The sequence below is a fragment of the Amphibalanus amphitrite genome, unplaced genomic scaffold (genome assembly GCF_019059575.1).
Source record: "Amphibalanus amphitrite isolate SeventyFive unplaced genomic scaffold, NRLGWU_Aamphi_draft 000084F_arrow, whole genome shotgun sequence".
Taxonomy (NCBI): domain Eukaryota; kingdom Metazoa; phylum Arthropoda; class Thecostraca; order Balanomorpha; family Balanidae; genus Amphibalanus; species Amphibalanus amphitrite.
This window is the reverse complement of record NW_024881580.1, coordinates 639,151-780,213: the sequence shown is the minus strand read 5'-3', so window position 1 is coordinate 780,213 and position 141,063 is coordinate 639,151. Positions and strand designations below refer to the sequence as shown.

Here is a 141,063-nt window from a genome sequence, read left to right as displayed (position 1 = left end):
CTTCATATATTGCGTGTTGGATGTCCATTCATGCTCTGTTGGCCATTGCGTTGGCTGATATCTCTATCTTCATTTAAAGGAACGTTAGGCTTGTTAGGCTGTCATTCTGCGCGTCTAACATCAAAGGTAATGTTTTCCCTGATGTGCCTTTTAATCATGTCGCTTTTTTGTCGATCTTTTTAATGTTAAGTCGTCAGAAACATTTTATATTTTACAATAACTCCATTTCCTATTGTAGATAAATTAAGTAGGGATTATCTTTTGCCATGAAACTTTGTTGTCCGTGTGCGAAATGTCAAATGATAGAAGTTGGTAAAATCTGAATGGGACCAACCATCGATGTCATTCCCGTGAGCTGTTTATTGCTGCTTTTTCGAATATGCCAGTTTAGCGTTACGGCACATTATAAATACTTCGATTTAAAACCATCAACCATGTGCATGACCGTTAGTTCGTTCAGGATCAGCTCTTTTGTGCTATCGTGTGCTCTCGTTCCATATTTTGCGAATATGAAAGTGCCTTTTTCAGACAGTGCTGACGCTTAGTAATGCGAGGTGCCAGTTTGGTCCGAATGTGTCGTGCCTATTGGCGATCAGTGTTGTGAGGTCGTCCAGTCGGGTCGCTCTCTGCCGACGGGACCCACCTGGCTTATCGAAGTTCATTGACTGACCGTTAAGGCTGACAAAACTCTGTGCTGTGAGTGCGAAACCAGTGTGCCAATCATCCCCGCAGCGGGCCATCCATGCATGCCCATGTCGCGTCGACGAGGATGTAGTTACTTCACATATCGGGGCAAGCTCACTCATAATCGATGGCTGTTTCATGTGATGGGTGCCAATACTTACCAGTGTTTTACTCAATATGTATTCGAAATATGCTGCAGATGCCGGCAACTCAAATATATATCTTTGTATAATCATCACTTTGATTTGCTGGAACGTCTTTGGGTAGAAGATTTACGTAGGTATATATTGTGAAAATGCGCAGCACAGCCTAATTTAAACTGTGAGAGGCATGTAATCAATGATCAACTAGCAATCATTATCTGTTGCAATGCAAGTCATGCTGCCCCTTCCATCCCTTCATCGCATGACCAGGTTACGTTGACGATATTGCTTTGGCCTTTTCTTTAGGGTAACTAGAAAGGCATCAGCTTGCTAAACCCTGTAACAACCGCTCACTTGACACACGTCCGGTTGGTTTCAATGCACCTAAAAATTGTAAAATCACAGCCCTTTCTCTGTCAGAACCAGCGCCTCTCGACTGATCCTACGGCTTCCCACATGGCTGAACTTTAGAACTTTGTGCACGATGCCTGTGATGAAGTACGTAGAACTTGTGATATTATTAATCGAATATGGGCTCTTCTGAAAGAATGTGCAGTACAGAATATGGATGTTAGTTAGGACAGCTGTGTACAGCTGTCCTGACTCACATCCATATAGATCTTCATTCTGCGGGATTTTTGCACTTCTTTGTCACCACGTCCTGTTGAATGCTAACGAGAGGTCATACAATCTCAATATTCATATATTAAGCACAATTGACACTATCAGAATGGTTACACTCGCACGCACAATGGATGACGTGAACAAATGTAGGTGGCCAGTTTAGCGGTTTTCCGATCAAACACCAAAGTGAGCTCTTTGTAATCTGCCAGCCATTCCACTCTCTGTATCGGCCACGATTGGTTACCGCATTTACTTCGCAAATGACCAGCCTTTACTCAACCCGCAAAACATTTCGAACGTAGGCATACAACACAACAAGTTATTCATCACACAAGGTTTGAAGCATAAGCATGCGTAAAGAATGGCTGAACAAAGAATAAACCCTGAACAGACAAATATGCACCCTGCCCTAAGAACAGTAGCAGAAGCGCCACGCCAACGCACAACTGTTGGGATCAAATTCCGTGAGCAGAAACAAGACTAACGGAAAGTCGCTTAACGCCAAAACAAAGTCGTTTTGATGCACTGTCCGACAGCCTGAGGCATCACCTTGACAAACGGTATGTCTGTGTTCATTCATGCGCCCATCAAGCGATTTAGCTCTCCCATTTTTTGAACTCCATGCCATCGGGTGATTTTACCTCGGTTTTCTTCTTGCCGATGTCGTTCCAGTTGGTGCTGAGCACGGTGCCGCCCGACTCGGTGAAGCTCTTGGCCATCGCCTTTTTCACGTCGTCCGAGCCGTCAGCGTAGATCTTCTGGAAGAGACTGTTGAGCGCCTCCTCTCCCTCTGGCTTCTCCTGCTCCTCCTGGCGGCGCAGCTCGGCCGCGATGGCGTCCCAGTCGCGGGCGGCCGCCGCTGGCGGGCGGGCGTACGGGGAGGGCAGGCCGCCGCCGCCAGCCGCCGCTGCGCCGGCGCCGACCGTCCGCAGCGACGGAGGCTCGCCGCTGCCCTCCAGTGCTGCCCACCGGTACGCCTCAGCTTTGCGGAGCTTGATCTCCAGTTTACTGGGCAAGACACGCCATGAGCTGGAGTCTGGCACCACAGGATGCAAAAGGTGCAACTGCAGGCTGTATGGGCTGCCTGTAGGCAGAGTTGCATTGACCTCCACTGCTGAACACTCAATCTTGACAGAAGCAGCCTCAGATGAAAGTGACTTTGCAAGTATGTTGATGACAACATCCTGGTCTGTTTGGTACCAGTCATACTTGATACGTGACACCCCTTCACCAGACATTCTCAGCTGATGTTTTGGTCACTGCAGCCAAGATACAGTCAGCATTTACAAGAACTTTCAGTGCAGCAGAAAATCAGTGAAAGGACTATGCCTATGCATTGGAACTTGGGTAAACAATTTATGATGCTTTCTTATAAGCCAAGAGCAGTGAAGAAACCATCAAATGCATGCAACAGTCCTATCTTGAATCTACAAACACAATCAAGCACTTAACACAATATAACAAACTTTTGGTAAAAAATAAACAAACACGTAAATGATGTCGCAGAGGTAAATCAAACCAATAAGAAAATTTGACAGCCGAACAGCAACCAGGTCTAACTCAAGAACCTTCAAGGTATGCACAGCCAAACTTTTTATATTCAGATGCCTTGGAATTCCAACTAAGCCAAATATTGACCTTCATAACTCATAAGCGAAATTGAATTGATTCCCCTCAAGCGGTGGCTAATTCAAACATGAAGTTATAAGGAAATGTTTGCATCTGAATGCACAATTTTCAGGTATTTGTTGTAGAAATTTCATAAAAGGTCTATTCAACTCTGTAAACCGACTCGTAAGGAAAAAAGTCAATACTCACCCTCCAGATTCTAGCTCCGAAGCTCAAGCTCCTCCTCCCACAGTCATAACAAAATGGAAGTCTGTTCAGCATTTCGCTATTGTCCTGCTGAGATAATCAACTAGAAAAATCGTTCGCGATTATTGACGTCACAGCCTACTGTTCTCTTTCTCTTCTTGGTCAGCTGAACATAATCTGACGTCATTGGATCTGATTCAGCTTCCGGCAACGCAGGCAGCGAGAAAAACTGAACAGTTTTCTGCTTTGCGCCGTCCAAGGCTACTCAATAAAGTTATGGAATGGTAGGAATGACGTCACCAGTGCCACAAAATACATTGAATGCATGTCAATAATATCAAATTTCTCCCCAACCGACCAACGACCGTAGTCTTACTTTGGTCTAACCCCTGGGTCTAACTCAAACTCACAGGCATCCTTATCTGGTGAAAAAGATAAAGAGGCTTACCTTTTCTCTTTTGTCTCTTACCGGTGCTCCGCGACTTCCGCGCTGGGCCGTGGGGGGGGGGGGTCTGAACACCCCGCCCCCCCCGCCAGTCTAGCTCGGTTCCTGGGCCACGTAGCGACACGCGGCAAGCGGCATTCGAAAGAGCGTCAAAAGATATGACGGAAACACTTAGGTCATTTTTTGGTCAGGTCAAAGGTCAGGTCGCCAGAGGTCAGCAAAGGTCAAATGAACTGCAACCAAGATACAGTCAATGTATCTGCCGAGTGCCGACCTCAGCACTTGCCTGGCCGCGCCCCTGCCGCACCCAGCTACCGAGGTCATCCGTGCAGCATTCGTATGCCCCTCTATCTCGCTTGACTGCCCTCTGCCCTGTGTCTGACGACCCGTTCTCCCGTGGACGGCCCTCCGCCGACCCTGACGCTCACCTGGCCGCGCCCCTGTCGAGTTTTTTTTTCGCCGGGGCTGCCAGCGTCTTGTTAATGTGTCCCTCTATCTCGTTTGTCTGCCCCTCTGCCTAGTGTCCGACCACACGTTCTGCCGTGGCCCCGTCTGGCGGGTGCGCCCGGGGCTGTGTGAGTGCACCAGCACTTGACCCCGCTCTCGGACACTCGCACCGCTGGCGATCCCAGGTGGCCTGGGGCGCTGTCTGACGGCCGTGTCTGCGGTGGCGCGTCTCCCTGTTGGTGGCTTTGACGGCCGGTCGTGCCTCGGACGCGTGGGCCCTCTTGGGACTCGGCAGCGGCCAACTATATTGGGGAGAGCCTGGGAGTGACCTGCCCCTGCCGAGTGTGGACGGGGCCAGTGGTCCGGACCGGTCGGCTCGCTGACATCTGTCAGGGTGCGCAGGTCCGCAGGTCCGGTCCGCCTCACGGGGCGGACCCCGATCGACGGTGGACTTATGTTGGACGGCTGCTGCGGGATGCGGCCGGTTCGACTGACTTGTGTTCTTGTTTTTGATTTGGTACTTGTACTGTGTCCGGGGATTGTCTGTGGGTGGGATCGGGTGTGGACGGGGCTGGAGGGGTGGGTGACACTGGAGAGGGAAGGGAGCCTCTATACCAGTGTTGTGTTCAGGTGCTGTGATTGTGTGTGCGGGGGGGGGTGAGTGAGGGGAGGGAGGGGAGAGTCATCGGTTTGGTAACGTGTTTTGTACTTGTTTGTTTTATTATTCCGTTCTTCAATATGGAAACTGAATGCCACCCAAGCCCAGATTTGAATGTCAACTGTGCGCTAATTTATCTGGTCTTGCGTTTACACTCGTATTATTTTTAGTTAATTTTGTTTCGTTGATGTGTGTATGCGCTTATCTCTTCTGTTCATTTATTACTTGTTTGCGTGTCGTCCGCCGTCGCCGCTTGATAGTTTACCGACTTGTTTTGTGTTGCAGTGGCCGCCGGCTCACGGGAGAGCATCTCTTTCACTTTTCATCTCTCAGTATCGTCCGATCCCGGCAAAATCGAGCGACTGCCCCCGCCACTACGGACGACAGCAACTGAACTACCCCTCGGCTTCAACCCGGCATCCCTGGTCGCTGGTAAACGTACACTCATCCTCAACATCCTAATCCCCGTACAAAATTGTAAATCAACCTGCAAACCACTGAAAACACATCATCCTCATTCAAGTTCGTACCTTGTCATCAGCATTTCACACAAGCAATGGTCACGTCTAAACGCAAAGCAAAACATAAAAACTTTGTTGCTTATCGGTGGCATAGAACCAAATCCTGGTCCTCTTAAAGAAAAACAAGTAAATATATCCCACATCAACATAAATAGTATAACCGCCGCAGGTAGAAAGGATGAGTTGTCCCAGTTTCTTAGCTTAACCCTATTCCTGGCGGGGGGGGCCTCAGGAGCCCCCCCCTGAGGTTTTTTGGTTATATCTCCCAAACGCGTTGAGCTAGGAAGCTCAAATTTTCTGACTTTTCCTAAAAGGCTTCTACGCAACATGTCTGAAAATTTTGAGTTGATCTGACCTCAGGTCAGGTCACCAGAGGCGGTTTGGTGACGCTACCTCAGAAAAGTTTGCAATCACGCCAGAGCTAGAGTTTTTGACCGATCAATTTCTTCTCTTCAGGGTTTAGTTAGGGTACCAGTATGTGCAATTTGTATATCTCGGAATTTTGATATCGGTGACCTAAGGTCAGGTCAATTTCGCGACCTCCCCATTATAAGTCAATGGGGGAAAAATCAACTCCCTGTTTTTACCACTAAAACGGGTCGGAATGGCCCCATATACCATACATGACTTCATATACGATCAACCTTCACTACCTTGAGGTCTGTTTTGCTGTTGGGCAGCTGTGAGGTCATGTGACGTCATCAAAGGTCACCAAAGGTTTTTGGCCAATAACTCCGTACAGGAACAAGATACAGACGCGTGGATGGTCTCATTGTGTTCAGCTCGTCAAGACGCATCGAATGATATACATGATGACCTCGAGGTCACGTGACCTGAGGTCAACCTTTGACCTTGACCTTTCGAGGTCAACATATATATCATTCGATGCGGATTGACGAGAGGATCACGATGATGCCCTTAGTTTGTTCCTATCTTGACTAATTCGAAAGTTATTCGAGAAAAACTATCTCCATATCTAGTGCCGCCATTTTGACTTTTTCGACCCCTGTGACGTCATCTTTGACCTGACCTGAAAATGACCTTTGTAAAAATTGTAGATCTTGGCCGTGCGTATCCGATGCCGTTTACCGCTTGTCGCTATCTTGCTTCGTTCTCGAGATCTCAGGGGGGGCCGAATCGGCCCCCCCCGCCAGTTTCTTGTCCCGGCGGAGCCCGCCAGGAATAGGGTTAAATGACATAACCGTTTGCGCTTTAACAGAGACCAAACTTGACGATAACATTCCTAGTTCTATGTACAACTTAAATGGATATCACTCTCCCTTCACACGACACAGGACTAGGAAGGGTGGAGGAGTCGCTCTGTACTGCCATGCTTCCTTGCCAATTAAGCGATTAAACGAGCTCGAACTTGGAGAAGAGGAGTGGATATGGGCAAAAGTAAAAATATCTAATATGACACTGGTAATTTGCTGCCTTTACTTACCCCCAAATCAAACAACGGACAGACTAAATAGCTTTCTAGATCACTTGACGGAGAGTGTTTGTCTCGCACAGTGTTACTCACCGACAGCTATTTTAATTTTAGGTGACTTCAATGCAGGGAACATTTACCTAAACCGAGACAGACAGTACAAGCATAGCGGTTTATCTCCTTTTGACCATCAACTTTACCGTACTGCCGAAACTCTTGACCTCGAACAGATCATCCACCAACCTACCAGAATCACCGAAAACACACAGAATATTCGAGATTTGATTTTTACTAGTAACTCACAAATAATAGCTAGTAGTGGAACCATGTCACCATTTTCAAACCTCGACCATTTCCCCGTAATCGCATCCATCAAAATATCGTGCCCATCAAACACAAGCAATGACACACGCAGGCAAATATGGGACTATTCGAACCTCGACTCAGAACTTTTAACACGATTATTGCTTGACGTTGATTGGGAAGACATTTTAGATCACGACGTAAATGAGGCGACTGAAAGATTCATTAATGTTTTACTAGATGCTGGTGAGAAAGCTATTCCTCGAAAGACCATTTACATCAAACCATGTAAAAAACCTTGGCTGTCAACTGAACTTAAAGGTATTATCAGGGTTTTTTCCGAAATTTCGGAGTTACTCAGTGAAACGTGTAGAAGAAGGTGGCTGAGGCCCCAATCCGAAGTCATCATCATTCGTCTCAAAATTGCCTAATTTCCAAATGGTGGGCCTCCAAAGTTGATCCGTCTGCCAGCCAGTACCTGGAGGAGGCAGTACCAAGTACTCGGATACATTTCCCTATAAGTCCATAGGCTTAACACTAGCTAGAGACTTCTAGAGATATTTTTTATGCCAGATAAGGCCGTCGCATACCAGATAAGGCCGCAACGGCCGTTCAACATTACGTGGGGAAATGGGAGAAATCTAAAGACTTTTTTTCTCTGACGTCTCCACTCCAATATCTCTAGCGCAACTGGCAAGCGTTGTTAGATTGGCTCGTGTCGTCGTAAATAAGATTTGTTTGACGGATATTCCGTAAGTTGAGTGTGTTGTTGTAATTTCTGAGGCTGTATGAGTTGGACGGAATGGCGCCATCCCGCCATGTGCGAAATCTGTGCGAAACAAAGCTGTTCCTATTCATATTTGAATGTTCAAGACTTGTGGGCTTTGTAGCCAGTGCGTGTAGCTTCTAGATATCCTGTGGGTTATCAAAATAATTAAAAATTATGTTGTGTGCTTTCAAACTAAGCTCATCCCGAGTGTAATTCAAGAATGTCTTAGTTCAAGCAATTAAACTTGAAAGTGATATAGCTCCAGCAATGAAGAAGCTTTGATGGAGCGTTGAACCAAAGTTACCTATCATTTGTAATGTTAATGCTAAGTGCTGAACGTTACCAATAATTCAAGACATCCGTTGTAAGATGTATGACGCAGATCAACTTTGACCAAGTGAAGAAAATAGATTTCAGATCAAATAATGTCAATGTTCAAGGCTGAGCGACTGGCAGATTTCGGAGTGAGCACGAGTGGCCTTGAGACATTCTGTTTCTGTAGGTACTCAAAATAAATAAATTATCATGTTGTGTGCTTTGAGGTTAAGTGTTATCGGTGGTGCTTCATGGTTGTGCTTTGCTGTTGGTGTATAGGCATATTTTGAGCACATTGCAGCATGATATTGGTGGTGTGTAAAGCAACTGATCTCCGCAGACTTTGCACTTACTTGCAAAGCCTGCGGACTGACTTTGCAGACTGGCTGACAATGAGCAATGCATTGCTGACTGATATCATTTATTCTGTGTTTGTAGCACAAAGTACAGAAGTGGCACATACATTGTTACTTTGAAAACCTGATGTGAATTTGATGTAGAAAATTGGTGGCTGACGTTGAGTCCTTACGTATTGTGAGTAGTGTACAGCTGGTGCATTGAGCACAGACTTGAGACCAGTGACGTTTGTATCAGTAGACTGTGTTTGAGTCTACTACCCTTATATGGCCTTGGTTTGAGTGTGGTGACCGAGTAAGCTGGTGTGTATAGCCATGCAATAAGTGTTTTGAAATATATTTTTGGGACAGTATTGAAATGGTGTTTTGGCCATCTGGCATGGATGATGGAAAGCCACTAACTCAACTTCAGGAACGCTTCTTCATTATGCTCATCTAAGGCACAATCATCTATTTTCTCTTCGCAAGGATTGATTACTAATTCACTGTCAATTATAACCTGGTCCAGAAGGTTTCGCTGGGCCAAACGGTTCATACAGATTCATCCACAGTGCTCAGCAGTGCATGTTTTCAGATTTCAACAGGCTAATTGTTTCTGTAGGTATGTACATATGCATCATGCAAGGGTACAACAGATGCGGTATTTGGTAAGCAGTTGGCAGCAAGGTGGTGTTTGTACTTATTGGCAGAACCAGTTGAGCAGGACTAAAACTATCCTAGTTTCTCTCCAATTTACTCAGATCCGTCTCAACACATTGAACATATTGAAAGCGTCCATCCATGAAGATGTCTGCATGTATACTCATTTCCGAGAAGGCACGCTCGTCGCTCATCCATTGCCGAGCAGGCACGTGCGTGCCCATCGCCGGCGCGCATTAGCGCGCGTCCATGGCTGGGGCGCACGCGCGCGGCCATGGCCGGCATGCACGCGCGCGCGCCCATCGTCGGCACGCAAGCGCGCGCGCGTCTATAGCCGGCGCGCGCGCCGCGTCCTTACCCGGCGAGAACGCCGCGTCCGTACCCGGCGCGCACCCGCGCGCGTCCACAGCCGGCACTGACAGACCCTGACCGACGGGCGTGCTGCCGTCGGCGGTCCTGACAGATGGGCGGCGGGCCCGGCTCCCGCAGCTCCGGCAGCGGGCGGCAGCCATGGTCGGCATACACGCGCGCGCGCCCATCGTCGGTACGCAAGCGCGCGCGCGCCCATCGTCGGTACGCAAGCGCGCGCGCGTCCATAGCCGGCGCGCACCCACGCGCGTCCATAGCCGGCGCGCACCCGTACCTGGCGCGCACCCGCGCGCGTCCGTACCCGGCCCGCACCCGCGCGCGTCCACCTCCGGCACTGACAGACCCTGACAGACGGACGTGCTGCCGTCGGCGGTCCAGACAGATGGGCGGCGGGCCCGGCTCCCGCAGCTCCGGCAGCGGGCGGCAGCTCCGGTGACTGTTCCGGCAGCTCCGGCAGCGAGGCGTCTCCGGCAGCGCTCAGCAGCGGCGCCAAGCAGCAGCAGCGGCTGAGCCAACAGGCGGCCGCGGAGGCACGCCCCCCCGGCCCCCCTTTGCACATTGTTCGTCCATGGAGATGTCTGCAAGCACGACCATTGTTGAGAAGGCACGTGCATCCATGGCTGAGCACTGAGCAGGCACGTGCGACCCCTTTGCACATTGTTCATCCATACATATCAATATAATTTACCTTATTGATTAGTGTGAGTCTTGCAAAATCTTAAACTCAGAAATACCACAAGGCAGGCTGCCTGGGTGAGTTGCTAATATGAACATAATGAACATTATACATTAGTGCAGTACCTGTAAGTATCCATGCTGTGTGAAGGACTTGGCCCTCGCGTTCATTCGTTTGGTGATTGCACATGGTGGCATGTGTACCAATTGTTCTCCCTAACCCTTCTTACAACTTTGACTAGCAAGTAGAAGCTGGCAAAATGCAAGGAGCTTACAAAGCATGCTTACATGTAGATAACTGAGGATGATTCTCTCAATTGAAGCATGATCCACACTCAGCAGCTTCTTCTGTTCTGTTCCACAAACCAAAACTGAAATGACACAATTTTGCTCAAAATATATTCATTTATCACTCATAAACAACAAAAATATACATTAAGTAGGTACCAGGGCAATAAAAAACATACAAGTTACATATTTTTTTCATGTACAGTCCTTTCACAGCAACAATATGTAGAAACGCACCAAGACGTTCACGGAGAGCCCACCCATAACAAACTATAGTTGAAGCCGGGGCTCTGCTGCAGCAGCAGGGGTGACGTACAGGGCACAGAGGTCATGTCACATCATGTTGTACAACCTGTTGTTCGAAAAAACAGATCAACATTGATTTTGAAAAACTGTAGCACTTTCTTCAGTCACTTAGGTAAGCTTTCTCGCAAAACATTACATTAGATTCACCACTCTTGACAAAATAATCAGATTGAAACTTAGCTCTTGTGCCTGATGCACTTACATTTCAATTTATTGAAATAAAACACTCAAATTTACCCTTGAAAATTGTTGACATTTAAATGATATTAACATCAAGATTTTGATGATCAGCAAACAAGTTATTCAAATCACACCCATATAATAACTTTGGCAATGTTGATAACTCTTGCTGTCTTATTGAAAAGCAAATCTTCAATTTGTTCATATCCAAATCCAATGCCAAGCACTGAAATCTTGTTGCAAGGCCCTAAAAACAACAGACAAAAACAAAACAGTCTTGTGGAAATCGCCAGTGCGGTGCGGCGGCCTTGGCGAAATTTCCCAAGGCTGCTCTTTGTTTACATTTTAGCGATGGGCCAACTTGGCCGCCCAAGTACTTGTTTTGCGTGAGTAAGTACAATTTTGTCAATTTTGAAACGGCTATATCTCGCAAATTTTGGTACCGATTTACTTTTTATGCATATCTTTAGAATCGGCAGAGTCTGGGGAGTTCATTGATTGGAAATTTATGCCGATTCCTTTCAATTTTTAAACCCTGATAATCCCTTTAACAAAAGCATAAGAAAACGCGACAGACTTTTCAAACTAGCAAAACGATCAAACACTAATTACGACTGGAATCGCTGGAAATACCAAAGGAACGTAGTGACGTCATTAAATAGGGAATTAAAGAGACAACATATAGAGAAACAGGTCCGTAAGCTTTTAACTCATAGACGAGACCCTTACAAATATCACCAGACGTTACGCGAAATAACAGGACGCAAAAAGACTGATACCATCCCACCATTTGAAGGAAAAGACGGAGAAATACTTACTGACAATTACACAAAGGCTACCCTCCTAAACGAATTTTTCGCCGGACAAACCAAAACTGACAAAAGTGGGACACTCTTACAGACAGCTATTCGAAGAACACACACTTCGCCGGTACCCACTCTGGACAAAATTACCACATCTGAAAGAGAAGTTCTTCAAATTCTAAATTCCCTAGACGCCAACAAATCTACCGGCCCAGACAACATCCCTGTGAAACTTTTAAAATTAACTGCCATCTTAATTGCATCCCCTTTGTCGAAACTATTCAACAAATCACTAGCGCTAGGCATTTACCCTTCCAAATTCAAAGAGGCCAACATCAAACCAATATTTAAAAACAAAGGCTCCCCATCTGCATAGGTGGGCACCGTTCCCCAAAATTGTAACTTCGTTACTCGTTCCTCCGTTCCCTCAAAACGTGACTTCCGTTACTCGTTCCTCCGTTCCTCTGTATATAATGTAACGGAAGTTCTTTTAGTCCGTTACTCCGTTACAGCAAAATAAAAACGTTAAAATGTTGGGTATTTCAAACATTTTTGAGACCATTCTGACACAAACTAAACCTACCGAGAAAGCGGAATGCCCACCAAATCTACCAAGACAGTGGGCACTGATTGGACACTAAACCTTGGAACGTCTGGTGGTACTGATGCGCATCACTTGTCCCCGGCCAGATGCCGGTTGCACTTCACGAACACTAGACGTTCCAGGTTGGCATCTGAGAGCATAGGCGGCGGAACGGGGGGGGGGGCACCGGCGCACCGTGCCCCCTTTGATTTTGGCATTTTAACATTAGCCCTATGTGCGTTGCATGGAAAGAATGGGACAAAAAGTCGGCAGTGCTTCCCCCCCCTCCCTTAATTGAAGATGTTCCGCTGCCACTTTCTGAGAGGGTAGCCCTTTTTGCACGTAGCACATCTTTTCCCATTGAGAAGATGCGCTCTACTGAGGCGCTTGAAGGGACGCCCGTGTTGAACTTTGCGAACACATACTGCAACGCCGGCTCATTGCGGAAGGCCAGTACACTGTACACTGAGGCCATCTTCCGTCTTCAAGTCAGGGCTGCTCAATAATCCACTATTCCGCTGCTGCATTAATGTCTGTGGGTTAGCTGAAAGATCAACCCGCTCGGACAACGAAAAGTAACGGAGGAACGAAGGAACGGACTAAACTGTGAACTTGTAACGGAGGAACGAACAACCAATGTAACGGAAGTTACTTGGTCCGTTACCCTTTTTAAAATGTAACGAGTCCGTTCCTCCGTTCCTAAAAATTGTAACGGCGTTCCGGAACGGAGGAACGGAGGAACGGATCGTGCCCACCTATGCCCATCTGAGCCCACAAACTACCGCCCCATAAGTCTTCTTTCTTCGTTGTCCAAAGTTTTTGAAAAAATAGTCCACAAACACATATATGCACATCTTTCCCACCATAACCTCTTGACAGATAAACAGAGTGGGTATCGGCGAGGCCATAGCGCAGAACAACAACTATTATACTTGACACATAATTTATACAAAGCATTGGACTCAGAAAGCGATTTTACTGCTATTTACCTGGACATTTCAAAATACTTTGACAAAATTTGGCACGAGGGACTTTTGTACAAATGTAGACATGAATTTGGCATCACTGACTCACTTTACGACTGGCTAAAATCTTACTTGTCTGATAGACGACAGAGAGTTCAGATCGGCGATACCTTTTCAAAAACAGAAATTATCAACGCCGGATGCCCACAGGGTTCGGTTTTGGGTCCTCTTTTAGCCCTCATTTACCTCGATAACCTCTCTACTAGAACACAAAACGACATTTTATTTTTCGCAGACGACGTATCGCTATATGCATCCCATACAAAACAAAATTTGAACACAACACAGACGTCATTACAAAATGATCTCAATGAAATACAAAAATACGGTAAAGAATGGGCGATTACTTTTAACGTAAGCAAAACAATACAACAGACATTTTCACGCAGCCCACAAAACACACCACCTGCTCTTACATTTGGGGACGACATAATACCCATTCACGAAAACCACGCTCATCTGGGAATGACATTTTCAAAGGACTTGCGGTTTCATCAGCACATTAACGAAATTTGCAAAAAGGTAAACAGAACCATGAGCCCATTGTACTCCATTGCTCCATACATCCCCCGAGAAATTTTAGATCAAATTTACAAAACATACACGAGACCACATTTTGACTTTTACGACACAGTTTATGACGGACATATTACGCTCCAGGACACACAGAGACTTGAAGTTTTACAAAACAGAGCGGCTCGGCTTGTGACTGGCACTTTATTTAGAACACCAACTGACAAATTGTTAAAAGACCTAGGATGGAACAAGTTAAAAACAAGAAGAGAGATGCACAAAATAACACTATATCATACACTCAATAGCCACATGCAAAAAACTCCCAACTACATCAAATCAATCATACCGGACACCCGCTCACAAAGAACAGGAAGGACCCTGCGAAATCACAGGAACCATACACTCCAACCACATCGCACCACATCCATCAGTCATCGTTTTTCCTTTCAACTGCCAAACTATGGAACCACCTCCCAGAATCATTAAGATCCTTGCCACATACATCCTTCAAAAAAGAAATTAACCAGCGACTAGGGATGCCCAAACCCCCAGACTATAGATGTCCTTGGCTCAAAAACTGGAAATATTTTGCATACCCGACTAAGAACTGAAATGTCTTGTCTAAATACTCATCGTTTTCAAATCAACAAAGCAGATTCGCCTGAATGTTCTTGCGGCCACTTCAAGGAAGATGTCCGCCACTACGTAATATTCTGTCGAAATTATGATGCCCAAAGGAAAACACTATTTGATAACGCTTCTCGTATACTGGGAGAAAATTTTGCAAATTACTCACCCGACCAAAAATTGAACATTCTTATCCACGGAGATCGCTTGAGAGGCGAGGGCAGTCGAGAAATGGCTTACGCCTTTCAAAAGTTTTTGACAAAAACAAATAGATTTTCGTAGTAACAAATAAATTCATTCAAAGTTTTCAAAATTTGCAATCCCGAGGGCTGAGCGGCTGATGGAACACCAAAATTTACCGCTCATGAGCGACTGGTCAGCGGCGGCGGCGGTTGTTTCACATGTTTTATTTTTGTTTCAGAGTGGTGCCTCGAGTTAAGCGATTGCGCTTTTGCACCACTCTGCTATCACTTTTATGTTGCTACATTGTGCCATATGTTTCATTGATCATGCTTTATTTCTCGTGTATCTTTTGTTCCTTAATAAACGTTTTGTGTGTGTGTGTGTGTGAAGTCCATTTCAACAACTTTGGAAACTGCCAACGGCTAACTCACGAACCAATAGAGCTACAGCGCCGCGGAAAAGCGCATTTGATGGCCCTTTTACAGACCTTTCTGAATATTGTACTCGATTTGACCTCAGGTCAACGGTTTAGCCTCCCGAGGGCAAAAACTGTAAAAATAGCAGTTTTCACGAAAATTTTCTTTCGTCAATAACTTTTGACTCAAGAGAGCCACGAAATTACTTTTGGCAGCATCGTGTTTCTCTCGTCGAGACGCGTCGAATGAACTATTTGTATTTGTTGAACTTGAAAGGTCATTTTGAAAATTTGACCACAGGTCAAGCTCATGACCTGACCGGAGAGGGTCATATTGCTATCAGTCGATCCGTATCATTGAGCTGAATACATCTGACATATTTTTATTTCTAGCACGTCTTTATCAAAAGTTATAGCAAAAAAACTGCTGGTGGCCATTCATGACCTGAGATGACCTCAGGGGCATACAAAGGGTCACAGCCTGTCCCGTAGCTCAGTTGGTAGAGCATTGGACTCCCGGTAGTGAGAGCCCGGGTTCGAGACGCCCCGGCGCTCGATATTTGAGACTCATGACGGGGATGGTCTGCGGTTGGTGGGAGCAGCCGCAGCCAGTTGAAGTCAGTTGAGTGGGGCAGGCCGTGTCCGGCTTTGAAGGGCACGTTAAACTTTGGCATCTAAATTCTCCCGGTACCCGGAATTGCGCGATCGGACGGTAGGGGTCGGGGTCTACGCAACAAGCTCTGCTTAGCGTGGGCTCCGGCTCTGTCAATCCGTCCATTCAAACATTCGAGCTAAATTTATAAAAAAAAAAATTAAAAAAGGGTGCATTTTTTTCCGATTCAGTGTGTCATGTTTACCTATGAACCGATGTTTGAGAGGGTTTTTAAATGCTCTGTAGTGTGAAAGAGACTCAATCTGCTTAGTCTCTGAGACTGATGGTTTATTTGTCCCTGGCAACCTTTGCTGTGGCTGGAACAAGGCCATATATTCAGCTGGAATATAACAATAAACAAAAGCTGGGATGAACATTGTTACATGTATTGACACAAGGTGAAATGGTACACTCAGTGTGCTTCCAATACTTCTCAGGAAGCACAACAAACTCAACTAGCATGAGATACAGGAGAGCATCCCAAAGAATTTGTTGAATTTCAAATGATGAATAATGATGGACACTTCTGGATGAATCTTTTCCTCTGTTTCAACTGAACCCTGATGCCTTTCAGCATCTTCAGATGTCAGTGGGCTCAATGCCAGTCTTCTGCTGAATGATTTTTCCATATCCACCCCGCCCCACATCGTAATCAGCACGGTATTCATCACGGACCTGTCCACCAGACTTTCCTCTGCCATACTGTCTTCCTTCCACAAATCCAGCATCCAGGTCTGTTCGAATGACACGATCATCGAGCCTCGTGCCATTGATAAATCTCATGGCGTTGTCAAGATCTTGGCGTCTGTAGTATTCAACGAAGCAAAATCCGCAGGGTGTCTTCTTGAATTTGTCAAGGCCCATAATGATTTTCTTTACATCTCCACACATGGAGAAAAGCTCATGGATCTGTTCTTCTGTAGTGTAGAAGGACATATTTCCAATGTACAGAGTAGTAGAGATCCTCAGCATACGTTCTTGCTCAGCCCTCGACCCCTTGAAGTGCTGATCTCGATAAGCACTGAGTTCGACGGACATCTTTTACCGATTAAAAGTCAACTTTTGTCACTTCAGTCCTGATGTTTTCAAAAGTGTTTTCCAGCCATTCACGAGCTATCCGTAAAAATATTATAAAAAAAACGGCACAGCGACCCCGCAACGGCACCGCGACGCTTCGCCAGTTGACAAGCCTTTCGACAATGCTGGCGCAGTTGATACAAGAACTTGCCTTTGTCGGAGGTAGAGACCACTAAAACAAATATTGCTTTTATAAGGTAGCTTTTGGGTAGCTCTAAGTGCGCTTTGTACCAGTCACAGGACAATCTTTAACAATCTTTTGGACGTCACATATCAATCGTCAATTCCATGTGCAAGTCTCGTTCTGATACGCTTTTACTTTACAGTTACCCTGGATGGAGGGCTATGGTTCTCACCCCCGGGCCGCGGCCGCATGGTCTACGAACTAATTTGAGCTCAATGAGCGTCCTACAGCCTACAGACCGCTTCCTGCGTCCGAAAATTGATTGCAGACTGTTTTGATTCATTCGGTAAAGAATGGAATACATTGTTGATAGTTCAGTCGGCCACTCAGTTCAGCGAACACGGGTCGCCCAAGAGACTGAAAGGACCGCGGCACATTCCGTCTCTCTTCGGCTCGATGGCTGCTGTGCAAGGCCCTATATACCTGCTGTGGCACTCTCTACGAGACATCCTCTACAGAGTACTCAACCATCGCAGTGTGACCCATTCAGCGGATCCACCTGCTCGTGCTCGCCGCTAAACAAGACACGTCGTCAGTCCCGGTGTATCAAACTGTAACTGTTGTCAGCTAACATTTCGGCTGATACCTGGCGGCGAGGCTTGGCCATACTACATCCTCAGATGAATTGCACGGATTGCGCAGTTTTGCATTATCGTACATTTCTCACAGAGCATTTCGAGCTAGTGAAAAATGCTTCAACTTTGGATGGCAAATAAAAGCCTCATTATGAGCTGTTCTTGCCCACTCCTCCAATATTATCGATTAGATTTTCAACTTCCGGACAGTGCTTGATAGCCAGGCCTTTTCCAATACATAAATGTGTCAAGATTTGACAAGTTTTAGTTCACACTTTTTCGTCCCGAAGCAGTACATTTCAAGAAGCTGTTAAGAAGGCATCTATGTCATCAGTTCATTAGTAGTAATACAACATAGATCTCTTAGATCTCATAGGACATAGATCTCTTATACAGCTGAACTAGTGGAAACCGCAACTAACTGCATGATTAAATGACAACAGAAGGCAAAATTTCATTTATATAGAAACACCCATCGATAACAATTTAAGCAGACAATCGAATCCACCCTATACCAATCCTTAGGAATATATCATTGTTCTTAGAATGAATCGATGATCATATCATTAAACAGCTCGATAGCTTCAGCTATCTACAAGGTGTAAGCACATATTCAAAAGGGTTTTGCCAAAGTCACGCATCGCAGGGCGGTTCAAACGCAAGCCGTGCTGTTGGCTAACCAAGCGGCAGCTGGGTGTCGTGTTTATCATTCTCATCGGCGGCGTAACTACCGCATGACACGCGCTCCGGCGGCGGCCGACCGGCCGCGAGCTGGGCATCGCTGGCACGCCGGCCGCTCCGTTCCGGCAGGCGGCGGCGCCGCGACCACAAAAGCTTTGGTTACACATTGTCAGCGGTGAGAGAGCGGCCGGCGGCGGCGGCGGCGGCGGCGGCACCGCGCCGCCGTATCACAGGTGGGCCGCGCGCACAGCTCACTGCTGCTTGAGCTCGCGGCCGATGCCGTACTGGATTATCTTGCCCCAGTCGATCTTGCAGCGCGTCACCGGCAGCTGGCGTCTCAGTGCCTGGCGGCGGAGGCGGCGTCATCAGACAGGTCGCCAATGGTGCACGTTACACCACTCACGTACCGGTATAGGATCACAGCTATAGGATCACAGCAGAATATGCAAAGACAAAAGCAGCAACGAAGTATGGGCAAGAACAACATAAGGTAGGTAGTAACGATATAACATCGGGCAGGCCATCCTGAATCTGATCCCATTTTCAACAGCAAAGGCCAGAATAAGAAACACTTTAAAATCAATCATATGATGAGTGTACAATAAAATAGATAATTGGCTATACTGACACGCGGAATAAAAAATGCAAGAAAGACTAAATATAAAACCAGTTGGCAGTTTGATACAACTCTATAGCAGGCCCATGTCACTCCACTTTTGATGACATCATAAGGGGGCCTCAGGACAATAATGGCGCGGTGCGCCACAATCGCTTCAAAGCTACTTGCCAATAGTTGCCATTTTTGAAAATATTATTTTGAAATAAAGCTACAAGTAATAAAAATATTTTAATAAAGTTATTGATTAAATCGATACCATATCTAAAAACTTACTGAAAAATGATTCATTCATAGTAAAAATATAAGCTCGATGTGTTTTTACGTTGCTTTCCTGCAACTGCAGAGGATTTTTAAATCGTCTATATCTTCAAAACCGGCCATTTCTTAGCATATTGCTGCTCTTTTTTATCGCTAGAAAATTAGTTGGACTTTGCAATGACATCAACGGTTGAGCAATATGTGTAGAGTGTCACCAACAATCTTCAGATGAATTTAGTCAATTTTACGTTGTTAAGGAATGGACTTACGAGCATCAGGGGTGACGTCACTCAGGATCTGTCTCTGATTGGTTGGCGGGAGAGTGACTGTACCTTCTATAGATGGCCTTGGATACAACGCTCGCCACTCAGGAAGCGGGAGGATTCCTGCGTTCACCGCATGGGCAAAAGTCCGTAAGGTTTATATGTGTTTACACATGCGATAGCCACAGCTGCGAGGGCCAGGCATGACTGGAAGTGGACCTACCTTGAATGTGGTCTCTGACATGGTCTGGTAGTTTTCACAGATAGCAGTCTGGTAGTCGTTCTCAGAGGTTTCGATCAGGCGTACCACCTCTTTGGCCGTCTGCGACTCCGACTGGGGATACAGGAGACAGCAGATGAGCGCTGATCAGAGTTAACGTGAAACGAAGGGCCGAACTTCTTATTCATAACAATCTTGGAGAAGAAAAGCGAAAGAAAGTTTCGGTGTTCTTCGTGCTCATCAAATGCTCTCAAATACAGGGTGTCTCAAAAGTTCGTTCACACATTTCCCATGCCAATAAAGCATATAAGAACCGGCCAAAAGTATAAGGTTTTGGTGTCTGTGTGTACACTAGACAAATATGCATGCTTTGACAACTGATTAAGAAGGTTGGAAACCAACCCCTTTGCTGTATCTCCAAAAATATTTGCCCATACCGATTTTTGTTGCTCCGTCAGCTGCCGGAGGCTGATAAAAGGTTACCAGCTTTCAAGCTCTTGCAGGGGAATCCCCTGCAGTTTCTGCGTCGGATTTAGTTTTGACTAGCTCCCCGGCAACATCTGATTTTCCCTGAAAGCCGACAGCTTGCATCGACACCATTCTTGAGTATTTTGTAGGCATTCTCTGGCGCTAACTCCTTCATGAATGACTGGCGCCGACATCCCAAGCGCCATTTTCCTTTTCAAAACGACCCCAGTCCTGAACAAACGGGAAGTACCAGGAGTAAATTTTTCGCATCATATGGTAGCAGAATGTGTCGGACGTCTGTTTCTCAGACACATTGTGCAAATTTTGCAAATTCCAAGCGCTCGTCATTCCCCATGCCAAGACCTTCGCTCGGTTGCGGAGTGTTTTCCTCGGGAGATGTTCTGCTTTGTAAACGGCCCAAACCTGTCCATCGTGTGGTTTTATCGGGATTTTGTGTTTAAAAGAAAATTATTCGCTGCAGATCTGCCTCTTGAAACTTCGTGACATAAAATTTTACAATAACTGACACTTTTGGAGGGTCAGGTGTCCTTGGTATTGACGATTTTTGTGTTATTGTCCCCAAAAATTAGCGTTATAGATATTATAAACAATTTTAAATTATAGTTTGTCTTTATTTTACGATGACCTGCACTTTTTGAAAATAGGTAACCTCTGTCTGTGACCTTCTTGCCAGTTTTCAATACTTATGACCGCATTTTCAGCTGCTTTCCGGAACACGAGTCTGCTGTCGTGCGAGGGTCGTTCAAAACGCCGTTAGTCTCGCATGGTTTCGTCCTTCAAAAATTTTAGCCACCGTTTTTATGAGATGATCATCATGTTGCACTCATCCTCGCCGACACTTAGCCATGTGTCATTTCCGACTTAACGATTCCCATTACTTCTGAAACAGAGAGTTTCACAACATACCCGACTTTGCAACCTACATTTTCGTGCCTGACCCATGGTCAGAGGTGAACCCTTTTTGTGAGCTCATGAAGGGTCGAATGCACTTGAAAACAATGAGACTGCTTGAGGAAGGTTGTCACCAATGCCCATGCAAAATTTCGACTGTTAATTTCTTGTTGATTCAGAATTATTGACAAAAAAGCATGGCTGGTACCTGTGAACGAACTTTTGAGACACCCTGTAAAGTAAAAATATGTATGCTCTATAGGTACCTAATTGTGCTTGAAACGATTTCAAAAGTACAAAACCGTTTCGCAAATTAAGAAGTGGGATATAGCAAATACGATCAATGAAGATCATTTTCCCTTGTGATCCAGGCTGGCAAAAGAGAAAAAAACGTATAATTTAATAAAAAAAAACTTGCACATAAACTTACGATGCCTCAGCTCCACTTGCTGATTCACTAGGATCAGCTAACCGATAAGTGATAACTACCCCACAAACACAATATCCCCGTGTAACTGACCGCGACGACGGCGCCGTCGGCGGCGTCCTTGGAGGAGACCAGCTGCACGTTGCCGTCCTCGTAGTAGTGCACCTGGACCTTGAGCACGCCCTTGAGCTGGGCCGTGCCGCTCGACGGTATCGTCACCGTCCACTGCGACCGCCAGCGGCCGTTCCTGCACGGTGCCGGACACGGCGTCGCGTCAACACTTCAGCATCGGAGCATGGCGTCTACAGACGACCCCGTAACCTAAACCGTGGCGTAATGCACCATACAGGCGACACTTCAACAGCGAGGCATAACATCAGCATACGACGGCAAGACCGTGAAGCAGCCACTTCAGCTGCATCAGGAGATCGGGTCGAAACAGTGCTAACGACACTCCGTGCTTACAGGAACCATCCCACCTTATCACTGGCAAGGACCATAATGTCAGACACTATATTCGGAAAACAATCAGAGTTGAGTAAGTTTGAGTTAAACATTACTTGGTGTTAATACAGGCGCAGGTATCGCTTCATATGACAAAATAATTCGTGGAAATACACACCTAAGTTCGTCGTTACCCGATAAAATACAGAAGGAAAGAAGTACGACCCTCGGCGAGCGAACTGACCAGAAGTTCTTGGGCTGGAACTGGTGGTCCTCGATGCAGGCGACCAGGGTGACGTCTCCGTCATTCGAGTGTCCGAACACGGCGCACGCGCCGTTCTTGTAGTGGTCGGCCGTGTAGGCGGTCATCTCGGCCTCGAGGGCGCGTCGCCACGGTTCGGCCGTGCTGTCACCCTCGTGCGGCTGCCAGAGGAGGACGACACGTCACAAAGACCGACCACGATGTGAAGACAGTTGGTAAACAAGGGTATGACGACTTGAGTCAGTTTATCATTGATTTGAGGCTTAAGGGCGCTTTAACCCTATTCCTGGCGGGGGGGGGGGCCTCAGGAGCCCCCCCCCCTGAGGTTTTTTGGTTATTTCTCCCAAACGCGTTGAGCTAGGAAGCTCAAATTTTCTGACTTTTCCTAAAAGGCTTCTACGCAACATGTCTGAAAATTTTGAGTTGATCTGACCTCAGGTCAGGTCACCAGAGGCGGTTTGGTGACCCTACCTCAGAAAAGTTTGCAATCACGCCAGAGCTAGAGTTTTTGACCGATCAACTTCTTCTCTTCAGGCTTTAGTTAGGGTACCAGTATGTGCAATTTGTATATCTCGGAATTTTGATATCGGTGACCTAAGGTCAGGTCAGTTTCGCGACCTCCCCATTATAAGTCAATGGGGGAAAAATCAACTCCCTGTTTTTACCACTAAAACGGGTCGGAATGGCCCCATATACCATACATGACTTCATATACGATCAACCTTCACTACCTTGAGGTCTGTTTTGCTGTTGGGCAGCTGTGAGGTCATGTGACGTCATCAAAGGTCACCAAAGGTTTTTGGCCAATAACTCCGTACAGGAACAAGATACAGACGCGTGGATGGTCTCATTGTGTTCAGCTCGTCAAGACGCATCGAATGATATACATGATGACCTCGAGGTCACGTGACCTGAGGTCAACCTTTGACCTTGACCTTTCGAGGTCAACATATATATCATTCGATGCGGATTGACGAGAGGATCACGATGATGCCCTTAGTTTGTTCCTATCTTGACTAATTCGAAAGTTATTCGAGAAAAACTCTCTCCATATCTAGCGCCGCCATTTTGGCTTTTTCGACCCCTGTGACGTCATCTTTGACCTGACCTGAAAATGACCTTTGTAAAAATTGTAGATCTTAGCCGTGCGTATCCGATGCCGTTTGCCGCTTGTCGCTATCTTGCTTCGTTCTCGAGATCTCAGGGGGGGGCCGAATCGGCCCCCCCCGCCAGTTTCTTGTCCCGGCGGAGCCCGCCAGGAATAGGGTTAACGCGGGGGCCATTTGCGCCAATAGCTCGGGATGACAGCTGGTAATACAGATACAGTGGAGGTCGGACAACGAAATAGTGGTGCCCGAATATATTGTTCTTATCCTGCTTATAATGCAGTAAAAGGCTTCAGGAGCCTTACCTTGAGGTCGGACGCCTCCTTCTTGAGGTGGTCGAAGCGGAAACTCTGTTTGGTGCGCGGGTCGAAGAAGCGGGACCCGCCCAGATCGTTGAAGTCGGTGATGAAGGCGGGGTAGTCGGATCCCGGCAGACGCACTGGCGTCAGCTGATCCTTGTTGTACTGAACGAATGCCCTGTGGGACGCAAATAACAAAATTATCATCGGACACGAATCACAAGGCCAAGGGCCAAAGAAGAAAACCCATGAGCATTATTATTTGCAACAACAAAGTACGATGCAAAGCCGACGGGCTGTGGCATAAAAAGTAGGATATGCATTACTCACCCTGAAGCTCCCTCCTTCAGTAAGTTGTCATTGTTGATCAGGTGCCTCACATCTGAAACGCACCAAGTCAACATTAGAATTGGAAAGAAGCACTAGCATCTATTAGGTACCAACATTTTCGGTCGTCGGCCAGGTCCAGGTCAGGAGTAGTAAAGTAATCTTGGGCCAGGTCACAGACTGATGCGCGGCTGATAATCTCGGTTTCGTATCTCGGCCTCACACTATCTCGGTCTGGTAAATAAGACAAACTCTTAATTTTGTCTTGAGGCAGGCAAACTCCGGCCAGCCACCGTCTTTTTCTTATTATGGTTTTCATTCCAACCGATCAGCTCAACAGCAGCTCAGCGATGACAATACTATGCCACGGTGGCCGTAAACTGAGGAACGAATGATGAATCGTTTGGATGTATGAGCATATTCACACAAGCACATGAGCCATCCCAAAAAGCCGACATCCCTACCGAAGCCCGATGTCACACCGAAACTAGCTTCTGAGTCTGCCACAGCCATGCCCAGTGTTCATGGCTTCTGATGAAAGGGACAACCCTAGGAACACTAGAAGTGCAGAAAAAAGGTGCCAGAGCAGCTGCTGCTGTCATGCAATGGAAAGAACATCTCCAACACAGACTGCATGGAAAAGAACACATTTACAGTGGATGGCAGTGTAACTGTGGAATGATTATGAGCAAAGCAATGAATAAACTAAGGAAGACCCAGAGTCAGACTGCTGGCACATTAGTGTGGCAGCACAGTGAACAGATACACAAATTAACACTTCTGCAACCACCACAGTTGGACAGGCCCCACCAACTCAAAACCTGCAGCCTCAAAATTGGCTATGACTGCAGCAGCTCAAGCTCTGCAGCATCCCTCTGACACTCAAAGCCCTGTTGGAGCACCCTAGTTACCCTTGGGGGGGGGGGGGGGAGGCATACAAGCCATCAGTGTTAAAGGGACAGTATCATCGAAAAAAAAATCCATGTATGGAGCTGATTTTTTTTTTTACTAGCATTTCTTATTTTTCTGAATCAGGAAAACATAGTTTGAGGACCGAACTCGGTGAAAAATATTGCAACCACATTTCATTTTCATGATTCATTTTCATGAGCGAACCACCACTATACAAGCATGGCCGCCAGTTTGGAAGCATGCAAAATTACTACAGAACTGGCGCAGATAATACATTATTGACGCTACGCTTACGCGGTCGTTCTTCTGATTGAGTTGTCCTTAGGGAGAGGTAGCCTTAGGTATTGCCTATAAAAATATAACGTGACAATTGGAGAGAGTGACAATTGGACGTGACAATTGACAATGGGAGAAAATATCACGTGACAATCACGTGATAAACGTCATACATTGGAGGGAGATTGTGATTCAAGCTGGAGGAATTCCTTTGTTGAGCCGCTAGAATTCGAAGGAAACAGCGGAAATTGCCTACGACTATTTAATGAATTTAACGGTGATGAATAAGTGCGAAAAAACGTTTTGGCTTTATAAAATTTGATGAAATGACCAGGGTAAAAGTTTTATTACTGGCGGTCAATTCAAAACGGCGCAAACATTTAAACAGTGAAGATAGTGAAGCACGATTCAAAGTGTGGTACACCTTTCGTACTTTGAGCGGCGATAGCGGGATAACGGTGCGGAGCTTCGAGGATCGGTCTTCAGTTCCCGGACCAGAAAGGTGGGGCCTATGCAATGTCAAATTTCATCAAAATGGTGATACTGTCCCTTTAAGGGTGTGACCACAATTCTTCAGAATCACACCCAATCACACACATCTACCTAAACACACACTTGCACCCAGTAACTGCCATCTTTGCCAAGTAGCAGCCTCTCACCACCAACCTCCTCCAGCTGTATTCAGGGTCAAGGTCATTGACTCGTATCTTGGAGATCCACAATATGCAAATTTGATGCACCAGACAGCATCCTAAACTTTTGGTACTTAAAACTCACCATTGAAAACTTCATTGAACTCCCCAGGCGGTGAGTGAAGAATGAAGTCGGAAACAATCCGCACCTGCAAGGAATAAATTCATTTTGATTCGAGCTGAACCACAAAAAATTAATGGCACAGACACTAACATAGTCACAAACAGACTTATATGAATCATTTATTTGTGAGCATGACCAATTTAGTTTGAGTTTAAGGTCTTATGGCATTCAAAATGTAGCTCTTTAACATCAATGTCCTAAGTTCTGGGGGTTCCAGATATTAGATACATGACACACACAAGATCCTATCAACATCCACAGTTCATGTTTAAATTAATCAAAACAACATGTTGAATACATTGGAAACCCCTGCTTAAACTCTGGGTATTTTGATTTAAAATCATACCTTTTCCTGGTCTGATATTGGCTCATCATAGTCGGTCATTTTAACACCACTTTTCAGACACAAAACTGGAATTCAGTGTCCCGAACCAGCAATGAACCGAGCCGTGATTCAACGGAGAAATGCTTGACAGCCCAGAACTTGAAGTTGGTCAAGTTCAAAACCTTAAAAAATATAAATAATATTGTGTGATTGTGCCGGCGGCACTCCTTGCTCTCACTCTGAAGTTCACGATAAATGCCATTGACCTCTATAGTAACCTAGACGGCCCACTGCCGCGCCGCGGCCGGCGCGGAATCGTTCCCGCATGGGGGCGCAGTGGCGCCACCTGCAAGTGGTCAGAAGTTCCCGGCCCCTGTAGACGGTCTATGTTAAGTGGGTAACTTTTGAAGCTGATTTTTAAGAAAGATACAGCCTGCGGATAGCTGAAAAGGATTGCTATGTAACTGAACATGCTTTCTTAAGGTGTGATGTACTCGATTGCGAAGAGGATGGCTCGAGCCGTGCAATAAAGTGTATTGTTTCAAATGACCCGGACGCTGGCGGTACAAAGCATACCGAAACGTGGAGAGCCTGCCTGCCGTAGGTAAGGCCATGCATGACCAGGAACGTACCCGCTTCCTACTCAGGTGGCAAAAGATGATAAATTAGCAAACGAAGGGGGAGGGGTCCGTTCGACCCCCGCCCTATTCGGGCGAGGGTTAACCCTCGCCCGCATAGGTGGGGTCAAACGGACCCCACCTCAGTGTTCGCGAATAACTCTCGTAAAAAGCGGCCGATCGCGACGAAACTTTCAGTACCCTCGCGATAATCAATTATACACCTACCCTGAAAGTTTCATGACCCTGACCCAAATGACTTTTGACCTGTGACCTACTTTCAAGACTATTACCCCAGCAAACATGCCCACATGGTTCCCATATGGGACCCACATGGGCCCCCCACCTCTTCCATATGGGTCCCACATGGGAATGGCAGTGGGTGACACGTGGGACCCATATGGGCCAGCCCACGTAGGCCCCAAATGGAACCCACGCGGCGCCCACATGGGACCCATATGGGTAGCCCATCTGTAGCCCATGTCCCACGTGGGCCCATCTGGCCCATGTTCACCCCATATGGGACCCACATGGGATGCCCATCTCCAGCCCACATGCGTTTGGCCCATCTGGCCCATTTTTATCCCATATGGGGCCCATATGGGTAGCCCATCTGTAGCCCATGTCCCACGTGGGCCCATCTGGCCCATGTTCACCCCATATGGGACCCATGTGGGCATGTTTGCTGGGACCGGGGTTACATGAGCAAGTAAATGCGTATCAGGAATGGATTTTCCTATTCGCTCACCATTGTAGTCCGTTTGTAATGCGTATTAACTCTGCTCATGTAACCCCGAGCCATGTTTGGCCGCGGAATCGCAATTCGGCACATGGCTGGCATTAACCGCGTGTTAGCAGTCTTTTCGTGATTTCAAGCGTTCAAACATGTGATATGATGTTGCTCCCGTGCATTAGGGTGGGTGTCAAGGTCACTTAAAGGTAAGGTCATGTCAGGTCATCGTCCTTTGATGACCTTGGTTCACTTTTTCAAGTTTTGCATGTTTTTAGGCTTGTTTTTGGAGCTAACTTCGAATTTAACAACCATCTGAACATTAACGAAAAAGTTTTGGTGCCTTAGTAACATGTGACGAAGCTGTTAGAGGTGGTTGACACCTACTACCTACCCGGCAGGACCCCTACTGGTTGACCTGACCTGACCTGACCCAACCTGGCCTTATAAATGCATCAAGACATCATCTGTATTCAAAACTAACATGATTTTCGTGATCAGCCCCCCCGATAAACCTCATATAATGGGGTTTATCGGGTCAAACGGACCCCACCTCAGTGTTCGCGAATAACTCTCGTAAAAAGCGGCCGATCGCGACGAAACTTTCAGTACCCTCGCGATAATCTGATTCAGTACCCTGAGTAGGAAGTGGGTACGTTCCTGGTCATGCATGGCCTTACCTACGGCAGGTAGGCTCTCCACGTTTCGGTATGCTTTGTACCGCCAGCGTCCGGGTCATTTTAAACAATGCACTTTATTGCACGGCTCGAGCCATCCTGTTAGCAATCGAGCACATCACACCTTAAGAAAGCATGTTCAATTACATAGCAATCCTTTTCAGCCATCCGCAGGCTGTATCTTTCATAAAAATCCGCTTCAAAAGTAACCCACTTAACATAGACCGTCTACAGGGGCCGGGAACTTCTGACCACTTGCAGGTGGCGCCACTGCGCCCCCATGCGGGAACGATTGCGGCGCGGGAGTTGGCCGTCTGATAGGTCAATGATAGTCAATGATAAATGCTTTGAGTCATTTGCAGCGCGCTGCGCATTGTTAGGTGACAATAAAAATAGCACGCTGCCGGTAAATTAAAAGCAGCGTTCGCAATGCATTAGAAAGGCATATAAATAGTGTTCAAAATAATATTTTTTGTTAAATAGAGTCGTCTGCTACCTCTCAGACATTTTTCTTAATACCAATTAAGCAAGTAGGAACAATTTCTCTCGGGCACTGGCTATATCGCACCCGACGGACATACCCGTCTTACATCAACCTGCCAGGGCTCTGGGGCCCCCGCCCCCCTCGGTAGCGAACGAAGCGTGTCGCGCACTGAAATGATCTCGTAAGGTTTACAGTGTCAATTATCACTTTCATAGCATCTGTACTCAGCTGCAGCACCTGTACAGCACAGCACTCAGCTGCTGTAATACCCCGAGCCCCGATGTCGCGAGAGGGGGTTGTTAGATTCATGCCCACGGCAGCAGTTGTCTCCTACGTTGTTTCGAGTGTTTCGACCGTAAATTATTATTGAAATCATTTAGCGTTTCGTACTTCGCAAACCGATGTGTGAATCATAAATCAGGTATGACAGCGACAATCCACGCTGAAGTGGAGTATTTATATATACATAACCGATCTAACGCGTACGAATCATCGAACGAGTGAAGCATGGCCAGGACTGAGATTGCAAAGACCTTGTGAGTCGCGAAGAAACTCCCATAACTTAACTGTTCCATACACAGCGTAACCGCTGGAGGCGTAGTATAACCATATCTGTACACTTGGTACAGAAGATGATTGCTAAACAAAAACAAGTCGAGCATTTATAAACACAGGAAAATAGGCGAAATTACTAACGTCATGCGAGACAAAATCGCAACCAACACTGCTGCTCGCGTAGGGAGAGTACATGACCATCATCACCATAAATAGATAATGCACGAAACAAAATTTATTCATTTCAATCACAGCAATGGCGGATGCCGCGGCGAATCTCACGGCGCGGCGGCGGTCCTGGCGGCAGGGCCGGTCGGGCGGTCCGACCACTCCCCTCAGTGTCACTTGACCGGCTTCATGTTCCAGAGGCCGTCTATAAGGTAATGGCAGTTCTCCACGCCGATACCTTTGTTGATCCTCGAGCTGAAACAAACATCCGGAGAACATATGTGAAGCGCCACCAAGAAGAACTCGATCAATGAACATCGTTCAGGCATGCCTAAAAGGTCGATCGTCAGATCGATAGCACCATTTGCATAAGTGGCCCACCTGGTGAGCGATAATATGTGCAGCCCCCTGGCGCATTGAAAGCAGGGATCTCTTGCCACACATAACTAGTTTTAAATTTTGATAGTTTTTTATGGGAATGCATGCATTTCATCCGTGTAGATGTACATACTCGTAGGTCGCATCATCGCATGATACACGAGCAATGTAAAAAGAATTCATGTGAATATATCTGATAATGAAGGCGAAGCATATTATTAGTCATTCAAAATAGCATAGTACTTACATGTCGTCGGTGGACATTTTTGTGAGTCCGACGGCGAGCGCGTGCTGCTTGCCCTCTGCCATGATGGCCACGGGCGTCTTCTCGGGGACGGTCGTCATCCTGGCGCCGGGAGACGTCAGTCCGGGGCACATGATGTTGGCGCCCGACAGGACGAAGCGGATGGCGCCCTTGTCCACCTGCAGCATCGGCAGCAGGAACGGGTCTGCGGCGGGCGGGAAGGCGTCAGAAATCTACCCGGTGGACCTCAGACACACGGCACAGAAACAGTCGTCAGCGGTCAGACTCGTCTTAATCACCATAGATAGAATCAGAGCTAACATTCAACACATTCAATTACAGTATAGCATGAAGAAGGACTGGTAGCTATGCTCTTACAATGACACACAGACTGGAACGACTGGTGGCTCATGGTCAGGGTGCCGTCGTCGTTAATTAACCCTCGCCCATGTAGGGGGGGGGGGTTGGTGCAACCCCCCCCCTGAGGTTTTTCGGAAATAGTGCAAAAACGGCGGCGCGCAGCGCCGCCAAATTTTGGGTACCTTATGGGGCAAACCTTGCGCAACTTTTGATAAAAAAAAATTTGACCGGGTCATGTCAGGTCACGGAGTTATGACGTCACAAAGGGAACAGCCTCCGGCCGGATTTTCACAAACTGAGTGCCAACGCCCGAGGTTTCCTGCCGGTGGTACGGACATCGGTTGATGGATCGTGATGAAACTTCCCATGCATGTTGGGGCAAGTATTGGCTATTATATGGTATAAGAAACCTGACCGGGTCAGGTCAGGTCACGGAGCTATGACGTCACAAGTGGAACAGCGTCCGGTACTATTTTTGAAAAGCGCCCGAACCACTATTTTGCTAATTCTTGTCACCTCAATGGGAATATGCAGCAATATTAGCTTCTATAGGGAGCAAATGGACCTCCCAAATCCAAAAATACAATCAGATTTCAAAAATTTAAATTTTGATTTTTCGAATTTCTGCCGCCGACTGTGACCTTGCCGACTTCCGGCGCTCCCAACCCGCCATTTTTAGAGCTAGGGAAACGAAATACATACCAAACGATAGAGAATTGATCAAGGAACACGATAGTGAAGGTTTCAAGTCGATATCTCCGACCATTTTGCCGCAACCGCCGCGGAAAGTTGAAAAAGTCTATTTTTCCGAAAATTTGACCTTTGACCGGTCAAAAGTAGGTCAAATGTTGACCTAGGACCAAAAAATATACCACCAATCGCGAGATCTCGGCGAGAGGAATCCGTTGGTCTTTTCCGCTAAGCTCTACGACGCTCCGTTTTCAAACGCCAAGGGGGGGGGGGGTCGCACCAACCCCCCCCCCCCCCTGCATGGGCGAAGGTGGCAGATCGCCGTTTACGGGCGAGGGTTAAGTTGTACTGCGGAAAGTCCGGTTCTTACACTGGTGGAGGAGGCGGAGTGTCGGCATCCAGGGACCGTCCCGCTGCCGGAAGAAGAGCAGCTCTCCACCGCTATTGATCAGGATCTCGATATGATCGTGGCTAGAAAATACGAGAAGGTCGTCAGAAGTTTTGCTAGAGGTTTGTGATATCTATTCAAATATTGGATCTTTCCTTGATGCCGTGTACAAATACAATGCTGCTCAGTGCTCAGTCACCAAATGATGAAAGCCACACAAAAACAACTTTTCTTAATAGGTTTAATTATTACAGCTGATATAGCTATGCTGCAACAATATCATATCAAAGGTGCGAGCGAAAAAAGGACTTCAAATAAATTAAAAATGATCTGAATTGTTTGTATTGTTTACCATTTTAAAATTCTTAGGGGTTCTTTCTTTGGCAGGATTCCATCAATATAATTCTCAATATGTGGGTGCAGCTCAACTATCTTGTTTCGTATTCCCTTTTGCACGGACGACTTCAGCTGCTGCACATTGGACACACTCTCCTTTTCATCAAACCTGAAAAAATAAATGAACATAAATCTACCATCTCCTGATCTCTACTTCACATCAAGGAGCAAACCAATACATAAACCTCAAAGGCATCACAATCTAGCATTACTATGACAAGAAAGAATGTCAACTATGACTAGATCTAGGCAAAATCTGTATATAAAAAAATCATTTAATGTGGAGCTGGTGCATCAATAGTATATAAATGCAGGAAAAGTTATTGATGCAGTTCAACATGCAAACTTATAATTGAATAGGTAGCATAGAGATAAACCACCCTGGTTGTGGCTTATCTGCACAGCTTAAAGCATCGCTATGAGAACAAGGCTGTCAAGGTCTTAGCATACTTACTTTTTAAACATGTTGGACCCTTATAGTAAACCTGAAATGAATTACATGTAAAGTTATTGACTTAGTGATATCATGTTCTCATTTTCACATCAAGACATCATATAAGATGGCAAAAAGGTAAATGGTCAGGCAGGTTCAAGGTTACTTAGCTCAAAGTGGGCCGTACTATTTTCTGGATTATTTGCCAGCTGGCGCCATATGGTGGCGCTAGCAGAGCTGATTATATATATCAATGCTAGATATAAACTCACCTGTTCAACTCACCTGTTTGGGGTTCCCTTGGTCTGAGAGTAGCCAAAATGAATGCAGGGATGGGGAGAAGGGAAGGAACCCGCATAGAAAGAGCTCGCCCGATGGATGAGAACACATCCAAACGGGAAAGTGAGCCCACAAGTGCCAAATGAATGAGTTTACAAGAGTGACAAGATACAAACAGCAAAATTATAATCGGAACACAGTTAACGGTCATGGGACACAAATCATTTAGATATGCACTAGAGACTAGTATACAAACAGGGTATCACCCAGTGTCGCAGATAACATGGATTTGAACCTGGTTAAATCTGGTTCAGACACTACTTCGTCCGGTAGAGAGTTCCATGGAGTGATACAGCGGACACTAAATGATCTGGCACGTAAATCTGTTTGGGGACGGACGTGTGGCAACTTAAAGCGGTGGCCTCGGGTTCCAGAGGATGGCGAGAGCACGAATATATCCGATGGTTTGATTGAGCATTTATCATGGAAGAGTTTCCAGCATTGTATCATGTCAGCTCGGAGGAGCCTGCCCTTGGCCGAAAATTGGTTCAGGGCCTTAAGTCGAGAGTAGTAGTATAGGTTGCCGAGACCATGGACGCGCTTCGTCCAACGCCGCTGGACTGACTCGAGGAGCCTTAAGTCACCCACGTAACCGGTGTGCCACACGCAAGAACAGTACTCGATCAAAGGCCTTACGTGCGTGCTGAAGAGTGTCATCATAAAGTCCGGGGACCTGCAAACAGTAGATTTAAGCAGGTTCTGAGTTAGACCCGCGGCTTTTGAGACCGTTGCTGTAATATGATTGTGAAACTTCAAGTCTGAATCAACTACAACGCCAAGGTCGGTGTGGGAGTGGACAACCTGGATTGGGGCATTGGAGATGCGATAACATGGAGGGGGGAGAGCGTGGAATTTCCTGTGAAAACGAAGGACAACACACTTTTTAACATTCAGAGAAAGGCACCAAGACTCAGCAGTGCTCTGCAGCATATCAATGTCACGCTGGCACATCTGTGAATCGAGGTCATAGCTGGCATGCGGGATATGACGAATTTTCATGTACATCTTCAGGTCATCTGCGAAAACCTTGTAACGGCATGACAGGTTGCTAGCAACGTGGTTTACAAATATCAGAAATAGGATGGGTCCCAGAACAGAGCCCTGGGGGACACCACTGGTGACACGGTGAGGGCTGCTCAGCTTTGTCTTCACCTGTACGGCCATTTGTCGGTCAACTAGGAAGTCCTCGATCCATCGGACCAGGCTGTCCTGGATACCAAGGAGACGAAGTTTTGTTAGGAGGATTTGGTGAGAAACGACATCAAACGCTTTGGCGAAGTCGAACATCACGACATCAACGACACTTCCACTGTCTACATGCAGAGACACCTCATTGTACACCAGGAGCAGTTGATCCATGGTAGACCTGCCTGCTCGAAATCCGAACTGGTGGTCAGTCAGGATGCCGTTGTCTTCCAGGTAAGCTGAGAGATGACGAACAATGATTCTCTCTAAGCATTTACACGTCACAGAAGTGAGGCTGATCGGTCTGTAGTTGAGTGCGTCGTACCTTGAACCTTTCTTATAAATCGGGACAACTCTCGATGACTTCCACAGAGTTGGGAGTTTGCCTTCTCCGAGGGACCTTTGGAATAGCAGGTAGAGTGGGTAGGCAAGCCCAGTGGCACAGTTCCTGAGAAGCATGGGGTGAAGATCGTCTGAGCCTGCTGCTGAGTTGATGTCCAAGGCCTGTAGCACAGATAGCACATCCTGTGGGTAGATGTCCATGGTTGCCATTTGGCTCGACGCTGTCTGGTGAGCTGTTGGAGGGTTAGAGTGATAGATTACTTGGTTAGTAGAGAAAACACTGGCAAATGCAGTGGCGAATACTTCTGCCAATACACCAGGATCGTCTGAAAGACTGCCATCGTCAAGGCGGAGGGGTCCAACACTAGGACAACCAACTTTTTTACGCCTCAGGTAAGCATGAAACCGTTTAGGGGCTGTTTTGAGGTCGTTGATTAGGTCCTGCTCGTACCTGGATTGAGAATCAATGGCGAATGATTTGAGAGCACTGTTAATTGTAAAGAAGTCTCTCAAGGCTAGCTTTGCTGCCGGACTATTCCTACCAGATGAGTAACGAGTGGATAATACCTTATCCCAAGCTTCCCTCCTTCGGTTCCTCAAGCTACGGGGAGGGTTGGTTTTCCAGGGTAGCTTTAACGAGGATCGGGAGGGGGGAGCAAGAGGCACATGGTCATCGATTAACAGCTTCAGTATATAAACAAAGTGATTGTAGGCACTGTCTAGATCCCGGTATCCAAGTTCATGGTCCCAGTCTATGCCATTGAGGGCATGTAAGATCTGAGCATACTTGCCTCTACCTATGCCACAAGCGACACTGGCTTGTCTCAGACTGGGGGAAGTCAGTGCTGAAATCAAACACATAGTTACACAGAACGGGGCAGTGATCACACCCAGGGAGCGGGGGACAGACCCGTATGGCTCCAACTCTGTCGTCATCTGTGGAGAGGACAAGGTCAAGTATGTTGCCTGAACGCGGGAACGTAGGCTCAAGTACCCACTGGGTCAGGCCTAGGGACACAAAGACTTCATATCCGAGCCTGTCCGGCACAGAAGCATGCAGGGTTGGGTCCGGGTTACTCCATAGAAGTGAGGGCATGTTAAAGTCCCCCAGAAGCAGAACCTCCTTGTCCTCGCAGAATGTAATAAGAAAGTCTAATAAGAGTTGAGTATCTTGTAGTGACGATGATGGAGGACGGTAGACAACAGCAACATGGATACCAAGCTGGGGAAGACGCAGAGTCAGCACGTTTGGATATTGTTTGGAGACATCATCAAATTTCACACTGTTATGTATGTACATGCACACACCATGCTTTGAGAATGAGCCTCGGGTGTCATTTCGGACTACACTATAGCTAGGGATGTCAATAAACGAGTCGTTCATTGAGCTTAGGAGATGGGATTCAGTGACAGCGAAAATATGCAGCTTATGTTGAGACACAAACTCGCTCACAACTGGAAGCTTTCTGACAAGAGAGTTCACATTTGACTGGCCAACATTCATAAGAAAAGAGGTCGAGTTGGTACCTGGACAGGTAGCCAAACGACCGAATGTCTATCCATTAACTTCTCTGTCATTTTCTGAGTGCCATTTTACGTGTTCATGTCCATCTACATACTACTGTGTTTATATTAACCCTCGCACTATAGGGGGGAGGGGGTCGAACGGACCCCCCCCCCCTCGGTTTTTCGCGAAAAAGTCGCGTAAGAAGCGGCCAATCGCGACGAAACTCTCAGTACCCTCGAGTTGATCATTTTTCCACCTAACCTGAAAATTTCATGACCCTGACCGAAATGACCTTTGACCTACTTTTCGAGACCATGTTTGGCCGGAATCGCGATTCGGCGTATGTCGGCTCGCATTAGCCGCGCGTTTGCGGTCTTTTCGTAGCTTCAAGCGTTCAAACATGTGAAACGATGTTGGTCCCATGCATTGGGGTGGGTGTAAAGGTCACCTGAAGGTCAGGTCAGGTCATTGACCTTTGATGAGCTCGGTTCACTTTTTCGAGTTTTACATGTTTTTAGGCCAGTTTTTGGAGCTTAATTCGAATTTAGCAACCATATGAACACTTACGAAGTAGTTTCGGTGCCATCGTAACATGTTACGAAGCTGTCAGAGGCGGTTGCCACGTACTACGAGTACCCAGCAAGACCCCTACCGGTTGACCTGACCTGACCCGACCTGGCCTAAATGCATGAAGAAATCAGCTGTGATCAAAACTGACATGATATTCGTGATCAGCACCCCGAAAAACTCCATAGCAGCCACACTTTACGACGTTCTAACAGGTCCCGATTTTCCCGACTTTTGGGTCATTGACCTGACCTGGAAGGTTAACCAATGACCTAGGACCCTAAAATTGGGTATCATCGGCTTCCTCTCGTCATGCGCAGCACGCTCGTTTTTTTTCTGTGAAGCTCTAGCTCAATCAGGGGCGAAACGGCAAGGGGGGTCTAACGGACCCGCCCCCCCCTATACGTTCGCGGCTGGAAAAACACCAATACGGGCGGGAATTAATAAACCGGCCGGCCAGCTGATTTTATCCAGTTGTTAGTAAGGCCCCTAAAAGTTACTACCATAAGCTGTAGGCAATTCTGAATGGCATTGTTTTTTTTTAAATACTCATTACCTTGTCATAATTAAATACCTCATTATATTTTCTTTTTCACTTCAACAGTGTTGTAACCATACACAAACTTGGAATAGCAGGAACCAATACACTTAAGAGATCGGAGGCCAGTTGTAACAACATAAAAGATCACCACCTGTGGTTATCCTTTCCCATAACTTGCCACCACCTTTGCCAACCGAATATAATCACTAAAGTGAAAATATCAATGAAAATATCAGCCAGCCTGATTGATGTTTTTGCATCAGCGGCTATTTTTCATGTGTCTGGTTTGACTTGTGACTCGTGAGATTTATAAACAAAAACACTGGCAGCTCAAATTATTGGCTGTTGAAACAGGCCTTACTAACAACTGGATAAAATCAGCTGGCTGGCCAGCTGGCGATGTACAATAGCTATGTTATTCATTGATATAAACGGGGTAGAAGATAAACATGAGCACATAAAATGGTACTAATAGAAAAAATTAAAAATGATATTTAGTTATTTGTATTTGGCATTGATGTATAACAAGCTCTGCTAGCACCACCATACAGCGCCAGCTGGCAAATCGTCCAGAAAATAGTATGGCCTATCGAAACTGGCCTCCGTAAAAACTAAAATTGAAAGCATCTGGCTTTATCCAAATGTTGAAATATCTTTAATGAAAACATGTCTCTCCTCCACGAAAACTTTGGGAGATAATGACATTTTCAATAGACGCGTTTACATAGGGTTTGTTGCAAGCTTATATCTCCGTCCATGATGTTGCAAAAGATGCCAATGGTGCTTAACAATTTACAAAATGATCCCCTCTAAATATTTGAAGACCACTGCAACGAAATTATCGCCAAATTAACGAGCTAGTGGTAGAGCCTCGTCAAATATACTATGTAAACCGGGTTAATTTGTCCTTAGCATCAGCACAGTGTGGAATGCTACATACGGAATCGTGCGAAACACCATCACCAGACACCAGCGCAAGTCAAAGTCAAAGTGTTTATCGCAACTGTTCATGACATGTCATGAACAGACCATGTCATGACCATGTCATGATGTTAGGCCCTCGTATTTATAGCCTTGGTTAGGCCTAGTGCTTGACGCATTCCAGTTGTTTTACGCGCAACATAGGTAAGAAAAACTTCTGCTTTTTAATTTTTAAAGGAGAAAGCTCACGATAGCACAAGAAAATAACAAATAAAAATCACTAAAATCACAACCACCCAACTTGCCGAACCGCCAGGTGCGCGCCGTTTCTGTCTCAAGTGCACAAGTTTGGCCTACTAGCATGAGGAAGGGACTAAAAAGCAGACTAATTTCGCTGCGAACCGATTCTGCGAAAAGGCCCTTTACTTTTCGACAAATTTGTCATCGTTATATATGAAGTTATTCGGTAGTTATTATTTCATATTTTGCCGAGATTGGTTTCCCTGAACTTAGTTAAAATTTGGTTAAATCAGTCCAAAGATACTCCGCAAGTCAACGTCAACGTCAGATACTGAAAGTCTTGATCTTACTCCATAGATGGCGATAGTAGTAAACGCCTGAAAGCATACTGTACCGCAACACTTCTCGAAGCAACAAAATCCGCGCATTGTGCGAAGACGGCGAAGACGCTGACCAGCCACGCAAGGAGTGAAGTTAAGCTTGGTTAAGCTTGATCCACGCCGTCCTGCGTCGAGCTAATGGAACAAATACGAAGCCAATGACTCATACGAAGCCAATTCTTTCGGCTACCATTCGACTGCGACGCCAGTCTAATCCCCAATAAGTAAAGTAGCTTTGACCAGGCTTATCGGTTTGCTTTCAAAGCTACTCAGTGTCTAAAGTTTATGGAGGGAAGTCATGTAACAAATTAGCTGATTCTGCAGCCCATTATGCGCTCGTTGTTATCTTTCCCGGCTCGCTAAGTCAATTTAGTCGGGTATTGTTGACGAAAAAAAATATGATGCTCCCAAGACCCAAGAAGCTACCTATACCTACCTAATTGCTGTCATATAAGGATCAAGATGAAATGCTAACATTAAGCTTTGCAAGATGGATATAATAAAGACGATCGAATGTCTTTGAGAATTAAAACGTCTTGGATTATTTTTGACGCTCAATTCAATTCAAGCAGCTTCCATTGTTACCCAATTGATTGGGAAACATAATGGCATTGGTGAAGTCAAGTGACCAGCCCTGGATTCAGGTGATACGTATACAAAATCCAAAGTAGGTATAAGAGGTGTGAGGATAAATCTACCTGTGAGTTGCAGTTTCCTCGGTAGTCGGTAAGCTTCCTCCTCCGGTGCTGAGACAGTTGCGAATGATGACATTTTTGCAATGTGTAAATGTTCATTTATGACGTTATAGTCACCGACCTGACTTCAAAATGCGCTTAAAATTACAAAGATTGACTTTCATCATAGGTTAGGTACGCTCAGTAGGTACCTGCCTAATATATTTTGAACAATCGAGAAAAGCGTCTAAGGTTTTTGCACCAACCGGGCGAGGCTAACCCTGCTATGGGTGGACTTTTCTATAGAAGCATATAGCCGTTAAAACCGTTACCATATAATGATACAACCGTTACCAATGGCCCTGCAAACCACGCGAGTCTGATGAAACGTTAACCCGCGCCGGCCGAGGGGGGAGGGCGGGTGTCCCCCCCCCCCCATAGGGTTTTTCGCGATAGTTCCCAACATGCTGGCGATAGAAAGCTAAAATTTGGCATACCTGACCTTTGATTCAAGCCAGATCTTTTAAAATCAACCGAATTCTCGGGTCAGGTCAGGTCACTGACCTACGACGTCATAAGTAAACCTCTGCACGGTCTTCAGATGTCGCAACTTCGCAACGCCCTCAGTGCCAGAGGAGCTTTCACAGGCAGATGAAACTTACAAAACCTAGTATCCTTCAGAGGTCTCACAACTTGTATATCTCGGATTTTTCCTAAAGGTCACATGAGGTCGGGTCGGTCACGTGACCTCACCATTATAGTGTACGTAAGTAAATGGGGAGAAATGAAAACTGCTATTTTGGAGCCTGGAACGATCTCAAACTATATCAACCACACAGAATCGTGATTTCATGCACTCTTTGCAAGTTTGAATGCCTCACTTTTGCATTGTTGACATTGCATGACGTCAATGGCGTCACTTGGGTCATAAAAGTTTTTCGTCAATAACTCCTGATCAAATTGAGCTAGCGAGTCAAGAAAGCCAACAATGGGCTCAAGAAGACCTGCCGAATCAAATGATATGCAACATGACCTCCTTTGACCAAGTTCGTGACCTGGGGGGCTCTGACCTGACCGTGATCCGAGGTCAACACGTCAAGTTGACCTTACCCAAACCAAAAGTATATCTTTCGGCGCGCCTGAGTGAGGCAAACATGATGATGCCAAAATCGCGGCTCTGCGGCCGTTTTTTTTTTTTTGCAAAGCTGTTTGCCAAAAACCGAGCCCGTATCTTGGGCCATAGGACCTGAACTCAGAGGTCACCGGTTGAACTGAGACCTTAAATGCTGGTACCAATCGCTGCTTCTCGTAACGGCACACAAGCTCGTTTTTCCGCGACGCTCTAGCTCCATCATGGACGAAACGGTGAGGGGGGTCGCACCTGCCTTCCCCCCTCGGCCGGCGCGCATGTAGAAAACCGATGGTTAGGATAGGATAACCGAAAACCGATAGGATAGGTAAACCGAAGACCGGCGAGGGTTGAAGCGTCTGTAGATATTTGCATTCTCTAACTTACCTTTTACAGATTGGTAAAATAAAAGGCACTCGGTGGCTGGTGGATAAACCATGCAATAGGACGGAAGAGAACAAAAGGCACAAAAGGCACGCCACTTCGGCAGGTGTTTAAATGACTACTGATATACAGAGTTCGCTAGTCGGTCAACAGCATGTGCCAGCCATAGGATAAGTTCCTGTCATCAGTAAACTATATGTATATTACCGAACTATCCACCACCCACCATCATTTCATTAAAAACAAGTACAAAAATATTCGCGTTAACCGACGTGACCGCAGCCCATCCTCCCGGAATTCGGCCCAACCTCCACCGCCGCGCCCCTCCAGCTGCGCCGGCGCCGACGGGCCGGCGGTGACGTCACAGACGACCCGAGCCGTCCGCCCCAGCGCACCATCGATTGGTCCGCCAGCGGACGGCGTGCAGGGCCGCGGCACTCCGCCGGCACCATCATGGCCGACCTCGAGTTCGAGGAGTTTCGCCGCCATTTCGACCGTCTGCCGCAGCACATCAAGGCTCCGGAACAGTCGTACAGGTGAGAGTCGCATCCATAACAGTGGAAACTGGGGCTATGAATCGTTGTTAGATAACAATCGTTGGGTTCTATAGCAACTGGCGGACAGGTCAACAGCTGCGAAAGGAAAAACGCCAAAAGTCCGTGTTCTCTTGGACTCTTTATTTAAGTTGGATGCATTAAGCATTTGGGCTCTGAATAATTCAAAGCATAACTTCAAATTATAACTGCAAGCGAACGTCGTTAACTACTTCCGTGCTGACTATTGAAGCTGACCCATTCCGTTACCATACGACTCCGACCCAGTGTTGGCCGCCACCCCGCTGCTGTGTGTTCTGACCAAGGCGTGCTGCTGCGCCGCACCCTCCACCTCAGACTGGTGCACGACGTGGCGCCCGGTGGGCCGACCGCGCCGGAGAGCTCCAGCGAGGGCGACTCGGCCGGCGAGGAGACCTCCGAGGAGACGCGAGCCCTGCACTCGGGCCGCTGGGAGCCCTCCGGCTGGGCGCCCGCCCACGAGCCGGCCGACACCGACCAACACCGGCAGCCGCAGAGGCGACGGAGACTCCCCGAGATTCCCAAAAGTAAAAGACGTAAGTGCGTTATGAGGTCCGCTGGGGCCGCCATCGATCCGCTCGGTGGGCGCTGGCTCCAACCGGGATGCTTGGTAGTGGTCATTTTCCGGGGGATCGTTGGCGTATGGTGAGGTCAGTGTTGTTTATTGTTTGGTGTGTTCGGTGTATTGGGTCGGGATTCGATATTTCGTATAATGCCGCACGGAGTCATAGTTAGTCGCCGTAGTCGCTTAACCCTCGCATGTGTGCGGCGTTTTCCAGCTTCTAATGTGTGTGTGTGTGGGGGGGGGGGGGGGGGTCGGTTGGACCCCCCCCCCCCCTTGCCGTTTGGCCCTGATCGAGCTAGAGCTTCGCGGAAAAAACGAGCGTGTTGCCCGTGACGAGAGGAAGCCGATGATACCCAATTTTAAGGTCCTAGGTCATTGGTTGACCTTCCAGGTCAGGTCAATGACCCAAAGTCGGGAAATCGCGGGACCTATTAGAAAGTCGTAAAGAGTGGCTGCTAAGAGGTTTTTCGGGGTGCTGATCACGAATATCGTGTTAGTTTTGATCACAGATGATGTCTTTAAGCATTTAGACCAGGTCGGGTCAGGTCAGGTCAGGTCAACCAGTAGGCGTCGTGACGGGTATTCGTAGTACGTGTCAACCGCCTCTGACAGCTTCGTAACATGTTACGAAGGCACCAAAACTACTTCGTAAATATTCAAATGGTTGCTAAATTCGAATTCAGCTCCAAAAACTAGCCTAGAAACATGTAAAACTCGAAAAAAGTGAACCGAGGTCACCCGAGGTCACCAAAGGTCAATGACCTGACCTGACCTTCAGGTGACCTTGACACCCACCCTAATGCATGGGAGCAACATCAAATCACATGTTTGAACGTTTGAAATCACGAAAAGCTTGCAAACGCGCGGCTAATGCGAGCCGACGTACGCCGAATCGCGATTCCGGCCAAACATGGTCTCGGAAAAGAGGTCACAGGTCAAAGGTCATTTGGGTCAGGGTCATGAAATTTTTAGGGTAGGTGTAAAATTGATCAATGCGAGGGTACTGAAAGTTTCGTCGCGATCGACCGCTTTTTACGCGAGTTATTTGCGAAAAACCATGGGGGGTCCATCCGACCCCCCCCCCCACCCCTACACATGCGAGGGTTAATTTTCCGTTTTGAGTATGAGAGACCTTGATGTGTTTAAAAAACTTAAACACACTTCTAAGTTGGCATGGCTGATTTGGTTGGTCTCAGGCGGTCGATCAGTTGTGTCAGATGTCATTTAAGCTATGTCTAATGTTATTCCTACGCTATGCTTGTCTAGCTAGGCGTATCGTCTATCTGGATCAAACTGGGCTGAGCCGAACCGTGAACGATAATCTGAACAGCTGAACCAAAGCCTTGAGTTTTAGTCTTTTCACACCGGTAAAGTATGTTCACAATAAATATATTTACATAGGTATGTACTCTGGCGATTAGCAGCATAACTTTATTTACTATATTTATTTCGGCTATAGTAGGAAGCCGTTCTGTTGAGATCACACAAGCTTCATGGAAGGCATAAATAACAAATGCCACGCGGACGTGGCTTTTAGCTCTCTCTGGATTCGACAAAAGTCGTTCTTACTTCTTACTCACACTCGAAAGCCGAGAACGTTATTCAAAAATAGTGTGCGAGAAACATGTCGATGGCCCCCGCAAATGAACTGACTTTTGACCCACCAGCTTCACGTCCTTCAAACTTACATTTTTAATGCACATCGCAGTAGTTCTGTACCTACAGCCACGTGAAGGCAGCTGGAGTTTTCCGAAAATTAAGATCTGTAGGGTCTGGGGTTTCTCAATAACGTTTATATGATTGACCAACTTATATTCAAAAGCTGCTTATAGGTATTTATTTGTCGAATTGGTTATGATTTCTTGAAGCATAATTATGAAAAATAAATCACGAAGGCTTGGGGGCGTAAATGTCACGTGTGGCTGGAATGAGCTTGCGTCGCCCGTCGGGCCCCTGAGCCGAGCCAACGAGGCGGCCCGCCCGCTGCTGCCGCCGCGCCGCCGGGTAATAGCCCTGCGGGTCAGTCTACTGCCCAGGGTCGCAATTCGCCAGCGGTAGGCAGCCGGCCGGTCGGCCCCGGGGCAAGGACTGACTGACAAAGCGAAATATGACTGTGAATGGTGACCACATGTTTTATGATAACAGATTATAGCAGAAGCATCGACAAAAATATAAACTGATGGTTTTGAGTATGACTTTCATTATAACTGAGAACGTCTGTCGCAGCCCGTCTATTGAGCCGCCTGTCTGAACTATCTGTCGAAGCCCGTCTTTCCAATCCCCTTTGTCTGAGCCCGTCTGTGTTTATCTGCCTGACCCATCTATCAGTCCATCTGTCTGAGTTTGTCTGTCAGGGCCCTGTTTCAACTTTCAAGGCACGCTGCCAGCCGCTGCCAGCGCATATCGCGAGCTGACGTCACACTTATGGTAGTGTTGAGCAATGGGCTTGTTTATGTCTCCATGGAAACCCGGATTGCCACGTGTGCTGGCAGCGGCTAGCAGCGTGCCGTTGAAACACCGCCCTGATTTCGACCGGTCTGAACCGTTGAGACTTGAATTCCGGTTGTCTGAGCTCGTCTGTCTAGTTCCGTCTATCCAGCTTATCTGTTTGAGCCCTCGGGCTAATATCGTCTTCCCAAGCCCGCCTACCAAATGTCGTCTTCTGCTGCCAGCCCTGTCCCGTCACCTGCGACTGGTCTCACATCTGAGTCTGGCCTCGGAGCTGGGTATACTGGAAGCGGGCGACGATGGTCGTCCCGCTCAGCCCGTCTACGTCATGAAGTGCTCACACCTGTCCAAAGGTAAGAGAGCCGATCTCGCCGGGAAACTTTTCTGGCCGCCAGGGTGTATGAATTATGCAACCAATCTGCGTCATGAGTAAATTAAAAGTTTTGCAGACGGGGGCACAGTCTTATTTTCTGATTGGAAGGGCACATTACGGATAGTGGTACGGGTAACTCTGTATAAGAACACCCGTCACGCTCCAGGAAACCTTTATATAAAAATATCAAATAGCGACTTGGCCACTGGGAATAACGTCATTTCGTGAACAATGCTCCCGGGGTTGCGTTTGTATCAGCTGACAATACGTTCAACGAATTCGTTATGCTGTGGCCAAAGGTCATCTCAGCATGCGACAAGGTCAAGATCAGTGCTGAGATGAACTCGCGGAAAAGTATAGGCAAGCAGATGAGGGTATTTTCTAGGTTTCACGTCATGTTCTCCGTTATAAGTCTGAGTAAACGTACCTATTTGGTGCGTGACCCCGAGCTGTTCTCTGTTGCGTCGCCAGACGGGGACAGCTCTCCCGACTCAGACGTCCTGCACACGTGTACCGACGGCGACTCTGGCAACTCGACGGCACACTCGCCCGACAACTGCTGCCGGGCGCGGCAGCGGAACGCGTCAGGTAAGTCTCTAAAGTCTAAACGCAGTGTCCTTCCCCTTCCCCGGCACTCTGCCAACGTGAGACGCTCGCCGGACAATCATATGCCGGAAAATAGAAACATTTGCATTTACCATTGTGATCAAAAATACTTCATCCCACAACATAACGCCTTTTAAACAGTTCCTTAATTTTCTCTTGTATAGGAGCGATGTCTCCAGTATCGCCCAGTGCGGCGCTCTGCACAAAGCTGGAACTTCTTGAGGCAACGCACCGAGGTCTCTACAAGTTCGAGCCGAGACACCACGACGAGATCACCATCGACATCGGTGACCCGGTCTATCTGATCAAAGAGGCCGACGACTTGTGGTGCACAGGTAATGGTTGACTTACACAATAACACACATAGTTATATTGTCATTGGTGAATGGACATGTTATACCTAAATAGGCTTCGCTTTTTATCAGCCACGCTTCCATAAGGCACTTTCTTTTGGTACCGTGATTAACCGTTTTAAAGTTCGGCCCAGAAAACGTATCAACGATGTTTGTAGGTAGCTTCTCACCTCTTTAATTCAGTCATGATTGTATTCACAGGCAAATAATTTTCCATGTCGCATGAACTTTTAATGCGGAAAATAGGATTGCCCGCAAAATATTTGTTTAGCGACCACGCACTGCTGACAAACAGCGTTTAGCCAATAGTTTCGGACTACTGTGCTGAGTGCTGACCCGCTAACGCCTGGCCGGCTCTCCAGGCGTGAACCTGCGCACGGGACTGCGCGGCGTGTTCCCGTCCGCCTACGTCACAGACGTCGACTACGCCGACTTTGACCCGTCGGCGCCGCCGGTCCGAAAGGAGCGCTACTTGCTCGGCTACCTGGGTTCAGTGGAGGCGCGCAAACACAAGGGCATCGAGGTGATCACGCAGGCGGTGCAGAAGGTGATCGGAGACGTGCGCGCGGCGCCGGACCCAGCTGACGCCGCCTTCGCCTACCCGTGCATCCTGGAGATCTCCGACCAGGGCGTGCGCATGATCGACAAGAGCAAGCCGGCGGTGAGTGCATACGGAAACGTTATGTGAGCTATAGTAATATGCTTATGCTCTTGAGACACCGTTCAGAACATTCAAAGGCATATTTAGTTGCGTCTTACGTGCAGCAAGTGCCAGGACCCCGCATATTATATCGGACAGCCCCTCTATAGGCCCCAGACGAGTGACATAGACATAGACATAGACATAGACATAGACGTGTATTGAAGCCATCCACGATACACTCGTGGCTATTACGGCCGCTCGTACAGGGCTAAAACTCTGCATGGGAGACATAACATAAAATAACGTGATAAATACGCTCAAAGCCCGTACACACAAACAAACATACACATGCACTCATACAGACTCATGGCCGCTGTCTAAGTCACCTCGCCTCCCCGTAGGTGGGATTGGAGGTGCCGACCAAATAGGTGGGCCGGTAGACGCGTCAGTTCTGACGGGAGCTGGTTGTAGGCGAGGGGCGCCCGGCAGCAGAACCGGCGCTGCCCCATCGCTGACCGCGATCGTGGGACTGACAGATTGCGGTCCTGTCTGGTGGAGCGCTGCCGCGTCTGCGATACCTGCACCAGCTGGGCAGCCAGGGTTTCTGGCTCGCCTGATCGCCGCACCTTGTGCAGCAGGCACAGAGAGTGATACTGAGCAAGCTGCTCAGCGCTGAGCCAGCCCAAGTTATCCAGCAGGTCCGATACATGGTCGTACTTTTTGCGGCCGAAAATCACCTTTGCAGCATAGTTAATTATTTTTTGGAGCCGAGAGAGGTTTGTCTGCGTGCAGTTGCCGTATACTGAGATGCAGTATCGGACCTGCGAGAGAACGAGGGCTTGGACGATGACGGTGACAGCCGATGGTGGGAGGTGGTTCCTTAGATGTGATAGACCATGAAGGGTTCCGAAACAGCGGTTTGTGAGAGAAGAAATGTGACTAGTCCAGCTGAGCGTGCTATCGAATGTTAAACCGAGATTTCTAACTTCCGAGACAGGGAGTAAATCATGATCGCGGAATTTGACAGAGAGGCCAGGAACGTTGCGCAGATTTTGAGAGCTTCCCAACAACATCAGCTGAGTTTTTCCTGCGTTAACTTTGAGGCCGTTGGCCTGGAACCAAAGGTCGATGGAAGTCAGCACTGCTTCCATCTTCCTGACCACGCTTTGCATGTCAGATTTTTTGCCAGAGACCAGAATTTGTGTGTCATCGGCGTACTGTGCTACCACTGCGTCTCCGGTGAACAAGGATAAGTCGTTCGCGAAGACGCAGTAGAGCAGAGGGCCGAGAGCAGAACCTTGGAAGACGCCGATGTTGTTGGGAAGAGATGACTTTTTGATGTTACCCAGATTGTCTGTGAAGCAGACGCTCTGGGTATGATTTTGAAGGTAGGCCGAAAACCATGTCGTTTCTACTCCGTGAAGTTGTAGTTTAGTGAGAAGTTTTTGATGGTCTATCACATCAAAGCATTTGCTCAAGTCCAGCAGGCAGAGAAGGGAGAGGTCGCCGTGGTCGTTGGATGATAGGATTTGGTCGGTGATGGATATCAGCGCGGTTTCAGTCGAGTGACGATGACGAAATCCGTGCTGAGTTGGGGATAGGAGATGGTTTTGTGAGAGGTAATTGAAGAGCTGCTGGTGGACGGCACGCTCTACAATTTTGGCAAAGACGGGAACGATGGAAATGGGTCGGAAGTTGGAAGGATCGGAGGGGTCGCCGGACTTGTGGATGGGATGGACGAGGGAATGTTTCCAGGGATCAGGAACGTCGGCGTTGGAGATGCTGGAATTGAGCAAATGGAGGAACACACCTCCGATGACATCAAAAGACAGGCGAATCATGTGCATGGTGATGCCGTCCTCGCCGCAGGCGGAGGATCCGTTCACTGGTGAATTAGCCACTTGACAAGAATTAGCCACTTGACACGGAAAGTGTTATAATGGTCATACCATATGTCATCATATTCTTTCGTTAATTTGTCGGAAAACGATATAACGATATATTCGAACGATATAACCGATGCCGCCCGTATCATGTCAAGCATAATGTAAAAATTAATAATTGTCTGTTTCAGCCCAACCATGTGCTTTGTCACGACTACTTTTATGAAATCAAGAATGTGTCTTTCTGCGGATTCCACCCACAAAACCGGAAGTATTTCGGCTTTGTGACCAAGCACCCACAGGACCTGAAGTTCGCCTGTCACGTTTTCGTCTCAGAAGAGTCGACCAGGCCCGTGGCAGAGGCTGTCGGGTAAGAATTAGCCACTGGCATGGACACTCGACTTGGACTTGATCGATTCTCTCAAAAGTGGGGACGGGCAATAACTAGGTGCGTTTCCAGATGGTCGGAAGTGACTTGGAATTGCACCTCGGTTTAACCATTTCAGACTGCTGATTGTTACATGTCCCCGCGATCCACTTGACGCTAATATCCGGTCTCTTGTGTTCCAGACGTGCTTTCCAGCGGTTTTATCAAAAATACCTTGAAGCGGCTTACCCCATCGAGGAGATATTCATGGACTTCTAACGAGTGATAAAAGTCGGGACGTGCAGGAGTCTGAGCGGCAATGTTGTGACGCGGACAATGAGCCGGTGGGTGATATGGGTACGCTTCGTCGGCCGGCAGTCAATGGAAACCTGTCTGCAGTGTTGCTGCTGTCGTCGCTTTCAGTCTGAGCACGAGGTAGTGGCCCGCCGACCCAAAAGTGTGCCGCCTACGAGTCGCACATTGCGGCCTGCGTGAGGCGAATGGCGTGAGGTGGGGCATATGCATCAATCGTTGCAATCAAGGTGTTATGGGAAGGTCGGTGAAGGGGTGACCGCCCTGGGGGTGTTTCGTGGGTTGAGCACACCGTTCCTGTGTTGTGATTTGATATCGAGCCGAGAGGGCTCCGTGGGGTGGGGGAAGGGGTGGGGTGAGGTGGGGGAGGGTCGGGTCCGGGGGATCGGTCACACACCGATGGCCGGCGGTGCTGGAAGCCCTCTCGGTCGGACCGGCGGCCCCTGCTGAGGGTGCAGCAGCCAGGGAGTGGGCGGCGGCCCGCACCACACCGGTCCCAGTGCCAAACCGGCCGGTCCTGTCAGAGCGCCGCGGGCCGCTCAGCGACGCAGCGCGACAGTCAGTGATGCTCTCCGTACTTACACCTACTGCACGGGGAATGGTTCACCATCCGGGCAATAACTATTGTTAGCATTTAAAGCATCTGACACTATGTGGATTCTAATTTTGTTATGAATATGTCAAAGTTAGTAAGCTTCTGTACTTTACCTGCCTATAAAATATTACCATCCCATTCGTCCCAATCACAACTGAAGTTTTCAGTACCACGATTAAGTCTAAGATTTGAATAGATAAATTAACTACTTTCGGCGATCTACGGCTTTTTAGACATGAAATTGAACATTTTGCAGCAAGCTCTAAGAGAATGATAGGCTACTATTTTGATTCAGCATTTCATCCCTGTTTCAAGCTAGAGGTGAACCGTTTCCTTGCTATGAACTATGCAGATGTACCGAGACAAGCATTTATGACATTATTGTTTTCGCTGTATTTCTGTATGACCTCTGTCGTATAACGACATCTATCAGTAACAATGTGTACTTTCATTTGCATCCCTTATCTCAGTCATGTGCCTGTTCTCCGAATGAACTCTGATCAAATATACATAGGTGTACAGCTTGATTTAACAAATAAACAATTATTACTGAGTGCTACGTTTGATAATAAAGTGTGTTGCTTAGGTAGGTCGTCCGTATTTCGGGTTCCCATAAATTTTGACAGCTGATTCACGCCCGTTGAGAGCCTTATTCTGTCTGTCACTAGCGTCTTAAATCTGAGCCTCGCCAAGCGTGCAATGAATGGGTTACTTATGTTGAAACACTAGCCTGAAAAATGGTTAGTTATACGGCAATGACAACGTTTACCATCCTCTATCCACCAGACATACCTTTCGACCACTCCTTACGCATCGCAACCGACCCAGAAGCGTTCGTTCATTGTGTATTAACCTGATTCATCACAAAACACGCACAACTCACCGATGGTACAAAAGTGACCATTCCTAGGGCAAATCACCGTTGCGGGTTTTCTGTAGGTCAACAACACCACTACAAGGTCCAGGCTAGGAGTATGACCACAGGACAACCTACTAACTGTTCAACAAAACGGAATTTTGTCGCGGGTTTTTAAATCCCTTGTTGGCGAAATTACTTCCAGCGAAAGCATAGCAAGCAGGAAACTGGCATAGAGCAGCACAATTTTAAATGTATTGAAGGCGAGCTTGGCGGGGCCCGAAGCGCTTCGTAAGTTCCATCAGCAACAGCACGCCGCGTGGCTTATAAAAGTGTATTCAATTGAGGACCGGCCATGTCCACAGGCGATTGGTGCCAGTACATTCTGCAACTGCCAACTCAAATAATTATTGCTACAAAGGTCACTCAAGAGAAACAAAGTGAACTCGCCAGACGTAGTCCGTCTGCCAGCTGGCCGGTACGAGCAGTAACTGAGGAGGGCGATCGGTAGTCGATGATCCAGACAATTGCAGAGGTAAAATTATGGTGGCCAGCGCTGTTTGCCGGCCCGCAGTGCGGCGCGCGTGCGCACATCTGCCACCGGAACATCACAGGCCCTGCGCCGCTGCCAATCAACGTCATAGACTAGCTTTCAAAACCCAGCGATAGTATGATACAAACTGTACAAAATTTCCGAACGCCGCCGTCGGGCCGCGGACGGACAGGTGGCGCCGCGCCGCGGCCCAGACGCCCACTACAGGTCCGGCGCCAGGCGCCCGTCGGCCGTGTGTTCGTGTCACTTGTGCTCGGAGCCTGCCTGTTTGGCCGTCAGCGGGCCGTTGTTCTCTGCGGTCGGCTCGGCGCGCGGCAGCGCTCCTCCCAGCACGGCACAGTACGGAAAGCGGACGGCACAGGCGGCGCGGAAGGCGGCGGCGGCCGCCTCGCCGGCCGGCCCCAGCTCGCCGTCCAGCATCGCCGTCAGCACGTCACGGCACGTCTGCAGCGGAGAGGGGCAGAGAGCGTCAGAGACGGCTGAATACGGCGGCATAAACACAGCGAGACAGAGACACACAAATCAGCCAACAAAATAAAAATAGAGACCAACATAAAATGGTAACTTACCTGGGATCGATAAGGTTCCGGCCAATGACGGCAACTCGTGCCGACTTGGAACGAGGAATGGGAGGGACGATGTAGGGTGGGGAAGAGGTTCCTTTGCTTCCTGAAGCAGCTCCAATTCAGACATACGCAGTTTGCGAACGTGCAATACGCTACGCCGGCCACATGATTACACTCGATGGTGTAACCCCTTTAGTCTTTACGGTGTCACGCGCATCCAATGAAATATACCTAAGAAATGACAATTCTGAGACCCCATGAGCCGTCATCAAACGGCAGTGTAAGGGCGCAGCGATTGCGAACGCCCATCTTCCACCGGAGATACATGAGCAAGTAAACATCGTATAACACACGGATTGTCTTCTATGCTTAGCATCGCAAACTGTTTGTAACTACTCATGCATTCTCCCGTAAATGGCCCTATCTGATCAACCACATCAAAATAGGTATGACACGGCCTCCCGGTGAAACCCGGAGCGTCCGCGGGTAGGTCCTCTCGGTGAAACCCCGAGCGTCCGCGGGTACATCCTCCCGATGAAACCCCGAGCGTCCGCGGTTCGGACCACTCACCTGCCAAGTGCAGCTGGGGAAGGCAGCCAGGTCGGAGACCAGCTTCACGGCCTCGGCGTCGCGGCTCTTGTCCAGGAAGAACATCATCCGCGCACCTGTCGGCATTGACAGTCAGTCAGACAGCCGATACGTGGCTGATGCAATATTCAGTGAGCGAGTGACCGTCTAGAACACAGAGTAAAACCCTGGATCAGTACAGATTAATCCCATCTTATGGTAACAATGGGCATGCCAGGAACGCGAAGTTTCATCTTCGAAAATACCACTCGAGAAAACTGAGATATTTTGAATAACCCATCACTCACCATGCACCTAAATGACGACACTTTTATAATTATTCCCCCAAAGAGCGTGTATGGAGCCCTGTCGTGAGCTATGGACACCGTTCGATCCCATCCTCCTCACCGCTCAGTCCCCCATCCCGAGCCGCTCCGTCGTCTCACCCTGCAGGACGTGCTCCAGCGAGTCAGGCTGCTGAGCCACTGTGCGGTCCGCCAGCTGCTGGGCCGACAGGTCACCGAACAGGGCCGGCGCCGCCTCGGCCAGCACGGCGCGCACCGGCTCACTGAGCTGCGCCTGCCGCTCGTCGAGCAGCCGACGGAAGCGTACCAGCTGAGCGGCCAGCCGAGCGCTGTCCGGTGCCAGCGCCAGCGCCCGCTTCAGGGCGCGCAGCATCAGAAGAATCCGGCCTGCCGGAGAGGACGTCAATAAGCGGGTCAGTTGGAAAACGAGGACAGCAGATGGCATGCAAGGAATTCAAGCGACTCATTCGATGTTGGTGTACGTAGGGTTGGGTACCGTTTCCCTGGTTTGCAAGATGCCTGTCGAAATTTCAGTTCGTCTTTAGCTGATAGCATTAGCAACTGAGTGTAGGCCACCTTACCCTTCCGGTAGTAGATCTCGAACGCCATGAGGTGGGTCTCGATGTTGTTCTGCGCCAGCTGCAGCAGTGGCTGCAGCAGCTTCGCAGCCTCCTCCAGCGGCTGTTGCGTCTGAAGGTTACAGAAACGTAATGAGTACACGGAAACAGAAAATAATCTAACAACTAGTATAATGATCGATATAGCACGGAGCACTGAAGCAAGACACAAGAACCTCTGAATAGTACGGATTTTAGGAAATGACGAAAAACATTCCAAACATGGAAGAATGCGCAGTAATGCGCACTTATACTTAAGTGCAATTTCATAACACGCTGTCCCCAAAGCCTTCGTTCATAACAAAGCAGAAACGAAAATTTACTACGTCATTCTCCCATTCCCTTCCGCGTCCCACCTGGCAAAAAGTCCCGTACCTGGACCAGTTTGTCGGGCTGCAGCTCGTCATGTTTGCTCTCCTCCTGGTCGTCCTTCCGCTGGTTCTGCTGCTGCTGCTGCTTCTTCAGCAGCTCCTGCGCCTTCCGCTCCTGCTCCTGACGCTCCTTCTTGCGCGCCTTCCGCTGCTGGGAGCGCAGCTTCTTCAGCTCCTCTGGCGACAGGTTCTCTGGAGATAGAGAGATTCAGTTAAACACAGGTCAGACGCTCTGGATAGACACAGAGACATAGTGAAACAAAGGCTGAGGGGACACAGTTACACACAAACCAGCTTCTCTGAAAAGACAGAGACACAGTTACACCCGGCTAGGTTATCCAGAGATAGGAGACAAAGTTACACACAGGCTTGGTTCTCTAGCGAGACAGAGACAAAGACTCATTTACCCACGGGCTAAGCTCTGGCGGGATACAATTTATTCATAGTTAGGGTTCTCTGGAAGTTATGCCCAGAATTCAATGAAACGTCCGTGGCCCACTTCTTTTCATTGGCGTTACCTCCGTTGGCTCCCCGCCACCAGCTTAACCAAAAATGAGCGAAAGTGGATTGTCGAGCATCGTTGGCTAGATTAGGGTTTAATTGAGATGCACGTTCCAAAGACAAGTCTTCAGAAGCTAGCTGCGGAATTTTCTATCGCGATGCCTACAGGTATAAAGAGAAACGCGGCGGCACGTGCTTGGCTGCCCAGAGACCAGCCGACTCGTAGAAGCCACCCATCTAACTGGTCTCTAACGGTGTACAACTTTGAGCGAGCTTGGTTTCACAGTTGCCAAGAGACAGAAACGGACCTCACACGTACGCACGTGCGTCGTGCAGTACAGCCTAACTGGGACATGGTAAAATGGGTCAGCTGTCGAGCATCCGATGACAGAAGAAATCAAGGAATAAGCAGGAAAGCCGTTCTGGAACTAACATTGTTGGCATCACTTAGATATATCTGAAGCACACCACGTGGCACGCACCTGACAGCGCGGGCTTCTCGTCAAACAAAAAAGTAACGTCCAGCCAATAGGTATGAGTGCGTTTGCGGGATGTTGAACCCGTTTCTAGAAACTTTTCCTGCTTAGATATTCCTACTTTGATATTAGGAAGACATACCACACACATCATACCAATCAGATGCCAAACTATCCAACTAATTTCTTATGAATATTAATACTGGCATTCATAGGCAAATAAGTCAGTAGTTTTCCATCCACACTGATGATGGTGATTCGGGTATTACGACGCCTTGACTACGGAGCTCATCGGCGCTCAACTACTCGAATGAGATGATGGTTGACAAAGCAGCTCTGATGCACGACAGTCGTCTAATTTAGGCAGCCCGTTAGCGTCGCCACCGCTCAGCCACAGCTCTGGCAGTGTCCCCGCAGCACCGCCTGGCGGGGGGCTGGGGGTCGGATGAACGGGTCGCCCCGGACCGGCGCCGGGCCGGTTTTTACCCGAGTACCGCCGAGGCGGCACGCAGCCGACCCCGGCGGCCGTGGACGGCGCCAGGCGGCCTCCGATGGTCCGCAGACGGCCCCGCCCTGCGCGCCGACCACGCCCAAGCGAGCCGGGAGCGGGCGTCAGATGCCGCGCGATCCGGCCACACGGCCAACGGAGCTGGGAGCAGGCCTCAGATGCCACACTACGATCATACGCCCAGCCGAGCCGGGGGTGAGCACTAGATGCTTCACAACGACCAAACGGCGGCAGACATCTCAGCAAAATGTGCGGTTCAAAAGTAAGGCCATTAAAATAGACGGGCCTTGCGCTCAACTTTATACTAATAGCTTCGATTCACATTTAAAGGGACCCTCCCACCTTAACATTAGTTTTGAGTTGAGATAGCCAAATTGGTGGCCATGGCCTGAAAATACCGGTTTGGGCATTCACAACATCGAAAAATGCTTTAATTCGGAGATATGGAATTTCAAACTTGCAGTTTTCGGATTCTAAGGGGCTAATGCATTGGTATGCCCCCTTAGAATTTGTGACGTCAGCGGAGATCTAACGATTTTTAAATCTTTTACTAAAACGTTTGGCAGCACGCGGTGGTATATGCTGCTTTGCGCGCAACAAATGCCGCACTTTCAAATAAAGTCGCTAGGAACAGCGGAGATCCCAAAAAGTAAACAAAAGTAAAAGTCTAATATCTTGAAAACCGGTGAATATTTTTCGATGAAATTTGGTAGATATTCATTTTTGCCCTTTCTGAACCGAGCGACATCACTTTCATGCCAATTCATTAACTTTTTTGAAGGTGGGAGGGTCCCTTTAAGCCAGTGCAGCTCATGGACTTACCAGTTGTTAATTAGCAATGACTGCACAAAGTTATGAGCATTGTCATGACTACTAGGGACGATTTTTATAGAAGTATAGTTTTTGACCAATCATAAAAACTTTGCCCCGATGTCAGATCACAAAGGGCATATCACAGGCAGCAATTTTAAAAAGTCTCATTAGCATGTTTTATAGTCTTCGTGTGCTTATTTCATTTGCGTGTGTCAATTGAACACCGGGATCATGGCCAGGTCAAGGTTTGTTTGCTTGTTTGTTGCTTCTTTGTTTACTGAGGTTATAGGTCGCACCGAATTCAGAGTAAGTTTGCGTCCAAAGTTCATTACGTTGTGCCAGTGGCGAGTGAGCTTAAATGAGCACACGAAGGTGCAGTTGGATTAGTCGGAAACCACGTTCCCGAAGAAAAACTTAATGATTAAAATAGTGGCATTCAGAAAATGAGCGGATGTCAGTTTTATTCTGACTGCCACTATTGGCATTCAGCAGATGCCAGTTTTCGCCATCCCGTCACCGTCATTTCTCCAGCTACTCGTATATAACTCAGCACTGAGAGCCGCAGTGCCAAGACACGGCTCGTACCGGCGCGTACGGCCGCGGACGACAGCACTAATCCGGCGCTGGCGCTGGCAGCGGCGCCAGCGAGAAGGCCGCGCCGCAGACAGCCGGCGCCGCCGTCATCAGGCGTCACCGTCATCCGGCGCCGGCGTCATCCGCGCCGCCGCGCGCCGGCTGTGCCGTCTGCCGCCGCCCGAGCGCACACTGCACGCCGCCCAAGGTGCCTTTCACTGTCCCGTGCGCGCCTCCCACCGCCCTGCTCACTACAATGCAATACTGGGAAATATGTGACAGAGTATGGATGGATGTTGCACATAATGCACACGGCAAACGAGCCCCACTGGCGGGTCGTCAGCTCGAGCAGCGTGTTTGGAGCCGGAGCAGCTCAACTGCCTAGGGCTGAGCGAGTGGCGGTGCGGGCAGCACGGCGGTAGCTTCTGCGCTGCGGGAGCCAGCTCGCTCAGGAATGCGGCACTGGGGTGAGCGGCTGCAGCCCAGGAATAGGTCATCGCCACCCCTGGCGGCCCGGGCAGAGCTCACAGCCGACCGGAGACGACCGGTGCCTGCCCTCCCACTGTGCCGTCAAGGGTGACGTGCCGGCAACGGTTCACGTAAAGTTATGAGCGACCCAGTGACCCGACCTTACACAGCAACGGAGTTAAGTGTCAGGTAACATGCACAAAGATGCATGAACAGCGAACCGAAAAGTGGCGGCGACACGCTCATCGGTCGACGCTACCTAACAAACCTCACGGGAAGAGGGTTATAAACCGTCATCGCGCGAGCCAAGTGGTATTTCCGTAATGCGTCAACGATTTAAAGGCTTAATTATCAGGCATTTACTCTGATATTACAAGGTTCGGCTGCCCGGCGGTCGGCTGCCACAGCTACAACAATCACCAATCGTCTTACGGAAACAAGGTAGGTAAATTTCCATAACAAGGCATTCTGCTAATTGATCGCAGAAGCTTAATTAATAGCTCTGTGAGCTGGCATTTCACCTGAAATACTCCTACTGATTTGTGGTTAGATGGAGCAAATAATCGTGAAATCGCATCCCACGCTGCGCATAAGCGTATCACGTTTATCAGCCAGTAAGATCAATTACATTGAAGGACTCGATGCCTTTTCGGCCAATTGCCGCACATGACGCACTAGCACTCCGCAGATCTACGAGGCATGAGAAGCATTATACGCCACCCAACTCCCCAAATGCACTCTTCAGTCGTCATTTCGCAGCCCGGTCATCAGCAGCAATCACACACTGAAGACCCCGACGGATCCCGTACGGATCACAGCGGGAGGGCGGCCTTTCACCGACACCGCCTGCGCTTGGGCAACGGGGCGAGCCACCTCAATAAGCACGGCATTCGCAGTTCTGGGTGTGATAAATTACAGTCCAGCCGGGTTGATTTGACCGCTCCCCATGGCAGCGGCACACACCAAACACAGATGGCCCAACACACGCACTGCTTGCGTAAGTGTATGAGTGGGGGAGGTGGCTGATAGGCAATATGGGGCCGCAATCACAATAACGGCTGATGGTACAGAACGGGCCGGGCGCACGAAAAGGATGGCAACAACACACAATAAAAACAACAACTGATCAGTGATCACTGTATCACTGTGATCGGTAGCAGCCAAGGTAATTGGACTGGCCACTCCATGATTGAGACCACTGAGCTGACCAAGCATTGGTGATGAGAAAGATGTAATGATGAAGGCTCATGTTTCGTTACTTTCCTCTATAACGACTCATTGTTACTAAACATACGGTATCAAAGCCACCAAAAAAACTTTGGTTAAATGTCACGGTGGGCGTTTTTCGGATACCGGTCAGCGGTGACGTGTCACCTGACCGAGATGGCGGCTCTTATCTCCGCTGCGTGAGTTACTGCTCCGAGTCGTGCCGCGCCGCGCTATTGTTCGCCCAGTTCCGGCTCGGGCAGCCACCGCCGCCCGCCTATATCACGCCCTGCTGCATCGAGCCATCACCGGCGTACCGCGTCCACAACGCGTCAAGGGCAACCATCTCAGCGAAATTCAACAACGTGCCGCCACGGCCCGCTTTGGACTGCTTTCATGGAGTTTAAACAAAGCCCTGACAAATGTCAGGAATTTGCCGGTCGCCGGCGGGTTGTAGCCGGTAGCTGGACGGATATTTTGTGGGCGAGGCTCGGCTTATGCCACCTCGCGCGGCTGCGGCCAGGCAACACGTCCGTTCCTTGTGCATACGCTCGAGGTGGCGGATCAGCTCTGTTCGGGTGACAACGATAGCGGCGGCGATGTCCTTGAGGCGCGGCGCCACGGTCCGGCAGCTGCCGCTGCTGCTGTTGGTGAGGTGGCACGGCGTGGCGTCGGCCGCCCGCCTAAATCCCACACACCGGTGTTTCGTGCTGGAGCGTCCGCGTTGAACACGGTCCAAGTCACGATGTCAGCTACCGGGACGCAGGAATAGATACCACCACGGATTATTTCAAGCAGGAAGAGGACTCCCCGGGACAGTTTGGCAGCCAACGCCTAGCCTCAAAGCACGCATCAGCGGGTAGGTCGGAGGAAGGTCATTGCGTCAGCAAACCCAATGGTCCTGAAGCGCGGAGTACTGATCCCAATAGCGATACTCGATAGCCCCGGTCCCCAAACTAGCAGGCGGAGTAGTTGTAGCGGCGTAGAATCACGTCGTATGTCAGCAGAACAGGCGACCTGGCCGCAGACAGGAGAGGCAGATGTAGCCAAGAAGGGAGGGCAGCAGGACAGAACAGCCGGCCAGTGCGGGCACGCAGGGCAGCCGGTCAGCTCCGACAAGGCAATCGGTCGGCGCAGCAAGTCAAACCAGCCGGCCAGGACGGTCAATCGGGGCACCCCGGGGGGAGACCTCACCGGCGCCGCCGGACAGTATAGCCGGATAGCCAGCTAACCGGTGCACCTTGGACAGGGCGGCCGCGTCCAGTCCAGGACACCCAGTCGGCGCCACCGGCGGCAGATCGGCGGCCTCCAGGACGGCCTTGTCACTGGCGTGTCCGGCATTCCGAGAACCGGTCGACCGCCGGCCGGTCACGCGTGCCGACAACACGCCACGACCGCCGCGCCGCGCCGACCAGGAAAACGTACCAGCCACCTCAACACATGAAAAGTCACTGTGAGGGGCAACAGAGCACAACCACAGATCCACGAATACTTTGATCAAATTGGACAAGTGTTTTGCGGGATATCGGCCTTGTTATATCAGAAAAGGCTATAATTGGTCAAGGAAAACCACCGACTCCGTCTGGCTATTATCAACTGAGGCCAATCTGGCACCATCGCAGTCTGTCGGGAGGGGGGGGGGGAGGCAGTCGGCTCCCACGCCGGACTGACTGCCGAGCAAAGCCATTTCTGTTGGCGCACCAGATACTACTGATCAACGGGCTCACCTACTTATCCTCCTAAATACTCGCAAGGCCGTGCTAACATGCACTTCGAGGATCAAAGGCCACAAAGCCACACTGATTAACTGGTGAGGTGGATTCTGGAAACGGCTTTACCGCAAGCATAATGTGAGGAAGACTAGGCAGTGGCACGCCACATACAGCGCCCCTTCACTCGGCACCGGCAAGTCCAACAGTGGACCGCAGCCCGAGTGTGGACGGTAGTAGGATGCAGCAAACACGCACTGTATGATGAAACATCCGGGCAGCCAGTTTATGCTAGTGGCTTCAGTGGCATACAGGATAACAGCCAATTATTCGGGTAGAAGAATGATTGTAAGGCGAGTTACAACGAAACCACCAGCTCGACACCTCCCAGCCGCTGGGTGCTCGGTAAAAACTTTTGAACATGCCCAAACTATTGGCCACAACTCATATTGTAACTACCATTAGGACTTCACAACAGGCCGCCATTAGACCGTAGCGTTACTATGATGAAATAAGGCTCCGAGGAGCACAACCAGGAGTTGGTGAGCAGTAAGTACCGCTACCATTACAAGTACCCAGGAGTCCAAGACATATCTGACCAAACAGGCTGTGCATTGTGTATTGTGCAATGGTCAATGTTCTCACGAGATTAAAAAAAAAAACGCATGACATACCATCAGGTAGGACCGTTACGTGAGGTAAGTACCAAGACTTCATGTAAGAAATAAGAATCTTGACCAAGACCAACACCAACATGCGTGAGTTGACTCACAAGAATGCATCATGAATACAAATTGCCTGCCAAGTGGTAATGCAAATAACAGACCCAGAGCCAAAGTAGTCTAAATTTAGACCGGGCAGGTATCCGATCAAAAGATATCCGATCTCGGCAGGGACGAGTCTGTGCTGGGTGGCCGGACAGCCCAGCTCCGCAAGGCCACCCTTGTACCGAGTGGACAGGCCAGCGAATATCGCCGGCGGGCGCGCACGTGACTGGACGAGCCGCAGCGGTCGTCACCCTTCCCGGCCGGCCAGCAAGGCCGACCAAGGCCGTCCGAGGCCGGTCGGGGTCGGGGGGCTGCCGGGGTCCGTCCGCCGACACACGGAACAGACTGCTGGGTCCGTCCGACACCACACGGAACAGGGACTGCTGGTAGGGTCCGTCCGCCACCACACGGAACACTAGCGTCATAGTCCGTCCCCTGACGCACTGGAGACAGGGGAACCGGTTGGGTCTCGGAACAGAGACCGACACCCTCTTTAGGGGCTGGAAATGTTTAGTTGCGGTCACGACTGACGACTGAGAAGAATCGCCCATGGCACCAACCACAGCAAGAGTGAGGAATGAGGATGACCACTGAAAACCACTTACCAATAGCGGAAATCCGCATACTGAGTCATTTCAAACCACCTCACGCTATTTCAGACTAACGTGCTTTTGGAGACGTATTTTCCTGGATCGTTCCTGGCCGGTTGCATCTGGTCGAGAGGGAAAACCGTCCATGATTAGCAACAATCCGTAATTGAAATAGTTTGACCATCTATGGAGTACTTTTCACATGGGTTCAGAGTGACGTAATATATTTTATTGAATACTACAGAGAATTACCTCAGCCGCAGGCCACGGAGTGCGGAAAGGACGCAGACACCTTGACCGACATTACAGCTCTGAGAGACGGCTGTCCGCGGGAAGACTGAGTACGCGAGGTCCGGTACTGCTCAGCGAGCTACCGAATAAAAAACTTCGAGTCAATGAGTCGGAAATTCTGGACTGCACCAGGAGACGGAGGATACAAACAGCCTCGGCGTTTGGTATCCTTCTTTATTATTTTGATGGGCGGAGGGAAAACGCACCAGTCCTTTCCGGCGACAGGCGATTTCCGTGGGTCCATTGCCGCCCAACATTCATAACTCGGCTTTGTCCACACCTCCCCAACGCCGGCCCACTGTCCCGCTCGAGTGCCGCCCCGGGAAGATGCCTTGACCCGGTTCGCAGCGCGGTGCCAACAGTCGCCGGTCTGGCGGCGTCACTGCCGTCGCCGCCGGCGCCGGGAGCCTCCCTGGGCGCCGCGGCCACACGCGGAAGCAGCCGGACGGATGGATACGCCGGAGGTTGTGTCCACAGGTTCCGTGGACAGAGTAGAAGGCCGGGCGTCCTCGGACACGGCAGGTCATCGTCCCCCCTCTCCTCTACTACACCACGATGCGCAGAAAGAGCGGAGCCATCAGACGAGGTAGAGACGGCGAAGGGGTGCCGGGAAATATATTGTGCTAAACACTAGTGACAAGATGGAAGGAACGTGTCGGGCTGCTTGTTCAGGGAAGTACCGACAATGTTTGATCATTGATTCGGGCGGCCTGTTGAGGGAAGTACCGATGATGTTTGATCATTGATCAATGTCATGCTCTCATGATGTGCACCTGACCATACAATTCGCATGTTGAATTATTAATGTTCCTTTGATGCGTCTCCCGATCGGCACTTCCACCAACGGACATTTTTGTCTCATATGAAGTACTTTTGAGGTAAATGGTAATTGATGTCTCCAGACATTGTCCAATGTCCTATCCCGATTTGGTCAACTATGGACACACACCAACTCTGTACAGTGGCATAAAGCTAGCTTTGACGTCACCGAACGAGTTTTGTGCCTATGCTCGGCTAACGGTCCCCACCGGCCAAAGACCGGACCACCCGTGTAATAAACATTGGATATTTACGGCTGGAGCGGCAGGACAGTGCCGGCCGGCCGCCGGGCGTGTGTGACCGTCACTGCGTGGGGCAACACGGCCGGTACGCGCGCGCCGTCCAGCGCCCCCGGTCCGTACCGTAACTCAGCCCCCGGCGATCGAGTGAAACATCAACAGAGCCACAGTGACGTCATCGGGGCGTTACCCAACGGCCGGCGAGCTCGGGTTGTTTTGACAATCACCAGCGCCGCGTGATTAACGGGGAGTTACGGCAGCAGTGGTCTGAACGCACTGGACCCAGCGCTGGCTGCTCTCGTGATGCAGAGCGGGACCCAGGTGAATTGGACTGAGAGGCCCTGCTACCTTACCTACCATTGAGCGCAACTTCGCTTGCCATTGATAAGATTAAAAATCCTTGCACGTTTAATATCAATGATATCAGAAATGCGAACAGCAATACCTAAACACAGATTACCTGTCTATTATACTACCTTTTACAACCGAACAAACAACTTAGAATCGAGGTCGGCTATGACCAATCAGAGCAACTCTATTCAGCGTCTGCAATATTGTAAACAACACAAATATTGCAAACAATATTCGCTCTGCAAGCATCCACCACTTTTTTGGTCCACTCACTTCTGTGACAGCAGTTTAGATGTCGCTAATGACTCAAAAGAGCTAATTGTCGGCTAAAATGTCTATTTATTTCCAGAAAATGACGTGCTTTTTGAAAATGATAAGCACTCATTTGAAGAAACTTGGATAAGTGTCCATCAATGTATCTCGTGCAAAAAGAAGACTACAGTCTTATGCGTGCTCTGACGCAGTCATTATGCGTGTTCTGACGTCAGAGCGATTGACGTCATGGCTGCTCGCACTCGGGTCGTTCGGAGACTGATTGCACTGCACAATGGAGATTGGTGGTCCCTCGGCGGGTGTCGAAGCCGCCGGCACACCGTCCAGGCGGCCGGTGACGCACGTGGAGCGCGCCGCCGCTCAAAACACACCCATTAACTACCGGCCCACTGCACGTGAATACACCTGCGCCGTGCGTGCAGAGCCGTGTTTGTGTGCAAAGGGTGCTTGAACCCCACTGCGTCGAGAAGACAAACAAATGCCGGAACACGTGGAGGGCCTTCGAGAAATGGAGAGGCGACGCAGACCGGCCGAGCAGGAAGGTTTATCACTTAGAGCCGTAAAAATTAACTCGAAAAACATGGGATGCCCTCTGACGTCGAGATAAAACACGCTGCCCTCACTTCATTCCTACAATGTACGATCGTACATTGTACCTAGGTGTAATACACCGTACACGCTTCCTACATGGTAAGACGTAACGTTGTCATCGTGACCGAGACATAACTAAGTCTCCTCGTCACTACCTTGCTCATCCCAGGAAAATCCTGGATCATAATCTTGACAGAACAAAAACATCCCATGAGTACCGAGTACAAACACCTAGCACATAACTATGCATAAGGTAACCAGCAATGCATACATCCACGCCTGGAATATCCGACGGTTTTCGTGATAACGATGTTTGGGGTTTTACGGGCTGTGTTGATGAGTGACCGGCGCATTTCCGACTTTTCTCGTCTCGGACAGCTGCTCGAAGACGCCACTGGTCGTGTGGCCGGCCCGTCAGGGAGTGGCCGGACGCTGCACAGAGCGGCATGTGACGCTCATGGCCACCGGTGGGGCGCGGTGAGCCGATTTGTCCCGGGCGTGCTGTGGTCGCTGACGGCTGGCCGGCCGTGGAGGGGGCTGTCCACAAGGCCACAACGCCAGCACACTGCGGGCGCACTGCCAGAGCCCCACAATTAGCACTGGCCACGTCCACACTCTGCAGCTAGTCAAGGCTGGTCGAATTCGACGAAAATCGAACGGCGCAAATGGCTCCATGGACTATACCGTAGAGTGGCAGGCTTAACAAACTAACACGTAAGACAGTCATTCTGTCGAAGATACTCGCAAAAATGGCAAATGTGTGGGAAAAGTGGTTGCAACGAAAAAGCGTAACTAACAGCTTTTCAAAACGACAATGAAAACGAGTTGACATTCGTAAAAGCCAATTGCATGAGGCACACGGTAAAAAGGACAACGGGACCTGTATTTAGACCTAGCCAAACTGCAATTTGTCTTTGCATGACCAACAATAAGTACAGCAACGGTAATTGGCACGTGCTATAGGGCTGGCCCGCGAGCGTGACTGCTGCAGAGGGGCGTGACAGGGTCGCCAGTGACGCCCTTTGGACTCTCGCATTGAAGGTTGGACAGGAGTCTCTGGACAGCGGAATTACCAGCCCGAGTTCTCGGGGTTATTTCGAGATCGTGACCCGCGGAGTATCATGATGATGCCGACATAATCTCATCCGGCATGACTCATCTGGCACCGCGCAGTTCCGCGGACAATCCAAGGCGTTGGCCGGGCCGGAATGTGCCGGTGCCAGGGTTCAGGTCAAGACAACAGCAGAGTTGACCAGAGGTCATGGATTACGGCGGGTTGGCTGACCCCATTCCAAATACGAATTCAATTTAGGAGTGGTGGATATCAGTCGGGTACGAACGCTACGCCGACATGGCTGATGTGGCATGTTCTTCAAGCACCTCACGGAGTTCGGCCAAAAAGTTGCAACGAGTCGATTCTAATACCAGCACAGGTTCCTCCTTCAGCATCAGACAAATTTTTAACCATGGTACCACGGAATGTAACTAAAACAACAGAGGTCATACACATTGGCGTATAACTAAACTAGCAGCCACCAAGACTGGCCACCCCATTGCCGTTGAAAAAGCGCCTCGTCAGCATGCTGGTGTGGCCGGCGTGCCGGGCCGGGCCAGCCAGTCACTGCCGCGCCGGTGTACCGGCCCTGGTCGCCCTCAGTTCCCAGGCGGCACAGCACGAATTGCTGACAGCCCGGCACTGGGCGCCGCGGGCACGGGCGCGCCGCCGGGATACCTCCAAGCGTTCTATTGCCGAACCACAAATGGCGCAGGATACGGCCCGGCCACGGGCGCAGAGCGCGCGGCCGCCCGAGTACTGTCACACATCTGTCGAAATTCTGCCAAACGTGGTAGGTGCCGGAAGGTATAATAAATCCGCTTGGGCTCTGACATCCAGGATACCCATGCAATAAGCAATATTCCGTAAACGCGACTGCGAGTCAAGTCAACCTGATTCAGTGGACAGTATAGCCACTCCCAGCACTGCTGTTGCCAGTTGCAGGGCTGCGGAGTCGGAGTCGGAGTCGGAGTCGGAGTCGGTCGGAGTCGACTGTTGTGACCGGAGTCGGGGTCGGAGTCGGAGTCGATTTTAGAAACCCGAGCCGGAGTCGGAGTCGGAGTCACCGAAAATCTGTCGACTTCGCAGCCCTGCTAGGTCTGCGGAGTCGGAGTCGGGAGTTGGAGTCGGTCAATGTCGACAATTCTGCCCGGAGTCGGAGTCAGAGTCGGAGCTGGTTTTCGAAAGCCGGAGTCGGAGTCGGAGTCGGAGTCGCCGAAAATCCATCGACTCCGCAGCCCTGGCCAGTTGTCACTCGGCCGGCTAGCGGCCTATGCTGAAATGCAGTCTCCGGCCAGTATGCTAGGCAATAGGCATACACGCCCGACTGTGGGTTTTCACGCACGCCGCAGTTGGGTTTGATTTCACCGCCCGAACTAATCAGGGAAGTCCTCAGACCCATATTCAAATCTGACGCCTGCAGTACCCGGACAGACCACATACTCGAACACTCCTACTTATCCGAAGTAGCAATCTCCGGCGCTCATTTATATGCGGCATTCTGCATTCATATGCGGACTCGGGAGGGCTGTGTCCGGGTAACGTGCATAGATCTGAGGCCGTTTCTACGTAACATTATTAGACAAAAACTGGCGGTGACCTTTGCTGACGTCAGGTGGCCTCAGCTGACCCTCTCAGGGTTCATTGCTGTGTTTATGTGCAAACGTGCATTGTGCGAACCGCTCATTAGGTTGACGTCACGATGCCGTTTTTAGATCGACACAAACAGCGACCAAATGCTACGCTCTGACCAAATGCTACGCTCTTGTTTCTACCTTGTTTCCTCGTACCTACTTACTTACAGAACATAGGGTGAAGTCGTATAAGAGTACGCACTTAGTGGATTTCTTGCTCTCATTTGTATAATAATTGAAGGAAAGAAATCGCAAATAGGGAAAATTAAAGTTCATTGAATTAGCCATCAACCCATGGGGCAACGATCCTTCAGCGTAAATGGAAGTGGTCTAAAACTGACATTTTCTGAACCGTTGCACTTGCGTACTCTTACCATATGGGGTGTGTAAGAGTACGCACGCCAGGCGGGTGGAGTACGCAAGCATATGAACACACACCTATGCAGCTTGCACTGTCCAAATGCTTAACTTCAAACTCAGAAGGCATTTCAGTTAATTCTAGTATCCAAAAAGAAAAACATAAAATAAATATTTCAAGTCTATAAATCAGGAAATAATCATGTCGTGTGTATCTTAAAAAAATGCACAATCAAAAAGGAGAATAACTCGTATTTGGAAGAATTTCGGGTACGCATCTGCATCACAGTGCTCCATTGATGATATACCTACAAAACAAACGTCATTGAGCGATAGATTAATAATTCTATATTTCTGTATATTCGATTTAATGTAAAATTCTGCGTACTCTTACCCTCCTGAACAGTGCGTCCTCTTACCGTACATGCAATTCGCGCACAAAACAACCCCGAAACGTTGTGCAAAACTTCGCAAACAGAATATTGCACTGTACAGTATTTCCCCAGATAACCTCACAAGTTTCCCACAACAATCACGGAAATGTACCTTATCTCAACTGCCAAGTATCAAAATTATTGTACCATATCATAATAATATCATAACGCTCGAGAATAATATTCATCGCCTTAAACTCAACAGCGTCGCCGCTCAACGCCCACGTTCCGTTGGTGACATGCACGCACTGGCGGCTTCATGTCACTTCATGAACTCGACAAACCCGCGTTGCTAAGCAACCGAAACAGCTGATGCGTACTCTTATCGCCCGCGTACTCTTACCCGCCCTTACCCTACTTGTATAGTGTATAACAAACCCTACGAGTAAACTTCCAATGAGGCAACATAAGTTGGCCCGCTATAATTAAGCTATTCCAGCTGAATTACACTTCCTAACAACAATAACTAGGCAAGAAGCAGCAGTTGGAATAGCTGCAACAAAATGGACTGAGGGCACGCCACTTCTCACCACGTTAAAAAGTAATAAGCGCGCATAAAACTTTGTTGAAAAGCGTAGGGAAATCATCTAGCACTGTAACGACGGTGACCGGAGAAGGGAGCCCATAAGTAAAACGCTGCTCCCCGATCTGGGTGTTGGGGCGGGGCGCGAACTGGCGCTCTGCCACGCGGCGATCGGCCTTGGCGGTGGAATGTGCCGCGGCCGGGCGGCGCCGGCCCGGGAGGCGGCAGCACGCACCGGCGGCACCGGCGGCACCGGCGGCTGCTCCCGGACCTGGTGCACCTCCGGGTCGGTGCGCGGCGGCGCCGGCCAACCGGCCACCCGCCGCGGCGCCGTCATTAACTCTGCTCTCCGGCGTGTCACCCACCGAGCCTGTAGGCGCGCCCCCGCGGATACAGTTCAGCAACTCACCGGAGACGGGCCGAGCACGGCGCAGGCGGCAGCCGTGGATGTTATCGCGGCTCCTGCAAGGACTAGGAAGCGAAACACGGAGAGGGAGTAGGAACAGAATAGGAGCTGAAATTGTGAAACCTAGCAACCAAGGGACGATGGATCCGGTTAAAACCAGTCAATGATATTGTATTCTAACTGAAATCGTTCCGTCCCTCCACGTAAGTTCTGTCTAAGCCTGCCGCCTCAGTCAATCGTTCCAAAATAACTGAAAGTATCTGCTGAAAATAAAAAAAGTTCCGAAGTAGATACACAAGAAGCGTTTTAGAGGCGTGGTTAAAAGCTTCATATGTGGAGGTTATTAGTTTCGGCTTTCAAAAGCCCGAGTTTCTAGAAGCTTAAAACTACCCTAGCTATTTTCATTTACTCTTTAGCTTTCCATTCATTAGCTTTTGGCAGCCTACCCCATCAGCGACAATGCTATCAAAGATATTCGTATCACATTAAGCTTGCCGTGGATGTCATACTAGGCAATAGGCATATACCATCTCGTTTTCACATCACCCGATAAACTTCTAATAACATAACATAAAAAATCCGTATTTTTCCATTGTCGGCACTGGGTATCACCCACAGTTCTACCGTTGCTATCGGAAGAATGATTGCGCTTATAAGCCAATTCCAGGTACCTGGCATCCAGGTAGCGCTTGGATAAATGTTAATAGGCAAACATAAATCATTGTAAATCCACTGTCCGTTGGCGGGGGCTGAACCCTGTCAGCGGGCTGTCTGCCTTCGATCCGACCGGCCGTGAGGACCGACCTCAACCCGTTCCCATATAGTCCTTCCGGTCAGCCTGATCGCCGGAAACTGCACCCCCGAGTCTCCAGAGCAGGCTCTGCCCATATACTGCGCGGCTGCTAGGAACTGCCCGGCCGCCCCGGCGCCCGCTCCGGTGACGTCAAACGGTGACGTCGCCGGTGCGCCGTGCGGCACGGCAAGGTCGGCGCTGAGCCGGTGCCGGCCTTCCTCGGCGGCCCTGCACCGCTGGATGCGGCGCCACGGGCCCACGGCGAGCGTCCAGGAACGTCGCGGCGCAGCCTGCAGCCCGCCCCAGGTATGCGCTAACTACCATGTGCCGCGGGGTCTAAATCTTCCCCACGCTTACTGGCCTCCTTGACTGCTTAGCAATTAGTGGCAAAAGGCGTTGGAATACTTGTCTGCAAAAACGTCAAGATGCAATGTAGGCACAATCTTAAACTTAGCCCAGCTCTGATCAAGCGCATAAAAGATCTTGACCTGCCATAAAACGGGGTCAAAAGGGCACCTCTCAATATAACATACCACCGCACCACATGAAATTGATACACATCTCGCACGTACCGCAGAAGAAATTTCACTGCCGAGATAGCCGCCTGTAACACTACATCATTCTATAACGACGCACACTGAGGTCGATGACATTCACCCTAGGACCGAGCGGTGTCCTCCGAAGGACTAGTGACGAAACGTCCGCATAGCTCGGGAGGGGCGCCAGGCGCCAAACAAGGTCGTTTGGTGTCTGATCCTGCAGACGGTGCAGGCCTGACAGCGAGGGAGGGGGGGGGGGGGGGTGCACGCACACGCAGGACAGCAGGGAAGTCACAGGACTGGACGAGGGAGCAGGGTCAGACAGAGGCGCCAGGACAGGTCAACGGACTGACCGTGACGGCAGGACAGCCGAACAAACGAGTACCAGAGAACAAAGCGGCGGGGCTAATGATAGGTCAAATGACTCGACAGTGGCGACAGGACAGGGCAAAGGACTGACCGAGACCGCAGGACATCAGGGCATACCACAGGACTGACCGCAGCGGCAGGACTGATGACAGGTCAAATGGCTGACAGTGGAGGCGTGATAGGTCTGATGACTCGACAGTGGCGGCATGACAGGTCAGAGTCGGACAGTAACGACAGCAGAAGAGACCGCAGTTCCGATCACAACGGTAGAGCAGTATAAAGGCCAGCCTGGTAGGGCAGGTCAGGCCAAACGATAAACCAAGGAGAAGGCAGGATAGATCACATGACAGACCGAGACGACAGGCGACATGTGACAGGAATGTCCATGAAAACAGAAGGAGATGCTGGGGGCCAATTGTAGGGGAAAACTGCTTACATAACTGACGATGGCAGTCGTCCAAGCCACAATACTGACTGGCGCCAGAAGAGGCCACACATCTGACTGTGGCGACTGAACAGCTCATGGGTCTCCGTATCACAGGACAGGTCACGGGTTTCGCCGAGGCGGCAGGACAGGCCACATATCTCACCAGCGCCGGGGGCCACTGTGGCGCCAGTGCGGCGCGCACTGTTCGCCGAACGTGTGCAGCTCATCTCCGGCTCAATACCCGCCCGGCGACGGCGGCGCTTCGAGGAACCGCCGCGACCGGTCGGCCGGCCGCGCTCGGGTATGTTCACCGAGACCATGGCGATCGACGGAGCATTACAATCACCCACTGGCTTCAGTATAACTGCGTGCTGTGATGCTCAGCGCATTACAATGAACAGCCACGCATCGGTTCCAGCACTACAGCACGCAGTTCTGATCAGCAATGCCAGTTGCCATGGCAATTACATAACTGGACAGAAAAAGGGAGATATTCCATACCAATCGAGTGCAATACACAATTTACCGCTAAAGACCGGTTGACCTACGTTCTGTTCGAAATGATTATTGAGTACAAATTTCGTCATTGCTGGGTTCCTTGTCCCAGATGTTCCAGTCCCAGACGAGATATCCCCGTATCACCTTCATGAGAAACTGACAATGCGCACTGCGCACATTGGGGCCTACCAAGAGACACCATCAGGCAGTATGCCGCGCAAAAGCATTCCTTTGGACATTACGACATGCCTTTGATATTGACACCTTACAGCTGTTATTTCGAAGGTAAGACGAACAACAAGCTATAACTTTCCCAGAAACCGCCATAAAAATCCTCAGGAACTGCTAAAAAGGCTTGCCACTGCAGAAAAGCAGTAAACAACCCTGCCAGTCTATTGGAAAATAGGGCAAGCTCGCGATCATCCAGATATGACAAAGCTGTAAGAGGCGTAGAAAGCAAGCCGATAAAGTTACCAGCCCTTTTCGATGGAAGGCGTTCTTGAGACAAAACACTGCGACTTGAAATTTCCAACCACTTCTAACAAACAAGCCACTAGATTTATGGAGTAAACGGATTTGAACTTGTGGAAGACAAGGGTGCAAATCGTTGAAACAGATTAGGAATACAAATAAGTACACCTGAAAACGAGTAGAGGAGTCTCAAGAAGGCACCGGCTTGATGGCACCGGCAGAAGGTAAACAGAAGGTAAATATAATGCTCGAGCGCATAGGACCATGTCGGCTCCTCACCCCAGTCAGTCTTTAGCCTCGTGGCAACAACTCCAGCATCCAAAAGCGAATAGAAAACACACTCGCAGCCGTATACTCGTAGGAGAGAAACGCCCACAACAGCTTCACCAGACAGGAAATAAACACTCCCGACAGCCACATTGAACAGAAACGCTCACGACAGCCAAACGGATAGCCGAAACGACCCCCGACAGCTAAACCAGAGCGAACCCTGACACTCAATGCCGGACCGAAATAACTCGGCAGTAGAAACTGGACAGAAGCGGCACCGACAGTTGAAACTGGACAAAGACACATTCGCGGAACCCAAAAGTGTACAGCAATGCCGACGGTCGTCGCCAGGCACGGGAACTAGGATACCTTGACGTACCGTTCAGCAGCACCGGACAAGACACCTATACCGAAGGATGTTCGTTGGCCATTGGCCACTGGCCAGTTGCCAGCCCGCCACCTTAAGCGGCTTCGCCACGACGTCGTTGTTGGACAAGCAAAACACCGATAAATTACATTTGCAAATGCGTTCCGAGATCTATAAACAAACCACGTACGCCGCGGTGCGATCAGCTAATAGGAGCGTGAAGCTACGGTCGTCCCGAACAGAGCACCCGGAACGGAAATCCCCGAGACGCTCGGTGGGAAACCGTTTCGACCTCGCCGCATCATCGATCCATAATAGCAGGTGTGCGCCGTGCTGCGGTCGGCTGGAGCCCACTCAGACGTCAGCAGTGTGACGTCACAGTGGCTGCCCACGTCTCCGGTCGGCGGCAGCAGGGCGGCCCGACCGTGGCGCCCCCGAGCGGCCGAGCACCTCCGTATATAGTACAGCTGCAGCGCGCCGGCCGCCAGCTAGTACCGAGCCGACGGTGACCTGCGCGTGTCGTCCGCGACACCTGAGCGATATAGCGACAGTCGACAGTTTACGGTCCACGAGACGATCGGATATCAGTCCAAATAGAACGGTGAGTGGTCACGGTCAGCGGCTGCGCGGAGCGGCCCTGTATGCGGGAGACCTTCCGAGCGTGCATACAATGGTGCGCCGGGGCGGTCATGGCTAGTGCGACGGTTTCTATTCATAGTAAGGTATCACCTAACGCACGTTTTTACTGAGTCGCCCCAAATGAAAGCCCTACGGAGGGAGTAGACCGCGTTCAATGGAACGCCTCAAAGTAGCCGTAATGATGAGATAATCACCTTTGAGCAGTGCTAAGAGACGCTTCTTTGCTGTACTGATAGGGGCTCCCTTGGGCAGCGCCGATTGAGGCACTTTCGGGCGTTTGCCGGGGTCCGGTCACGAAGCTGGGTCGCCGGCCGTGGGCGTGCAGGGGGAGGCGGGTTCGGTCGGCCACTGGCCGGACCGGTTAGCGGCCCGTCGGGGCCGCCGAGCGTCATGTCAAGGTGCACGGCCCTGGCGGCCGGCCGGCAGCCTTGACGGCCGAGCGTGACTCGAACGGCGCCCGATCGGCACGGGCCGTGCCCCGCCGGCGCACGGGCCCCCGCCCCGGGGCCAGCCGTGACCCCGACAGACATCGACTCCGACTGTCAGGGTCACCGGCTGTACGGAAAACCACAACACGCGAGGAGTGTGGGGGAGGCGCTGAAACCATGTCTGTACAGTGTACACGCCCCATTGTGAGCAGCCATCTGACGAATCCGTGCCCTCTCTGTTGCAGATGTTACCAGTGAGTCTACTCGGCGTGACGGCCGCGCTGCTGGCGGTGGCCAGCGGCCGGCCCCAGACCGGAGCCCTGTGGCACTCCAGCCTCTCCGACGGTCAGCTCTCGGGTAGCGTGGCGCGCGGAGGCGCCCTGAACAGCCACTTCGTGGCACCGCGGCCCGAGACCGGCGGGTTCCGTCCGCTGAATCCCCGCCAGGGCCGGAGAATCAGCGACGGCAGCGAGACGAACCGGCTGGCCACCACAACCACCACGCCCCGGCCCAAGTCCGGGAAGAAACTGGTCACCCTCCGGCCCATCGGCAACAACATTCAGGAGATCCTCTTCAACAACAACTACCGCGAGACGCCCGGCGAGCACGAGCCGGAGCCCAACAATATCGACGACTACAGCCAGCTGGACGGCCTGCACCCCAGCGAGGTGTGGCTGCTCGATGACGACCTGCTCGTGCTCAAGGGCGGCGAACTGGCTGAGGGCTTCATCGACACGACACCCATCGACGACTACCAGGCGCCGTACAGGCAGCCCAGGTTCCCGCCGCCCGGCTTCAAGCCGGACGACGGTGTGGTGATCCCGGGCGCTGCGCCGCCGGCCGGAGTTCACCAGCGACAGCCGGAGGCCTTCATTCCCGAGTTCGGCTACGACCCGTACGGCGCCGGCCGGTCGGCGCCCGAGCCGCGTCGCCTGCCCGCGCCCGCCGCCGCCGGAGCCGTGCCGCGGCACACGCACCAGCAGATCACCTACGTCAAGGGCCGCGCCTTCCCGCCCGCGCCGACCGGCGGCCTCATCCACAACCTGGACGGCCTGCCGCGGTCCTTCAGCACCAGTAACAGCTACCCGGCACCGGCAGCGGCCGTGGCGCCTCAGCCGGCAGCGGCGGCGTTCGGCGCGCCGGCCTCCAGCAGTGTGTTCGGCGCCAGCGGCAACTACATGACCTACACCAACCACGACGGCGGATACAGCTACTCGTACAAGACGGACGGCAGGACGCGCTGAGCGGGCTGTCGGCCCCACCACCGGCCGACGAGCCGTTCCCGAGGCTGTGTCACGTGCCGGCCGGCCGGGCAGCCAGCGGCCGCTCGCCGCCCGCCGGCCGACATTGTTATTGTTATTGCCGTCCGCGCTGTTGTTATTCATTGTACATATGTCGCCGCCGTGTACATACATCCATCGTGTTCATTAGTCGTGTACAATTGCAAATACAGTCCACTCATAGACGATCCAGCGTGTCTTGGTGTGACGGATGGCATGAATCATATCATAGTTCAGTTATAGGCGGTAACGCACTGTGGCCGGTGAGATACCGATCAGGCGCAGCCGATGACCTCACGATGACGTAATGCATCGCTCATCTACGGCCAAATCAGACGGTGGGACAGGACGGGACAAGGCCATCAATCACACGGGATAAGGTCGGAGCGCTGGTAAAAGCACCGGACTCCGACCGCACTCGACTCCGGACGCTATATTCGAGACAGGTTTCCAGCCGAGATAACGCCAAAACCCGAGTAGAGCGCCGGTCCTGCACCACACATATTACGTGTGAGCGGTACGTATACTTCATATTGCGCTTATTTTAGCACCTTTCACACTGTCCGGTTTTAGGCCTTCCGGACACTCCGGTTTTCGCTCGTCCGGTTATACACAGTCCGGTTAGAAATCGTACCGTGAGGATAGAGCTTCCAGTTACAGGCTGTCCGTTTACAGACTTCTGTTTCACCGCGCCGGTTAGAGACCTTCACCATGGTCCGATTAGAGACCTCCGCCTCGCCGTCCCTTCAGAGACCTCAACCTCATCGTACGATTAAACCCCACCACCACTATTCGGTCATGGGCCGGCGCACCGCACAACTCCAGATCTACAGCCCAATGTGAGGCGACACTCCAAGAATGGGGTTGTCTCGCTGACACCTCCAGGTATGACCAGTTGTTCCCCTCCCCGCGCGTGGCCGGCGGGCCTGGTCAGGTCGGCTCCATTCTCGCGCGCCAAGTCCATGGTCAGTGTACTGGTGCCTTTCGCAATGTCAACCAGTTGATTGGGCAAAATGACGAGCGCCAGCCACCGCTGTTTGAGTCCAATTGACAGTTTGGTAAGACCAGACAGAGCTGTGAGCGCCGCACAATGGAGCCATTTACCAGGTCATCGCGAATTAAAAAACGATCAGCACCTACCTACTACTGAAGCAGTCCCAGTTCTTTTATAAGGAATACAATGCTGAGAAACTTTACCTTATCGACACCAAACCAAGCACATCTATAGTACTCTTCGAGGTCTTCAAATTCAGTGAGAACTGTGATTTGCACGGAGCATCTATGCATTGTGCACTGCACTTTGCACAGTCGAGAGCCAGACGGGATTTTTCTTCTTCTTAAGGGCACCCCGTTTTGGGAAGGCCTCGGCAAACTGACAATAGAGACAATACTTGTTTGCAAAGGGCAGGAACATCAGCGTCATAGGAAGTGTGTGGCTGCAACCCTCAGAAATACAGGTGTTGCAACTTCTTTTGTCCCGGCTGCAAGACAAGTAACTGCAGCTTAGTCTCGCACAACTCATCAACTGGCAGCCCTTACAACGTGCTGGCTCTGGCAGCTGAACCCAGCGCCTCCACTGCCCTCCGTTCAGGTCGGTCGCAGCTGCCGGCACCCGGCCGTGACCAGAGTCGATAAGACCGCGGTCAGCCCAATCTCCGGGTGAGTGCCGCAGCCGTCCGGGTTCACTCCAGGAACAGAGAGCGGCGACGGGGCGTGTCCCACACCCGGTGACGTCACAGCCCAGGGAGGGCGGCGCGGCCGACTCCCATGAAGCAACGCGCGCGCTCCGGTGATGCGCGCGAGCCGGCGCCGCGTTTGCCGGCCGTCTGTGAGGCAACCGGCGGCGCCGCGCTGCACAGAGCGCCTCTCTCCTTCTCCCTTCTTGGCACGCGGTGACCCCAGGCCAGCCAGTCAGTAGCGCAACACCCCTCCCCAGCCCGGGAGCTAAGGAAATAGCAACAGATACAGCGCCGGCCGGCGCCCGCGGGCCGACCATCACACACGTTACATCACAGCTCACACGCTACATTGCACAGATGAGCGCCCAAACTGGCAGCCGAGTCGACTGAGACCGAGCACCGTATAGGCCATCAAGTTGGCGGCAAACGGCAGTCGTCAGAGCAGTGCGGTGAATGGTCTCTCCCACTAATCGCCGGAGATACACACCAATAAGCATGGATCCGGTCGCTCGGCTCCATCCTATCTCACAATGGCGCCAACGGTACTGGCACGTTCGCCCCCGTCGCATGCCCCAATCTGAATCCCCCCAAAAAACTCATTCCCCTCCCCTTTAGACCGTAGTAATCTTGCTTTAGACAATGTGCCTTCGGTATAATTTTATCGACTTAGAATGTCTATATCAGGTTGCTGAGACTCAATGATTTTGTGGTTGAAATAATGATCTTGATACAATAATCTCATCTGACTTTTAATTTTTGCTCGAATCTTTTTTTTTCGAATGAGAATAAAAATTATACTATATATCTTCATTACTTCAGCCAGGTCCGAATCCACACCCGTCTGGCGAAACGTCTTGAAAAAAAGACCGCAGAACCAACACCACGCTCCATCCCTCCATCCCGCCACCTCCCGTTCCGACAGCACCGAGTATGCAGGGCGCGTAGCTCCGTCTGTCCCTCTCCTACTGAGCACACGGGGCCCGCGCTGACCCGCTGGCACCGGCGTCTCTGTTGCACCGGTCCGTCCGAGACCTTTCACAACAGGCCAGCGGTGGGCCGGCGCCACCGACGCCCCTCGACCGAGCGCCCAGCTGCCGTCACTCACGGCATTCGTCTGGTGGGCAGCGGCCGCGGAGAAGGCGGGTGGAGCCGCCCGACAGAGGGGATGAATATCTCGGCAGGTGGCCATAAAGCACCGGGAATGACTAGCGAAACATCAGCTCCTCATCTCTATTGGGAATATTGGGAACCATCGACACCAATCGCAATGACGAAGTAACCGGTAGGCTTGTCGATTTTGTCCTGTGCTTGGGGAGGGTGAATAGCGCTAGTGTGGCCCGCTACCGTGCTGTCGTGAACTCTCGCCTGTTTTATTTTGACAGCCTCCCTTACAAACCAGTCGACTGCATGGTCATTTGCGACAGTAGATGCGACTTATGCAACCTCTAACTTATCACAGTCTCTGTCAGGGCGACAATGATGAAATTGCGGTGGACAGACTTTAAGCATTGTGCCTTCTTCGTAACGGTAGTAACGTGCTCTGGATTATGATCAGTCGATAACTAGCGCCCGATCTTAACAAGTTTTCACAATTTTGATAAAAAAGTAGCACGGCTAGAAAGTTTAAACTGTAGAAAAGGCAGGAATTGTCCGCGATATTTTTGAAAACATCCGCAGGTTTTGCGCCAAAGCCCATTCAGAGATCCATAAATCATTAGCGTCGCCACGGGGGGGCAAGCGGGGCAGCTTGCCCCCCCAACCTCGGACCGGGCACCCCCTGAGATCGATACAGATCCGATGAGATTTTGGAGTCGGGAAAAAATGGGGGTACCTTTCTGAGAATGCCTGTGAGCTGTCAGACTCGGTTGGAGCGTGCAGTTCAAACCAGAGTCTGACTCGCAGTCGCCAAAGTCTTCAAGACTCCAAGTCCAGACTCGGAAATGTCAATGATGTGATTCATTACATGTTCCTAGTTCGTTCTTTATTACATTTTACAGCTGATTTTCATAAGTTTTGGAGTGCTGACACAATTTTCGTTCAAAGCGTGAAACGAAATCTTCGGGGCCTTTCTCAACTCTCGTCAAACGTCTGCGACAGGCTCAAGTACCGTACAAGTGTCGCAGGGCTCATGAGCTTGCTTTAAACAAAGGCTCCTAAGGAGCTCCACTGAGCCCTAAAGAAGCTTTCAGAGGGCCCAAACCGGCCTCTGAAAGCCCCACTGGTGTCCATGTTCTCTGAGGACCCATACAGGGATCTTTGAGCCTTCGAACATTTCTGAGAACCTTAACTGGCCTCCGATAGTTCAGCCAAATTTTTGAGGCGACAGACTTTGCCAACCCCAAGCCGGCATCTGCGGGGTCACAGCTCACGTGTCCCTCTGAGGTCCGCAACACATGTTTATTATGTCCCTACGTAGGGTCCTTAGGGATTCGACATAGACCCCGAGGGTTCACACTGCTATCCGAGGGCTCCAGGCTCACCCTGGGCCTAGTCTCTTAGCGCCCGCCGCCCACACTGGCTTCTGAGGACCCCACCTTGGGCTCGGAAAGCCCTAAAGCACCACGTACGCGTAAATATTTGAGGTGACCCACGTCGATCTCCGGGATCCTAAGCAGGCTTCTGAGAGTCAGCACTGACCCTGAGTGGCCTGAAATGGCCTGGAAGTCACAAACCTATCTCTAAGGGATCCATTGCCGCTATGCCATGCGTAACTTTTGGTTCTGTTTAACAGTTTTTGTTCACGTTTGCAGCGCTTCCCTTCACACGAAAAACGAGAAACTTTTGTTCACACTCGAGTGAACAAAACATGTTCACACTCGAGTGAACAAAACACTTCCTCTCACTGGAGCAAAGATGAATTACTTCCGATTCACACTTCACACATTCACTCTCCGCCGAATGCCCAACTCAGCTACGATCGGCGGCTGGGATAAGTCCTATGCATTTCACGTAAAACCTCTGCATGCATGCGTGAATGGAGGTTTTAGCAGGGTGATCCGATCAAATGGAGCGTTTTTCACCTCTTAATGGGTAGGTAATGATCATGAGCGTCGAGCGTCTGCACAGGGGCCCTCTGCAGTGCGTCGGCAATCGCAACCACTATAATTCTACCAGTCGTTTTGTTATGAAATTTCAAAATTTCGAATTTTTCTGTAAAAAATTACATGTCATAGCTAGAAGGAAACCTTTGTCACCATGGGATTCCTCGCACCATTGCGCGTCGAATAATATGTAAAACGAGTGATTTAAGACTGGGGAAAGGCAAGTTTTGACACAAAAGTTGATTTTGCCCCCCCAACCGAAAATCTCTGGCGACGCCTATGCCATAAATAACGGAGCATGGGAAGTAACAGCGGATTTTCAGCCATCGATGGCCAGCGGTGTGAAGTGTGAACTGTACAAGTCCACACCTACCATTGAGCCGTCAGCAGAAACGAAAGGCAACGTGACCAAACCGCGCCGACTCCTCCCACAGACCACCGGCATATTGTAGCGACACCGCTGAGAGCGGTCTCTCACCAAACTTTCAGAGCTCTGAGCATGGGGCGAGAGAAACGGCATATTTTCTAGACAAATGACGACAAGGGCGATTGTATTGGTTCCACGATGCCCGCACGACAGGTTGACGGTAACTGTGGCAGACGGTCTCGTGCATACGATACTGGGGCGTGACTGCAGTTCCAAGTATCAGAAACTTGTACAGTTAACCTGTAGCTGATGACAATGGAACAAATAGCGTTGTTAATTATAACAATGGAACAAATAGCGTTGAACATCCCGAGCCGTCTGCCAGGGCAAAGGTGACGAGCCGAATTATCCATGCTAAGTGGGACTGACTTCGTTCACAGTTATTTTCTACGAACAAAATGGGAGCGACGAAAGGCCTTCATTCCATGGGTAGTACCGTCATACTTGGGGAGCCCACCGATCCTTGAGCAGCAGAGCCACTGGCGGATCCAGGGAAAAGGGGGCATTTGGGGCAAATGCCTCTCCCCACCGCAGCGCCCTAGATCGATGAAAAAATGCGTTTTTCGAGAATAAAACGAAAACTGAACATTCAATAAGGAAAAATTTACGTTTAACTGCACAACAGTGGGTAACGAATCGAAAGTTGATTTTTTTTTCGGAATGTGGATTTTTTTTTTTTGGGGGGGGGGTATGCCTCCCGCAGCATCCAAGACCGCCTTTCTTGATCCGCCAGTGATCAGAGCGTAATGTTTTCGACTACATCGGTACTTGGGATTATTTTCGTCAGCGCCTGGATTACATTCATAAGCTAGGTCGGTACATGCCGTCCACACACAGTGAAACTGGAATGCCTGCGCTGCAGCGCACACCTGCCACGTTGTGTCGCGGCTCAGTCCGCCACCACTGTATCCCTACCCTGCCCCGGTGAGGCTGACCTGTGTTGAGCGTTTGTTCCTCGCTGTCGAGCACGGGCGGCTTGTCGTGTAGCAACAGGTACACCTCGATGGCACACTGCGCCGCCTTGTAGTAAAACGGATGGCGACGGAGAATGTCCTCCAGCCTGACAGGGGAGAAAGCAGACGGTCAAATTAATCCAGCATACACACAGTACGACATTCATTTCGCATAATCTTAATTTTAGCTTGATGTAACAAGACGCTAACCATGGAAAATTATTTTGCTTTCGAACGACGAACATACAGTAGCTTATAGTTTTGTCAACACCTCGGCAAACACGTACCTGAGCAAACCCACGTAGGACCGGATTGTCATCCGTCGAAGGCAGTAGGTGTTGAAGTCGAACTGGTCCTCGATAATATCCGAGAAATGCTGCGAAAGCAGTGGAAATTGATGGTTGGTTATCTTACCACACAGGGTCACGGCTAGTCAATGCATGTTTGAGACAAGCGTGTGCATATATTTACTGTTAACGAAAATATCTTAATCGCATTGTGTCGAACGATTCAATGTTCGTCAGCAGCGGGAATATTCAAGTATTTCTCATTTTTAAACCATTTCATTTACCACTTCGTTTTCAGACATTTTATCAGACATCATTTCCATCAGACACCCATACTCTAAAATGACGACTGCGGCCGAACCACCGCCTGTCGGCTGCTCAGAGTCTGAGCATCAGCCTCAGACTCACCCGGTCGACTTCATGGCACTTTTTCAGGGCGTCGCCCCAGCGCCCGAGCCGCTGGTAGGCTCGGGCCGTCTCTGTCAGGTACCACATGCACTGCATGTTGTTCAGGTCCTCGGTCGCTTGCACACCCTCCTGTGGGCGGACAGATTGGGACAATTAGCGTCACCTATACGAAACCGGGCGAGAGGGCTGGTCACATGAGGTCTGTATTTGACGGGGGTCAGTGTGGAATCACTCAAGCAATCACCACTGTAGCAGTGCAGCTGCAAAGGGGCTATGCGCACAGACTGCTACGTGCCCACTGTATCGAGTCTCACTCCCGCTACATATTCATGCTTACACACCCAGAAACAGAGACACCGAGTGCACAGTGCACACTGCACACTACCGTCGGACTTAATTTGCAACACCGAATTCCCGTGAGATAACGCAGCTTTGAACATTTTGCAACAAGCATAGATCAATTACTTTAAGGCTACACTCAAAAGCCCAAGAGTTCAGACCAAAATCGCATGTAAGCTATCACTTCGAGCGTATACTTCGCATACAAAAGCACTTCACGGTCCATCACTCTCTTTAGGTGTTTGTAACATGGTAGTAATTGACACTTGGTCCATGCTGTTTTGAGAACTAAGCGATCGGTTGAATTGCTTATGACATCACATGCTATCCAATGCATTCCCATTAAAGGAATTTCGCAATCCCTGAGTTTCCACAGCATGACAACAGAAGAGTATCGCTTCATTAGGCACACACTCAGGCAGTCACAGACACCTTCGAATATGAAAAATGCTGCGTCAACGAACTGCTGTCAGTATTGTGCAATGAGCTGTCTCCAAGCCTTCTTGTGTGAGAACTTCGGCTAAACAGCGATTCCCAAAGCGACTTACGTATCACACCAAGCAATAATTCGTATATATTACCCATACACCCAAAGCCCAATACCAATGCCAGGCGCACGCCACGGTATCAATCGGTAGACGTTCAGCTATTTGTTGAACTCACAGACTGGCTGTGTCAGGATCGCTCTTGGTGACTCGCCCTGACGAATTGGTGGGCCATAAGATATCGTATAACTATCACCACTCACCCGTGTGAACTTTGAGCACAGCTCCTCGGCTTCTGAGAGCATGTTGGCGCGCAGCATGTACTTGGCCGCCTTTGAGTTGATGTAGCGGTCCGCCGTGTCCATGCCTTGCGCCTCGTCCATCCACTTGGAAGCCTCCATCGCGTTACCGGCGTGCTGCGGGCCGGCGGACGGACGGGTCAGATTCAGTGCCGGCAAGAATATACCGATCGGTTGTACATCAACACAAAAACACAGACAGCCAACCGACCGGTGAGTGACCGACAGCGGGAGGGCAACACTGACACAGATTGTCCATTAACATTGTCCACTGACACACATTGTCCGGTGCTCAGTGTCTAGCGAGCGGTCAGCGACACAGTGGGGGGGGGGGGGAAGCATTTATAGATCACCTATCACTCAGCGGCGCGGGGACACATCCCGGCGAAAAGCCAACACGGGTTACCATCAATGACCGTCTGACGTTAGAGCTGACACTACCGTGAAGCAACTGTGGCCGATCAAACGTAGAATTGAAAGCCCAAGCTAGTTCCAGTGATTCTTATGAAATGTCTCATGACTCGGATTCGTGACTGCTAACGGTAAACTTAAACTGAAGAGATAGTAAAACGAGCTTAGCGAGATTGGAAGTGGTGCGTGAAGCGCCCTCAAGTTGAATCACCTTGAAAATCTTGTTGACTCACCTTGAAAATCTTGGCCTTGAAGACGAAAAGTTCAATAAGCGTGGGGGTGTGTTCTAATGCCTTGTCTATATATCCCAGTGCCCGTTCGATATCACGTTTAAAGTCAAAATGTTGTGCTAAGTAGTAATACGTCCATACTAAACACGATGGAGCCTCTTTGGGGTTGCTGGCCTCCGCATCTGTAAACGATAGAAACAATCAAACTGAAGGATATAACACATGATAATCATGTACCATTACCAATATATCCAGGTAATTCATAGCTATATGCTAAATTGGACTTAAGTCTCAGATCAAGTTCAACCCATGCCTATAATGGTCCGCAATCCAATTTTCCTAGTCATATATAACTGCCAGAACAAAATTACCTCTCATACAACCATTGGAAAAATGAGCCCCCAAACCAATCGGAATACAACACATTCGTAGAGCCAGCATCCCGCCATCTTCGTACACAGCGACTGCGAGCGTCCGTCGCCACTGACCTGCCGCGCTGAAGTAGCCCGTCTCGGCGAGGGAGCGCTCGAAGCCGAGCACCAGGCTCTCGATGACGCCGATCCACTCAGCGTCGTGGTACAGCGAGGACATGTCGGTGAAGAGCGGCGGCGCGCCCTTCCGCAGGCCCTGCCGCAAAAACTCGTCCGCCAGCGCCACAAACTTCTCCCCTGTGAGACAACAACGGGGCAAGGCGTTAGATAGCGATCATACGACGAAGATGAAGGGAGAAGTGAGAGAGTGATACAGCTCCAGCACGACGAAATTCTCTCCCCCCCCCCCCAGGGCAGGGTGACGGAATGTGTAAGCTAAAGAGAGAGAGAGAGAGAGAGAGAGACGACGGAGGGAGAGGAGGGAAAGAGGGAGGGAGGAATAGTGACAGCACGAATGACTCGGCCTATGTAAAGTGAATGAGGGGACAGTATCACATAGAAACCACACGATGATGCGAACACGTGCGGGGCGGGATAAGGGTAACCGGACCAAGAAGCGTCCTAGCTGTTCAAGACACTCACATACGATACTTATCCTACTGCAAGGGAAGGACGACGGGAAAGCGATAAGGAGCCGATACACTGGACAGGAACGAGAACAGTGGCGCCGCCTGGCGGCCCGTTAGCGAGCTTCAACCTGTGGCATAGTGACGCTAGGTGGCATAAAGGCACATACCACATTACGGCAGTCACGGTGCATCATTACCGTTTCCATGCCATTACCGCAACCCATCAAAGAATATTGTGGTGAAATTACGCTACGCTGAATCCTACCAGTACATTTCCACGCCGTATATCGCTTGGAAAGAGGCCCCACTTACACAACTTTCGTTCCTATAGCAACCCAACCGATTTCTCCTACCGCCCACCTCGCACTATGTAGAGCTGCAGTTTTTTGGGCGCGTGTGCCCGCGGGAAGAGCTGCTGGTACTCCTGGTAGATGGCGAGCCGTTCCTCCTCTGTCGCCGGCGCCAGAGCACGCTCCAGAGCGGCGAAGTGCCGACGACTCTCGGGGTTCCGTTTGAGCAGGGCGCGGTAGATGGCCGCCGACTCTGAGCCGCGGTCCAGCTCCAGCAGAATCTCGGCTGGCGACGCGACACAGCGACACGGTTTGTAAGGGATCAGGGAGGCAAGGACGGTAATACGGACGGCGGCACAGACAGAGACAACACACTCTTCGCAGCACTGAGGCTGTATAGTCTTTATAGTCTTTCATAGTCTTCCTTCAAAGTAACGATAAGCGGAGAAACTAAATACCGGTGAATCAACGGCTAAAATCGGCTCAATCCAGTCTCGCCCCTTCCTCTCCGACATCCCCAACCATGCCCCAGGTCAGGTGGTTTGGTGACTGAAACTTAGCACTTAGCAGCCCTTCCTCGGTCGGTCTTGATGGCACCGCCGCACCGCACCACATCGGTACTTTTAAGGGAGACTGCATGGACAGTAGCACGAACAGCGGCAAGGAGGAACAACCTTTGAATAGCTTATTCTCATCACATCAGGATGGCCAGCCCCAGGTTCTGGCTGTCCTCGTTATGAGCTCACCTCTCATCTCCTGGACGGTGACCTTGTCACAGATCTGTGCCTCGTACTTGTCCAGGTGTTCGAGCGCCTCGCGCAGCCGGCCCGCCTCCCTGATCACCATGGCCTGGTAGAGCATCAGTTCGCTCTGCTCGTAATCAGCAGAGTCCTTGGTGAGCGTCTCGCGGAACGTCTCCAGGATGCTGAGCGCCATATCGTGGTCCTTGGCCAGGTGCTGTGACAGCGCGTACCCGATCCACGAGACCCGCTGCGTTGGACGGAGCACAAACAGCTGGTAGCGTGTTTCCTGGAGAACAAAGCGGACAGGCGTGAACAGAGACGTAAACAGATACAAAAATGGTATTTTGTGGCCAATGCGATATAACACTGCGATGGTTCGATCATCAAAACCAACGAACAGCCCAGAGAAAAAAACGTGAATACTGAATAAGCGTGAGCCAGTGGTGTGAACAAATAGCAAAAATGAACAATTGTGGCGATTACGATAAAACATTGCAATAACTCGAGCATCAAGATCAATGACATACGGCAGAGAAGACATCGAACCTAGTTTGATCGGGATCATTGTCTTTGGATCCTTTGACGAGCTACATGTTCTCCGTATTCCCCGGAAACATCAGCTTCCACTAAGTGAAGAAAGGAAATGGTGATTGGTGAGTGAAGTAGCTTAACCCCTCCCTAGACAGGTGCACTAGAAAGCCTAGGGCTCTGGCGGAGGTCTACGTTCAAGTACGCACAAGATTGCCGAACTAAAGCAGTCCTAGCACCAATTACCCGATATCCTTCCAGATCTCGCATCTGGATTTGGAGCTGTGACAGATCCCTCAGGATCTGGATGTTGTCCTTGTCCCATTTCAGCGCGTTCCGATAGCATTTGATGGCCTCGTCGTACTTTTTATCGGACCTCTGAAGGATACCGTACACGTGCCAACACACGTGCGACTTTAGGTTGTTGCGCAGCCCTTTGCGCACGTAGTCGTAGGCCTCCTCCTTCTTGCCTAGGCAGTTCAAGATCAGGCCTTTCATGGAGAGTGTCTCTGTGGAAGGCATGGGTAGTGTCAGACACAGATGGAGGTGGGGCGACAGGGGCCGCAGGTCAATCGAGAAACATGTTGCCTGCAACTAAACTATTCTTATCAGCAAAAATGCAATTTATCTCAGACATTCCAGCTTGTAGAAAGTTGTGCACAGCAACTGATGCATTCAACACCCCAATGCAGGCCGGATGTGTCCTTACCGCCATGGTCTGGGTGAGCTGCCAATATCTGCTTGGCAAATTTCAGTCCATTTTTGTACTGTTTGTGTTCATAGCATTTCTGAAAAAAGAATGGCAAGTAAGATTGATGGTCCAACCAGTCCAACTTAAAAGGGCATTGAGAACAGACATCCCTGTGCAGAATAAGTCACAAACAAGCCAGAAATCTGGATCAATTATAGTTAAATATTATTATTCAATCTTATTGCTCAACTATTGTTCAGAGAAGAAGAATGGCACGAAAATGACCAAGATATCACATTGACATGAACGGTCACTTAGCCACACACACACAACTGGTCACAAATTAACCCCTTGTGCACTCAATGAGACCTAGTTTGGGCCATGTGACAACACCTATCCAGTGATAAACCAGTCTCATTAAACTTTCCAGGTGGTGGTGTGCTGGTTCCTGTCACATTAAGTACTCTTGCACACAAGAACTTTCACAGTACCAATCATTGAGATGCCAGGCATATCCATGAAAATTGAATAAACTGGTAATAATATTATATCAGCAGCTGCTTGGACTTGAATACAAAACATGAAAACATGGAGAGCTGTACAGGCTGGTGAGCTTCTAGCTGCAATTTTGGAGGTCTATGAAAAAAAACTGAATGCAATGAAATTTGGAGAAAACACACACCATAACCAGAACAAGGGAAATGCCTTTAGTGATCAACACTGGTTTTACAAAGGCATACATATGTCATACATGCTGTTCTTTACAGGCAAAAAGTGTGAAGATTGTCCACTGTCACCAAGGAAGACTGATTTTCAAATGGGTAATCAAATAGGACAATGAGCATGCAAATTTGTTGCGGGCACTTTGTGCCATCAGCATAAATGCTGTTCTATGACAGAATTTGATAGCTTTTTATGGTTTGGGAGATATGATAAAATATTATGAGGTCCGCATGTTTTGATAGTTCACATAAACAAGTCAAATGATCTTTTACATCATAACATAACAATAAAAAATGCAAAAGCTTGCATCTCATTAGCACATGAACAATTTGTTGTAATCAATTGACTTTGAAAAGCTAAGAATAAGTACGTAGGTAGCTAATTTAAATGTCATTCACAATGTATCCAAGCCAAAATATCTGCAAGGGACTCTAAAAGTCATAGAGAAAAAACATCTTTCAAGCATTGACTGGATTTTACAAGGTTTCTTACTTTGAGTCCTGATATATTGGCATTTATGGTAGAACATTTCTTGCATGATGACCTATCACCTCTTAGCTTTGATTTGAAGTTGCCAGTAGCCTTTCTGCTGATTGTAAAGCCAATGTGTCCAGGGATATATTGCAACTTTGCACAGTTCAAGCAATGGAGATAGCTCCGTTGATTCACCATGCATTACTCGTGTTCAGTGAAAATACGAAGTAATAAACACACTTCATTTCCCAAGAAATCAGTAGCAAAAAGGTGATATTTTGTGCTATGCTTGTTACCACATATTTTCGAAAATAATTGCATTGTGAACTAAAATAGGTACCTAGCACATACTGAGGAGCCGTACCTACCTAATAATACAAACAAATACTTAATAAATGGAAAAAAACAATACAAGCCAAGAACAAATAAAAAATAAAATAATCTATGAAAAATAAGTCTGTATGATGATTGGAATTCCATAAAATGCACCGAACACGCGATTCAGAACTTACCACTATCTTCTTGAACACTGAGTTTTCTCGTGATGGCAACACGTTTGGATCATTTTGACTCGATGGAGACATTGCTCAATAACACAATTATGCAGAATACTTATGCATTAACCCAATACCACAAACACTTATCCCCTAATCGGCCTATACACCTCGACCACAGGCCCATGTCACTCCACTTTTGATGACATCATAAGGGGGTCACAGGACAATTAATGGCGCGGTGCGCCACAATCACTCCCAAGCTACTGGCCAACAGTTGCCATTTTTGAAAATATTATTTTGAAATAAAGTTTCAAGTAATGAAAATATTGTAATAAAGTTGTAACTTAAATCTATACCATATCTAAAAACTTACTGAAAAATGATTTATCCATAGTAAAAATATAAGCTCGATGCGTTTTTACGTTGCTTTCCTGCTGTTGCAGAGGGTTTTTAAATCGTCTATATCTTCAAAACCGGCCATTTCTTAGCATATTGCTGCTCTTTTTTGTCGCTGGAAAATTAGTTGGGCTTTCCATTAACATCAACGGCTGAGCCGTATGTGCAGAGTGCCATCAATAATCTTCAAATGAAGTTAGTCATTTTTACGTTGCAAAGGAATGGAGTACCCTTTGCGAGCATCAGGGATGACGTCACTCAGGATCTGTCTCTGATTGGTCGGCGGGGGAGTGACTGTACCTTCTATAGATGGCCTTGCTCGACCACGCGCCAATACCGCTATTCGCAATCCAAGCGAGCTGCGCCAAACCTCGTGGTTCGGTTCCAATCATGGCGCAAGCATTTCTACTCTACTCGGTGCCACCGCTGTCAAACAGAAAACAGGTGACAGTTGCTTCTTTTACCCGAGCAAAAATACAAACAAGCTCAGCGTTGAAAGATTGCAACGGAGCAAGGCAATGAATGGAAAATATGTCATAGATTAAGTGTGTTACAACTCATTCTGACCCAGCTTATTTGGCTGCATCTTGCAGGTTTATTTAGCATTGAGCCTACAAAAGCGCTGTGAGTCAGCGGGGTACCTACGTAAACATGACTTGACTTTGACCTCAACCGTGACCTGCTCATAGAAAAGCAAAAACTCAAGTCGACAAGAAGCATCAATGACTTGTTAATGCTTCCTTCCTTTATTTCGTTCCGGTGTCGTCTGAAAGGTCGTTTTTAGCCCGTGCGAGGTATGATGTAGCATAAATGACGCACGGGTCTCATTGACCATAGCATGAGTCGCTTAGGCCATAGCATAGCCTCTTACTCATGCTAACGGCTTCGCCGCGAGTGCGACTCACGGCTCGCCAGCAATGCGCATGTTCCTTTCCTCACGAAATTCTAGATCGGAACGGGTCAAACTGCTGCGAGCCCCGATTGACTTCGCCCACCCCCGAAGCGTAAGCCGGCTTCACAGGGGGCGTAACCGGGCGCACAAATGCGTAGGTGCCCGGCAGCAACCCGATCCAGTGACCGAACGGCGGCTGTTGTGACCGATTCTCTGCACTGCCGACCGCCGCGCTGTGACGCCCACCGTAACCTGTCCTGCCGTGACTCCTGCTCGCCTTCTGCATTCTGTGGCACCCCCGATTTCCTGTCCCACCGTGACACTCCCGATCCCCTGACCCCTGTCCCAACGTGACCCCCTGTCCAGCCGGGACACTCCCGTTTTCTTGCCCTGCCGTACAACACCAGTCCTGTCGACCGCTGTGATCAGGGTATATAGAACAACGCTGTGATACCCCTGAGCCCCGTTTTGACCGAGCGCACTCTGAGTCCTTCACCCATGTGTTCACCAGTCGTTATGGCGAGGACGTTGGCCATCGTGCAAGTCTTCTTTGCCTGGCCGATGGGTAAGTGTAAGGTGGAGATGTAGAAATGCATTTTTAGAAAATAAGGATAGATTTGCCACTCGACATCTTATCCCCATGATGAGCACAAGCCACAAACTGTTCGCTGTTATGTACCATAACCTTTTCACTGTTCAACATGAGTGAGGTGCGAATCGGTACCGTAGGTGACCGCGGCGGCGCGGCAGTGTGCCAAAAGCACAGCGTACCAACAGCGTACGGTGTAAGGGGAGGGAAGAGGGGAGGGGAGGGTTGCAGCTCCGTCACCCGACACCGACCTGATACCGGCGCCGGTCGGTCGGTCGGTCACCTGCACACTAAATACACACCCCCTTCCCCGACCACGGTCGACGGTGAACGAATGGATGGTCGGGGACAAAAAAGTTACCGAGAAAGGAGGTGGAAATTCATTTACAATACCCGCCCACCCGTCGTTTAGTGTGTCTATGGCTTAACACCTTTAAGATTCATCGCTGATGCCCACAGCTTCCAGAGAGCACGTTGAAAGCCTTCCCGCCGGGTGCTCAGTGCTCCCAGATGTGACTGTGTGCCGTTGTCACCCACAGCCGCTGGACAGCGCGTCAGCCCAGTCGAGTGGCTCTCGGTGACCCTGGACGGTCCGTGCCGGCCGCCGGGACCCCCTCCAGTCAGCGTGGAGCGCGGGGTGCTCGGGGTGGTGCCGCCCGGCCCGCGCGTCACCAACGTCACCTGTGACGACTCCGGCCGGCAGCTGACCGCCAACGTCACGCTCACCGTCCACCAGACGCTCAGACTAACGCACGTGCTCGACAGACTGCGCGCCTTCAACAGCGCGCTCTTCATCGAAGACGACGCGTTTCAGGTGTGCTGCTACCGACGGCGGCCGTACCGGCTGCGGGAGCGCTCCGTGGTGTGGCAACCCCGCGCTCGCGTCCAGCTGGTTGTGTACGCGGCTGTGGCCGGCACCTGTGTCTTCCTGGTGGTGGGCGCCGCTCTGCTGGCGGTGGCTCACGCGGCGTCCCGGCCGCGGCGGCCGAGTCCGGTGGCGCCTCCGACGGTGCGCTACTCGGAGGAGATGGTGCGTCGCCGGCTGGACCGCCAGCACTCTGAGCACGAGGAGGACGTGCTGCTCGACGCGCTGTCCCAGCCGCCGCTGCCCCGTGACGAGGAGCCCGCCGTGGCCAACAGGAGGTCAGCGGACTTCTACTGAGCCGCCGACACAGCGGCCGCATTGGTGATTACGTGTGTCCCCCATACCGCAGAGTGATGTGTACCACGTGAACCACGAACATAGCTGTCATCCGGTAGATAAGGGCAGATTTCGGTTCCGGTTCGTTTGAAACTTGGTCAACATTCCAACTTACCACTGCTAGTTAGTGGCGATCGTGCTAATCGATGATCGATACCCAGACTATAATAAAACGAACTTTATGGTCATCTTTGTGATACGAAATCGAATTTCCTTATGTGGTTATGAATGATTGCTAGTTGAACATCTTTCAACGCTCACTTATCAGGTAAAAAGTTACTCGTAGCAATGAATTCCCTCTCCGTGGTTATCAGCGTCGAAGGGCCCCCCGTCCCAACTCCCTCTCTACCCTTGGGTCGTGTCTGTCGTGCTTCACCTCTCGTTATTTAGTAATCTAGCCCGTGTTGGTATTGGTATGCTTGACAGCTGCAGCTGAGCAGGACAGGCCGGCACAATAAAGGCGCATTTCGGCACCCAAAGCACATTGCCCGCGTTCCAGTGTCTCAAATGCGTCATCTACCCAGGTGTTCCATGGTGCGACAACTGTCTATAGCTCGATATCCAGAACCCTGTTCCCCACTCACACAGTTGTCTCGGCCTCGAATCCTGTATTGACCGGACACAAGACGCGACACGGTGCAGAGTTAACGGTACGACTTCTGGTAGCGGGCACGGGGTCCGGGACCGCCGAACTTCTTGGACTCGCAGCGGCGAGGATCGGCCACGAGCAGGGAACGGTCGTACTGGATCAGGATGTCCTTGATCTCCTTCTTGGACGCCTCGTCAACATCTGCCGAAAACATAACCAGGACGGTCAGTCGAGGTGGTGTTTGGGGTTTACGGGGCAGCGTCAGTGGACAGACACTGGACTGGAGGGGAGGGGGGAGCAACATCACCCCAATAAAACGTGAACCGGGGTGTTACTGATGAAAACACGAATACGGCGAAAACAGCCAAGTTGGATGACCATGAGAACGTGGTTGGTGCACCATATGCAGTCTGACATCACAGCAAAGAGATGTGCCGATAACCCACTGACCAATTGCACCAGATTTGAAAAGCCATCAAGGATGGCGTCGAAGCATCCTTAACAATTCAAATGCATGGTATATCAGAATTTATCCCGCGAGTGATCCGAACAACCTTAGGTGAATTTGCAAGCAGCGACAACCCGTGCTGCTCGTCAACTTGTGGTTGTTCAAATATCGTCTGCAATGCACATAGTGCCAGTGACCAGCACCGCACCATAGAAGTGCTTAAAGGGACCCTCCCACCTTAGCATTAGATTTGAGTTGAGATAGCCAAAATGGGGTCCCTGGCTCACAATTACCGGTTTCGGCACTCACAACATCGAGAAATGCCTTAAATCGGAAATATTGAATTTCAAAATTGCAGCATTTTGATTCAGAGGGGCTAATGCTTAGGAATACCCCTCTGAATGTGTGACGTCAGCGCAAATATCTAACGATTTTTAATGTTTGACTAAAACGTTTTGTAGCACGCGGTGGTATATGCTATTTGCGCGCAACATCTGCCGCAAACGCCGCACTTCTAAAATAAAGTCGCTAGAAACAGCGGAGATCCCCAAAAAAGTAAACAAAAGTAAAAGTCTAATATCTTGAAAACCGGTGAATATTTTTCGGTGAAATTTGGTAGATATTCGTTTTCGCTCTTTCTGAACCGAGCGACATCACTTTCATGCCAATTCATAAACTTTTTTGAAGGTGGGAGGGTCCCTTTAAGGGTTGGAGAAGAGCCCCCCCCCCCCCCCCACACACACACACCTCGGTTCCTGCTACACTTATCAACCAAGGGCACGCAAAGGCGAGGGTATCGTACGCTCGATGTAAAAAATCCATCGATAGCTACTTGATTTAGGTAAGCAAGCGATTGGGAAGGGGTATATCAAGCCTAAGTTTTCCTCTCGATATTTCCTTTCTCACATATTTGCTCAATATAAACTTATGTCACAAAATATCATCATGAAACTAAACGCCATCAGCTGAAACAAGCTTAGTGTCCCTGTCCAAGTTCAACCTGGTAGCTACCAGTAGGACGTCTTTCGGGGCGACTTCTAAGCGCCATAGGGCTCACCTACGAGATATCAGTAATGAGGCGATATTTACTTATAACTTTCCGTCACATACAGCTGACTCCACCTTCAAGGGACCCTCCCACCTTAACATTAGATTTGAGATGAGATAGCCAAAATGGGGTCCCTGGCTCACAATTACCGGTTTCGGCACTCACAACATAGAGAAATGCCTTAAATCGGAAATATTGAATTTCAAAATTGCAGCATTTTGATTCAGAGGGGCTAATGCATAGGAATACCCCTCTGAATGTGTGACGTCAGCGCAGATATCTAACGATTTTCAAATGTTTGACTAAAAAGTTTTGTAGCACGTGGTGGTATATGCTGCTTTGCGCGCAACAAGTGCCGCACTTTCAGCTGCCAAACTATTGCTTCCAAATAAAGTCGCTAGGAACAGCGGAGATCCCAAAAAGTAAACAAAAGTAAAAGTCTAATATCTTGAAAACCGGTGAATATTTTTCGGTGAAATTTGGTAGATATTCGTTTTCGCTCTTTCTGAAACGAGCGACATCACTTTCATGCCAATTCATAAACTTTTTTGAAGGTGGGATGGTCCCTTTAAGCGTAGGTTAGTCGCCAGTCAGTCAGCCAGTTAGCAGTCATATGACACAACTAGTGTAAATGCTTGTCAAACTTTTAAAACAAAGGGACCAACTGCGTGCCGCAAAATGTTCCGAGCAAAACCAAAATGAACTGGACCGGAGGTTTCAAGACGAAGATAGGGTCGTTCAAATTAGCAGCAGAACGAGTTGTGAGGGATGAACAAGGGAACGCAACAGTCATGAGCCCTGCACATAAGAATAAGACCGATTTAGGCAGGTCACACCCTAGCCGGTTCCAAACAGCGCACCTGTAGCGCATTGGTCTCGCCGAAATGTAGAAGCGGCCCTGCACGCGCGTGCGTGTAAACTGAGACACTGCCAGACACTTCTAACCGGGCGGTGTTTCACGGGCTGCTGCTACCACGCTGCTATCAAATTGCGCGAGCTGACGTCACACTAATTGTGGTAGTGTTGGAGCAATGGGCCTGTTGATGTCTCCATGGAAACCCAATTTGACAAGTCGTAAAATCGGCGTGCTGCTATCACCGGTGAAACAGGGCCCCGGTCTCAATTGGTGTACCAAATTTAGAGTGCAGTCGGCCGAGCCGCTTTTGAGACATAGAAGCAGCTGCACCTGAACGTGCACACGTGCAGTGGCACCCCAGTAGTGAACCATGGAAAAACATTTTCTGATGGGTGTCCGCGGCCCCACGACTGCCCACCGAGCTGCCCAAGGAGAGCTCCAGCGCATTACCCATAAAGGAGTTTCATTTTTATCAGTGGAACAATTTGGACACCCCTGAGTTGACACATTACGTGTAGGAATCAATGCTGGGGCAGGTGGGATGTAGCTATCCAACAGAGCAGAACATTTGTGACACGGATGCACGATTGTAAAAATTTGTCCGTCACACTGACAAGACTCGCTTCGCCTTTGCTCGTAATAACGAAAACAGCTTGCCTTGGTCAATAAATGCTTATCAACCTAAGCACAACATCACGTTTTTTTAGGATAGGGCAGGGGCGATTCAGCGTAATAGGAACCGCTACTCTTCACGCGCATGTTGACGCCGGCGAAGCGCTCACTGCCCTGGCCATTTCCAGACAGACTAGTCAATTAACCACGTCAGATCGTAAATGAAAACAAGCCTGCATGTCAAATGAACCTCCCTAATGCCCCTGAAGTGCCACAGCAGTGAAGCCACTTACATTTCTGGTAGTAGGCCACGAGCGCCTTGGAGATGGCCTGTCTGATGGCATACACCTGGGTGATGGAACCGCCACCCTTCACGCGCACGCGCATGTCGACGCCGGCGAAGCGCTCCTTGCCCAGCAGCAGGATGGGCTCGTGCAGTTTGTAGTAGAGCGAGCGGGGCTGGACGAGCTCCAGCGGCCGGCCGTTCACCTTGATCATGCCGCGACCGCGCTTGCAGTGGGCCACAGCCGTGGCGGTTTTCTGAAACAGAAACATTGAGAAAATGTGAAACAAATGTAGTAATTTATAAAACCATTCCTTCCTTAGAGATGTAGATAAGCTTCCACAAAGCTGAAGCTAGAGACATTTCAGCATTTATCATTTAATAGGGCTGCAGAGACAGTTGATTTTATCGGTGACTCCAACTGGACCTGCTCCGGGTTCCGACTCCCGACTCCAGACATCTCTCATCGAGTTCACGTGATGACGTCGTGAAGTTCATGTCAGTGATGCTTTTATAATGCATGCAACAACCCTTTGGGCGTTTAAAGGCCTTGTATGGCAAATACTTCGATCGGTATGTCTATGATCCTAGTCTATGCAACATCGATTCCGACCAACTCTGACTCAGCAGCTCGCAATTCACCAGGCGTTAAACCTTGCTTGGCAATAACTTCCAGATAACTAGTTATTACATCTAGATTTGATTTTGTCTCTTGTTTGTGCAGACCCTATATGATCCTGCGGTGCTGAGTGTTATTGTGCTTGCAAGTTTCTCTTTTTGTTCCCTCTGCGAAATACTTTTCAGACATTTTATGTTTGACCCACTGATTCACTTCATTTGTTCTAGTACATGACCCATGAGTACACTGGCACTCCCTGCAGATTTTCCCAGTAGGAGCTGCAAATAGCCAAGGTACCATTGGCATAATCTACATTCAATTCTTTCAGAGGGCACAGCAATATTAGTATTCAACATACTTTGAATGATATTATAATCACAAAACATTATTTTGAACTATACAGAAAATGCCAAGCATTGCATCACAATGATCAAATGAAATGTTGTCACTGATTTATAACACAGTAACCTTTAAGCACTTAGCAGTTAACAGTCAAATTCAGCATGAATCTGAAGCACAAGCTCACCTTGCGGCCAAACACCTGCACTGACTGGTTACCAGCATCACGAGCCTGGAAAGAAACCATATTGTTATAACTATTGTGACACGGACAAGCAAATTCATAACATGGACAAATAAAATATAGTAACAGACTCAGTACCACCTACTTTCATTGACTAGCATGTTTGCACTTTCCATTATCATGTCATGTATACCAAACCAGAGGCCTCTTGCACCAAACTACCTAGCTAGGTAAAATCGAAAAACCGGTTTCAGAATAAGCTAATCAAACGGTGGTACAGTTGTTTGCAATAGCCCAATGCATAATCCTACAGGTGCTTGGTAACTTTTACATGCAAATTGTCATATTTGAGTCTTGGATTGGGTATACGATGCAAAATAATCCAAGCATTGGTGCAAGAGGCCTCAGGTTAAAAATTGAGATATAAAATGAAGCACACCATTTTTGGTTGGTTAAGCACAATTAACTGATGATAGGTGCTTATTATGCATATAAAACAATCATTTGACAAGCTCTTCCACAGATGCCAACCCCACCTCTCACAAGGTTAGGTTAAGGTACTTTTTCAAGCCATTCTTTTTCAACAAGGCTACTGGTGCTAGCATAGGCTAGGTTTGGTTGGGGGTTAGATCAGGTCCGGTAATGTTTGTTCAGAGATGTTTATAGAAAAACCATCAGTTTTCATTGTTAGCTTCTGTCTATAATGTCACTTTATGCCAGTGTTAAAGGTATTTCTACCTGCTTAATAGCTTGTTCCAATACTATAGCATCACAGTGGTTCCCAGACTTATAAAGTGGCAGGGAATCATTTCTGCATTGGGAAAGCAGGCCCAGGCAATTGTGTTGAGTTAGTTGAATGTTTTCTACCTGTGTGCTTTTGGAATAAAGCACATTTTGTTTGTTTGTTGGAGGTTAGGGGCACACCAACTAATGCATATTTTAATGGGTTACAAGAAAATGTACCCCTAGCCAGATATCAACTTAATGGTATCAGTAAAGCTGGCATCACTGTCTGCAGTAGGTAGGTAGGCTAGGTTGTAGGTTGGTAGGTTTTAGGTATGTAATTAGTAGGTTTTAGGTGTGTAGGTTGGTAGGCTTACCTCTTCGGTAAGCAAGTAACTTCGGTAGGTAGGCTAGGTTGTAGGTTGGTAGGTTTTAGGTATGTAATTAGTAGGTTTTAGGTGTGTAGGTTGGTAGGTTTTAGGTGTGTAGGTTGGTAGGTTTTAGGTGTGTAGGTTGGTAGGTTTTAGGTGTGTAGGTTGGTAGGTTGTAGGTTAGTAGGTAAGGTTAGGTCAGGTTTGATTGTTTTTTACTCTAACTTCATCTACACATTTACCAGTTAGCAAAGGTGACCCCAGCTTTACCAATACCAACTTTATTGCTGTCTGGGATGTCAACAGGGTAATGCTGTAACTGAGACACCACATGCATTCTGAATTTTTACCTAAAATTACAAAATATGTGCCAACATAAAAACTCAATTAACTAATAACATTCATTTTGCACCAACCAGAGCCATATTAACAGGGCAGGAACATCAAAATCAAGTAAATAACTATGCTACGCAACAGCAAGTAGTAGAACAAAATAATGGTTGAACATTGATTTAACACAAAATTTGTTTCACAGACAGCTAGTCCAGTAGTGAACACAAATTGAGTTTTATCTGTCAATGTATCCCCTTTGGCCACTGGTAGATCCTGGCGGGGGGGGGGGGGGGCAGCACCCAAAATCGGCCAAAATTTGCAGTTTTTGAAGAATAGAACGAAAACTAAACAACTTTTATAAGGAAATGTTTATTTTAAACTGCGCAGCAGTGCGTGAGGAACCGAAATCCGATGACTTTTTTTAACTTTGGAGAAACTTTTTTGGGGGTATGCCCCGCAGCGTCCAAGATTGTTTTTCTGGATCCGCCAGTGTTTGACGCTATGAAAAACAGTGCTGAGCTATTAACTGATGATTTGCAACCAAAACTAATAAAACAAACGTAAATACCTCTCCTTTTAAATCCGCCATCCTGATAAATACTCAGGACTTCTTGATCAGGCGGAAGTTTACACCAAAAAGACCTGACAGCGTTGCCATATCAGATATATTATGATTCTCATCACATTGCCTGTCATGAAATAATCCTTTGTATTTGTAATCATCTCCTCATTCAATTAATTAAATAATTCTTTTGAGGATAAAAGTTTATTTGTTTACTGATTGTAAAACGACATTGCAGTATCGGATTGAACTACTGGCACTAGATGGCAGTAGTCTACAAGACGGTTGTTTTTGTTTTCGACTCTCGTCGTGCAGCATTGCCAGCTTGCTTTTAATTTCTAGCATGAGCTTAGTCGACACAATAAAAACCTGGTCTTAATGACTGAATTTTTAAGTTTTGTTTGCTTACTTTTAAAAAATTTATTGATAAAAAATTGCCATTCAAATCATCAAACTTGCATCATGCCTATGCTTGCATCGGTAAAGAAATGATTTAGTGCACCTTTATTAGGTTTTGGGAGCCTAATGCTGCGCAACACGCCACAAATGAACCACAAATGAAATTGTTATTTATTGGAAAATTGACCAAATTTACAACGAAGTGAGGGATGAAAAGTGGCCGTAAATTGAGTTATTTGATAAATTTTAGACTTCACGACGTCTGACGTTTAGACGAGTGGCCTTTGATTATTTAGTCTTTTACTTTGAAGTGGATCAGATGCATTAGTCAGGTAAGTTAATTTTTGGATCTCATCTGTGTTATTATATTGATCTGTGTTATTGTTATGAATTATCTTGCCATTTTATTAATTTTTGTTTGGTGTACAATGAAATAGTGTGGTAAAGTTTGTGGTTGAGGGGCGATTATCTTAGTACTATCCTTATCTCAATCGGCAAGTGAAGGATTTCATGATCAAATTGGTCGATGTCGCCGAGGTGCAGAGAAGAGTGTGACGAAGACCCAGGGCCTCAAAATCACTGGGGGGGGCTAAAGACTCAAGAAGCCAAACATAGGGTACCCCCAAATCCTTTTTTTCACCGGATTTACATCACTTATTTTTCATGACAGCCCTGAAACCATTAACTCTTTTTTGAAACTTAAAAAAAGAAAAATAGTAGGCCTTCTGATCTATGTTTTGCATTAGTTTTTAACCCCCTCACAATTCACATTGCCCTAGCCCCACCAGACAGTAATGATTGTACAATGAAAGAAGCCGTAGTTTTTTAACCTGGGACCGCTACACCTTTTCTTTTAAGTGTTATTTATTCAATTTCAGCCTTTCATGAATGCGTAAGTCACCTGTTCAACTCACCTGTTTGGCAAGTGCCAAATTTACCAAAAGTGCCAAAATTAAGGCAAGTAACTCAATCGGAGTTCAAATTTAACGGCTTACTTCCGTTTATCTATAAGAATCCTGCTCCCATTTTGGCTATGAGGGAGCTATCACTTATTTGTAGGTGTGCGCTTCTTAGCTCCTCTGGTTCATGCCAGGTAGAGTTAGAATGTTTCAAATCAAATACTTTCTGAGAATAATTAGCAAAACCAACAATTGACGCCCTCGAATGACTCGGACATCGACCTTATCTTAGCCATTTACTACATGCGAATTCGAGAACCAGCGGCAAAGCAGCAAAGATGTCCTTTCTTTACCATACAAGTATATCTACTGTCTTTTTTGTAGATGTATGAGTCAAGGCAAAAGTGGGCCCTAAAATGGTATTGCGGTACATGCACAGTGCTGGCGCTTACTCACAAAGTTGAGAAGCCCCCTCTGATCTCTGTGGGCTCCAACTCGGCCCTGTAGTCCCTTGGCCAACTGATATAGCTGAGGGCTCATGCCAGCCTTGAGAGCCCCACCTAGGTTTCTGACGGAGAAGAGCCACACTGACCTTTTTAGGCACCACGCCGACCTCTGAGAGCCTATGCCGGCTTATAAGGACCCTATAAGACCCTGCGCCATTCTCCGACGTCCCTACACTGGTATCTGAGGTCCCACGTAGGTGTGTCCCAGATGTCTAGCAAATAAGTGTCCCAGACGACCTCTGTGGGCCTTCGCCGGCTGACGGGTGGCTCCTGTGGGCCCGCACGCATATTTCTTTTTTCGGACCACATCGGTTTCTGATGGGCCCCGCCGACTTCTGATTGTCCGGTGCCGAGCTCCAGGGCCGATGCCAGCCTCTGGACGGTAGCCCACACTGGTCGTTGATAATCCATACCAGGCTTTGAGGGACGAGGGTTAAATATGAGTGAAGACCGCAATTTTTTCCACGTAGGGACATCTCAAACCAGGATAATGCCCGTGTGGCAACTTTGAGACTAATGGCTCTCAGGTAGATTCTCCGTAATCGCCGTGGATCTCAGACACAAACTTAGAGCCGTTAGAGACTATCACTCTGAGACAATCAGGGGCCGGTGTAGTAGTGCAATTTAGGTCGGTGGAACCCTAAGTGGCTAACATATGCCCTCCGAGACCCCATGCCGACTTCTTAAGATAATCCAGTTGTCAGTTAACGTTCCTATACGTTCCCGTCTTCAGAGACAGACCACCAAGCTAGGCGCCTACGATCACCCAGAATGGGAATCTGCTTCATTACAATTATCTACTCTCGCCGCACACCGGTGACCGTCCAGGCTGAAGTTGGACGTCGCGTAGTGAGGATGACGATAGGTAGAAACAGCAGATTGTCGCCCCAATGACAGAAACAATAGACTGATACATAAAGGAGAATATCCGAGACACGGAGTTGAGTCGCCTAAAAAGACGAAATGTAACGTATTTGGTATCAAGTAAACAAAATAAACACGTGAAAACAGCCACAGGTTATCAGGTATATCAATATGCTCACATTGCATCCATGTTTCGTTTACGTATTTGGTTAGGTGCACTGACAACTCGCAGGGAAATTCGTTTGCCTTTTCGCTTTTGCCGGCCCCTCCAGTGGTGACATTTTTGCCCCCGGCCGGTGACTGCGGTGGTTTGCCCCCCCCCCCCCCAGTTAACATATTAGACGAGGCCCTGCGAAGACCGATCCTTACTTACCACCATTGGTATCTCAGTCCATTCATCCTGATTTGGAGTCGCCGCCTAGGACGCTTTGTTTTTAATCCAATAAAAAGACTCAGTTCATCTCTGGATGTTCCCCTCGATGTTCTCAAATGCGACCTTCTTGACTAACATTCTGGGCAGGACGGTGTTTGAGAAGCTTTCTGACGTTAGGAGTGTGACCTAAAGTCTCCTGTATGTCCAGGCTGATTACCTTGACTGGATGATGGGTCTCCCATCTCACGGGACTTACTCCATTCCTGAACCACCAGCAGCATCTGGGTCCCCGAGACGGGCCCGGGCGAAAAGCGTTTGGAGCATTGGTACGCAGATCCACATGCAGCGGATTTACCAATTGCTTGACTCTCATGATCGGTCCCGGGACACTGATGCCAGACTAACACGCCTGTAGATTCCTAGGTTGTTATTTCCACCTTTGGTTATAGCCAGTACCAGAGTATATAGAAACAACATGGGTACCACGATCGCTAGTCTCCAGCCCAGCGGGAGCATCTGGGTTTCCACTTTTCCCGAAGAATCCACTCAATGTTGGAGATTTGGGGCAGACCGCTTTACGCGGGATACGTTGGTGAATTCCGTCGGGAACACTGTGCGGCCGTGGGTCTCAGCGCAGTCAGCTTTTGTTCATTTTTGCACCAAGTAACGTTTTTGTATGTACCTGTTTGCTCTTTTTTAGGTTTTGCCATTCGTTGCAATGGCAATGGATTTTGATGTTTTCTCTTTTTCATGCAGCCGGAAAACTATCTCCAACTCCTTCATTGCGCTGCAATATTGCACCATATTCCTGGTCAGGTCGATGGCAAAATTAGCTGATCAGAATTCATGCAGCTTATCGAAATATGTTTAGCTGAATGTGAAGAGATTGAACGCAACAGGTAAAGTACAGAGGAGTCTGAATCCTCCGCCAAACTCAGAGGACGCTGGCCGTGTCACAGAGAAGTGCACAGTACGCCGGGTGGTCGGGTCATGCAGATAAGTGCGGTACGTCGCCGCTCGGCCGGCCGGGGTGCGGCTGCTGGGCGCGGTGTGACGTCACAGCGGGGACGTCCCAGTGCAGGTCACGTGACGCCGACTGGCAGACGGCTCCGTCGGTGGCCAGTCGCCGTCCGAGCGAGCGGCGCGCCGGGTGTGCCGAACGGTGTGATAGTGAGGTGATCTCTGAGTCCCAGCAACGCTATGCGCCGCGCTCTGTACTCTGACCTATCGAACTGCAGCGTGTGCTAGAGACTCACTGAAAAATCCAGATACTCTGCTCATAGAATTGGCATCGAAACCTCCGACAAAGACTGAGACAGGGAAAAGGTGAGTCAGCGGTGTCTCCTGTTGTGGACTTGAATATGATTTCGTTTATCAGGGTACTGTGTTGGCTGCTGGACCAGTTTTCTCCGTTTATCGTCTTGTATTCGTGCAGTGGTGGAGAGACTGTGAGACGCATATTGCGTATTAGCGGTGAATCAGGGTCACTGGGCGGAGGGATCAGCGACAGAGGCCAGGCGCCCCTCTGATATCCCAGGGGCTCTGTGCAATCTTGCAGTGGAGTTTCGATAACGCTCTCGCAGGTGCGCCCGCAGCAGCAATACCCCTCGGAGGAGCGACACACCGTCCTACCTCTTCACCTCCTCTTCTGTGGAAACGGAGTGCGGGAAATACGCCATTTTTTAACCCGGAGATTCGCAACAAGTCCCTTGTTTTCTACTATTGACATCTTTTTTTATTTTCATTGTTCAACCCTGCGTCGTTGGTGTACTTACTACTTTTGTGCGCATTAGCGTAAGCGTGTCAATAATACCTTGCTTGGCTCGCACCTGCGTTGCTTGCTCTTCGACTTTATGTCATTAGTTGTAAACAAATAGCGAGTAACTATTTTCTTTGGCTGGGGGGATCCAGAGCGTCGTAAGCCTCGTCGCAGCTGCGACGTGTCGCAAGTTGTGTAGTAAGTCGTTTTTGGAGGGATCAATTGATGAGTAGCGTTACTTAAGAAGTAAAGTCTATCGCAAAGTGCCTGATTTACGACACAACTTACGAATTTGAAATAGCAGTCGTAAGTTGCGTCGGAAGTTGATATGGCCTTGAGGGAGAGGTCACAGGTCACAGGTCATTGGGGTCATGGTCATGAAATTTGCATGGTACGTGGAAAATTGTTGAAACTTGAGATCCTGAAAATTTCGTTGCAATCCGTTGCCGCTAACGCGAGTTATAAAGCAAAAACCAACGGTTCGTCTATGAGGCCTCAATCCGCGCCAGCGAGAGTGTTGAACATGGTGCATAATATGTTATATTCACATTTATTGGGGTATTCAGGGATACATAGTAGCCTAACACCATTCCAGCAACTACTGGCGAATCCAGAAAGGCGGTCTTGGACGTTGCGAGGGGCATCCCCCAAAAGATTCTCCAAATTCTAAAAACGATGTGTCCCAGATGACCCCCATGACCTCGAATCGATCTCTGTGATGACCCCAAGTTGACCTCTGTGACCTGACGTGTCCCAGATGACCTCCAATTGAGCTTTGTGATGACCCCAAGTTGACCTCTGTAACCTGACGTGTCCCAGATGACCTCCGTGACCTCCAATAGAGCTCTGTGATGACCCCAAGTTGACCTCTGTGACCTGACGTGTCCCTTGATGACCCCCATGACCTCCAATATAGCTCTGTGATGACCCCAAGTTGACCTCTGTTACCTGAAGTGTCCCAGATGACCTCCGTGACCTCCAATTGAGCTCTCTGATGACTCCAAGCTGACCTCTGTGACCTGATGTGTCCCAGATGACCTCCAATTGAGCTCTGTGATGACCCCAAGTTGACCTCTGTAGCCTGACGTGTCACAGATGACCTGCGTGATCTCCAATAGAGCTCTGTGGTGACCCCAAGTTGACCTCTGTGACCTGACGTGTCCCAGATGACCTCCAATTGAGCTCTGTGATGACCCCAAGTTGACCTCTGTAACCTGACGTGTCCCAGATGACCTCCGTGACCTCCAATTGAGCTCTGTGATGACCTCAAGTTGACCTCTGTGACCTGACGTGTCCCATATGACCTCTGTAACCTCTAAGTGACCCCTCTGATGACTCCAAGCTGACCTATCTGACCTGATGTGCCCCAGATAACCGTCATGACCTTCAATTGAGCTCTGTGATGACCCCAAGTTGACCTCTGTGACTTGACGTGTCCCAGATGACCTCCGTGATCTCCAATTGAGCTCTTTGATGACCTCAAGCTGACCTCTGTGACCTGGCGTGTCCCAGATGACCCCCAATTGAGCTCTGTGATGACCCCGAGTTGACCTCTGTAACCTGACGTGCCCCCTAGTTGCCTTCTGTGACCTGACGTGTCTCAGATTACTTCCGTGGTCTCCAATTGAGCTCTGTGATGACCCCAAGTTGACCTCCGTGACCTGAAGTGTCCCAGATGACCTCTGTAACTTCCAATTGTGACCTCAATCTCCAACTCTACTAACTCTCTGTGACCTCATACTCTCTTAACTCATTTCTTCTAAAGCATCGCTTCTAGATGCCCTATAGCGCCACGAATCTCCTGTGATCGATCCCAAAATTCATGGCAACTCACGTGAGCGTTAGCAACCACAAGTCACCCAGTTGAGACAAAGCTTCAGAATCAGAGAACATGCTTGAACTGGCTGTCTCATAAGCTCGCAAACCAGAAGGGCGAATGTTCCTTCATGCTTGATAGAGTTTTCGACCTTACTGACGCTTACTACGGGATCAGCTGATCGTGTAGCCTTTTAAATTCTCGAGTAAAGCGGGTATTTAAACCTTGTCGCAGCTACGTTCTGTCGCATCCTCCGACAAACCCCTCTTTCCTCAACATCCCTCCTTTTTCGCTACGACACAACTTGCGACGGGACATGTGTCGTAACTTGCGACGTGTCGTAGATGGACTTGCGACGCCCTGGATCCCCCCGGCCTTTAGGTTCTATCCGAGTATCTCTACCGTCGTCGTTGATCTAAAGTTCGACTCTACAGTTCTAGGATTACTGTTCAATTTGCGTGAGTACTCTAGCATCCAGTTCCGATCCCGATGCAGACTTATGTTTTATCTACAGGGTCTGTGGTTTCATATTCCCTTGGGCGTTTGTTGATCACTGCTTTACCTGCAGATATCAGCAACCAGCGTGGATGAACTTTTTCGTGCACATCGCAAAGTCTTCAACGCCTAGGGTGTCTTTTGAACGTTTTGCGAAATGCACATATGTGCATAAAACATGTGCAATGTGCATAGGTATGTCAAGGTTTCCACATTCCTTGGCGAGATTCTTCAAATCCCTGTTACCATGGAATTTCTGCTCCGAATTATACATTGATCTATATATCAGTTGATTGTAATGCAAGCATTCATGGTGTGCCTCCTTGCCGGGCCACGACTCGGTGCCGATTTTTGCATTTAATATCGATGCATCGTTTGAGCGCCTCTGCTGTCGAGGCTTGATCGCCACGCTGATGCATATAAATGTACTTATGGTCCTGCGTCTTGAACAGACAGGTGTGTCTGAACCGTGTAGTGAATTGTTGGTAGGCCGGCCGAAATGTCCTCTGCGTTTCTTACTCCTTTTTCGTATTGCATCATCAAATAGAAAAATGGTGGTGTTCACAAATCCCTTCAACAAACGAATTGACCGGCGAACTATTATCGATCTGCAGACAAGCAGCATACCCTGAGGGGGCTGAATCAAGGGCAATTGGCTCATCCTTCGGCGATGCCTTCACTGCGTAGACACTAGATGACTAGACCTTGAAGTTTTTCAGTTTATTAAATTGTTGGCGCCATGCAGAGGCTGCTGCAACTGTTTCCTGCGGTGCTGCTCATGCTGAGGCTATGAGATGGAACTCAGCTTACTGGCATGCAGGGTCTTTGCTTGCTGGCAATTTAGGCCTGATGCATCCCGTGAGTGTGATCTATATGTTGCCTAAAGGTACATTGTGACACTCTCCAGACAAGTTGTACGGTGCTGTTTGTGCTTTACCAGGAACTACCTTGTTTGAGCTGTTCACAGAACATGTTCGTTGTAAGGGGGTCAAAACATCCCATCCCCAGCACGGCCTAAGTGCCGAAATGGGTACCATCAATTTGGATGCAAATATTTTTCACCGTCACCTTCGCCTGGGATTGCTCTCTCGCTGCAATGCAACAGATGACAGCCCGTTTATTATGGTTGTACCAAGCGCCCTGTGGACATGTCTGGGACCGCGTTAAAGGCGGTGCCATCGGCGCCGGCAGGGCAGTGACGAGGCGGGCCGTCCCGACGGAGGCGCCTCGTCCCGTGGTGGGGCCGTCGAACGCCAGATCTACCCGGTACCGGCCGGAGAGCGCTCCGCTGTAGACCCCTGGACTGACCGGTGCGTGTGACCGTCACCGGGCGCTGGTGGTGTTGTGCATGTCTGTGTGTGTCTATGTCCCTTCCGTGGAACCGGCGTATCCCTCGTATCCATTGAACCCGTATCTATCGACTCCGTGTACTCCCCGAACTCTTATCTTAACCCGTTTGTCCTTTCGACCTCGAGTAGCTCCATATATTCCTCGGATCCCGACCAACTCTGGATCTCCCGGATTAGGACTGACTCCTTGTGTCTCTTCATCTGCCTCTGACTGGCACCTTGTGTCTCTCTTCCCGTTGACTGACTCCTCGCGTCTATATCTCCCTTTGACTGACTCCCTGCGACTCTGTGATTGACTCTGTTCGTCTCTCTCCGGCAGGGATGAGACTGGCGATGGCGGCGCCCGGTCGGTGGCGACCACCGGCCTGCCCGTGGCTCCTGTCGGCGCTGCTGCTGCTGCTCAGTGGCTTCACAAGAAGCGCCGCTCTCAGCTGTATGGGAGACGACTTGAACGGCATGGGCAGTAAGTACCGTCAGCCACTCTGTAGGCGCTGCGGGTGTGTGCTTCATCATGATACTACTGTCATTACCAGGACAGCTATGCCCTCGTCCGCCTAACAGACGCTAATGTTGCCTACTTCGCGACAGAAACGGCACAGGGTCCTGTTAGGTGGCAAGACGGAATTGCCGGAACAAGACGCCGATGTTTCCTGGGAAGAAACAAAATGTTCTTACGCCCTGAACAGGATGTTTTGCAAATTGGTTTAGACGCTCGTCCTGAATTTCTCAGAGGCAGGGCTCCGCTATTGATCATGCTCCAACTGTTCTGAGCATTTTCCCCGTCCTCGCTCGGCGACAAAAGCTTGTAGTTTTGTTATTTTATTAAATTAGAATATTTGGAAATAACATAAAACTACTTCAACATAACGCCCACATCAAAGGACAGAAATATCGTAACATCTGAAAATATCAAGGAACCATCCAATGATGAGCATTCCTGCGCTCCTGAGGTTGGAGCTAACGAACGTCTGTGTCCTGCCCGGTGAATGGGGCATCCGGCGCGGCGGGCTGGGCCGTCGGCGCGCATGGCCGCCGGCCGGGCTCTCTCGGTGTCAGGCGGCGGTGCGCGGCGGCAGGCAGGCGCGGGTCAATACGTGCCGACGCCGCCCACTCGCCACCACCACCGCGCAGCAGCCGCTCACCGGCGCCGCCGGTACACCAACAGCAAACGATATACCTGGGCAGCCAGTGCGAGATATAGAAACTCGTGATTTATGGTTGATTTATCCTTCTCTTGTACTCGTTTACTTGTGAATGTACGCATGCCTTATTTATGTGCTCATTGGTTATGCGAATTTTGCGGTACTGGATGATGTAAGCTTAGATCAATGTGGGATTATAGGTGACCAGCTATGGGTGTTGCTACCCCAGCGGAAATCCAAAATATGGGATAATAGGTTACTGAACTCTGATCGAAATCTGGAGGAAAAACATAGCTACTCGGCACTCGCTTCAGCCAAGTGTGAGAGGGCGGAGGCACACATTTTTTCAACTCCCGTGCGGGGAAGCATGCCTACTCGCAGCGTTTGGCGCTGTTCACACGAAGCCGCTCGTGAAATTGGTGCGATCTGGCGCTCACGCGAGCCGGCCCGTTGGTCGGCGCGGCCGGCGCCAGGACGCTGTGGCCGATCCTATCTGGGGGCCGGTCACGCGCTCCCCAGCACCATCCGCATGGAGAAGACGGCCATCTGGGAGCATGCACGACCGCGCTCCCCGGCCCCAGCGGCCGGCGGCGCCGAGGTCTCAGCCGACCCTCGCTGCGTGAATCGACTTGGCTCCTCAGAATGCTGGGCGCTCTGGCACTCGCATTGGCTGCCAATGCTGTTAACATCAGTACAGACGCGTTGAACGCGTCGGCATCGAATGATAACATCATCACTATTCCCTGGCATTCAGGGAACTGTCACACTGAGAACGAGTCTGCTATCGACTCAATCTGGATGTCGAAACATTCACTGGAAGCATATGCTCACGTCCGCCAGCCAATCCATTGATATTAGCCATCGCATGATAATTGAGAAATTCAGGATCGTATATTTGGAAGACACGAGTTTGTGGGGTCATCATTCTTCCTTCATGTGATTGTTTTATAAAATAGTTGACGTTCATTGTCCCATATAGGGCGTTGTGTTTCGACTAACTCGTGGATATGCCGTTAGACATCCGCCTAAATTTACGTCAAGATTGACAGCTCGTGCCGCATTTAAATGCACGGCATTGTCAGACATTAGTTTGGAGATTACTGGCAGGATGTGAATATTTGAACGAAAAAGGGAGAAGCTATGATACTCAATGGCTCAATGATTCGCATTGTGAAGCATACGGAACTCCATCTCCATAATCATCGTAGTCATCTCTAAGTATGATTGTCGCATTGGGTGGCCCGGAGCCGCCCGCAGCTGCCCGCTGCGTGCTGGCGGTGTCGGTCACATCTGAAGAGACGCGTGCTGTCAGGGACACCGTGTCAGCGGAGCGGGCCGCGGTGGGTCTGACCATGATTGGGAGTGACATGGGCCGCATCTGGCCCACCTCAGACGATGCGGTCAGCGCGGCGGTTGATCGGTGAATCAGTGCTCACGCCAGGATCTGGGGGGCCTCGCGCCGGCAGCCACTGACCCCGGAGCTCTCTCCCGTTCGGAGAAGCCCCACGGTGGGGCTGGTGAACCCTCGGACGCGTGTATGGCCTGCTCTGCTCGCGGCCAGTGCGGCGGCCGCCGGACCGACGGCTCTGCACGGAGCCGTGGCTGCAGCTCGCCGCAGAGCCGTCGCCCCCTTCCACCACCGGACACTAATCCTGCCGCGCTGAAGTCCCGTCGCTTCCGTGTCGCCGTTTGCGGTGACCGGCTGTCGGTGGTGACAGCGGGCGATCGTCGAACCCCGCCGGCCGGCCTTGGGCGCGACCCGGCAGGACGCGGCAGCGACCGTTTTCTGACCGGCGGCTCTGCGGTCGGAGTCGTCGTCGCAGCCGACGCCATCTTCATGTCGTGAGACACGGAATGCGGGCCTCAGCGCCTGTCCTGCAGACAGGCGCCGTGTTATCCAAACAGTTGAAGCTGAGATGGCTGGGACGTTATGTGTTTGCTCGGCGCTGTTGATGTCCATTGGCGCATTCCGACATTGCACAGGCTGGTGTCAAGTGAAATGGGGCTGCCCCCGCCCCCGTGCGGGCACCCCTAGTGCTTCAGCTGAAATACCGGATCCCTGCACTTCTGCGCTTTGGCTCGGTATAAGCAATTTGACTAACGTCATTGTGCTTGTAAGTTTGACGTGTGAGTATGGTGATGCTCAAAGGACATGTCGAAGCAGTAGGTACTTCATATAATTGTGTATTCAGAAGTCCCTGCTGAAATTCCTGCGCATATAAACTTTGCATTCTTATTAAGACGTATGGTGAGAGGTCACTGGGACTCGAAGAACCTCGCTGTTGGAAGTTGATAGGACCGAAGAGTTTCTATTTTGGACTTGTGCCTGTGGATGACTGATACGAACGACTTACAGTCATCGAGTAATTGCAATTTAGACATGCAGGCAGACCGCAGCACCAAATCCTGATGCAATATTTGACATTCAATGTACAATGAACCGTATATTGTCTGTATTAGTATGATGCACCTTTGAGTTTTTTTTTTCAGCTGGGAACCATGGTTTTTGCTCTGTCCTTTGCCGATACTCGAGGCAGCACGAGAGGCAAATCATCGAGCGCTTACCTTACATGTTTGAGAAGCAGAAACCGTTAATATCCTTTTCACTCTTAGGTGGGCTTCAACTTTGAACTTTCACGCACCTTTCGGCCACCCACCATTTTCCATTTCCATGATAATATCGCTGCAGATTATTCCTTTTATCCAGGTACTTATTTGATTCTGTTTGTTATAAAACATGCACGCAAGTGTGAACTTATCCCGGATTATGACTGGTGGAAATGGATAACGGATGTCTCTATAATGTTAAATCTGTTTGATTTAGTTATTTGAATACTAGCGTATCTGTTTTTTATGACGTTTCGCATCTAAACTCGATCTCACCTAACCAAATTCCCATAAGATGTGTTTCTCAACAAAACATATCGTGCATATCGCACGATGCTTCCGTCCGACAAAACCTGCAAAACGCATAACGGACATTTTCGTGCATTTCCTCCTTCTGTCTGGGTGCATTTCGTCATCTGGTGTGGGTCACTCCAATGTCAGCGGAAGGAAGCGTCGCGCGGCGCCCCTGGCCGGGCCGAGGGTGACCTGTTGGGACGGACGCGGTGCCGCGGTTGGTGGACGGGCTTCGTAAGCTCCCTAATCCGACCACGGACCGGAGCCGGCCGCGCTGCCGTCGACCCCTGCGCTCAAGGCCTTCCGCCCGGCGCGGCGCCGCCTCCGAACGGGTGTCATGAGCCACCCGAGCCGCCGCTGCTGGTGGTGCCGGGTCGGATCCCGCACCACACGGGCCACGGCGGCGGTGCACGCCCTTGGCCGCCGGTCCGAGCGACCCCACTCCCACCGCGCGCGTGGCTGTTGAGCACCAATAGCTAGGGTTGTTCGAAATTTCGTGCCAGAGGACATGAAATGTCTGGTGTTCAAAACCGCAACAGCGGACAGTTACTTGAAGGAGCTTATTTGTGGTTGGAGGGAATAATACGGAACGGGTTTTATTGTCATGAGACATTTTGTTCGGAAAGGTAGGAAACTTTCACTCCATTTTTAACAGGGAAACATTTTATCGGATTATTTATCTAATCTATAGCGCTGCATGACGTAGGTTGGTACAATAACATGTTAAGCCTGTGTAACTGATCTGTATTTGCTTGGGCGGGTCGACGAGTCAGGCGGCCGCTGGTAATCAACTGTCACTCGGCACCGGTAGGGTTTTCAGTCGCCATATGCGCCTCTGCGCTGGCGGGTTCTTCGGTAATCAGCTACCCCCTCCCCGTACCAGATAGCTGCATGGAAGGGTTAATGAGCGCCAGACGACGCCGCTGGCTGGTATTCGATCCTCGCCTTATGCCATGGTGAATCACCAAGGTTCACCTCTGCTGCACCGACAGTTAGTTTGGCCGGAATTCTACCAGTATGATTTCCTTGGGTGCCATGTTTTGCTCGAATTCTGGATGTGCCTTCGTGTGGCGCGTTGTTTTCGATGCGTCATGCGGCCGTGGCTCCTGAAGTGGCGGTACATTGCCAGTCATGAGGCAGCGGGTGTGCTGGCGGCGGGGTGCGGGCCGGTCACCGCCACCGTCTCGGCCGGTCACCGCCACCGTCTCGGCAGCGGCGGGTGGGGCCGACCCTCCGGTCAGCCACCGACCCCAATCGCGGCCCGATGCAGCGCTGAGCACCGGTAAATCAGCCGGCCGACGCCACTTACCCGGCTCTCCGACCATCAGTTTATTAGTGTTCCTCGAAACTCTCTGACGGGAATCCGGACCCGGTAGAATTTATTTTCATACGCCTCGTACGTGCAGTAACCATAAATTCCAGTGATAGTCGCCTGCACAGTTTCATTAAATCACCTTTTCACAGAGTTAATCGCGTATAATAACAGAGGGAATGGCGTCCATGGAGGCCGGCGTGCCTGCATTGTTAGTCAGTGACTGGACCGGCCGGTGGAGGGAGGCAGGGCACAGTGCACCCGGCGAAACGTGCACGGTGCACACACCGGTGTCCTGTCGGGCTGCCCCCGCTTCTTGGCAGAGCGGGCCGTCCTCAGTACCGGCATGTGGTCCGACGCGACCCCGCCCGACGGCCGGTCAATACAGGCGCCCGGCGACCGACCGACACCCGGGGCCGGGGCAGGCCATGGCCGCGGCCACAGGCATTGATCGGGCCGGCCGGCCGGCTGACTGGCCGAGCGGGTGGGCAGCGGCTGTCGTCTCCGACGGCAGCGCCCGAGCTGCGCGGACTGGCATTCCCAGCACCACTGGCCACAGCTGGAGCGTGAGCGCTCACCAGCCGTCAGACGGTATTCTTATTTGCTAATGAGACTCGCAAATGTATGAATTTCGTGCAAGCGTGGTCCTATTGTCATGGGTGAGTTGCACCGGTCAAATTAGACCCAGTTTCTGGAATGGTTCAATGAATGAATGGCGGCTTTTGTTGTAAGTGTGAATGTGTGGGCACGAGTTGTGAGTTGTCTGACCAGACGAGCAGACGTTCGGACCTGTTGAACGTGCTTCCGTCAGCCGGACGCCGCGGTAGCTGGCTGTCTGCTGAGTGTGCCGTTCTAGAGGCACTCGCTCGATCTGCGGCGGAAGTCTAGTGGGCACCAGCTAGCCACTCGCAGCCCGGTGTGTGTACTCAGTGGGCGGAGGATGCCTGGCCGTCCGCGGCGCGGCCGAGTCCCGCGCCGGCCGCGCCGCCCGGGCAGGTGTCGGCCGTGTGTGAGGCGGACGGTTTCCGCCTCCGCGCGCGGCCGGCTCAGCCGCGGCTGGCGGCGGCGGCTGCCCGCTCCGCTGACCCGGCCCGGCTCACCGCACGTCAGCCGCGCCGCCGGCACTCTCATTTAATTGCAATTTATGGCCGGATAAATTTGGTGCGGCTGGGGTGCGCAGGAGTCGGCGTCGGCGCTGCACCGCCGTCCGATCGGGTCGAGGTCATGCGGATCGCTGCAGAGGCCGGCAGAAGGCGCCGGAGGAGAGCCGACGAGAGGCTCGGCCGGGCGGGACGCTGCTGCGCCGTGTAGGTACTACACCCTTCTGCGCCGCCCGGCGCTCACCCCCGGCCACTGACCCCAACTGTCCGATCAGTCATCTCAACCGGCGGGATTTTATTGGACTATTCGGCAACGGGCGTTGAAACGCAGCTTTCGAATCGTACGTATTGGACATTAAAATGCACAATCGGCTTTAACGTTGCGCAGTATTTAATCTAATCTGTTAGGACTTAAGCCTATCTGAGGAATTGAAGAGAAGCGAAACGCCTGGGCATCACATGCCCGAAGTCTACTGCGTGTCCATTGCTGTATTCAGACAGTGCCAGTTGAAATGGAACCATTGTGAGACACTGGTCTGCAGTATACTCATCAGTCTGACTCGGGCGATGCTGCGCTCCGTCTTGTGCAAGATAGCATGGCGTGGGGCCCGCTCCAGCTCCACGCTCCGCCCACAGACGGGACAGGACGTTGGGGTGCAGTCGTGGGGTCACTCCGGATATGCGATACGGACACCGGCTGTACTGCTGACCGCGGCGCCAGGTCGGCGGACCGCGGAGGCGCAGAGATAGCGCCCCGACGTCCGGTGGCCGGCCCCCGTATCCTGCCTGGAGCGCCGGTGCCGTGGGGTGACAGGCCGGGGGCCAGAATGGCCGCGGTACCGGGCACGGACGGCTGGGTAGCACGTGGGTGGGGCGAAGCTCTCAAAGGCAGCACCGACTGCACAGTGGTGAAACGGACCTATGGAATTGCTCTGTAGGTCCCGGTCCTTGACTCGCTCAAAGACCAAACATTATCAGGAAAAGTCATGCAGCTGTACGAAATGTTTGCTCTGTATTGTGGTGTCATTCTACATTATACATATTGCATTGCGATTGTTGGCATTTACGAGAACTGTATGGCATGCGTTCCACCCAGCTGCGCGCGTTCAATCCTCATGCCAAGTCCTCCCACGTATCTGTCAATTTTCCGTAGGGCGTCGACTGCGAGAAGACGGTGCGAACTGTTTTGCATGACAATTCAATAAATGTTTGCCCAGCATCGATGCACTGCTGAATGCCAACTCGCATTGGTATAAGCAGAAATAGAATAGCTGATGCCCCGTAAAACGGCGATATGCGCAGAAGGTATACGTGCTTCGATTTCCCATTCCGGTCAGCGGTTTGCACTCAACCATCGAACCATTCATCGCTGGAACATGTCAGGAAACTTGAGCGGTCACAAGGGAACAAGCTGTATGGATCGAGAACCCCATTGTCACGCTCACGATAGTCCTCGTGTAAAGGGAGTTGCAGACATGAGGTTACCTTGTTTTGGCTCTGAATTGGCCGCACTTACGGAGCTCACATTTTTGCTTGCCTGTTTGCGTGTTGCTCGTAAAATTGGCCCGATTCCTAGCGGGTTCGCGGAGAATCGTGAGCGGCCAGGGTTTATTGGTAGCCCGGAGCGGCTGGGTCGTGTAGCCGGGGACCGATCGCCACAGCTGATATTGACGGTGACTGACCCGTGTTTTCGAACGCGAACATTGTTTAGCTTTTGATGTTCAATGAACGCATGTAGAGTCTCAAGTCAACAATTGTAAGACAGTCTGAGCCAGTGTTGTGCATCTATCGGGTATCACCCAATGCTGGCGGGGTTTCGCCCGCCTGAAGCCGGTTCCCTGCGGACAGTGCTGTTTTGTCCGCCGTGCTGCGTTGTCCGCCCCGTTCCACCTTGCTTTGTTTGTGCCGGAGCCGTCCCCGTTTCACGTTCAGCCCGGCCTGCGACGCGGCACTGCACCGCAGCCGGTCCGAGCGGTGCCATGTTTTCCCGGTTGTACGCTGCACCGACCTTACATTGATGGATATGCACGAGACTGCAACTTCAAGCTGTGCCGGCCGCACGTTTATAGATATACACGACGTTGCAACTTCACAATACGTCAGTCTGGGAAGTTTCAAACGTTTATTTTTTATTGCAGATTGTCACATAAATTTCCGTGAGGAATACATTTCGAATAGTTTCGAAACAGGACCTCTGGACGCTGCAACGCAGGATTGAGTTTGTGACGGGACGGGGAGGGTGCTGTTACCTGTCTCAGCAATACAGATCGACACAGTCAATATGGGGAGCTTTGGGCCGGGCTAGGAGATAACACATTCTGAAGGAGGCCTGTCCTTTTGAGTGCGCCCACCGCCTCGGGCATTGTTAGTGATATGCTGGGAAATTAACACCGCTAATTTACGGTGACTACTGCCTATGTTGCAAAAGATTTGGTGCAACAAAAGGTTGACATCCAAATATGGCAAATCCGCAAAGTTTTCTCATTTATGAATAAAGTTGAGTTCTATTAGCCCTGTTTCCACGATGAGCTTAAATTTAATTCGCCCTAAATCTATGAGGAAATCCGGTTCATTTGTTGTGCTTGCATGTCCGATAAGAGTATAAATACTATGCAACCTTTGTTGCTTTTTGTAATAGCACAAATAACCTGAATAGCCCTCCAAATAAGGTGGCTTTTTTACATTTTTCTCATCAAATTTTCGGTCGCATCCTGAAAGTCGCACTTAATCTTCCTAATCACTGTTCAAAAATGTATTTGTGCTCTGATGATGCCGCTATGCGAATTGTCGCCTAATTTTCATTGGTCTTTTTTCATAAGAGCATTATACGATGGAAGGATGTAATAAGCCTTAATGATAAACTCACGTCCCTTGATGTCTAAATTCTTTATAGAGTGTTATGGCATGCACAGAAAAATTGCACAATTAGCACCGCTGGTTCGCAAGAAATGTTGATTCCCCCGTAGCGGTTCCATGACGGGCGCGCTGTTGACAAGCGGCGACTGAGGCTCCGCTGGCCGGTCGTCGCAGCACCACGGTCTCTGTCTAGGTCGACCCCCTGGTGCCGTCGTCTGCCCGCGGCCCTATCAGGCTCTGTTGGGCCTCAGATAGCCCGTGTTGTCAGTCGCGAACAATCGTTTCACCCAACTTATCTCGCTATCACACTTGCCCCTGCCTCTCCACATGCTCGTTGTCGCGTGCTTTGGCAACTGAGAACGGGGCTGAGCGGCGTTCTGCCATTGAATTGAGTCGGCAGTGGCCTGCAGCCATATTGCGATTTGTTCAGGCGATTACAGCCATTGGTCATGTGGCCGTCGCAGCTTTACTAGCATTGATTGAACTCGTGATTTGAGTAGGCAGGTCCAGAACATTCAACGAACCGAACGTATACACAAAGGCTCGCCATAAAAGCGCCGAATCCGTGGTTGCAGAAAGGTTCCTTGCTTGTTTTCATATTGAAAGTTGAGTAGGGTTTTATGCTTTTGTTAACTGCAGTTAAATTTACCGTGTGCGATTGAAAAAGTTGATACTATCTTATTCGTTCTCGGAAATTATGGGATACTCGTTACGAATTACTTTGTCATCTTATCTTCCCCTTCAGCCTTCCTCTACAACCGTGACCATTGGATATCTCCATGCCGTCATTCCATGACATTTCGTTAACCATACCCTTTTTCTCTCCTCCGCAGCGACATATCCTAGCCAGGATATCAACGTGCGGCCCAACACGGAGTTCAGTATTACCTGCCAGATCGACCCGGCCCACCCGAAGGTGGCCGGCTACACGGCCAACGATCTCTACTTCACGCGCTCCGAGGAGCTGGCCGTCGGCGGCTTCCGACGGACGGAGGTGGCCGCAGATAACTATGAGGTGAGTTCGGGTCAGAGGAGAAGGGGAGATAGGCTGTTTGAACTTTGGGTGCTGATGGCGCCGGAGGCTTTGTCTCCAGTGTCAGGCGGCGAACCGCTAACACTGGAAACCTGCCTATGTTTGGGTGTTTCGGTGGGACTGGTGATCTGGTACGGGTGTTACTCCTATCGTTGTCACAGCCCGGATTTAAAGTGTCAGACGGTGAGCCTCTGGTGGTGTTTGGGTTGGGGACGTGGTACGGGTGTCACTACCGACGGTGTCATAGTCCGGGTCTGAAGTATCGGACGCTGAGCCTGAATCATTGGGGTTGAGAAGTACGGATACCATTACCGACGTCATCACAGTACGGGTCCCCAATGATAGACGGCGGCAAGGTGTCGGCTTGTTCGGCTCACAGTCTCAAATGACTGCGTCGCCATCTTGTTAGATGATACAGTATATGCGGTGGGGTTGAAATGAAACGACGCGCACGGGCGGCCATTTTTCTTTATTTTTGCACTTATGGGCTTGCTTAATATCACCAGTCCTTTTGTTTTCCTGATTGATATCCTTCTATATTCGTCGAATAAGCTGTAGGTGAGTTATTTATAATCGTTATTCTAAAACACCGAGTACCGCGGGGCCGACACTGACGCCTGTATTTGTCGCCAGGTGTTGAACAGTACCATGCTGCGGCTGACGGACCGGCTCGAGAGAAGAGCCCGCTACTCGTACGCGTGCCGACTGCGTCACAAGACCACTCCCACCATGGGCATCTGCACAAACAACGTCAACATCGGCGGTGAGCTGGAAACTGAGACTGCTCCGGGACGGACATCGTCCCTTCCAGTCCACTTGCTGCTTTTCGTTTCGCCGGCAGGCTTGACTGAAGTGGAGCTGACGTTTGTGCACACACTGCACAATGATTCTGTTTTCATGGGCTCTTATGAACTTTGATCCGGTTTAACAAATTTTAGTCGTGTAGTTTTCTTTGATCTGCTTATTACATGCAAAACTTTGAAGTGGATTAGCTTTTCATTATCTCTTTCCTGTACTTATATTTTCACATCATATCCGGTTATCTAATCCTCATTTACTGATACGGATCAAAAGTATCCATGGAAACGGGGCCAGTGACGTAACGTTTTGTGTCCTTCGTTGTCACGTGCGTCATGCGTATCATTTTTCGCCGGGGTGAACCTCAAAGTGAACCGTCCGAAGTGATAATTCTGCGTGGCGTTAGCAACTGTTGCATAAAGCGACGAAATTAGACGTTCAAGCACCAACGTACATTTATTACATTGCTCATTGCTAAATATTGCCATTAATCGAAGTCATGAATGTGGAATCCAAGTAGGAAATGAACAGTGAAGGACATCGCCAAAGGAAAAGTTGATCATCGTGTGACCAATGTAACCCTGTACTGAACGGTGACTGAGTGACGTCGGGCTCCAGCCTTTTGTGACACCCGTGACCCCATCATCAGATCGGGCGGAGCTGCGCCCATCACTGTGTCTCACGCTACCCCGTGCCTTTTTCACAGACCCTCCGCTGCCTGTGGAGGGATTCCGGTGCGTCTCACAAAACTGGCAGGCGGTCAACTGCACCTGGCGGGAGCCGTTCAACGCAATCCGCACTCGTTACGAGCCCGAGTACCGCACGATGACGCGTATCGCCCGGTACAGGTGAGTTCTATCTGCCGTCCGGCGGGCGGGCGGGCGCTGCCGGCGCGCCCGGGGCCGGAGCGGAGCCGCCAGTGGCCGGCTGCACCAGCGACCGTCATTACCTGCCGTATAACTTGACACGGCCGCCGTAAATAACGGAGCCGGCTGGAGGGCGGGGGCGGTGCTGTGCGCCTGCTCTCTGACCGGCCGGCCCGCCGGTGCACCGGCCGGCGCCCCGGGCCGCCAGCCTTGAGCTGCCACCATCCGTCACGCGGTGGCCGCCGGCCGGCCGGCCCGGCCCGGCCCGGGTCGGGCCGCCGTGACGCCGGCATGGTTGCACGCCCTGCACGTTTGTTTAAAGCCGCGCGGCTGGCGGCGCCGCCGGCTCGCGGGCCTCGCTGCGACTCCATCTCGGCCGTGGGGAGGGCAGGGTTGGCCACACATGTGCTACACGGCTCGGCCGATCGCCGCGTGGGGCGACTAGTGTATGACCCGTGAAGTGCCGCGGAAGGACACGGGCATCAGGGAGGCAGGCCCTGCAGCCAGCCGGCGCTGGGAGGTTTGCGTTGCTGTCTTGAGCAGATACGGCTGCTGGGGTTCCTTACCACGGCGTTCTCAGCGCTCGTCAGCCGTGGTTGTCGGAATTCACGAGCAATTCGGGGTAGGGGAAGTAACTATTCCAATGAATACATTTTTGTTGGTCTATTGCTCCTCTGACGTCTTCATTAGCTTACAACTGTAGATTGACTAGGATCGCCATTTCGCTTCAGGACTTGCATGATTTACATTTTTGCAGCATGCTGTTATAGAATGTGTAGAAAATGTTTGAAGATCAACTGTCTTTCATGCAGGTCTCCTAAACTTTAATTGGCTCTGTTCTGAATGCTGCTGCTTTTGTATTGATCAATATGATTAGCATGTTAAGTCTCTTACGTTCATCAGTACAATTGTAATCTTTTATCGTCAATAATTTTTAACCAACATGAGAATTATCAGCAACTCGACCCCATCAACCAGTTGCAATTAGTCGAGTCCTGACCTTCGATGTTTTTTCGTTGCCCTCCGCTGTGCTGGTGTTCCTCGGTCCTTCTGAGAACTCGGGGCAAGTGACCGTTGCCGGTACCAACCCGTCCAGCCCCCTCGACTCGACCGACCTCTGGGGAGGGGAGTGATTGACCCGGCCGGGAGACGGCGCCGGGACGGTGCTGTGCACCAGTGGCGACCCGCCTCCCATCCCCCTCCAGACCTCGGGGAGTGTCGCGCTGTAGCGGCAGGACAGGTTTTGCATGGGACATTTTTAGGGATTATATGTGACCGGTCGTCAGCAGTTGAGGCTTTACTCAGCATTGTTATTGAGCTGTGGTCAGACACGTCATCAAACACCAGTTAGGTCTCCGAGGATCTCAGAGCTGTATCTCAGGTTGCATCGGCATCTTTGTGTTGGCTGCATTTTTATTGAGTTGCACTTCCAGTGTCCCCAATGGAATGCCCACCCCTCTGGGAATTTGGTAAGTGTCTTCCTGGTGCTTACGTCACTGCCCAATGGTGTGTTCCGGGTCATTTGGCCTAACGTTTCGTGGCACCAACCCGGATCCTTCCGTGGCGCAAGGTGTAGGTAGGCACATTAACTGCTCCTTAACCAGATATAGCTGGGTCCTTTAGTGACACAAAGCCTGATTCTTGTGTGACACAAAGGCTGCACTTTTAGCCGACTATGAACGTAATCCTATCTTGCCTCAAAGCCTGTTAAGGAAGAACCCTGGAACGACTTTGAAGGGGATGGATTCAAGACTGTGTTGGCATCGCCGTTTCGAAAGTCACATCTACAGCGATCTTATATATTTGAAGTGATAACAGTGATCAGGATACTTTGCTTTGGGGTTTTCTCAATTTTACCTTGCTTCACCTTTTTCGACTCAGTCTTCGATTTTCCGTTACAATTTTCGTGAATGGTTTTCTTTGAATTTTCGACGGGAGGTTTGCACAATACAAGCGGGACATTATATAACATATATTTATCCTGGTGAAATTGAAAAGAATGAAACTTTTCCATTTGTTGCCTGTCGGATGCAATCACGCAGTAATGACTCAATGCTCATGCTTCATTAGGCGATGATTGTCAGCTGGATTAAACTCCAAACGTTCAAGGATGTTCTACGAAGGTCGGCCGAGATACGCCATCTGTTCTCTACGCCCTTGTGCCTGCCCTTCCTTAAAGGACCGGGCCGAGACACCAGGGGCGGATCCAGCCGATCCGTTTGGGGAGGGCAAAACTTTCCGACCTATACGGTGACCCCGACCCACCGCCGTACCGGTGACCAAGCGACTTTACAACGCCACACTACACCAGCATGCATTCAGTTGAAGGGAATAGTTCACTTTCACGAAATTAGTTTTTTTTTTTGCAATGGATTTATGATTTATGATTTTTACGCTAAAGAAAGATCAGCAAAGTAAATAAAACCTTTATACAAAAAGATATTATTTTCTATATTTTAATATAAGAATAATTCTTCAGTTTTAAAGGGGTGCAAAAGAGAGAATGGCCCCTGCAAGACACACATTCCTCAGCAAGGCACTTTTTCGGGACGAGAAATGGAATATCTTTGCCTAGGGTGATCGTTGGGCCGTAAAAGCTCCTGATTTGTGCTTGTGTCAGCTCAAGCTAAGGAACTGTTATTCCAGTTCAAAACCCTATATTAAAAGTGAGCTATTTCCTTTGAGGGAGTCCCATCTTTTATCAGCATACCGATCCACATCATCATTAGCGAGCGGTCAGCTCATTTCTTCAGAATGACTGTCACGGAAAGTTCTGCTTTTCGTCCAGATAGGCATCGACACCGTATAAGATTTTCTCATCTTTGGGAGGGGCAAAAACATAGTCTTGCCCACACAAATTAGCTTTGGGGAGGGCAAATGCCCATTTTGCCCTCCCCTGGATCCGCCACTGCGAGACACCCCGTGACGGAGTTCTAGACCGCTCTGGGACACAGCACCGAACCCTTTCGTGACGGGAAGCGGGGCCTTTCCATGGGTAAGCCTCGGCACCGAGATCGCCAGCAACGTCTGAACGCCGGATTTTCCCAGTAAGATGCCATCTCTGGCCGCCACGTATAAAAGTTACACCCATCATCAGATCTGTGGAAAATAATCCATGAACTGCTCGATGCAAATCCAGCCTGAGCTCATTTCAGGGCATTGCTGCCTCAACTCCTTAGCCGGTTCTCCGTCAGAAGTTGAAGCTTATTCGGGTTAGGTCTCGACATCCTCCTTAATGGCTGGAATGTCTCCCGATTTACCATCCGCTTTGGACTTGATTCATTCGGCTGGGCCTTTTGGCCCTAATCCACCTTAGCCCATCCTGTTTGTTGCATTTGCAGTATGTTCCAACCTGTTCATCGTTGCTATGTCTCTCTGCTGTCATTGGAGCATAGCTGGGATGCGCCGGCTACATGACAGAGGCTGCGCGATCTCTGCTACTCTGGCCTCTGTTCGGAGCGGCGCTGCGGCTGGCCACTTCTACCCAGGATCGGTAGACGTGCTGTGGGGCAATAGGCCGGCTCAATGGGCCAGCAGGCGGCGTCCCGGCGGCGCCTGTCGATCCGCTGACGGCCGGCTGCGCGGCGCGCACCACCGGCGCGGCGCGGTACCTGCAGCTCCGTATTGATCGCGCGGGCATCCAGCAGGCGGCGGCGGCAGCGGCGGCGACGGGGTCAGGGCCGCCGCGCGCCGCCTGCCGTCCGCCTCTGACCCGCCGCGGACAAACAGAGGTGACTGGCGATCCACCCGCGTCAGAAGGTGACGCCATTCCCAGTCAACCGCGCAGAGCAAAGCTTATCTCGGCGATCGTGTCAGTCTCTCCTCATTGTTCTCTTGTGGACAGAAGGACGTCTCCCTTATACAGCGAAACCCTTCGAGGACTTCGATATGTATGCAGCCTTCTCTATTCCTGGTGACATATATTACCAAGTCATGAGTTTGCGGCACTGCGCGACTTTTAAGGCTGACAGTCGGAGCTGGCCGCGCCCGGCGCTGTGCGGAGAGCCCGCTGGGGACGGGGCTGGGGTGCCGCCGGTCGCCCGGTGCAGTGGGCCAATGCTGTGTGCTATACGGCTTGGTCCAGCCGGCGGGGTCCGGATAGACCTTACTGGCCGGCCAGCGGTATCTCAATCCACCAAGCATGTAGCGGATGGAGAGCTGGCAAAGTATTATTATGATCGTGTGAGGATGAAGTCTACAAAGCCGTTTTCGAGACTATTGAGGCGTGGTTCCTGTATGTGAGTGACTTAAAAAGACACTTAGGATTGTTTATTTTAAGAGGCATTTTGTATTTATTATTACCAGATTTCTCGTAATCTCGTGCCTCGTTTCTTGTTGGATGTCTGTTTGACTGTTGTTCTGTCCGTGTCTCACAGAAAGCCGTGCAACAGCACCGCGATCCGGCGGCCGCTGCGGCCTGGTCAGACTCGCACCGTCTCCTGTCTCGTCAGCGAGAACAACTTCCGCTTCTCGCACGAGACGTTCCGCATGGTGATGAACGCCTACAACGAGCTCGGCAACGCCAGCAGCGACTTCGTCCTGAGCACCTACGAGATCGGTGAGTACGGAGCTGTTCGATCCAGGTGCCCCGTGTCGCCGGGCTGCGGCACCTGTGTCTGTCTGCTGACCGCCGGCCCTCGATCATTGAGTGACAGGTGGGCAGCCGGCCGCCGAGCGACTCCACACCGCACCGGCAGACACTATGGAAAGCGCCATTGAACTGCTGTGTCATCTTGACCGGTTGCTGGAAGCGCTTCATTCTGACATGTGCACTGGGCGTCTGCTGTATAAGCACTGGGCAGGGTGGCACTGCTTCATATGCGTGATGAGACGATAACCCTCGCCGGCACCGGTCATTTTACCATCCGCGATGGGACAAGGGCGGTTACTGTCGGCCTCTTGTTTGAACCTTGTTACGGAGATGGAGCTTCGGAGTAACAGCGGGTGTGCTGTTCTCAATGAGGGGAAGCCAACGGTACTCGATTTTAAGGCCTCATGGAGACAGGTGACCTCTGGGGCTCGGGTTAAACACATGTGGCTCTCCTGATCATAGATACATAAAGTACACGAGGCTGCCATATTGAAATTGACCACAAGGCATACCGAAATGTCAAACATTCCGAGATACCTGAAATCTGACCACAGGTTGAGGTCAGCCGAATCTCCATATGCCTCTAATAATAAAAACCTGGATTGCATCTGGGACACTCATTGGAGGGTTGAATGTCATCGCTGATCCGCGCAATGATACAGGCTCTGCAAGACGATCATTGCTGAATTAAAAAGATCAGGCGTTGTTGCGGTACTGAGCTCAGCCGATGCTGCTTTTGCTGACGATTAATCGCTTGACCATATGCAGTCAGCATCTGCGTCGGTCTCTCGGACATCAGCGGCTGCGAGCCGTACCGATATGATATGACGTCTGTCAGACCTCTGACTGCGGTCCCATGCACACCTCTGACTGCTGTCGACTGCAGTTGGTGCCCACTGCCCGAGTCCGACAGCCGACGGTCGGCCGGTCGGACGGCGGCTGTTTGCGTTGGCCGGCGCCCGATTCGTGAGCGAATCTCAGAAGCGCTGCAGTTCCGAATTTGCCGACTCACCGCACTGAGTGGGAAAGGGGCCTTCAGTGAGGTCTGGAGAACCCGCATGTGGAAGGCAAAGGGAGCACAGCAGCCAGGCGTTGGAGTGCAGTGGCGTCCTTTGGACGGTGCCAGGGACGCAGGCCATATTAGGTTCCGGTGCGCCGGCGCCGCGGGAGGCCGCGTGCCGCCCTGAGTGGTGTTCGGTGTCTCGACCAGGGGCGGCGGTGTAGCAGATGGGTGGACCGACCCATCGGTCTCCGAGCGGGGAGAGGGGAGCTCAACCCACCTCGCATAAAGGTGATGACTTCTGAGCAGATGACTTTGTAGGCTCACCTATGCTATGAGCTCCAGGTACACTTTGCAGTGCAGAGCAAAAGAGCCAGCATGTCTCTAAGCACACAGACATTGTGTCCAAGCAAACGTGTACCGTGGCGTCCAGTACACAGGTCTCAGGAACATGTTTGAAGTGGCACTGTTGCCTAAATCGTCAAAGACATTAAGTTTACGTACCGGATCCGGGTACTTTTCTCCTGAGCATGGTTACGTTATTAACGGTGTGGGCGTGAAACTGTTCAGAAAGCCGTTCAAACTTCATCAAATTCCTTGTTCCGCCGTTGTGATTGAAGGTGGGTTGATGTCCCTGGGATCGGTCCGACTCCCGGCGCTGGTTACAGGGCTCGTCCGCCGACACTGTTCGCGGGTCAGGCCAGGAATTCCCGTCCGACTGAGGGGAGCAGGGGGGCAGGGGGCGTTCTATGAAGGCAGCGCCGGCCGCCGCTGTGCCCACTCAGACTCCTGGGAGCTCTATTTCGGTCGGGCAGCCTCATGTGTACCGCGAACAAGGTGACAGCTTGCGAGGGGAATAGAGGTCGTGCTTTTGGGCCATCTCAATGTCTGCTATACAGCCGACGTTTCATGCTTTTTGTTGTTCGTATTCGCTCTTCGCCTTGAATGTCCCTTTCAGGTACCGGACCTATTCCTCTAATTGTTTTGCGGTACATGAAGCATGAAGGAGCTTATCAGTTCCAGTGCCGGACTAACTCCTTATTCTCGTTACATTCCGCGTTTTTGAGCTGTATTGAATACGGCTTATTTCTGTCGCGGCCTGTGTTCCTGCGATCGTGCATGCAAATGTGAGGAGCTGGTTTCACACGAACATAAAACACCGCCAGTGCGGCCGGTGCTTTCATATCAAACACTGATATCACTCAGACGGGCTGAAAGTGGAGCTGAAACGAAAGAAGCGTAAAACATCAAAATGTGATGACTAAACGTCACCACGTATCCAGTTCTCTACCGTAGGTACCGCTGCCGCCGTCGCCTCCGCCGCAGGCGGCTGCGGCCGGCGACGGTGGCGCCATGTCGTGCAGCGGCCGGCCGGCGAACCAGCCGAGATGCGGTGTCCGTTCTGGGAAGTGTTGTGCCGACTCGGCGCCGCCGCGCGCCGGCCGCCGACGCCGACGACGACGGCGCATGGCCAGCGGCGTCCGTCGCCCCCCCCCCCCATCCCACCGGACCGCGGGGGGCGGGTGGGGGTCAGAACGGGGGCTCGCTGCGCGCGATGGCCGCCCGTGACGTCACGCCGAGCTGACGTCACAGTCGGCGCGAGCTGACGTCGACCAACATCCTGAGAAGAGTTCGGATGGACGGATGGAGGTAAACAGCAGCCAAATGGCAGCTTACGAAGGCATTTCAATGTATGATGAACTGGAAATCGTTCATAAATCGTACTTACGCTCCATGGGTCTCAATTTCCACTTTTTTCATTTCGAAATGCCAAACGCAGGGTATGGCTATGCTTTGACGTCTGGATGATGCAATCAGCAATCTTGGGATGTTTTTACTTCTCTTTGGAGCCATTTTTCCAACCTTTCTTTACTAAGGTGAACTTTTTCTGAGATCGTTATTAGGCATTATGCATTGTGGTGAATAGGATCCAGCCAGTCCACTCCAGTTGTATCTTGCAACCTATGTATATTTCAAGACAGTCTAAGCATTTTCTATCCAATGCGTCCGATGCAGTGTCTCTGGCTGCAGTGTGTCCGAACGCCACTGTAGTACCGTGTGTATCGTCCGCGCGCTGTGGTGTCAAACCGGCGTGCCAGGCCAACACCCCGCGGACCGTGTCTCGGCTCTGCCCGGGCTGGTGGAGCCATACCTCTGCAGGGGCACGTGCCAATGTCAACAGGGCACCGCGGCCGAGGCGGAGCGGGCCGGCCGGTCGGGCCCGCGGCCCGCGGCGCCCGCGATTTGGGTGTGACGCGTGTCCGGAGGCGGCCCTCGTAAAATCTGCAGCGGTGCTCCGGCAGTGCCATTAGCCCGCTGAACGTGGTTATTAGAGTTGACGCGGCCAACTAGCGGAATAGTGGGCATTGCTGGCGTACCGGCCACTGGTGCGCGCTCAGCCAGCACAGTTAGCCGGACACAGGCCATTGATTTTAGCGTGCAGTGACCGTGAGTCATTCAACAACTCGGCCAGTTGTGGACTATGGTTAGCGGATGTGGGTGCAGAATATGGCGGACTTCATTCATCAGAGCGCACTGCGGCACGTGGAGTCGCTCCATGGCTGACTGACTGACTGATTGACTGAGTGCGGCGCATTCTCCGGGCTCGGTGGCAGGCCGTCGAGTTATGGGCGGCCGTGGGTGCGCCGGCGGGGTCAGAATGGCCACTGGAGCTTATTGCTGTGCTGTCGCGACGCTAATGTAGCTACGATCGAGTTGCGGGTCACCCGGCCCGGGCCGACGAGCTCCCAAGTGTAAACAATGTGTGTTGCGGTTGAGCTGGCAGCCAATGGGAGGCCGGGTGATGTGGTACAGGCACTCGAGGGGCGGGGCGACAATCAGTCAGCAGTTTCACATTCTACCGCCAGGGTGCAAGATTGTTTGTCACCCCTGTGTTTACAGCGATGAAGAGATTCGGCTCCTGATGATCTCATTCGAATTGTTGATCATCATGCTGTGGTTTGTTGCGTAGTTAATCCAGTTGATTTAGATATGCTTGTCTTTAATGATTCTGCTCATCATGGACGATGCGTTTCTAGTTGATCGAGGTCGTAATCGCTTTATCAATTTTTTTTTGTACCTTTGAGTCGACATGTCGAGCTCCTTTTTTAATAAGGATGTTTTCACCTTCCGATCAGGCGACTGGTTGAGATTCCAATAATTTTGAAATATTATTTTCTGTATCGAACAGGATTCAGGCCGATTATGATGGCCGACGGCGTCACTGAGACACAAATGTCAGCTCGTCGCGCTGTCACCAGTGTCACCCAGCTGTCACCCCCCGTGACGCTACATGCCTGGGGCGCCAGCGAGCGGCTCCCATTGGCAGCCGAGGCGCCCGGTTTACACCGGGAGACCGGCGGCCGGGCTGGCGGCGGCCTTCCCGGCTGGTCTATTTCCAGCGGCGGTTAAACGCCCGCCGAGAGACGTCGCCGGCTGACGTCACGCCGCCGCTGGCATGACGCGCTGCCCCCCTCACCCCACCGGGGCTGCCCCCGGGCTCTGTTCCCTCTGCGACACCCTCCGGAGCTGCGGGCTGCTGTGGGATACTCCTGGCCCACACCGGTGTGCGTGCGGTGGAGCTGCAGGGGTTGCGGCCCGCCGCGGCGGCGCCGCTGCAGCCGCGGCCTTCCTGACGGTACTGCGGCGGTGACCGGGCGGGCGACCGAGCCAAGATGGCCGCCGCGCCTGCCCGCCTGACGCGCCGGGTCAATATCGTTGCGCCGTGCCGCCGAGAGCGCTCGGCGCCGGCGTGCACTCTGCACAGACATTCACAAAACGGGCGGCCGGGCCGCGACGGCTACTGATGACTGATTATGTGCAGTTGGCACGGACGTAACGTCGCCATTCATAGTGAACCGTTTGGCATTTTGTCTAGGTGATACGTGAGATCTGCTTCGTTTGGTAAACTGCAGTCCTGAGTAACAACTGATGCGCGAGACTAAACCGCCAGAAGTCAGGGCAGTGTGGTCGTTGATTTACAAGCACTTTTTTAAATTGTGTTCTTGACTCTTCAACCTATACATTCTTATGAGATTCCTGGTCAAGACTAGGCACTAGTTAGTTTGGATCTGATACAATGTCTGCAATGCCTACCATACGATCTACGACACCTGTAGTACGGCTGTGGCACCTGCCTTGTGACCTGCTGCACGGCCCCCGACATCAACCGTTCTCGGAGGGGGCGGGGGCACTGTTGGCCCATGGCCGCGACCCGGGCGGCCCCGTGAAGCGTCTGAAACCGGTCCCGGTCGGGCCGAGCTCGGCCGGCTCCTGCTTGAGTCATCAGTTCGCGCTAGTGGTCCGGCTCGGCTCTGCTCGGCGCTGGCGACTCGGCGCTGCGCGGCGCGCGCGCACACACTGGCTGCCGCCGCCGGCCCGTTTCGCTGAACGCCGGCTGCGGCGGTCGTTCGGCGAACGCTACTCTGGCGAGCTGCGCACGCGCGCGCAAGGCCGGCGCCAGCAGAGGCCACCTGGTGGACGATAGAGCGACTGTGCGCCCGAGAGCCGCCGCATCGGCCGCTGCATCTGCGCCGGCGTGAGCGGGTCAGCAGAAACATCTCCTGTGGGGCGCCGATGGGATTTAATGCGTTGTTGAAGAGGCATTAATGCGCCGGGGGTTATTTCAATGCACTGGAGAGCCGATGGAGCTGATGGCGCCGCTTTCACTGACCGGACCGTCGTCACAAATGACATCATGCCATGTCGCGGGCCGGAGGGACAAGCCGCGCACGCCAGCCGGGACACGGGCGGTGCTGGTGCGTGGGTCGCGTGCCGGCGGACTGTTGACTCGGGCTGTTGGGGTAGTGCGGGGGCTGGCGCCGGACCGGGGGCTGACAGAGGGCTGACCGGGGCGTACCGCGCACGGCGCACGGCTCAGAGCGCGGCTCACAGGCCGCCGGATCAGGGGCGGCCGAACCGGTCCGGCGGATCACGTCATGCGGTCCGGCGCACACCGCCGCCGCCGCCGCCGCACCACTTTCCTGGTCGGCCGCCACAGGTGTGTTTGTGTGCTGTGCTGGCTGGTAGAGCTGGCGGCGAGTAATGCCACCAGCCGGACCGGAGCCGTAAACCGGGGGTGGGCTCAGCCGGCCGGCACCGAAATACCGGACGGGTAGATGATGATCGGTCCGCTGATTCCGGAGATACGCTTCTGACGTCTGACGTCTGTTGACTGTCGATCGCCCCTAAAAATCACGTGTTCACAGCTGGCGGGAGGTTAAGCAGGGCTGCTCTTGTTTCATTAGGTCATTGAGTACTAACTGTACCTTTTGTCTTTTCAGTGCGCCCGGCGCCTCCCGTCCGCGTATGGGGCACCAACCTAACCACCAGCTCTGTGCGGCTGCGGGCCGAGATCGGACACCCGATGGCCAGCTTTCCGAGGCCGATCGACTTCTCCGTCGAGTACACCTCTCGCTGGAACCAGACGCCTCAGGTGAGCGATGGGCACGGACTCCTGGACTGCTGGTCCGTCTGTCGGCGTAGCAGGGTTCACCGTCCAAGAATGACTTGGGCTGGGAAAGGGATGGAGTTTTATAGCGAAGAGTGACTTTCAGAATAGTCCATGCTATTAAGCTCTTTCTTTTTAAGTTGCCTAATCATTCTTGTCCTCATTCTTGTTTACTCTTGCCATGCTTTTCGCCGTTTCGCCTGTGTTTTTATCCTTCTTATTTGCGTTTCTTGATGTGTTTTCTTTTTCTTGTCACTGTTTCTTCAGTCCTTGTTTATTCTGGCTCCCACTCGCTTCACCACACCTTGGCTCTCGTCATCAGAACCTCCCCTGCCCTTTTTACCACCTTCACAGCCGGTGGACGCGTCGGCCATGCAGTTCATGCACAACTCGAAGCACACCAAGGGCCGGAACACGACCAACGACACACTTGTGTCCGGCCTCCTGCCCAACACAGACTACCGGTTCGCGGTACGCATGCGGAGCAGTATGGCGGACGTGGTGACTTACCCAGACCTCTGGTCGCCGCCGCTGGAGACCGTGCTGCGCACTCAGGCCACCGGTGAGAGACTGGGAGGACGTACGGGTGGACAGGGACTTTACCTCATGCTTATGGATCGGGGCGAGGGTCATGCGCACGACGATTTATGTGAATCGTGGTGAGGATCGCCTTCATGGTAATGCAAGTGGAATGTTTTGAAACAATACAGCCTATAGGTTACCATTTTTGCATTATTTTTACATAAATCCCAGGGTGCTATACTAATGATAAAAATATATGACTATTGCAACGTTTGCCCATCGCTGACTGCTCCTTCCCTCCGCCGCTCTGCAGTGCCGGCCGCCTCTCCGCGCACCACGCTGGGCTCGTTCGACCTAGTGGGCCGCGCCACGTCCCGCACCGTCTACGTCTACTGGCAACAGATCGAGGCACAGCAGCAGAACGGTCCCCAGTTCCGCTACTGTGCCGTCCGGCTGCGGCCGGGCCGCGCCGCCGCCTCTCCCGACAACACGACGAACGCGTACGCGCTGTTCCGCGACCTGGACCTGGGCCGGCACGAATTCAGCATCGCGGCGTGCAACTCGGAGGGCAAGTCGGCCGAGCCGGCCACCCTGGTGGTACCCGAACAGGAGGACGGTGAGTTTCGGGGATACCCTGCTTGTGCTGTTACCTCACGATGGGACGGGGTTTCCGGTTGTCTGTGACAGTCGGTGTATCACGATGGAGTGCAGGTACTCGGGTCAGTTGGTCGTGACAAACCATTTGCTTTGAAAACTCAAAAACAAAACGGTAAACCTTTTCTTAACTTACAGTCCTATCAAATTTTCAAAGACTTTCTTTGAAAAATGCGGTCGTTTCTGACACTGTGCTTTATCGATACTGCGTTTCACAGCTATTATGTCCGTTGGTATGTATCCCGTCGACCGAATGGCCGGCAAGTTGTGTCCCTCCGTCAACCCGCCGTCACAATCTGACCCTCTATGTTGTGCGTTCTGCAGTGCTGCCGCGTCCCCACCCGGTCACCCTTGTGGCGGAGGCGCCCGGCAGCTACACACTGGCCTGGGAACAGAAGGCAGACACACCCGTCGATAACTACACCCTGTTCTGGTGTCAACACATGCGCGACAGGCCCTTCCAGTGCGAGGTGAGACCACGATGGGCATTGACTGTGGCGTGTTTTGGTTTTACCACCACCGTTTTCCAACCCTTTACGTACCTATGTATATAGAACATGTTCTATTTTGCCACTTAATGACGCTTGGTTAGGATTCTTGCACACATGGATATCCTGATAGGAATGATAATGAATTATTTATTGTGGATTGTGGCTTGTGGATTTTCGGTCATTTGTCCTCGGCAACGGACAAAATTCGTCTGTATTTGTTGATGAGGTAGTTGTTCACGGTCAAAGTGTAACGTGAAAGGTATGTTTTGTTCCTTTTCTGTTGTGGTATTATGATCTAATGCGCAGTTAGGGAATATACCGTCTAAGCCAAGTGCTTTTGTACAGAAAAGTGCACCATGAGCTCCAGTTTCGAAACGTTAATCTTTTCCTGGGTCTAAATTTGTTGTGTTTGTATGTAGTTTTGTTGGCGCTCAAAATACGGTTGACGTAGTGTCGAGGGAGTGGTAAAGAACGTCATTGCGGGTCCCTTCATGTGCAGACTTTGCTGTGTCAGCCGATTGTACTTCTGTCATGCGCAGTGGCAGGCTGTTGTCCTGTTATATGTGTAATTGTGCTATGCTATGATGTGACATCCGGCGCGTATGTGATATATCTGCAGTGCCGGCTGATATTCTATGCGATACACTATGCTGTGCTGTGACTGACATCTCCCATCTTCCCTCCCAGGGCCAGCTGAACTGGACGGTGGTGGACGGCTCTCTGCGGAACCACTCGCTGCGCCTGCCGGCCACCGCCGAGTACCAGTTCGCCGTGGCGGCCAACCGCGGCGCCGCCAGCAGCGGCATGGTCTGGTCGCGCTGCGTGCTGCTCGCCAGTGGAGGTGAGAAAACGCCCGAGACGCAGAGAGGCGCCAGACATGCAGACATGTGTCATCGGCATCAATCTTTGACACTGAACAGCATGGGCTGGCTATGAGACACGCTGTTTTCTGATTATGTTCTCGGTTCTTGGTGTGCTCATTCCCTATTCAGCAGCCCCTTTGTCTCTGGTTGTTCTCATACATGCTTCCGCCTACTGGGTGCTTGGAAATTGAAGTTATTTATGTATGCCGTTAGCGGCTGTGATATCGCCTAAACGACTACGAACAATGAACTGTTTCGGGAATCATTCTCTTCATAAGGAATGTAAGGGCAGCGTTCGGTAACCAACTCTGCCCCTGCCCTGTGTCCTCAGAGCGCACTCAGCAACTGGACAGTGTATCGGTACAGAGTCGCGGCGCCACCGAGATGACCCTGACCTGGCCCGACTACTGTCCTAGTCTGGCCATGGACGGAGTCTCCTACAAGGTCTACTACTGCGCCTCTTACGAGGGCCAGTGTCTGCCTGGTGAGTTGAGAGTGCACGGAGACGACCGGTGGCAGGTCTTGAAGGAGGGTTTCAGCTCAAGGCTGAGGTGCATGGCTGCTGTGGTGCGCCTGATTTTGAATGCGTTCAATTTCTGTTGCCCGTCGTCTGAGCTGTTGGTGTTCGGGTTTCATGTTGTCCGTAATGTGTGTCGCTGCGCTGTATGTCCCTCCTCTGACCGGCTCTCTCCCGTGTTTGTGCCCAGGCGCGGCCGGCGAGGAGCAGTCGGTGGTGCATCCGGCCGGCGAGCGGCGCTCCACGGTCCGCGTGCCCGGCCTGGCGCCCTACACCGAGTACCGACTGCAGGTGGCAGTACTCTCCGGCGCTGTGGAGGGACAGAGGAGCCACCCGCCCGTGGTGGACCGAACACTGTCGGCCCGGCCCGAGCCGCCCACAATCACACAGGTCAGTGAGGTGTCACGCGGTTGTCGCCCCTGGTGTAACGTGTAATACGAGGATCAGTACATGTTATAAACACGATCTACCTTGTAGATGTAACCAAACACGGTGTACTAGTGCTGCTGTATAATTTCGACTGTGTTGCGCCTCTACCCCAGCTAGTGTCCTTTAGCGGATCACTGACCGTCCCCCTCTCGTCTCTTCACTCAGGTATCAGCGCTCAACTCTAGCGCCGTGCACGTATCGTGGGCGGCCCCGGCCCGGCCCAACGGCCAGCTCACCCAGTACCAGCTGAAGCAGATCGAACCTGCCGGCGGCGACACCGTCTCCCTGCCGGCCAGCACCAAGGCGCACACGGTGGTCGGCCTCCAGCCGTACCGGCGCTACACGTTCCGACTGACCGTCTGCAACAAGGCCGACTGCTCGGCGTGGTCGGCGGCCGTGTCGGGCCGCACGCTGGCCGGCCGGCCGGGCCACATGGAGCCGCCGCGCACCCAGCTGCTGAACGCGTCGGCCGTGCGCGTCAGCTGGCGGCCGCCCACCGTGCCCGGAGGCCCGCGGCCCGTCTACACACTGCGCACTGTGTCAGAGCGGCGCGGAGTGAACACGACCACCGACCAGACGCTGCTCTACTCGGCCACAGACGGTCAGTGCCATCCCCGACCGATAAAAGGTGTTTGCTTTCTGTCCATTTTTGAACTGAAGAATTACTTTCTAAGTTTTGCCTGAATCTTTGTATAACAATGACCAGACATGTGCTTGGATCCGAGAGCTGGATCTATGATCTCAGTGGATCTCTCGACAAAATAGAGGGGTTGGATCTATGATCCGAGTGGATCTCTCGACAAAATTCAGGGGTTGGATCTATGATCTGAATGGGTCTCTCGACAAAATTTAAGGGTCGGATCTATGATCTCTGTGGATCCAGCGGGCAAAAATTTGTGGAGGACCTATGATCTGTATGGATCTCACGACAACATGTAGCCAATGAAACCCTTATCCTACATAATTGTACGCCTTACAGTGCAATACAATTGAGAATTATCACTTGTGGACATGGTTATTGGTTAAGACCACTTGTGATCATTAGGTATCATCATTAAATTTGAATTTAAATAAACAACATTTGTACTACATTTAAAATAAACCAAGTACATGCATATTGCTACTTTTTGTGACCAATTGTAACTTTTTCATGACAGCACTGATGACAGTCTTATCAACAAGCTACAGCCACTTTAATTCAAAGAACAAACAGTACAGACAGATGCAGTGGCAGCAGGGCACTGCAGATTTTCATTTTGGTCCCATTCTTCCTGCAACGCCAGTAGGGCTAATGCTAAAATGCCAAAATCTATGGGGGGCACTGTACCCTGGTGCCACCCCCCCCCCCCTCCCCTGTTCTGCCGCCTATGGACAGATGTTAGGAAATCAAACCTGGAAGCCAAATAGGTCAGTTTTGTTAAAAATAATCCAGCATTCCACTTCTGCCAGGTATGAAATCCCAATCCAGAATGTTCATATGAGCTATTAGTATGTGCAACACAATTTCGATTTAGTAAGAATAGCAACCAACCTCTAATACTTTCCTAATAAAATTACAAGCTCAAAAATGGCATCAACTTCTTCAGATTACCTACTTTTGGCCACTTTTGGCATCGTGCCACACGTGTGGTGCCATGCTGTGCTTTTGTTATGAGAGAGCCTTCCAAAAAAAGACAAACGAAATTCGCAGCTCACGTTTTGGTAATATGGTTTTATTACGTCATTATCGTTAAACCAATGAAAAATCTTAATTTGACCAAGCCCGTAATGATTCCAAAAGATTCCCCGTAATAGGCCCTTTTAACTAATGACGTAAGATATTGTTATTTTTTTGAAAAATGAATAAAATAAAGATGCAAGGCGCACACCGCTCAGGGCCATATAATACCGTTTCAGCTTACGTTTACGTCATTAAATTCAACGCTACAAAGATGATATTCACAAACGTATCGTAAAATTATGTGAGGCAGAAAAAATGAACATTCTTTTAAAAAAAGCTCCAGACTTTTGAACTTCCAGTTTGATTTTTTATTTATTTCATTATACTCGAAGGTAGAACGCCTAGCTCATTTGTTATTTGAAATGACGTCACGAGTTCAATTTAGATACTGAATATTCATTTTACGGTAAATATCCAAGGCCATTACAATTGATATTTCGCTTCCCATCGCTTCCGCAGGCTGTTGAATATTTTTATACTTTTGTTTATATCTCAGTTTATTTTATCAAATATTTCTTTCAATAGATTGAAATACCTTTACCTAACCAAGCCACATGTGTCAGTATCATCTTTTATTGTTTATCAATCAAATGTGGTAGCTGGAAACTTGAAAGCCTCATGGTTGTCTAATGCAAGATCAATGAGATTGTCTTATCAATATCATTATGTAGATTCTAACATGAATTGTGATGTGGTAGGTACCTAGTTATGTATTGTTCATTAGTCATTACTTTGACTTACCTCTATGTTAATTGTTAATGCAAACTTTTCTGTTGGTATGTGAACTGTGAACAATCTTCATGTCACTCAATTCTCTTAAGTTGTGACCATCATGACTCATGAGCCTCCTTTATTTTGTATTCTGTATAATGTAACTGGATGCCTTTACTAAATATGGTCTTTGTATAAGATTGTTTGTTTCTAACCATACTTTGGTATTCATAACTTCTTATGAAAGAAAGTTGTTAACATTTTGAGCACCTATGAGCTATGATCCCAATGGATCTCACGACAAAATTGGGGAGCCAGATCTATGATCCGAGTGGATCTAGCGACAAAATTTAAGGGTCAGATCTATGATCCCAGTAGATCTCTCGACAAAATTGAGGGGTTGGATCTATGATCTGAATGGATCTCGGATCGGGATCCATGGGATCGGATCTCAGATCCATTTTTCCGGATCCAAGCACATGTCTGACAATGACATTTTTATGCAAGTGTTCAATGTTCATCAAACTTCACATCTGACTGAGCCTCCCATCTCCCCGCAGGCGGTCGCCTGGTGGCCGAGCTGGCCGTGCCCGAGTGCGAGCCCGGCTCCAGTCAGCGCCACCTGTTCGCCATCCGGGCGTCGGTGACGGTGTCGCCCGCCGGCCGGCTGGACGGCCCCTGGTCGCCGCTGACTGAGCAGCAGTGTGTGCTCGTCTCCGACTGGCCCACAGCCACCATTGTCGGCGTGGTGGTGGGCGGGGCGCTGCTCATGATGTTTGTCGTGCTGCTCTTCTTCCTGCTGTGCCACCGCACCAAGCGGAAGCTGAGCGAGATGCGGAACCTGGGTGTGAACATGCCGGCTGGTCTGGACCGGCCGGAGAAGGCGCACGGCTTCCCGGGCGGCCCGGACAGCGGCTACGGCCGGCTGGTGAGCCAGAGCAGTGGCACCACGGACAGGACGGCCGCCTCCGTCTCCGGTCAGCCGGTGAGTGGCGGGATACGGAGTGTAGAGCCTGACAGGATGGGAGGGTGAGAGATAGAGCCTGACGGGATGGGACAGAGTGGAACGAGTGCACGGAGGGGCTGACATGGGGGCAAGGAGGCGGCAAAATTATCGTAATGCTGGTCAGAATATGATTGAGTTCTTAGTAGCTGTGTGGCTGGATTATATACCAACATATCTGTCCCGGCCTGTGGTAATGTGTCCGTCTCCCCGGTTCTAGTGGTACCCATGTTTCCGAGTCTCCGGTTCCCATGTACCCGTATGACCTTCAGTGTCCGTGTTTGTTCCTGTGTGACTGACCCGGTGCGACCGTTCCAGCTGCTTCAGGAGGACCTGACTCGCGAGGAGTGTGACGGTGAGGGTAGCGAGCTCACCCCGGCCGTCAACACGGACAGCAACAGCTGCTCGTCGAGCGCCACCAACTACACTGACTCGGGCGCCGAGTGTGACAAGGTACGGACGACGCAGGGGGCCGTGGGTGGGGCGCAGGGGAAGCGGAGGCGTGGTGATGTTACCAATGCATGACTGTCGTGGATGTTATCGTCGGTAGAAGTTATGTCGAGGTAATATGTCATCAAATGCTCGCTGACAGGTGTTTCAGGTAGTTGGTTGCAGCTTTAATAGATGTCGATAAAATTGTCCTTGGTCTGACTGCGTTATTTGTTCGTCAGGTGGCCTCGTCACCGACCTACAGCAAGTTCCGCTGGCCGGTGCCGGCGGCGCCTCCCAAGCCGCAGCTGGCGCCGTACGTGCAGGCGGCCGGGCCGGAGCTGCCGGGCGCTGCGGCCGCGGCTGGCTCGGCGCCGCCCTACACCAAGTTCTCGCCGTACGTCGACGCCAAGGCTATCCAGGCGCTGGTGGCGCGCGGCAGGAGCATGGAGTCGCTGCCGGCCGGCGAGCCGAGCGGCGACCTGTCGCGCTCCGAGCCGGACCTGAGCGGCGCGGCCGCCGGCCCGCCGCCGCCCTACTCCCAGATCGGCCACCGCTCCAGTACCGGCTACGTCAGCATGCCCCCCGAGGACGGCCTGCCGGCGGCGGCGCGGCTCGGCAGCCCGCCGCCGGCTGCCGGCTGCGCCAAACCGTGCCCAGCCGCCGCCGACAAATCGGCCGAGCGGAACGCGTACGTGGCGCTGGGTCCGCCGCCGCAGCCGTCCTCGGTGACCGGCTTCCCGCCGTACGTGCTGGCCGGACCGCCGCCGGGCGAGGCGCCGCCGGCGGTGGGCGGCTGCAGTCCGGCGCACGCCGCCGCCGCCGCCGCCGCTGCCAGCATGTCGGTACCGACGGGCACTGCCGGCGCGCCGCCCACCTGGGCCAGCGCGCGCCTGGCGGACGGCGCGCCCGAGGTGAGCTCCGGCTACGTGCAGCACGACAAGATGCACCCGCAGATGGAGCTGCATGAGCTGGCCGCCGGCGCCGCCACGGCCGAGAGCCTGGCCGCCACCGAGCCGGTGCTGTCGCCGAAAAAACTGCCCACCGTGGCCACCGCGCGCGACCCCTACTGTCGTGTAGTGACGTCGCACCAGGGCGCGCCCGACCTGGGTCCCAACGTGTCGATGGTGTGAGCGGCCGGCGCCGCCGGCGCGCCGCGCACAGACCAGTACAAAGCGCGCGGCGCCGCTCGCCGCCAAATCAGGGTGTGCTGTCGGAGGGCAGACGGCGACGCACTGCGCGCCAACCGCCCCACATTGTGATATGTCCTGTATTTGCTTGTTGTTACCGATATGGCTCGTGCGCGTGCCGGCTGGCTAGCTTCGTTACTGTTCTATGCAGCTGTCGGCCGCACCAGTGTCGGGCCCGCTGCGCTGTACATAGTCACACCGCGCGCGCGTGTGTGTATGTGTATGTATGTGTGTGTGTGGAGAGTGGCTGCGGACGGGCGAGTGTGCGCCGCGCAGACACTCCCCAGTACGGGTTCCCGCCAATGAGAGATGACGAGAGCTGAGAAATTATATGATGTTGGCGATAGAGCTGTGCGCGCTGTAGGCGGGACGCGGGCTCTATTTTTGCTACTGGCGGAGCGCGCAGAGAGTGGGTGGACGGACGGGCCGCGCGGCCCACAAGGACCGACGTCTCTAGTCGTCTCTGGGTGTTGTGATCGCCCGCTGTGCTGTCGGGCCGCGCCGCGCCGCGCCGCCTCGCACCGTCACTGTGCGCGCCACCAGGCGCCTAACGCTGGGGCGCTCGCTGTCGATACGATTAACGCTACTCAATGGTTCCCAATAAATACCCATTTTGGGCGGGCGTACGCCAAGCGCGTGAGAGAAACGGCAGAACACAGTTACTGAATGAGTAACAAGGTTACCTTCAAGGCAAACAACACCGGACGGAAACACCGATTTACTCTCATTGCACAAGAACATCGTACGTTGATATGAAATCCTCGGAGCGGCGAGGATGCGATGGGCCAGTCGCGGGTAATCTACACGTTAAGTCTGTCTGCAAGTCTGCTTAAAATGTGACTCCATCTTGATAACAATCGAATGCTCATTACCTACGCCACGATTTATATTTCAGCAAATGATCTGAATGGTGTAGAGGACATAACACATTTCCTTACCGTCTACTCCTCGTGGAAACTCGACATGAGCCAGACTGTGAGTGCAATTATAAATTACGTAACCCGAAAGCCCCGAGGACACATGATGCCCTTTTATGATTCTAGCAAACCACTCGATGCAACGTTGTTATGTTACCTGATCAGAAATTATACAGGCATTGCCGGAAACGATGCGGCCGCGTCGATCGGTCATTGATCGGATCGCTCGCAGCGCGGGCTGCCCCGTAATGCGCCACTGGGGTCGTTCCAGCGACCCTGGCACAGCTGAGGTCCCGGGTCCATGGCGCGGGGAGTATTGGTCTAGAACTGGGCCCCAGAGACTGGGAAACGAGATTCCATCCGACGGGCACGGCTGGCATTGGCACTTTATTAAAGGCAATTAAACAAATGAAGCATTCTTGCGCGGCGGGAACAAAGGAGATGATTTCACCCATAACGTTTCGGCTCCGCTTCTACAGAAGAAACTAAACAGGCGACCGAACATCTCAGAGGAGACGTATAATGTGCTAAGTGCTAAGGTTGCATGGTTGCCCTATAGGATAATTATTTTCTTTTGTGCGAACTGCGAATGTATACATACCGGTCGCACGCCAGACAAATCGTAGGTTGAGGTATAGCTCCTCCGGTGTAAAATTGGCTCGCTCTGCGCAAGGGTGTCGCAGCGATAGCAGTGCTCGCGCAATAACATACGACAATAACTAGTCTACAAAGAACCGACCCGGAACTGAGGGCTTTCAGGAAAACATTCCAAGAGAAAAAATGCCTTCAAAGGGTGTTGCACCTCGTGCAGTCATTCCAGAACTAAAAGCGCTTCTCGGGTGTACGTTGACGAAATGCGACATTGCGACATATAAACGGATAAACAGCCTGAAACTGCTGCCAGCAACGCATTAGGAGTCGTTATTTAGCGGGTGAAAATGCTACAACATAATCGGTCACCAGCCTCACAAGTTTCGAGTGTTAGCTGCAGGATTACTGTTGTCTATTCGTGGTAAAGTTATCCTTCGTCTGGCTTACACCCTGAAGATTTGACACCATAATTAAAAGATGTCCTTGTAGGTTTATCGCATTTCCTTACATGCCTTGTCTGCCGGAACACTTCTCTCGACCTTTTTATCTTTAGGCAAGTTGAGACCGATTATTGGCAATATCAAAGTAAAAATGGACAGCAGCAATCCAAAGAAGCGAGAGATCGGCAAACCAGTCTCAGATGGAACCATCGCAGTGCCTGTGTGTCATCGTGGGATGAGTTAACGTTCGAAAGCCCCGAATCGCCGCTAACGACGTTCATCATCCGATCTCGTCCGCTGCCCGACAGTCTACCACTCGACCACTGCACACAAACACTCGTGTATCCGAGTAATGAGCATGTTTATTCGAGGCATCCGGGCGACCGTCTACATTGGCCAGAGCAGCGCCAGAAAACCACCCACACCACGCATCACTGAGCGGGCGGGCCACCAGCCCGTCCGCGCGCGGCGCCGACCTCTCGGCACCCCCCGAGAGACCACACGTTCGCCCCACACAGCCGCAGCCAGCCCTCGCGGCACACAGTCCACCCGCGCCATGGATACCCCGAGCGTAGCCGTCCGACCGGCCGCACACTGCGCCCACACAACGAGCACCCCTAGCTGCCCGCACACGGCGGCAATCACACCGCTACAATCATCACACATTGCGCACAATCATCGGCGAAAGAACAGCCGCAATCAGTCCAACAGCGGAGAGATATGTTGAAACCACATCATCAAAATAGTGAACATACACCAATAAGCCAGTCCACCGTACGAAAGTAGATCCAAGATATGAAAGTACCGTATGTAAGATTCACTAACCAGCGTCACAACACAGGCCCGGCGAGTGGCGCCAGGGGGAAGAGATTCGGGCAGTGCGCGACCTCACACCTCTGTGCCCATCCAGGATACGATCTGCAGTTTGACCTTATTGCGTGCCTGCTTCAGGAGGCTGACTGCCTCGGCGTGCCGGACTCCCTCCAGCGTGTGGCCGTCCACCGCCAGTAGACGGTCACCGCAGCGCAGCCTCCCCTCCACGGCGGCCGGGGAGTTCTGGACGACAAACAGCACGTGGATGGGGTCCCGCGTGCCGCCGTCACAGCCGCCGACAATACTGAAGCCGAGGGAGCCAGTGGCGCTGCGCGAGAGATCTATACCGCGCGGGTAGCACAGGCACCTGGAGCACACAAATAACACGGTCAGGAGCGCACAGAACACACACAGTGGTCCAGTCGGAGCCACTCTGGAGAGTAAACAGAGGAGACGACAGTGGACAACGGTAGAAACAGAGCAAACATTGGTCGAATGGCCATTGGCCAGCGACAGCGAACAAACGAACCAAACTCCCTCCCATAGTAAACACGGGACACCACACGACGTCCCACACAGTGAGGGAACGTCGGACCACTAAGGCACGTCCCACGCGGTGCAAGTCTATGCAACACGTCCCGGCAATCTCACCTGGGCAGCGTCTGCCAATAGGTCCAGCTGGGGATGAATTTGGCCGGCCCCCGCGACGTCTCGGGCCCCTCGAGCACGCTGAGCGTCACGCCGGGCAGTTCGGCGGTGGATTTGAGCGCGGCCACCGCCTGCGCGTGCGTCAGACCGACCAGACTGCGACCGTTCACCGACAGCAGGATGTCGCCCTTCTGTAGGGTGCACAGGGTGGAGTGGGGCGTCAGAGCGGCCCGCAGCGGAGAGCACCACAGGGGGAGATACAGGGACAAACGCAGTGCATTGAAAAACGGCGCCAAAC

The 141,063-nt window shown here is 50.7% G+C and overlaps 10 protein-coding genes across 27 annotated transcripts in view; 4 read left to right on the top strand and 6 right to left on the bottom strand.

Annotated features, from left to right (window-relative positions):
* Positions 1-919, top strand: part of LOC122379828 — a 9,379-nt gene extending 8,460 nt beyond the window's left edge. The window contains exon 7 of the mRNA XM_043362361.1: positions 1-919. This exon is cut by the window's left edge and continues 968 nt beyond it. The gene's annotated coding sequence lies outside the window, so the exon portion shown is untranslated.
* A 593-nt stretch (positions 920-1,512) lies between these two features.
* On the bottom strand, positions 1,513-3,393 carry LOC122379830 (protein SGT1 homolog). Of its 2 annotated transcripts, none has more exons than XM_043362362.1 (2): positions 3,270-3,393; positions 1,513-2,710 (listed from the first exon to the last, which is right to left on the bottom strand). In XM_043362362.1, the coding sequence occupies exon 2, from the start codon at positions 2,687-2,689 to the stop codon at positions 2,048-2,050; it is 642 nt and encodes a 213-aa protein (XP_043218297.1). In that variant the 5' UTR covers positions 2,690-2,710; positions 3,270-3,393; the 3' UTR covers positions 1,513-2,047. The 2 variants fall into 2 exon arrangements, with proteins under 2 accessions (XP_043218297.1, XP_043218298.1); XM_043362363.1 differs by lacking the exon at positions 3,270-3,393 and adding an exon at positions 3,244-3,269.
* A 12,750-nt stretch (positions 3,394-16,143) lies between these two features.
* LOC122379775 (F-actin-capping protein subunit alpha-like) lies at positions 16,144-26,557 on the bottom strand. The gene is made up of 8 exons (XM_043362249.1): positions 26,246-26,557; positions 25,861-25,924; positions 23,899-23,950; positions 23,575-23,746; positions 22,146-22,324; positions 21,551-21,704; positions 19,654-19,764; positions 16,144-18,634 (listed from the first exon to the last, which is right to left on the bottom strand). Exons 1-8 carry the CDS (start codon positions 26,282-26,284, stop codon positions 18,542-18,544), a joined length of 864 nt encoding a protein of 287 aa, XP_043218184.1. The 5' UTR covers positions 26,285-26,557; the 3' UTR covers positions 16,144-18,541.
* Positions 26,558-29,507: 2,950 nt separating this feature from the next.
* Positions 29,508-38,083, bottom strand: LOC122379774 (malignant T-cell-amplified sequence 1 homolog). Of its 11 annotated transcripts, none has more exons than XM_043362238.1 (6): positions 38,052-38,083; positions 32,366-32,396; positions 31,868-32,020; positions 31,498-31,598; positions 30,081-30,282; positions 29,508-29,710 (listed from the first exon to the last, which is right to left on the bottom strand). In XM_043362238.1, the coding sequence occupies exons 2-6, from the start codon at positions 32,374-32,376 to the stop codon at positions 29,629-29,631; spliced, it is 549 nt and encodes a 182-aa protein (XP_043218173.1). In that variant the 5' UTR covers positions 32,377-32,396; positions 38,052-38,083; the 3' UTR covers positions 29,508-29,628. The 11 variants fall into 11 exon arrangements, with proteins under 11 accessions (XP_043218173.1, XP_043218180.1, XP_043218177.1 ...); XM_043362245.1 differs by having other exon boundaries at positions 38,057-38,082; XM_043362242.1 differs by having other exon boundaries at positions 38,040-38,071.
* Positions 38,084-40,853: 2,770 nt separating this feature from the next.
* Positions 40,854-49,810, top strand: LOC122379831 (JNK-interacting protein 1-like). The gene is made up of 8 exons (XM_043362364.1): positions 40,854-41,089; positions 41,444-41,661; positions 44,363-44,491; positions 44,983-45,099; positions 45,282-45,452; positions 45,833-46,131; positions 48,188-48,366; positions 48,567-49,810. Exons 1-8 carry the CDS (start codon positions 41,007-41,009, stop codon positions 48,640-48,642), a joined length of 1,272 nt encoding a protein of 423 aa, XP_043218299.1. The 5' UTR covers positions 40,854-41,006; the 3' UTR covers positions 48,643-49,810.
* Positions 49,811-50,099: 289 nt separating this feature from the next.
* Positions 50,100-88,074, bottom strand: LOC122379776 (N-alpha-acetyltransferase 15, NatA auxiliary subunit-like). Of its 2 annotated transcripts, XM_043362250.1 has the most exons (17): positions 87,995-88,074; positions 87,290-87,447; positions 85,599-85,677; positions 85,136-85,398; positions 84,365-84,647; positions 83,689-83,904; positions 82,817-82,996; positions 82,332-82,510; positions 81,652-81,804; positions 80,565-80,693; positions 80,157-80,245; positions 79,852-79,976; positions 53,110-53,297; positions 52,699-52,807; positions 52,259-52,504; positions 51,816-51,910; positions 50,100-51,123 (listed from the first exon to the last, which is right to left on the bottom strand). In XM_043362250.1, the coding sequence occupies exons 2-17, from the start codon at positions 87,359-87,361 to the stop codon at positions 50,923-50,925; spliced, it is 2,607 nt and encodes an 868-aa protein (XP_043218185.1). In that variant the 5' UTR covers positions 87,362-87,447; positions 87,995-88,074; the 3' UTR covers positions 50,100-50,922. The 2 variants fall into 2 exon arrangements, with proteins under 2 accessions (XP_043218185.1, XP_043218186.1); XM_043362251.1 differs by lacking the exons at positions 87,290-87,447; positions 87,995-88,074 and adding an exon at positions 87,123-87,238.
* Positions 88,075-88,634: 560 nt separating this feature from the next.
* LOC122379779 lies at positions 88,635-90,749 on the top strand. The gene is made up of 2 exons (XM_043362256.1): positions 88,635-89,127; positions 89,691-90,749. The coding sequence occupies exons 1-2, from the start codon at positions 89,061-89,063 to the stop codon at positions 90,311-90,313; spliced, it is 690 nt and encodes a 229-aa protein (XP_043218191.1). The 5' UTR covers positions 88,635-89,060; the 3' UTR covers positions 90,314-90,749.
* A 196-nt stretch (positions 90,750-90,945) lies between these two features.
* On the bottom strand, positions 90,946-97,424 carry LOC122379780 (40S ribosomal protein S16). The gene is made up of 4 exons (XM_043362257.1): positions 97,326-97,424; positions 95,334-95,378; positions 94,199-94,445; positions 90,946-91,142 (listed from the first exon to the last, which is right to left on the bottom strand). Exons 1-4 carry the CDS (start codon positions 97,344-97,346, stop codon positions 90,997-90,999), a joined length of 459 nt encoding a protein of 152 aa, XP_043218192.1. The 5' UTR covers positions 97,347-97,424; the 3' UTR covers positions 90,946-90,996.
* A 445-nt stretch (positions 97,425-97,869) lies between these two features.
* Positions 97,870-137,982, top strand: LOC122379778 (cytokine receptor-like). Of its 3 annotated transcripts, none has more exons than XM_043362252.1 (17): positions 97,870-98,050; positions 106,099-106,242; positions 115,924-116,105; positions 116,757-116,886; positions 117,628-117,769; positions 122,164-122,345; positions 128,661-128,812; positions 129,182-129,389; positions 129,663-129,965; positions 130,328-130,473; positions 131,182-131,335; positions 131,689-131,841; positions 132,065-132,264; positions 132,469-132,904; positions 135,295-135,719; positions 136,056-136,190; positions 136,409-137,982. In XM_043362252.1, the coding sequence occupies exons 2-17, from the start codon at positions 106,101-106,103 to the stop codon at positions 137,297-137,299; spliced, it is 3,981 nt and encodes a 1,326-aa protein (XP_043218187.1). In that variant the 5' UTR covers positions 97,870-98,050; positions 106,099-106,100; the 3' UTR covers positions 137,300-137,982. The 3 variants fall into 3 exon arrangements, with proteins under 3 accessions (XP_043218187.1, XP_043218189.1, XP_043218188.1); XM_043362254.1 differs by lacking the exon at positions 97,870-98,050 and adding an exon at positions 101,475-101,686; XM_043362253.1 differs by lacking the exon at positions 97,870-98,050 and adding an exon at positions 105,388-105,740.
* Positions 137,983-139,646: 1,664 nt separating this feature from the next.
* Positions 139,647-141,063, bottom strand: part of LOC122379815 (ligand of Numb protein X 2-like) — a 43,143-nt gene continuing 41,726 nt past the window's right edge. For all 4 annotated transcript variants that reach the window (XM_043362332.1, XM_043362328.1, XM_043362329.1 and 1 more), the window contains 2 exons: positions 140,769-140,956; positions 139,647-140,484 (listed from right to left, as the gene is read on the bottom strand). In XM_043362332.1, coding sequence (XP_043218267.1) covers positions 140,193-140,484; positions 140,769-140,956 — 480 coding nt within the window. In that variant the 3' untranslated portion in view covers positions 139,647-140,192. The remainder of the gene's footprint in view (positions 140,485-140,768; positions 140,957-141,063) is intronic.

Bases quoted from the DNA above. Each gene is read 5' to 3' on its own strand.
- LOC122379830 (XM_043362362.1), bottom strand. From the start codon at position 2,689: ATGTCTGGTGAAGGGGTGTCACGTATCAAGTATGACTGGTACCAAACA.
- LOC122379775 (XM_043362249.1), bottom strand. From the start codon at position 26,284: ATGACCGACTATGATGAGCCAATATCAGACCAGGAAAAG. The intron at 23,951-25,860 runs GTGAGTTTTAAG...GGTGCGTTTCAG, and splicing joins GTTCAATGAAGTTTTCAATG to ATGTGAGGCACCTGATCAAC. The intron at 22,325-23,574 runs GTAAGGCTCCTG...CTCCTCTGGCAG, and splicing joins AGGAGGCGTCCGACCTCAAG to CCGCACGAGGGTGACAGCAC.
- LOC122379774 (XM_043362237.1), bottom strand. From the start codon at position 32,040: ATGTTCATTTATTTTTTCAGGTTTGATGAAAAGGAGAGTGTGTCCAAT. The intron at 31,599-31,867 runs GTAAACAATACA...CGTATTTTCTAG, and splicing joins CCCCTAAGAATTTTAAAATG to CCACGATCATATCGAGATCC. The intron at 30,283-31,497 runs GTAAGAACCGGA...CGCCCGCCGCAG, and splicing joins ACTCCGCCTCCTCCACCAGT to ACCCGTTCCTGCTGCCGATG.
- LOC122379831 (XM_043362364.1), top strand. From the start codon at position 41,007: ATGGCCGACCTCGAGTTCGAGGAGTTTCGCCGCCATTTCGACCGTCTG. The intron at 44,492-44,982 runs GTAAGAGAGCCG...TTGCGTCGCCAG, and splicing joins GTGCTCACACCTGTCCAAAG to ACGGGGACAGCTCTCCCGAC. The intron at 46,132-48,187 runs GTGAGTGCATAC...TGTCTGTTTCAG, and splicing joins TCGACAAGAGCAAGCCGGCG to CCCAACCATGTGCTTTGTCA.
- LOC122379776 (XM_043362250.1), bottom strand. From the start codon at position 87,361: ATGTCTCCATCGAGTCAAAATGATCCAAACGTGTTGCCATCACGAGAA. The intron at 83,905-84,364 runs GTGAGCTCATAA...TCGCGTCGCCAG, and splicing joins CACCGTCCAGGAGATGAGAG to CCGAGATTCTGCTGGAGCTG. The intron at 52,808-53,109 runs GTACGGGACTTT...TGTAACCTTCAG, and splicing joins AGCCCGACAAACTGGTCCAG to ACGCAACAGCCGCTGGAGGA.
- LOC122379779 (XM_043362256.1), top strand. From the start codon at position 89,061: ATGTGTTCACCAGTCGTTATGGCGAGGACGTTGGCCATCGTGCAAGTC. The intron at 89,128-89,690 runs GTAAGTGTAAGG...TGTCACCCACAG, and splicing joins CTTCTTTGCCTGGCCGATGG to CCGCTGGACAGCGCGTCAGC.
- LOC122379780 (XM_043362257.1), bottom strand. From the start codon at position 97,346: ATGGCGGATTTAAAAGGAGAG. The intron at 95,379-97,325 runs GTATTTACGTTT...GTTTCTTTCCAG, and splicing joins TGGCGGATTTAAAAGGAGAG to GCTCGTGATGCTGGTAACCA. The intron at 94,446-95,333 runs GTGAGCTTGTGC...TTTCTGTTTCAG, and splicing joins TGCAGGTGTTTGGCCGCAAG to AAAACCGCCACGGCTGTGGC.
- LOC122379778 (XM_043362252.1), top strand. From the start codon at position 106,101: ATGAGACTGGCGATGGCGGCGCCCGGTCGGTGGCGACCACCGGCCTGC. The intron at 131,336-131,688 runs GTGAGAAAACGC...CTGTGTCCTCAG, and splicing joins CGTGCTGCTCGCCAGTGGAG to AGCGCACTCAGCAACTGGAC. The intron at 131,842-132,064 runs GTGAGTTGAGAG...GTTTGTGCCCAG, and splicing joins CGAGGGCCAGTGTCTGCCTG to GCGCGGCCGGCGAGGAGCAG.